The sequence below is a fragment of the Neltuma alba genome, unplaced genomic scaffold (assembly GCF_004799145.2).
Source record: "Neltuma alba isolate B1F8T4 unplaced genomic scaffold, ASM479914v2 tig00011122_pilon, whole genome shotgun sequence".
Lineage (NCBI taxonomy): Eukaryota > Viridiplantae > Streptophyta > Magnoliopsida > Fabales > Fabaceae > Neltuma > Neltuma alba.
The window spans coordinates 134,646-273,176 of record NW_021635859.1 but is presented as its reverse complement, the minus strand read 5'-3'; the positions used below and the strand labels follow the sequence as shown (position 1 = coordinate 273,176).

The 138,531-nt window shown below is 34.9% G+C and overlaps 20 protein-coding genes and 1 long non-coding RNA gene across 25 annotated transcripts; 6 read left to right on the top strand and 15 right to left on the bottom strand.

The window, feature by feature from the left end:
• Positions 1 to 6,203: 6,203 nt before the first annotated feature.
• LOC114761484 (rhodanese-like domain-containing protein 14, chloroplastic) lies at positions 6,204 to 8,261 on the top strand. The gene is made up of 6 exons (XM_028950854.1): positions 6,204 to 6,536; positions 6,643 to 6,689; positions 6,973 to 7,065; positions 7,239 to 7,377; positions 7,470 to 7,572; positions 7,906 to 8,261. Exons 1-6 carry the CDS (start codon positions 6,314 to 6,316, stop codon positions 8,018 to 8,020), a joined length of 720 nt encoding a protein of 239 aa, XP_028806687.1. The 5' UTR covers positions 6,204 to 6,313; the 3' UTR covers positions 8,021 to 8,261.
• Positions 8,262 to 9,306: 1,045 nt separating this feature from the next.
• LOC114761482 (AAA-ATPase At2g46620-like) lies at positions 9,307 to 11,272 on the bottom strand. The gene has a single exon (XM_028950852.1). It carries the CDS (start codon positions 10,966 to 10,968, stop codon positions 9,532 to 9,534), a length of 1,437 nt encoding a protein of 478 aa, XP_028806685.1. The 5' UTR covers positions 10,969 to 11,272; the 3' UTR covers positions 9,307 to 9,531.
• A 2,918-nt stretch (positions 11,273 to 14,190) lies between these two features.
• LOC114761459 (ATPase family AAA domain-containing protein 1-B) lies at positions 14,191 to 23,614 on the bottom strand. The gene is made up of 5 exons (XM_028950826.1): positions 23,477 to 23,614; positions 16,152 to 16,452; positions 15,459 to 15,617; positions 15,001 to 15,296; positions 14,191 to 14,653 (listed from the first exon to the last, which is right to left on the bottom strand). The coding sequence occupies exons 1-5, from the start codon at positions 23,612 to 23,614 to the stop codon at positions 14,432 to 14,434; spliced, it is 1,116 nt and encodes a 371-aa protein (XP_028806659.1). The 3' UTR covers positions 14,191 to 14,431.
• LOC114761481 (metal-nicotianamine transporter YSL3-like) lies at positions 23,399 to 27,170 on the top strand. The gene is given in 10 exon segments (XM_028950850.1): positions 23,399 to 23,668; positions 23,979 to 24,166; positions 24,169 to 24,367; positions 24,445 to 24,617; positions 24,712 to 24,809; positions 24,913 to 25,047; positions 25,151 to 25,342; positions 25,434 to 25,546; positions 26,049 to 26,362; positions 26,364 to 27,170. Coding segments are annotated over 10 exon segments (2,055 nt in total). The 5' UTR covers positions 23,399 to 23,643; the 3' UTR covers positions 26,982 to 27,170.
• Positions 27,171 to 31,682: 4,512 nt separating this feature from the next.
• Positions 31,683 to 34,045, top strand: LOC114761485 (cytochrome b5). 2 transcript variants are annotated; one of them, XM_028950855.1, is made up of 4 exons: positions 31,683 to 31,780; positions 32,020 to 32,120; positions 33,436 to 33,502; positions 33,573 to 34,045. In XM_028950855.1, exons 2-4 carry the CDS (start codon positions 32,034 to 32,036, stop codon positions 33,821 to 33,823), a joined length of 405 nt encoding a protein of 134 aa, XP_028806688.1. In that variant the 5' UTR covers positions 31,683 to 31,780; positions 32,020 to 32,033; the 3' UTR covers positions 33,824 to 34,045. The 2 variants fall into 2 exon arrangements, with proteins under 2 accessions (XP_028806688.1, XP_028806689.1); XM_028950856.1 differs by having other exon boundaries at positions 31,693 to 31,770.
• A 2,444-nt stretch (positions 34,046 to 36,489) lies between these two features.
• Positions 36,490 to 40,298, bottom strand: LOC114761490 (GTPase-activating protein gyp7). Of its 2 annotated transcripts, XM_028950862.1 has the most exons (6): positions 40,113 to 40,298; positions 39,601 to 40,035; positions 38,833 to 38,968; positions 38,686 to 38,735; positions 38,433 to 38,486; positions 36,490 to 38,274 (listed from the first exon to the last, which is right to left on the bottom strand). In XM_028950862.1, the coding sequence occupies exons 2-6, from the start codon at positions 39,759 to 39,761 to the stop codon at positions 37,029 to 37,031; spliced, it is 1,647 nt and encodes a 548-aa protein (XP_028806695.1). In that variant the 5' UTR covers positions 39,762 to 40,035; positions 40,113 to 40,298; the 3' UTR covers positions 36,490 to 37,028. The 2 variants fall into 2 exon arrangements, with proteins under 2 accessions (XP_028806695.1, XP_028806694.1); XM_028950861.1 differs by having other exon boundaries at positions 39,601 to 40,298.
• A 7,367-nt stretch (positions 40,299 to 47,665) lies between these two features.
• On the bottom strand, positions 47,666 to 49,636 carry LOC114761447 (probable 6-phosphogluconolactonase 4, chloroplastic). Its single transcript, XM_028950813.1, has 3 exons — positions 49,446 to 49,636; positions 49,166 to 49,301; positions 47,666 to 48,356 (listed from the first exon to the last, which is right to left on the bottom strand). The coding sequence occupies exons 1-3, from the start codon at positions 49,610 to 49,612 to the stop codon at positions 47,886 to 47,888; spliced, it is 774 nt and encodes a 257-aa protein (XP_028806646.1). The 5' UTR covers positions 49,613 to 49,636; the 3' UTR covers positions 47,666 to 47,885.
• Positions 49,637 to 51,278: 1,642 nt separating this feature from the next.
• On the bottom strand, positions 51,279 to 53,337 carry LOC114761437 (6-phosphogluconolactonase 3, chloroplastic). Its single transcript, XM_028950793.1, has 3 exons — positions 52,829 to 53,337; positions 52,543 to 52,678; positions 51,279 to 51,913 (listed from the first exon to the last, which is right to left on the bottom strand). Exons 1-3 carry the CDS (start codon positions 53,179 to 53,181, stop codon positions 51,449 to 51,451), a joined length of 954 nt encoding a protein of 317 aa, XP_028806626.1. The 5' UTR covers positions 53,182 to 53,337; the 3' UTR covers positions 51,279 to 51,448.
• Positions 53,338 to 54,056: 719 nt separating this feature from the next.
• Positions 54,057 to 55,421, bottom strand: LOC114761458 (probable 6-phosphogluconolactonase 4, chloroplastic). The gene is made up of 3 exons (XM_028950825.1): positions 55,057 to 55,421; positions 54,821 to 54,956; positions 54,057 to 54,684 (listed from the first exon to the last, which is right to left on the bottom strand). The coding sequence occupies exons 1-3, from the start codon at positions 55,419 to 55,421 to the stop codon at positions 54,205 to 54,207; spliced, it is 981 nt and encodes a 326-aa protein (XP_028806658.1). The 3' UTR covers positions 54,057 to 54,204.
• A 2,217-nt stretch (positions 55,422 to 57,638) lies between these two features.
• On the bottom strand, positions 57,639 to 58,863 carry LOC114761457 (probable 6-phosphogluconolactonase 1). The gene is made up of 3 exons (XM_028950824.1): positions 58,508 to 58,863; positions 58,243 to 58,402; positions 57,639 to 58,151 (listed from the first exon to the last, which is right to left on the bottom strand). The coding sequence occupies exons 1-3, from the start codon at positions 58,861 to 58,863 to the stop codon at positions 57,639 to 57,641; spliced, it is 1,029 nt and encodes a 342-aa protein (XP_028806657.1).
• Positions 58,864 to 61,963: 3,100 nt separating this feature from the next.
• On the bottom strand, positions 61,964 to 63,166 carry LOC114761456 (probable 6-phosphogluconolactonase 1). The gene is made up of 3 exons (XM_028950823.1): positions 62,808 to 63,166; positions 62,548 to 62,707; positions 61,964 to 62,476 (listed from the first exon to the last, which is right to left on the bottom strand). The coding sequence occupies exons 1-3, from the start codon at positions 63,164 to 63,166 to the stop codon at positions 61,964 to 61,966; spliced, it is 1,032 nt and encodes a 343-aa protein (XP_028806656.1).
• A 2,779-nt stretch (positions 63,167 to 65,945) lies between these two features.
• LOC114761479 (probable 6-phosphogluconolactonase 1) lies at positions 65,946 to 67,329 on the bottom strand. The gene is made up of 3 exons (XM_028950848.1): positions 67,023 to 67,329; positions 66,755 to 66,914; positions 65,946 to 66,661 (listed from the first exon to the last, which is right to left on the bottom strand). The coding sequence occupies exons 1-3, from the start codon at positions 67,271 to 67,273 to the stop codon at positions 66,149 to 66,151; spliced, it is 924 nt and encodes a 307-aa protein (XP_028806681.1). The 5' UTR covers positions 67,274 to 67,329; the 3' UTR covers positions 65,946 to 66,148.
• Positions 67,330 to 70,532: 3,203 nt separating this feature from the next.
• Positions 70,533 to 72,093, bottom strand: LOC114761477 (probable 6-phosphogluconolactonase 1). The gene is made up of 3 exons (XM_028950847.1): positions 71,713 to 72,093; positions 71,410 to 71,584; positions 70,533 to 71,320 (listed from the first exon to the last, which is right to left on the bottom strand). The coding sequence occupies exons 1-3, from the start codon at positions 72,075 to 72,077 to the stop codon at positions 70,796 to 70,798; spliced, it is 1,065 nt and encodes a 354-aa protein (XP_028806680.1). The 5' UTR covers positions 72,078 to 72,093; the 3' UTR covers positions 70,533 to 70,795.
• Positions 72,094 to 74,113: 2,020 nt separating this feature from the next.
• On the top strand, positions 74,114 to 75,945 carry LOC114761480 (ubiquitin-60S ribosomal protein L40). The gene is made up of 5 exons (XM_028950849.1): positions 74,114 to 74,265; positions 74,353 to 74,439; positions 74,825 to 74,927; positions 75,483 to 75,549; positions 75,664 to 75,945. The coding sequence occupies exons 1-5, from the start codon at positions 74,163 to 74,165 to the stop codon at positions 75,688 to 75,690; spliced, it is 387 nt and encodes a 128-aa protein (XP_028806682.1). The 5' UTR covers positions 74,114 to 74,162; the 3' UTR covers positions 75,691 to 75,945.
• Positions 75,946 to 76,116: 171 nt separating this feature from the next.
• On the bottom strand, positions 76,117 to 80,209 carry LOC114761476 (pyridoxal reductase, chloroplastic). 3 transcript variants are annotated; one of them, XR_003742159.1, is made up of 9 exons: positions 79,918 to 80,209; positions 79,594 to 79,822; positions 78,892 to 78,985; positions 78,602 to 78,725; positions 77,641 to 77,742; positions 77,071 to 77,222; positions 76,756 to 76,961; positions 76,506 to 76,687; positions 76,117 to 76,363 (listed from the first exon to the last, which is right to left on the bottom strand). XR_003742159.1 is itself a non-coding variant. In XM_028950845.1 (9 exons), the coding sequence occupies exons 1-9, from the start codon at positions 80,020 to 80,022 to the stop codon at positions 76,360 to 76,362; spliced, it is 1,086 nt and encodes a 361-aa protein (XP_028806678.1). In that variant the 5' UTR covers positions 80,023 to 80,205; the 3' UTR covers positions 76,117 to 76,359. The 3 variants fall into 3 exon arrangements, 2 of the variants coding, with proteins under 2 accessions (XP_028806678.1, XP_028806679.1); XM_028950845.1 differs by having other exon boundaries at positions 76,868 to 76,961; positions 79,918 to 80,205; XM_028950846.1 differs by lacking the exon at positions 76,117 to 76,363 and having other exon boundaries at positions 76,502 to 76,687; positions 76,868 to 76,961; positions 79,918 to 80,206.
• Positions 80,210 to 82,026: 1,817 nt separating this feature from the next.
• Positions 82,027 to 83,529, bottom strand: LOC114761436 (homeobox-leucine zipper protein ATHB-7). Its single transcript, XM_028950792.1, has 2 exons — positions 82,914 to 83,529; positions 82,027 to 82,815 (listed from the first exon to the last, which is right to left on the bottom strand). The coding sequence occupies exons 1-2, from the start codon at positions 83,277 to 83,279 to the stop codon at positions 82,531 to 82,533; spliced, it is 651 nt and encodes a 216-aa protein (XP_028806625.1). The 5' UTR covers positions 83,280 to 83,529; the 3' UTR covers positions 82,027 to 82,530.
• A 6,543-nt stretch (positions 83,530 to 90,072) lies between these two features.
• Positions 90,073 to 91,357, top strand: LOC114761512 (uncharacterized). The gene is made up of 2 exons (XR_003742161.1): positions 90,073 to 90,457; positions 91,126 to 91,357. It is a non-coding gene; the product is annotated as an uncharacterized LOC114761512 (long non-coding RNA).
• Positions 91,358 to 102,965: 11,608 nt separating this feature from the next.
• LOC114761440 (uncharacterized) lies at positions 102,966 to 103,722 on the bottom strand. The gene has a single exon (XM_028950796.1). The coding sequence runs from the start codon at positions 103,638 to 103,640 to the stop codon at positions 102,990 to 102,992; it is 651 nt and encodes a 216-aa protein (XP_028806629.1). The 5' UTR covers positions 103,641 to 103,722; the 3' UTR covers positions 102,966 to 102,989.
• A 2,196-nt stretch (positions 103,723 to 105,918) lies between these two features.
• On the bottom strand, positions 105,919 to 112,664 carry LOC114761439 (CDPK-related kinase 4). The gene is made up of 11 exons (XM_028950795.1): positions 111,947 to 112,664; positions 110,191 to 110,321; positions 109,901 to 109,942; positions 109,667 to 109,775; positions 109,466 to 109,544; positions 107,828 to 108,124; positions 107,575 to 107,684; positions 107,379 to 107,483; positions 107,153 to 107,215; positions 106,626 to 106,793; positions 105,919 to 106,540 (listed from the first exon to the last, which is right to left on the bottom strand). Exons 1-11 carry the CDS (start codon positions 112,478 to 112,480, stop codon positions 106,394 to 106,396), a joined length of 1,785 nt encoding a protein of 594 aa, XP_028806628.1. The 5' UTR covers positions 112,481 to 112,664; the 3' UTR covers positions 105,919 to 106,393.
• A 5,937-nt stretch (positions 112,665 to 118,601) lies between these two features.
• On the top strand, positions 118,602 to 126,289 carry LOC114761438 (uncharacterized). The gene is made up of 15 exons (XM_028950794.1): positions 118,602 to 118,995; positions 120,078 to 120,128; positions 120,205 to 120,441; positions 120,616 to 120,714; positions 120,791 to 120,846; positions 121,051 to 121,162; positions 121,498 to 121,677; positions 122,633 to 122,902; positions 123,724 to 123,936; positions 124,017 to 124,220; positions 124,323 to 124,439; positions 124,805 to 125,095; positions 125,194 to 125,292; positions 125,383 to 125,906; positions 126,017 to 126,289. Exons 1-15 carry the CDS (start codon positions 118,867 to 118,869, stop codon positions 126,048 to 126,050), a joined length of 2,616 nt encoding a protein of 871 aa, XP_028806627.1. The 5' UTR covers positions 118,602 to 118,866; the 3' UTR covers positions 126,051 to 126,289.
• A 1,242-nt stretch (positions 126,290 to 127,531) lies between these two features.
• On the bottom strand, positions 127,532 to 130,424 carry LOC114761516 (GRF1-interacting factor 2). Its single transcript, XM_028950913.1, has 4 exons — positions 130,235 to 130,424; positions 129,524 to 129,600; positions 128,357 to 128,438; positions 127,532 to 128,099 (listed from the first exon to the last, which is right to left on the bottom strand). The coding sequence occupies exons 1-4, from the start codon at positions 130,295 to 130,297 to the stop codon at positions 127,689 to 127,691; spliced, it is 633 nt and encodes a 210-aa protein (XP_028806746.1). The 5' UTR covers positions 130,298 to 130,424; the 3' UTR covers positions 127,532 to 127,688.
• Between the last annotated feature and the right edge of the window lie 8,107 nt (positions 130,425 to 138,531).

Genomic DNA, 138,531 nt, shown 5'->3' with positions numbered 1-138,531 from the left:
CTTTTGTAATTTATTATTGACCATTGATATGGCTGTTTTCAATCTTTTTTTTTTTTTTATTGAAGTTTTGGACCGAGTATTAATTCTCATAAAATTGAATAGACAGTTGGACAATGAAAAACAGCTCTTAAAAAGAGTGACAAGGTGAAACATGATAGTTCAAGGTAGTGAAAATATAACTTTTTATTTTAAAAATGGTTTTTTAATTTCTAAATTTTGACTCAACATACTTTAATCCATATAGTTCCTTAACTCGAAATAACTACAGTTTCTTAAATCATCATAGCTCAATTCTTCTAATTTTATTAGTTTAATAAACTATAAGAATTAAACTGTTTCAAGTAAAAGTTTACAGATCGAATCAATAGCTGATTAACAAAATATAAGGCTAAAAGTTATATATTTATTTATATTTTAAATAATTATAGCTTTTCTTTTATCAGAACAAGTTTAGATAAGTTAGGTCACAATGTTTATAAGAATCAAGACATAGAATTCAAACTTACGATTTTATAAGTTATGTTCTAACTTCTTACTAATTGAATTAATTCTTGTTAGCAGCTAGTTATAGCTTTTACTATTGTATATATGATCATAAAATGGTTTATATTGCTGGTGAATAATATTTCCAGCAGTGTCAAGAAAATTCTGGAAAGACAAATGTTTATTTTGCCATGACAATGTTCTTGTGTCAAAAGCACATGCAAAAGGCTGGCTTTTCATGAGAAACAGAGATCAACCCTATATATAACCAATCACACACTACCCAGAAATAAACAACAGGGCGTTGGCAAAAAAAAAAAAGGACAACGTGGTTTGCACTCTACGGTTTGACATGGCGACCTGACATTGAGGTCTTTAACTTTAAGGGATGACACGTGGGAGCACGTAATGCGTCAGATAAAATAGTTAAATGCAGAGTTTGAAGCTTCCTTTATATGTCGGCGTATTATTGGCTGTGGCCGGCGTTACCATATCAAGATGGCGCGGCCTCGGATTACGCCCCACCTACACGAGTCCGGCACAGGAAATATTTGGTACTCCCTCCATTCCGATTCCAGAATTTAGATTGGAGGATTGTTGCGTGAATATTAAATATATTTTTATTAATTTTGTTTCTAATTAATTTTTTTTATTTTCTCTCTTCATCTTTTTCTTCTTGATATTTTATTTTTTCATTATTTATTTTATCACGATCATTCTTAAACTACATAATTTAATTAATAAGATCTTATAAAAAGGATATAAAGGAGGATGGAGGAAGAGTTTTAAATTAGAAGGTAAAAAAGAATGCGGAACTAGGAGAGAAAGTAAGGTGAAACTAAAGTTTTAGAACATGTTTGGCATTGACATGTAAATTTTAATTGAAATACTCTATCAAATATGTACTTATGATATGAAAATTATAAAGTGCTCGCAAATTAAAAAAAATTCTGTTCAAAGAATATGCTCAATGGGGTTTTGAATATAATTCTAATAAGATAATATATGCACTTAATACAAAAATATATTTTTAATCTTTTAACTTCTAATATATATAAGGTTTTAATTTTATTTTTTAATTTTATAACTATCATTTCAATTCTCTTACTCCTGCATTGTTACTCTCAAGTGATGATTTTTGTAATAATCATTGTTAGTTTGAAAATTATTGTTAGCATTTATTTTTTTTTAAATGTTTAAAGTGTCAATATCAGTGTTTTTTTTTTAACATCGTTGGTTTAAGGAACTGAAAGAATACCCTGTAGAATTGTAAAATTAGAAAACTAAAGTAACATTTCGTGTAAACTTAAAAGACTGGAAATATATTTTTCTCCCAAAATAAAATTCCGAAAAACAACCACCGCTAGCCAACACAAATCAGAAATTAATCAACAAGAAAAATGAAGAGTAATTTTAAAAGTTTATAGTAGTTTTTTTAAAAAAATTAATTCCTTATGTATGCTCCTATTTAATTGTAATATCTACTTAGTCTTTACAATTTTCAAAACATGTTATAAATCGTAATTGGGAGAGCATAAGATAGCCCTAGTCTTTTTCGTTTTTTAAGTGAGTTAAGAATTGAAGGATTAAAAAATTAATCTTTTCTAAAATGAATTAAGTAATTGTTCATGAAGCTTATTTCGAATTTTGGATCATCTAATCTGAATTTTTTTAAAAATGTAGTGATTTAGAGTGTTTGTATTGAATAGAGATAGGACCATTTCTTTTTTTAGACCTCAAAGAAGGATGGACCATTTTGATTCCTCTTCAGATCTACTAGTACTTGCTTACACTTGCTACTTGCAATAATTACGTTATAGTATATAAATGCACACACATTACTGCAAATAACGTTGAAATTTTAATTTGATGACGACGGCGATGGTGCATTGATGCTCATTAGTTACTCGCAATGGCGACCATTAATTGAATAAAATAATCAACGGCAATACCTCCTTATCTTATTATAGTACTCTTAGTAACTCTCTTCAAAACATTTTGACGATCAAAGTTTAAATGTTCTCTACTGAACTGCCTCGGATTTAATGGGTAATTAAGTCACGTGTTCCGTTAAAGCACCAGGGTTGCCTCATCGTCCCTCCCTGCGCTTTACCATTCATATTCTAAATAGAAGTCACTTGTAAGATGAAATTTTAATTCTAAATATAAGTCACTTATACTATGTTTAATTCATTTTTTTAATTTTAATTTTATTTAATTTAATTTTTATTAGAAAGAGAGAAAGAATGAAAAGATATGTGAATGATTCGTAAATATATAAAGAACATGAAAGTAAAATTGAGAGTGAGAAATTTTATCAATCTAATGGATTTATTAGTATGCGAAGATGCATTACATATGGCTTATATTGACGACAAAAGTAGTATAGTGTTTTAGTTATTCAAAATTGTCAAGACTAACTTTTTTCCACAAACAAAAAAGAGCTATAAACTTTTGAAATTACCCTTCAATTATCACTAAATCCAACTCACCTTTTTAATTTCCACTCATCTATGAAAGGCGCTGCGTGATAAGATTTATTAATACTATATATACTCTTTAATGTAAGAACTAATTGACTAATTTGAGCGGATTAAAAAAATTAGTTAAATTAGTTATTTATAATAAATATGTATTGTCTTTCATAAAATATTCTTGCTAATCAAGTGTATTTACTAAAACTATCATTTGATTAAACTTTTAACATGTGTAACTACTACAAAGACTATTTTATAATAAATATGAAAAAACAAAGTGAATTAAAATCTTATATTTAGGATAAAATTAAAATTTAAACTATTTTTTATATTAAGAATATGAGGTAATATATCATAATAGATATTAGCTCCGGTCCTAATTATAAGACCCAGTTGATTAATTTGGGGAGATTAAGGAACTTAGTTAAATTAGTTATTTGTAATGAAAATATATTGTTTTTCCTAAAATATCATTGTTAATCAAGTTTGTTATCTAAAACTATTATTATTAGAAGGATTATTTTGGAAAAAATATATAAATATGAGAGACAAAGTAGATTTGGACCTTATATTTAGGATCAATATAAAAGTCAAATAAGATCTTATATTAAGGAATGGAGGTAGTATTTTATTAATTATATTATATGCTCTCTCTCCCATGCTAAATATAATGTTGATTTGAATAAAATAAAAATTAATAACTGGAAGTCTGGAATCGTTGCGAAAGGTCGGTAGTGCTCCATTGTGGTTCTCCCTCCGCTGACCACGGGTCCATTGTATTAATTTAAACCGTCAAAACGACAAAAGGAAGTATTTTCTTTAAAGAAGAGTCCAAAAAGTTTTGGCGAGTCAAGTAGGGGATGCATATCAGGCGACTGTGTTATGAGTATATTTAATTATTTATAAATATAGATTATCGACTAATACAATTTTTATATTTTTATATTGGCAATAGGATAAATTTTGTCCATAAAAAAATGAAAGCAAGCGCATAAAATAGGTCTGATAAAATATATTTATGGACAGCAAAAAAAAAAAAATTTATAGAATGCATAACTCTTCCTCTCATGCGCAAAGCCCACGGATGGCTTGTTTGGATTTACTATCAATCAATAATTATGTCTATGTAAGTCGACACAATATTTCTATCACATATTTATATTGTATTTTATAAGTAATACTCCTCCTGTCCTTATTATAAGACCCAATTTAACTTTTTATTTGGTCCTAATTATAAGACCCAATTCATTTTCTCTCTTATATTTATGTATTTTTTTCTAAGATAATCCTTCTAATAATGATAGTTTTAGCCAATATACTTAATTAACAAGGATATTTTAGGAATAACAACACTTATTTATTATAAATAACTAACTTAACTTACTTCCTTAATCTCCTCAAATAAGTCAATTGGGTCTTATAATTAGGACCGGAGGAGTAATTGAAAAGCTAATTATATACCTTTCTGATTCTTAATATAAGATCTATTTAACTAATTGGATTAGATTAGGTAAAGTAGTTAATTATAAGAAATATGATATTTTTTTCTAAAATATCATAATCATCTTTTTTAATATCTCATCTTCCTTTTCTACTTGATTATGGTTGAAGAAGTGTCTATAGGGGTAATTTAGAAAAAATTAATAAATATAAGAAATAGGTCTTATATTTAGAACCAAAACCAACTCAATAATTAGGTTTTATATTAAGGATTGGAAGAGTATTACTTATAAGCTATTTCAAATAAGCCTCAAAGAAATGGGAAAAACTGTACTTTCTTGCTACATCATTAGTGCTTGTGAATTGACTAGTTTTGTGATACTACTTCTACCGGTATTTAATAAAAGAGTTAATTTAATATTTAATTTGATTCTAAATATATGAGCTCAATCAATTTTGTCTCTCATTTTTTTAAGGTATACTTTTTACTAATTGTATATGTTAAAGATTTAAGATAATATACATAATTAATTAGGATATTTTAAGAAAGACAACACATATTTATTACAAATAATTAACTTAATTAATTTTTTAATATATTTAAATTAGTTAATTAACTTTTATATTAAGATCAAAGGTAGTAATCAGATTTGCACGGTGGGTTGATAATTTAGAACATTTAATATTATAAAATTTCAATCGCTTATTTGTTATTGAAAAATTGAAATAAAGACAATCACTTATAGTAAATAGATCGGTGAATGAAAACAAGCGAGGCCACTTTACTTTTTCACTATGGGCCACGGCTTGAAACCTCTTTTTTTTTTTTTTCCATGCTCTTTCTTTTTATTTTTTTTAACTATTAAATTAATATTTTAACGGTTTAGATTTAAATCTTTTTAAAATTGTTATTAAAATATTAAATTATAAAAATAAATAAATAATAAATTACGAACTATATTAAAATTTAACCTTAATAGTTTGCAAATGCACTAAATTTTTTTAATAAATAATTTATAAAAAAATTAAAATATAAAATGTTGAAAAATGTTAATCTAATAGTTAAAAAAATGGTAGAAAAAGAAGAGGGGAGGTCTGACATGTTTATAATTGTTAATAATTTTAATTTTGCACGTACACGCAATCACGCATGTGTAGCGTGGACGTCTCATGCTTTCATAAAAGATTAAAAATACTCCCTCCATTTCTAAACATATAAATTAGTTAAAAGATTTGTTTTAAATTTTAATTTTAAATATAAGATTTTATTCTTCCAAATTTATAATTTTTTAAAAAATTATATTTCTATTTCTTGCATATATTGTAAAAAAAGAAAAATTCTAAGAAAAATGATAGTTGAAAATTTCAAAACCTCAAATGGTAAAATTGTTGTATGACAGGAACATTCCTTGCTATTGTACCGTTAATTATTCTGAATTTGCCTTAATAAATATATACAAAATAATTCCACAGGGATGGTATTTTTTTTTTTTTTTTGGCCAGCGCTATTGAAGTGTTACCATGATTTATGGAAACTTGAGAAAATCATCCAGATTCCCAATTTGGGCTTCCTTCTTTATTGTTTGGATGAGAGGGGGTGATCTTTCAACCACCTCCATGGTTATGTGGCACGCTCTTATTGGATAGAAGAACAAGTGTACCAGCCAAAGCGCCATCCTGCTTGTACAAAAAGACAAAAGGATGACGATGAAGGATATCTAAATTAGAAGACTCTCCGAAAACACGAACCACAAACACAGATTCTGAGACCAAAATATCCGCGACACGCACTGCCACAGATGTTCATTTCCTAGAAACTACCCCAAAAATGGGCGCAACTCAAGCCACTTCCATTAATTCCATTATAGGATCAATCTGAGCAAGTTTGAAGAACCAAATTCGATCTTGAAACGATGGCTGCTTTCGCTTCGGCTGCTCTTCAGTACTCATCCTCGTCGTCTTTACAATCCCAGATGCATTCCTCGCCGTTGGCACCTTCTTTAGAACCCACACATGATCATAACCTGTGGGTGAGAGTGAGATCACAGAAATCCACAAGGCCAATATCTTACCCTCAGAATAATCCGACGGGGTTAAGAATCCGAAGTGCGGCTACGAAACCAGCGAAATCACCAGGTACTTGTTTTAGAGTTTACTGAAACTGAAATGTTATATGGCCTCGAAGACGTCATGGATGAACCTTAATCCGATCATTTTTCCTCAATTTTTTTGGAGGTTTTAGCTGAAGAAGAGTGGAAGAAAAAGCGAGAAGTTCTGCTGCAGAAAAGAGTGAGTCCCCGTTTCTGTCATTCTCAGATTTATACTCCCTAAAGCACAAATACACGAAGTTTCATTCTTTTACAGTGCCCTTCAATGGAAGAATACATACTCATATAAATCGAGAACTAAGATACTTCAAGAGAATGCACATTGTGCGAGACACAACAGTACCTTTTGAGGCAGCCTATGTTTTCCAGTGGCACATAAACCATGTCAAAGAAGATAGACATGCTTTGACAATCTACTATAAACGTCAAAAAGATGAAATATTAAAAGGTGCATGCTATTGCAGGTAAGAAGTGTGGATGCCAAGGAAGCTCTGCGCCTTCAGAAAGAAAATAACTTTGTGATTCTTGACGTTAGACCAGAAGCAGAGTTCAAAGAGGTGAGCAGTTGTTGTCCTTATCGACACTGGCAAGAATAAAGAACTTTAGAAGATAAATAGTGATTTGGTCATACTTGCTGCACTTATAGATTCATTAAATTTGCATCATTTTTCTTTCTCTCTGATTTGCATGAATCACAATATGCACATGATCGGTTTGGTGATTAGCGCAGGCCCATCCCCCTGGAGCTATCAATGTACAAATATACAGACTTATAAAGGAGTGGACGGCCTGGGACATAGCCAGGCGTGCTGCATTTGCATTTTTTGGAATTTTTCAAGGGACTGAAGAGAACCCTGAGTTCCTGCAGAGTACGATACATATTATTCTTCATTAACCCACTTCTAATGCACTGTTTACTGAAATGAGTTGGAAGAAACTGATCTGTGATTGTGCTAACTAGGTGTGGAAGCACAAATAGATAAGAATGCCAAGATTATTGTAGCCTGCTCAACAGGGGGTACCATGAAACCATCCCAAAATCTACCAGAAGGTCAACAATCAAGGTACTCTCTCTGTCCCCGGTCACAAGAGAACGATTAAGATCTTATTTCCCCCCCTAAAATATGAGAGAATTGAAGAAAGTTAGTGGTCTAATTAATGCACATTTCATTAAGTTATCTAATAAGGCGTGACTCCACTTAATGACTTGACTTGGAGTGTTTTTGAAAAGGAAAAAAGGACAAATTGTGACATATTTATAGCATTTAACCAGCAAAACTAAACTTTTCTAGGTTGAAATAGGATACATTAGCTAAATCAGGCCATTTGGCTGCAAGATTGCTCAATCAAAAGCCTTTACATGATCCTCAAATGGCTAAATTTGAAATTTCCTGCAGATCATTGATAGCAGCCTACTTGCTAGTCCTCAATGGTTATACCAATGTCTTCCATCTAGAAGGTGGTCTTTACTCATGGTCGAAAGAGGAACTGCCGCTGGTCTCGGAGGGATGAAACTACTGCCAGGAAAGTGATTGCAGCAAAGCTTTAGTTTTGACCATCATGAGAATTCAGATAAATTTATTGTTGAATATAACCTGGGTGTAATTTGAGTACGCATGAACTGATGACAAGAATGACAATTTACTCTCTACAGAGATGTCATCCCAAGCCCGGTGCTGGGAAGGGGCCACTATTTCTAAATTGCAGAAGCATGCCAGCTTCATTAAAAATAATTAGTTTTTTAAGCATTTCACGTTATGTTGCTGTCAATACCCATCAAGAACTCCAGTATGGAATACAAAAGAAAAGGACCCAAGAAAAAGGGAAATTACTTTCATTCTAATGCCAAGGAAATGAAGTGGTTCTGTAACTCTTCTCACACCTGGCTTTACCTAAGCCTTTAAACCATGATAACTTCTATTTCCTTCAATAAAACCACTGACGTGCGCTACAACCTGGGATTCCCGCAGCATCAGAAAGCTTGTCATTTTCCAAACCTCTCCAAAGATGTGATAAAGGTTTTCTACTATCAAATGGATAAGATGAAACTCAAAACTGCCACTGCCTGCAATCGCCAGTTCTAGGTATGAAACGGGGGGTCCCTTGTTCGAATAATTTGCGCACCAGAAAAGTGTTTGGGGAAGCGAAGCAGGAAGCAGGCAAAAGCTTCCATTGTGCGTGCCCAGTTGGGCCAATTAATTAAGTATTTAATATAAAAGCTCCTTTGATATTTATTTAATTTGTCTGTAAGCAAGAGTAGTTCTAATGTACATGATTAACTGGAGTATTTTAAGGAAGATATCTATTTATTATAAATAACTAATTTAATTAATTTTCTTAACATTTGTAAATTAGCTATCTAGTTCTTATGTTAAATGCTAGTAGTATAACAATATGAATAAAAAATTTCATAGACAATTTTGTTAGAGGTATTGTCAAGTAGACACCTAGCCCTCATTCAGCATGCTGTGAAGAACTAGCACTTCTACCTAATAGTTATATCCTTATTGAAACTGAAATCACTTGAATAAATATAATAGTCACAACACCAGCCTACGGAAGTCGCTTCAGTTCTCGGGCTCCTATTTCTAGTTGGGCCTCTTATGATTATTCAGGCTAATCCATCTTATTTGCAGTTGACCATCCATGTGGGCCAATTTTCTTGCCTTCGCTATAAATTGTCACTCGTCAATCAACGCGGCTATCCCTGATTTCTGAGTTTTGTTTGCTTTGGTAGTATCAAATTTGCAGATAGTTTAGTGATTGAGAAGGAGCTCAATTAATTTGATTGTTGCATTCTGAAATATCTTCTTCATAAAGAAACAATTGAGCATTCTGAACTCGTCAAGCAAGGAAAAAGAATGTTCCATCATTTACCATTTCAAAAAAAAAAAAAAAGAGTCTAAAATATAATTGCTCTTTTCAGCAAACAGTCCTTTCGTAAGATGGGAAAAGAGGGAGGAAAAGAGTACAGTAAATAACTTCTTGATTCGGACATACATTTGATCCGACCCAAACAAGTTTTATGCTTCTGCTTGTGAAGCATCCTTTTCCGTGGGCCCCGAAGGCAGATTCTCCTCTTTCCTCCTGCTGCCGAACCGAAGGAGTCCGTACAACTTGCGAAACTCCCTCACCGTGTGAACACTCTCTCTACAGTAAAGCCCATCGGGTTCGCCCAAATCCACGCTATTCCGACCCGACCCACTTTCACTTAACTTCCGTCCCCTCCTCCCATCGCTTTGCAACGCCGTGATGACAGTTTTCAAAGCCCGGCTTGGCGAACTCCGATTCGATATCATAATCTCGCCGATCTCGGCCGGGCTCAGTCTCGCCCCCGTCTGGAAAACCTCCTCCACCTGCGGGAAAAGCTTGTGCTCCTTCACCCCCAGATAACTGCTCGCTAAAATCTTGAAGGTGGAGAAATCGCATAACGGGAAGTGTATGTGAACATCGATCCTCCCTGGCCTCATCACCGTTGGATCAATCTCGTCCTTCACGTTCATTGTGAAAACCATCACGCGTTCTTCCCCGCAGCACGATACAATCCCGTCCATGAAGCTCAGTACACCTGGCAAGTTCGCGTCCGTTGATTTCCCTGTCAAGAATCGATCGAGATCCTCGATGACGATCACGGACCTACTTGTTGTCTGTAACAAAAGAGTCTTCAAGTCGGAGTCGTTCGAAGCCTTGGAGATATCGATGTCATAGACGTCGTAACAGAGAAATTTGGCCATTGCGGCGATGAAACTGGATTTCCCTGTCCCGGATGCACCGTAGAGGAGATAACTCCGTTTCCAAACACGACCTAATCGATGATAGTACTGCTTCGACTTCATAAACTGTTCGAGATCGGACTTCACCTTGTTCTTTAGCTCGGCGTCCATCGCTATCGAGTCGAAGCTCGCCGGGTGGGTGAATGGAACCGATCGCCACCGCGAGTTAGCATCTCTATCAGAATTCATGTGAAGTTTGACATCTTTTCTTCTTTTCTCAACTTCATCCGCTACCGTGAGAATGTGCTGGAAATAAGGGCGGAAGATTCTGCGTTTGTCTTTCTTTTTAATTCTGAGAACCATTGCTGAATTCGCGTCTCCTTCGGATTTCCTGTTCGTCCAGGAAACTTTCGCGCCGAGGAAGGAATCGTGAACCGTCTGGTTAGCATCGAGGTGAAGGAAAATTTCACTGGGATTGGAACCGGAAAAGAGGTTTGTGTAATCAGAATCTTCTACGGAAGGTAATGAATTAAGGTACGAGAGGATTTGGCGGTAAAGTTGATTTTCCTGGAAATGCTCATTGTACAGTGGGATTTTGAAGGACTGGTACACATGAAGACGGTTTTCGAAGGAAATCCACGATTGCCTAAGAATGTACAGAACCGAAGTTCTGCGGAGAAAACGAGCAACAAGGAGAAAAATAACTAGTGCGAAAAGGATGGAAGAAATGGAGCTAGCCCAAATCATATTTTGATAGAAGCTAAACTACGAGATTCTGTAAGAACTCGAAAAATCGGAATGATTATCCATGTTTGAGGAACTGGGGGATGAGAAGATTACTTAGCTTGATGAGTTTGAAGAAGTCTGGCGGTGCCGGCCAGCGGTAAAATTGATCGGTCAAAGAATAATTCTATTCTTGTGCTCTTGCTTTGAATATATGACCAGAGACGGCTTCTCAAAGCATTGATAGTGGCCTTATATATAAGATTGAATCAGTCTGTATTTAATTTTTCAGGTTTTGACCCTTGGCTCCTATTGGTTCATATATATTCTACGAATAATATATATAAAATATTTTTGGTCTAAAAGAACGTTTTTGATTTCTGTTGAGTGCCCTTTTTTTTCTCCCTATTTATACACATTTATGTTTCAATGAGTAATTTTATTAAGCAATCATGAATGATGCATATGATAAGGTGCTCATGTGAATCGAAAAGTGGAACTTTAGCAAATGACAGACTATTGGTAAGCTGTCTTAATCAACTGTGTATTTGAAATGGCAAAGACAATAACGAAATTCACATCTCAATATGCCCTCCTCATTATGGCTTTGTTTTTGCGTTTTTTTTTTAAAAGTGAAAAAATAATCTTTAAAAAATGAAAAGAATATGTTATATAAAAGTTAGACGAGGGAATGTAAATATGTCATTACCTCCCTGCCTTGACATATTGATGCATTTTATTTAAATAATTTTTTTATTAGTAAACAAAGTAATGGAAGCAACATATTCTCTAAAGGCTAGCCATAAAGAAGACACTTTAATCCAAAAGGGCACGAAGGGGACGTAGGGAAAGATCTGAAAGGATCAGCCCAGATAAAAAAACAAAAAAAAAAACTGAAGAGTATAATATTGCATTTAAGTGCTTTGTTTGTAGTTATAACTAATTTGAACTGGTAAACACGGTTTTAAAGTTGAAGGGAATATTAATGCGGCTGCCAATTACTTGTGCCCCGAAATCGGCGGCCTCCACTGGGACTTTGATATCAATTCAAACAACGCATGCCATCTATTTTATTCCTTTTATTTATAATTTTTATCTGTACACCATAAAATTTATACTACTCTATATAACAAGAACTTCACATATTTCGGATCGGGTTGTTTTTGGTTATTCTGTAGTAACAAGTTTTTAGTAGTCATCGTGCACATATGAACTATGGGGAGCCGGTTATCGCATTTATTGTGATGAGAGTCCTCTTCAGTGTTAATCATAAAAATTAGTTCTAATAAATACCTGAAAAATTTTTATGCAAATTTTCTTTAAAAAATTACTTTGATCTATTATTCATCATCATTACGTAAAAAACGGATGTTATTTTTTTAAAAAAATGTTGCTTTCAGAGAAATAGAGTATTAAACCTAAATGTGAGGCACAGATAGTGAGAAAAATTATCCAATTAATAAGAGTAATTTATGGAAAAAATATTAAATGCAAAAAATAAAAAAAAAAGTTGAAATCCTGTATTTAAAATCAAAGTTTTGCATTAATCAAAGAAAGCATATAAAATAAGAATAATGAGTATGGGTGTGAGTGTGATACATTCAACAATAAGTTACGAGCTATTGTTGGCTCATAAATGATGCATATTGTCGTCATTTTCATATTATACAGAAAACTCCATCAACTGTCGGAAATGCTTCAAGTTGTTTTAGGATTATTGCTCTTTGAATAATCCGACCACGGATACCTTGTGGCCTGTGATGTGGACCATGCTCTGTATCCAAGACTACTATGCGCTTTGCACCCAAAAAAAAAAAAACAAATCATCGTTCTCGAATAACTAAAATTTGTGGAAAAGAATTTGGCCTCAAGAAAATTAGCCGGCATGGATTGTTTGAAAGACCAACTCCGAAGAAATTTTACAAACTGGAACACAAAGTAATCTTCGGTCCAGGGAAGAAATATGTGGGAGCAAGAAAGAACTATAAGTTTGTCCCTCGCCTTATGCTTCTTCTTCATTGTTTACCTAAAGCTTAGTTCAAATCAATATGCTTTTCTCAGATCAAAAAAAAAATCAATATGCTTTCCATGCCAAAAACTCCCGTCAAATCATTATTTACCTCCGGAAAAAAACAAGCTGATTGTATCATGTACCATCTGTGTCCCAATCATTTGCAACCGTCTATGTCTCCAAGATCCCTGGCCAAGGACTTCTCTGGACAAAAATGAGTCACATTATAAATCCGAAATCCTAGATGAGATCGTTTTCACCCAGCCTTTCACTTTTTCTTGTCTTGTTTCACACGGGTCTCTTCCCAATAACAGTGGTCGGTAATGATGGAACCACGATGCAAAAGTATCAACCAAAGCAAGCTAAAGACAGGGCAGGGGGAACTGGGAAAGGCTTGCTCCTCCGCGAGTGGTCCCGCCGGAAAAAGAGTACTTACAATCTGTGGTCCCTTCTCTCACACTCCATGAAAGAATGCGAAGATGATGGGAAAATGCTTGCACCTTTCAAAAGTGAAGTAACGTTAATCATCATGCTGAGTTGGTAGACCCACTAAGCCTGAACGTACAATAATTCAGATCCCCACTTCTTCACTGCAACGCCAGTTATTTCACTGACCTCTCAATCATTGATGGCTGTTGGCAACTTGAAAATTCTGATGTCTTCTATCTTAAAGCCTTTTCTGTTAAAAAAAAAGTTTTTTGTTAGCTCCATGGCCGTTACTCCTCTATCGATCATAGATCCATCTCAAACACAATTCTTGAATGATTAAGGACTGGCTTTATTAAAGAAGTCGGGCCAGAAAAAAGGTTTCAAGTAACTGTGGCATAATGGTATCGGACTCATGTTAATAACGCCCTACGGTAGGTAATAACCAGAACCTGATTCAGACATCAGCTTACTCTTCTACTGTCATCAATTTAGTATAAGAAATAGATTACGTAGCCCCAGCTTAAATCCCTGAACATGGTTTACGAAGTTTGACATTTTACTGTCACTCTCACGATCTTAACCGTTGAACCTCATATTATAGCAAAAACATCAGAACAGAGCGACTGCTTGAATCCCACTCCCACTACCCACAAAACCACTCAACAGCCCAGGCGCGGCTAAACTTTTGTGTTTTGGAGATGAATGATATAAAAGATTAGCAGAGCATGCACAATTTATTTTCTGTCGCACCACTCACTCGTTATCTTTTTTTTTTTTTTGCCCCCGAGAGAACATTAAGGAAATAATTTCGAAGAATATTCTGCATCACTGGTATGGCAATCTGTAGAAGTGTGACGTGATTATCCAATTACACACTACAAAAAGATTGGATCGTAAAAAATTTTACAGTGTGGCGGACGCAAATGATCACAACACATGAATCTTACATGGACGAGCTCATAAATTACTATAAGAGGTCAGAGCTGTTTCACTTTAAGCCATGTTAATTGAAAGTACAATTGTATGCTCTAAATGTGGCCAGGATCATTAAGGATCCTGAGCATCAGATTGGAAGTTAATAATTTGAGAAACCACGAGCTTAGATAATTCACTGATTGCATCTTGAAACTGATAATCACCTGACTCCCTGTGCCCCGTCCATCTTGGCGAATGTAGCGTTAATCCACTGTATTCGCCTGCAGCAACCTTCGTTTTCCTTGAAGTGGCAAGGACCTTCTCCAAATCCGACTGTGACAATGGCCTTGGTGCCTAAAACATTAAAGACAAAGCATCTCAGTAATATTCAATGATCAATAACACAGCACTTCTTATTCTGAGACAGCCGCAATGATGACCATTATTCTCTTCCTATTTCTTGACATCACACACCAAAGAAACACCAAAGGAAACAGGTTGTTGTGAAAAAAAATGCTATATAAAGAATGAAAACCCGGTTGAAATAATATCTAAAGATTTGTTCAAATCCAACAGATTATTTAAAGCTTTGAAAAGTTTATATGAGAAGCAGAAGCATAAACAATTATGACATTCTTTCGCTAAACAGAGATACTCCTCAATCAAGAAGAGAGTCAGAAGAGAGTGATGAGATTACTCACAGGAGACTGTTTCCCTTTTCTCTCTTCATCTAGTAGGTCCCTAACTGGGAAATAAGCAGCTTTCTTGCAGAGTTCAAATAAATCTGAACCTGTATAACCCTCACACAAGCCAGCTATGTGATCAAAGTCAATGCCGTCTTCAATTCTCTCACCCTTCAAGATAACCTTTAATATCTCAACCCTCTCCTTTTGATCCGGAACTCCAATTTCAAAGGCTTGAGGAAGACGCCGAAGTATGGCTTCATCAAGTTCTGAAGGACGATTAGTTGCTGCAAGGACCATCACTCGAGCATTTTCTATTTTAAAAAAAGAATATTAACATTATAAACCCTAATCAAGCATATATAACTTGAGAATAGTAAGTATATCTATGCAACAAGACTGACGTAATATTAGTCATATGTTTTAGATATTTTGTCCCAAAAAAATAATTGAATGAAGATCTTCAAGAGACTCACGGTCTGTGGTGAATCCGTCCCACAAGGACATAAACTCAGTTTTCATGTTTAATAATGCCTCATGATCGGTTGAACGGCGTTGACCAAGAAAACTGTCAACTTCATCAATGAATATAATGGCAGGCTGGAGCTTATAGGCCAGGCTAAACACAGCTGCCACTGCAAAAGAAAATAAAAACATTAACAACAAAACAAACCAAATAACCAAACTTCAAATGAAGATTCAGCACATAAATGCGATGAAGCAAACATTAATGCAAAAGATAGTTATTAATATAATTTAATAAAAAAATCAAAGATAATAGTTCTCCAGTTCGAAGAATACATGCAACAGAAAGAGGATAAGGTTGGAAAAGTGAGCAGCCTATCGAGCATGAAAATGGAGTAGGGGAGAATGTGAGGTGGAGGGACATGTAATGAAGTACAAAAGACTTCTTGAAGTAGTTTTTTATGCCGAAGTTATGTAAGCGGAGGCTAAAAGAGAATAAGGTAAGCAGAACTTTAGTGAGGATTTGGGCAAGTGCCTGGTGCCATCAAAGCTAGGATATTTTCTTTCTCATGCGTCTAATTTTCTCTCTCTTCTTTATTACAGGGCTGCATCTCTGTTTAGATAGAAAGTAGGGGTTCCACAAGTCAAGCTTAGTTATCAATGCAAAATATTCATCAAGGATCAGCCACCCAATGCTCACTTACCAAGTTTTTGAGCATCACCAAACCACTTGCTCATCAGGTTTGATATCCTCACATTAATAAAAACAGCTCCAGACTCTTTTGCTATAGCTTTGGCAAGCATAGTTTTACCAGTTCCAGGGGGACCATACAATAGCACCCCTTTCTGCGGTCCAAGAAGCTTGCCATGAGAAAACAGCTCTGGTCGTTTAAGAGGCAGTATAACAAGCTCAAATAAAGCTTGCTTGATCTTTTCCAACCCTCCAATGGAATCAAACTCCACATCCATGTCATCAGGATTTATCACATCACAAGCAATAACATCCTGTAGACAAAAAAAGGGTACAAAATTAGATAAATTTGACTCTTCACGGAAAATATAGGGAATCCTCTTCCATCAGAAATCAGGCCCTACTATTGTATAAACATGGAATAAGAACTAACAATTACTTATGTTCAAAATTATTTCTACACAATCGTACCCAAATAAAAAAAATAATAATTAAAAAAAAAAAAACTTCTTTTATGATAGAAATTGGTCAATATAGGTAAAAAACTAAGTGCTAGAGAAGAGGGCGGTCTCTCTATAATTTATTGGGGTCTGGAAATGACAAGATAATATCAGTGCCGTCATCAAATATCTGTTCAAAATCAGAGCTAACTACACACAAGCACATTGTTCCACCTACTAATATATCACCCAGATACATTAAGCTGCTATGTGAAGACCGAGGACCAATTCTGTCTATAAGACCACCTTCGAAACACTACAAATACACTATCCACTGCCACTAATAGCGTATTCTTTACTACCAAAGCAACTGGCAGTCGCTCTCAAAGGTGACAAGTGCAGCAAGGGTTTTCATGAAAACATTTCTATGATCAACCATATGAAAGCGAGAGTATGGAATAGGGACCATGAGATGGAAGGGAATAAATATCATATTTTTATCGTTACCATCTAAAGAAATCATAAGGGAAAAAGCATCGCTCAAAGCTGATAGAATACCGATTATTGTAGGATAGCGGGTTTTGGGAGGGTTAGAGAAATATTAGGAATAAATATTCATTTAATTTAAATTATTTTAGATATTTTCTATTTTATTCAGGTTATTTTCTGATTTTTTAAGTAATCCTCAAGTTTAAGAGTAATGGGTTATGATATTTGCAGATTGAGTTAGTAATTTTATTTATTTATCTATTATCTAGGTAGTTATTTCCCATTATCTGAGTTGTGGATTATGATAGTATTTTTAGGAGTCATTAGTTATCTTTCTGTCTATAAATATTAAGTTTCACCTCATGTAAAAATGATCATTGAGAAATAAAATGTTATTTGAATTAATTGGAAATTGTCCATTGATTTGGTTGCTCAGGATGTGTAGAGTGAAATTCTTACTTTATTCATTCTTAATAGAATTTATTCCTAACTTCTGAGGTTTATTGAGTGAGAACCTTGCTTGAGAGATCCAGTAGAGTGTTACTGTTATTATTCCCCCAACAAAAGCCCATAAGAATAAACAAAAAAAAGCAACCTACTCAGACATCATGTATGTTTTACAAATCAAGAGCAAGATCAAAAAGCGGCCTACGAATTAGAATAGAATTCAAGATTAAAAATATCCTCGCTACTTTTACTGCATTAGTATTGCGCTGATAGTTGGTATTGTTGATAGCCTCCTTCAGCATATCACAGGCTATTTCAATCACTGGTGCAGAGACATGGGACATGACAATCACAACATAACAAAGTTTTATAAGCATCCAAATGCAACTGAAAGTATCCACGCGTGTGTCTGTGTATTGTTTATGTCAAGATGGTTTAAATCTTAGACCACTATCGACATCCCACCCTACTTTTACCACCCCAGGTGGCTTGAAAGTATCCACGTACTATGAACAGTCAGATGCAAGTTAGACTCCAGTCCTTTTTACGAGCGTTTGGGTTTCATAGGTATTTTCGCTATTCGTGTTATTAAGATCCAATGTCAAGTCTCTCTAGTGGAAAAGGTACTCATATTTAGTGTTTAACAATGCTTCAAATATTATTTATCGCTAATAGATGATACCCATGTTAGAGTAAAAATTGTCAACTAATACCAGCTTATTTCAAGTTTTTCCACAAAAAAAAAAATGGATTCGTTGTGATTAACAGCTGTCAACAAGGGAATATGCCAAGAAAATGGGTAAACATGCGCAATATACTATCTTGGTTCATAGTCATAAGATCTCGTTTATATTTTCATTCAAAAGTCCATCTTCGCCATTGATGTTCAGAAATTATGTGGCTCAAAAACTGAAAAATATTATGGAAAAAAATAATCAATCAGTCATAGCAGTGACATTTCCTTTGCAGGGTCCAAATTTTTTTCCTTTTTATCTAGAAAGCACAAGGAATATGCACCGAGTAGACAATGACACATTTATTAGGTTAATATAATTTTTAGTTTCTTAAATTTGTTCTCATTTTGATTTAGATTTTTCAAGTTTCAAATCATAGGTTTTAGTCTCTCTACAAACAAAATGGTTCAAATTTTTATTAAATTATAAAAACTAATATTTTAAATAAAAATAACTTGAGGGACCAAAACCAAAATGAGAGCAAATTTAAAGTATCAAAATTTGTATTAACCGTTTGTTTTTTTATATCACTATTTTAAAACAGTAAGTCGCCCTAACTAATCATAAAAGGCAAGCAAAATGCGGTTGTCTTCGGACCATAAAATTGAAGAGCATGCGATTCTCTCAAACGAAAGGGTCATTTCGAGCACTTTCATCTTCTGAGTCGTGACAAGTTGACAACGATTTCTAGAGGTGCAGGGGCACATTCAGTCGTGATTAATTATTTAATCCACTAAGGTTGACAACAAAAAAAATTTCATAAATAACTCTCTTTTCCCCCCCAAATTCATTGATAAGTCGAACATTTTTTTTTTTTTTTTTGGGAGAAATGAGGGGAAAAAAACTCTTTTTTTATAAGGATAGTGCTTGGTGACGTGTCTCTGACTCTTTTTATCCCAACAATCAGAATTTACTTTTGTTGACGATGATATAATTTTTTTTTAATTAAGCAACCCGAATCCTTTTGTTGCTGCCAGAGACCCCCAATAAACATTATTGCTTTTATATTAAAAAAATAAAAATCCTCATCAACCAGACCGGACAGTGAAAATTCGGAGCTGCTAGTTGCTGATTATTATAATAATAAAATATAAAATTATAGTACCACTTGTAATTTATTAAGAGGATTTTACGCAATTTGTGTTTTAAGAATGAGGCTCTGTTCCTCGTTAAAAAAAAAAAAAAAGGTCCTAATTTCATTAAAAAGAAATTATAACAGCACTCTTTCTTCATCTCAAAGTCAGTAATGACTTAAGGTCATCGAAATTAAGATTAAAGTATGTAATATTTCAGTACTGAAACATTTCATAATTTCCTAAGATTAAAGAAATTATGTTTTTTGGCTGATTCCATGTATTATATATTTGATAATTAAATAAAACAGTAAGGTGTTTTATAAGTTATAAATATCACTACTAATTCACCAGCTGTTAGTTTAATTAAGAACAGAGTCATTTCATGTTACAACAAGAAAGTAGCAGTTTGTGAATGAAGAGAGACAAGAAAGTTGGAATAGAGTCCCACCAGCACCAGGCATTGTGCTTTATCTGAAACCAGAATTGTATTCCTCGTTTTGTGGTTCGCTGGAGATTTTAGTGCATGGGTTGATCATTGAGGGCTAACCCTTTCAAAATATTCTTATGATTATTGGGGTGACCCTTGGAGCCATCTTTCACCCTCTATAACTGACGCCAATCCGCCACCACACAAATGACCATCCAACCAAAAAGGAGATACCTGCAAGATCGCAACTAGTAACCGCCCTCCCCCCTCCCCCCCAAAAAAAAAAGGCCTTTATTCTATGTTTTCTATCGATATTATTCCTTCACGTGTTTGCTCTCTAATCTTTCCACCCACCCACTTCCCTCTCTCCAGGCTTTTCATTGATTCCTATGTACTGCTTAAATTATCATTTTGAATCGAGAATTACTGATCAATTAGGAGCCGAAGAAAAAAGGCGACTTGGATCTGAGGTCGATCACAATAGGAGCAAGCATTGCGGTTTAAAACATTACTAATAAAAATAGGATTAACAAAATTTTTGGCACGTGAATTTGGGTCCATTTTGATCTTAGTCGTTTATATTTTTAAATCCGTGCTTTTAATTTTACAAAATTTAATTTAAAATGTTAGTCCTAGAAGTATAACAAAGTTAAAATCTGATAAAGTGTCATAAATGACATTAAAATGGTAGTATGGACTTACCAAATCATACCTAACTGGCGGGTAGTAGGGGGAAAAACAAAAGTCCTCAAAACGCAAAGCAAAGATCAGAAGAGAATGAGTTCTCAAAATGTACTAATGTAGTACAATGAACAACTGTTCAGACAAATAGCTAGAAAAAAAGGTTAAATAGTTATGTTTCGAGGACTTTTTTTTCATTTTTATCCATAAAAATACTTAAAAAGTTATTTCCATTTACGTGTTGCAATATTCTCTTATTTAATTGTATTCAGTTTTCTCAGCTCTCACTCTTCACGTACAAATCAGAACTCCTTTTTTTCTTTTGCCATCATTTAGTTTTTGTTTTTTTTTTTGGGTTATTAATTGTAAACAAAAGGATAAACGCACCTAATACCTAAAACCTAAAACTTACATCAGCAAACATAGATAAAAAACCTATACAGTCTGAAACTAGCAATTTAGTGCCATATAAGTGCCTAAAGAGCCTTGGATAATCTTCTGCAAATTCCAGTCATGAGAGCAGATTAAGAGGCTGAAATTAGAGGCAGCTTGAATCTGTGTTTGATTGATGCTGAATAACAGTACTTGGCAAAGCAGGGAGAAAATGATGAACCAATTTATAGTTCTTTTTTTTTTTTTTTACTTGGACTCGAAAATGCCTGAAAAAATAACCCTCAAAAGACAAAGTAAGTAATAGAAAGTATCTTCTCACCATGAAACCACTTCCTCCTCCAGTCGGATACACTACTACCAAAAAAAAAAATTTAACGGCAGTTAAAATGAGTTTTACGAAGGTTTTGATATCAACGTTTATACCATCAACGTAAATATAGAGGATTTCATATCGGTTTAAAAACCATCATGGTATGTGATTTTTCACAGCGGTTATATAAATAACGGCTGTTGTGAAAAGTTTTTTTGGTCTACGTTTCACCCTATTGATCAGGATGGAACGAAAGAACAAAGTCTCAAAAGAAGAGATCTGAAAATCAATTAACCAATAATCTCTCACCAGTTAAAAGCATTCTGATGGAGCAAACGTAAATTTTTTCTCACAGTAATAGCGCTACTTAGCTTCACCTTCAACCACCAGATCGAAGTCACTAAAATTTAATAAAAATAAAATCAAAGACTCAGATAGGATAAAAATCAGATCTTTTTAAAACCCAGATTAAACATCATATTTTTAGCCAAAGGAAATAATTATATCAAACCTCAAAAACTATGAAATCCACAGAAAGAATGGATGTGAAAAACTCACAAGTAAGAATGAAGAGGATGAGGCAATGGCGACAGTGACAGTGATGGAAGAACGTGGTGGAGATTATGGAAGCAAAGGATAAACGCCGACAAAGCTAGGAGGAGGGAAAAAATCAAGTGAAGACAGTAATAAGGGACTATAAGCTTTGACTCTGAAAGTGAAAAACTATCACGATGAATTTTAAAATCTTGATGGACTTTTTACGATGGTTATTTAAAAAACCGCCTTTAAAAGCATGTTTATAATTACAGAGAATGCCACCGTCATATTTTTACAGTGTTTTTTCTAATAACTGCTGTAAATTAGTGTCGTAAAAACTCTTTTTTGTAGTAGTGATAGAAAGATCGACCAATTTAAAGATGGCATATTCTTTTATTTAGTTAAAATACTTTTTTCCTTCACTTATTTAGTTAAATCAGAATTCTTTTAAAAACATCATTTTTTTTCAAAAAATAAATAGACTGTACTGATCCACCTTAAATTTGTCATCAAACGTGCTAGAATGACTGCTCTAAGGTACTATTGATTATTGATTATATTCCTCTGTGTCATTTGTCAAATACACAAGTACATATGTGCAATGAATCAAATTGTTGGCCAAAAAAGTACGATGAATCAAGTTCAATAAAATAAACTGACCTTCGATGATTAATTTATACCACCTCCCAATTCCTGTATCCCAACACCCCCGTCGGATCGCATTCGATTCATCATCTGTGTCTTATTTGCTTTGTGATTTTCAGTTTTATATTGTTAGATAGTCCGCCTTTCAAGTGTCCCTCCATCATTATTTCTTCCTATAATGCCGTTTATACTCCAAGATTCATTTTTAATACTAAATCTGCTACTTAATACAAGAACCCGTTTGATTTTTATTTTAATTCTAAATATAGATCTCATTTACTTTATCTTTCATATTTATTTATTTTTTTCTAAGACAATCCTTGTAATAATAATAATTTTAGTTAATACACTTTGTTAGCAAGATATTTTAGAAAAGATAAAAATTTGTTATTATAAACAGTAATTTAACTAATTTTCTTAATCTACTCAAATTAATCAACTAGTTCTTATATTAAGAACAAAGATAATATTATGATTGTTGACAAAAATACAACTAGCTCTAATTCTTATTATAAAAGTTAAATGACTAATTTGAATAGATTAAGAAAATTAATTAAGTTAGTTATTTCTAATAAATAGGTGTGATTTTTTTTTTAAATATTTTTACTATTTATGTATATTAGAACTATTATTTGATGAAATTTTTATATGTACAATTATATAAATATATCTTTAAAAATATAGGTAAATATGAGAGATAATATAAAGTAAATATTATATTTAGAATCAAATTGAATATTAAATTAATTTTATATTAAGGGAGTATTGGAGGTTGCACATCGAAGTTGGAATGCTTGGAAGGAAAGAAGTAAGAACAAACGCACTTGCCTTGCAATGTTTTCCAACGACTTTGAAATTTCAACCTCACCCACCTCTCCTTTTCTTTGAGTCAACGCGCTACATTTTAAAATTTTAATCAATAACTCGCAGCCGAACATGTGTTCAAATTATCAAATCCGTGGAGCCCTAGTTGGAAGTGGGTTCAATGCAGTACAAAATCCTAAAATTCGTTATAATTCAGGCTCTGTTTCTGTGTAGTACACCACCATGTTGTCATTTGCAGTACAACGGTCCTCCCTTCCCTTTTGTGAAGTATTTAATGTGCCATTAATGGCGATTGTTTCCACGGTCATCTTGATTCGACGTATGATCCATCGACCCGTTTGTGGGTTTCGTCGAATTCCCTCTCATCTGGTCGGATCGCCAGGCCCAATACCAGTCCGTTCGTTTCGCGCCGTTGCTTCTGGCGTTGCTGCTTCCTTCCATCTTCAAGCCAAACACTGAAGACTGCGTCCATAAAACACTCAGGCCCTTCTCACGAGGAGGATGCAATCTTCTGGATCGAATACTAGTAAGATATTTTAATGGAGGATCTATCTCTTTTTTCGCGTTGGATTATGTAATATCTGAACCTTTCGCCTTTCGGTATCGTCGTAATTACTTTTACTCTGTTTTTAATTTCAATTTATAATACGGCACTGTCGCTGTCTTTTTAGATTTAACTGTTTTATTATACAATTTTTAATCATTTCATCCAATCAAATTACAAATGCCTAGACTTTAAGATGATTAAACAGCTACTGTTGCTATGGAGTTTTACTTGACCCATCAATTTCCCCAGTTAATTTTGTCTGAATAATCTATCAAACCGCTTTGAACAGACCATGTGATGTCTGAAATGGCGACTATTCACAACGAAGGGCCCAGAGAAATTGAGAACTTCGATAAGGAAGAAGAAGCACAAGAGGTTCGAGCTGAGCCAGAGGACTTAACCAGAATAGCTCCATGGAGAAAACAGATTACGGTACGAGGACTTATAGCAAGCTCAGTGGTTGGAATAATTTACAGTGTGTGATAGCGACGAAGCTGAATCTTACAACCGGACTCGTCCCAAACCTCAATGTCTCAGCTGCTCTGTTAGGCTTTGTTTTCATTCGAGGTTGGACCAAGCTTCTCGAGAAGGCCAAGATAGTTTCAACACCTTTCACCAGACAAGAGAACACTATAATTCAGACTTGTGCAGTTGCATGCTACAGCATTGCAGTAGGAGGTAGAGATTTTGACTTCTTAGAATTCTCTGCTTTAACAATATGCACTGTGTCTACATGCTTAATAGTGATATTATAGGTGGTTTTGGGTCGTACCTATTGGGGTTGAATAGGAAGACGTATGAGCAAGTAGGGGTTGATACAGAAGGGAACACTCCTGGGAGCACCAAGGAGCCTGGACTCGGTTGGATGACAGGTTTTCTCTTTGTCACCAGCTTTGTTGGGCTCTTTGCTCTGGTTCCTCTTAGAAAGGTGCTTATGTTTCTGTCTTTTTGAACATGACGTTCAATATGTGGAAAAATAAAGTGTTGGGCGATGCAGATTCTGATATTGTAACTCGTGACAGATCATGATCATAGACTACAAATTAACATACCCAAGTGGAACTGCCACTGCTGTTCTTATCAACAATTTCCATACTCCTAAAGGAGATGGAGAGGCCAAGTATGGTTCTGTACTTTAACTTCTGTCACTTGATTATTCTTTTTCTCCTTCTAATCAGTGTGAATCTGTACTGTTACTAAAAGGGCTTCAAAACTTATGGCAGGAAGCAGGTTCGAGGTTTCATGAAGTTCTTTTCGTTCAGTTTCATCTGGGCTTTCTTTCAGTGGTTTTATACTGGTGGGGATACATGCGGATTCGTGCAGTTTCCTACTTTTGGATTGCAGGCCTGGAAGAACTCGTGTGTGCTTCCATCTTTTCTTCTGCTCTGCTCTAATTTTATAATAAGTGGGTGTTTGGAACGAGTCTGCGTTGTATTGACTAAAGCTTTTCGAATTATGCAGATTTTACTTCGATTTCAGTATGACTTACGTTGGAGCAGGAATGATTTGTTCTCATCTGGTGAACTTATCGTTGCTTCTTGGTGCTGTGCTTTCGTATGGGATTATGTGGCCCTTGATCAAGGGACTCAAAGGGGAATGGTACCCTGCAAGTTTATCAGAGAGCAGCATGAAGAGTCTAAACGGATACAAGGTCTTGAATTATATATAATCAGATATATAATCCATATCAAGTTCATTTAACATCATTCCTCTTTTTTTTTTTTTGTCATTTGCATGCCACAGGTTTTATTTCAATTTCATTGATACTCGGTGATGGTCTTTACAATTTTGCCAAGATTCTCTACTTCAATGCTAAAAATATCTATACCAGAATGAGAAGCAGAAACCTTCAAGTTTGTAAGTAAATCTAATCTTTTCCTAGTTCTACAGCTAACGTGTAATTACTTATCACGTAAAAATTAAAATATACTCTTCGATTTTTAATGTAGGAATTAATTTCAGAGTTAATATTAATCTTATATATATGAACTATTTTTACATGTTTATTAGTTTTTTTTTCCAAATTAACACGGTTGGTATTTCTTAATAATAATCAAATAGGAGATGAAAGAAAAGGGGGAATTAAAGAAGATAACTAAAGTGTTTTTAAAAAATAATATATTAACTAATTTAACTAATATCTTTAATCTACTCAAATTAGTTAATTAATTAATTTTTCATAATTTTTTAATCACATGCGCATAATTTATTCCCCTTTTACATTTGAGGGGCAATCTTTCTTACTGTTTAAGGTTTTTGTAAATATCCTTTTATTGATGATAGTTTATTTTTTTTAAAAAAATTCCTAGTCACTCAAAAAACCCAATTCTGATTTGTAATTTTTTTCTGGTCAAAGCAGGTTCGGACAATCACCGAACACAGCCACGGAATGATCTGAAACGAAACGAAGTGTTCTTGAGAGAAAGCATTCCGATGTGGGTGGCCTGCGCCGGATACCTATTCTTCGCTGTAATCTCCACCATCGCCGTCCCTCTCATGTTCCCTCAGCTGAAGTGGTACTTCGTAATTGTCGCCTATCTCCTCGCCCCTGCTCTCGGCTTCTGTAACGCTTACGGCGCCGGCTTAACCGACATCAACATGGCCTACAACTACGGCAAGGTCGCTCTCTTCATTCTCGCGGCCATGTCCGGCAAAAAACGGACGGCGTCGTCGCGGGCTCATCGGCTGCGGCCTCATCAAATCAATGGTCTCCATATCATCAGATCTAATGCACGACTTCAAAACCGGACACCTTACCTTCACTTCTCCTCGATCAATGCTCCTGACACAAGCCATAGGCACATCCATCGGATGTGTGGTGGCTCCTATGTCTTTCTTCCTGTTTTACAAGGCCTTTGACGTGGGGAATCCGGACGGTGAATACAAAGCACCATATGCTCTTATATACAGAAACATGGCGATTCTTGGAGTTGAGGGCTTCTCTGCGTTGCCACACCATTGCTTGGAGCTGTGTTACGGGTTCTTCGCGTTCGCCGTGGCGGCCAATTTGGTGAGGGATGTTAGCCCTAAGAGGGTGGGGCGATGGGCGCCGCTTCCGATGGCGATGGCAGTGCCGTTTCTGGTGGGGGGTTACTTTGCGATAGACATGTGTGTGGGGAGTGCAGTGGTGTATGCGTGGCACAAGATGAACAGTAAAGAGGCAAGTCTGATGGTACCGGCGGCGGCGTCGGGTTTGATTTGTGGGGATGGGTTGTGGATTTTGCCTTCTTCGATTTTGGCCCTGGCTAAAGTTCGTCCTCCGATATGCATGAGCTTTTCTCGAGGCAGCTAACTAGCGAAGTAATAGTAATTAAATTCCAGTTTCACTGGAAACCTTGTACACGTAGCTGTGGTTTGTACCCTGCATGCTATGCCTATAGCTTAACCCATATCTAAGAGGGATGTGTTTTTGGCCCAAAATAATGCAGATCATAGGTGTTTGTAAAGATTTTTGGTTAGTAACATTTTAGACGAACATCCATGAATCTTCTCAATTTTCATCAAGGAAAAAAAAAGAAGGGACTGGACTGACCAGTTCAACTAGAAAACCGGTGTACTGGTTTGCAGTCCGGTGTGGTTCAGTAAATGGACTAAAGGCTAAGCAAATCGGTAAAAAAACTAGTTGAACCGGTATAATCGGTGTGGAATTGGGCAAATCTGGTTGGCTAGTCCTTTTTTTTTTTTGTCTGGCGCAAAACGCATAGCTTCAAAAATCCAGATCCTCAAATTAGTCCATCACTATTCATTCAACCATTTCCTTCAGCTTCGCCATTTTTGTTCCTCCCCCAGACTAAAAATCCCTAGCCAAAATCAATCCTCACTGTAGCGGTTGTTTTCTTCGCTGTCGGAGGCCGCCGATCTTCGCATGATGTCGTGGTCAAAGCAACAGGTCGTCGTTCTCGATTCTTCGATCAGATTTGCTAGTCACCGGTTGCAGCAGCAGCTCGTCACTCCCCATCACATTTCTTCTTCACGGTGGTAACCATTGTCGCAGCTTGAGATTCTTCCTTCTCTGCTACTTGTTTTCAGCTTCCATGGTCGTGTTGTCCGGTTCATTGGGTTATTTTCTTTCAACTCAATGTGCTCTGTTTTTTTCCTTTCTTCATCTTGCTTCTATTGTTCCAGGCTTTGGGTGTGAGTGATATACTGATATGAAATCTGATTATCTGAATTTGATATTTGAGTGATATACTGATCTTTGTTTGTAGAATCTCTTTATTATTACAGATCATTAAATTTAAAAAAAACAACAGAGAAGTCCTCATTTTGTCAAGTCGAGGGAAGATAGGATGGAGATAAATGCATCTAATGTAATTCTTTTCGTAAGAAAAGCATCCTGCCCACATTTATTTTAAAAAAACATCCTGCGGCAATTTTGGCATAAGTTTTTTTTCCCCTTTTCCAGATAGCGAGATACTAGAGTGTAGATGATATGAGGAGTTTTAAAATTGCAACAGTAGCTCGTCACTCCCCATCGCATTTCTTCTTCACGGTGGTAACCATGTCGCAGCTTGAGATTTCTTCCTTCTCCTCTACTTGTTTTTAGCTTCCATGGTCGTGTTGTCCGGTTCATTGGATTATTTTCTTTTCAACTCGATGTGCTCTGTTTTTTCCTTTCTTGATCTTGCTTTTGTGTTCCAAGCTTCGGGCTGTAAGTGATATATTGATATGAAATCTAATTATCTGAATTTGACATTTGAGTGATATACTAATCTTTGTTTGTAGAATCTCTTTAATTATTACAGATCATTAAATAAAAAAAAACAGAGGAGTCCCATTTTTGTCAAGTTGAGGGAAGATAGGATGGGAGAGAAATGCATCTAATGTAATCCTTTTCATAGGAAAAGCATTCTGCCCACATTTATTTAAAAAAAAAAAAAGCATCCTGCAGCAATTTTGGCATAAGTTCTCCCCCCTTTCCAAATAGCGAGGTACTGGAGTGTAGATGATATGAGGAGTTTTAAATTTTTTCCCCTTGAATCAAAACATTTAAACACTTTTATAACTTCTTATTTTTTTCGACTGATTATATTTATAAATTTTGTTTTATTTAATGTTATGAATTAAATTATATTAGTTTAATATGACTAGTTTGATCCTGATCTGACTTCTGGTCTGACCAGTGACCCTTGACCTACTGTCTTGACTAGTTGAATCCCCGGTCTGGTTTTTTGTTCTTTGAATTTTTCATCGTTCAGATAGTATGATTGGATCATGATTTACATCATTCTTATAGAGAGAGGTGTGCAAATGCAGCAAGGTAATATGAGTGGGGATTGGTGACTTTTTCTTAGTCGAAATAAACTTACCAAAGGTCAGATTGCACAGTTAATGAATAAAGACTTAAAAAAAAAAAGAAAAGGAAGACATAAAAATGCAATAAAAGTTGAGCTTCACTTTGTTTAACAAAACTTGTAGTATGTTTTACGAAAATTTCACATATAAATTAATGTCAATGCCAATCATAATATCAATTTAATATCTCTTTAATTAAATCCAAGGCAGCAAAAAATGTCATAACAACTAGATGTAGAAAGAATGAGTCGCAATTTTTTTAGTGCAGGTGGCTTACGAAGCAGCTCAAAAGACGCTAAAATTCGCAGTAATATTCATAAACAAATATTAGTACTCTATTAATTAATTGAAAGCATAATCAGAATGTTCTAGTATTTCAGATTTTATGCTTGGTGAGCACTGATCACACGCTTCTTCAAGTCTGTTTCTCTATTTGATTATGATTGAGGGAGTATCCATAGGGGTAATTTAGAGAAATTGATAAATATGAGAAATGAGTCTTATATTTAGGACCAAAACTAACTCAACAATTAGGTCATATATTAAGGACCGGAGGAGTAAATCATTTTTTATAACTTGATTTGATTCTAAGTAAAAATTAATTTGATAATATCTAGAGCATCTAATATTTACTTTCTTATGTTATTGGTTAAAGTACACATTTAATTCTTTAAGTTTATAGAGAATTTTATTTTGATCCCATTAGCTTGAAAAAATATACTTTTCGTCATTTAATTCTAAAATTTTTAATAAAAAGTGATGACATTAAGATCTTAAAGTTAATAAAACATTTTCAAATACTAACTTATTAAATTTAATTTTCAAAATAATGATGATTGTTACTAAAAATTATCATTTTAACATAATTTTATGCTTAAAAGACTAAATGTATACTTTTTAAAATCAATCGACTAAAATTGAAGCTCTATACAAAAATTAAAAGACCAAATATATATTTTAATTCATTTAAATTAATCGTGCTATTTTTTTTTTTGCTTCGCACCCACGAGTGATTGCATCAAACTTATAGCATAAATGGAAGAAGTAAGCCATGAACAATCTTATTTTATCGGATGTGCCTGGAGGGAGAGCAAGTCGTGAACAGTCAATTTTATGAGGACATTGTAATTGGTTTTGAATTGTCTATTGGACATGATATAGCGATCCATCATTGTCACTGTAGCTCATGGACCCTTTAAAATCTTTGATGGACTACCATGCTTTCTAATTTTGTATATTATGGACCACAATTCACACTTGGCCCCATGGCTAAATAAGTCCAGCCTAGTGGTACCCCACTAGTCTTCACATCTTAAGTCTGTCTCGTGCTCCATATTTTTAAAATAATTTTTATATATTTAAAAATAAGTTATTATATTTAAATTTTATTAAAAAACATAAATTGCTTTATTCTTGGTTATAACCATAAACAATAGTTAATTAAGTATTTAGATATTTATGATATTTTCATGTATTTTCATGAACATTCCCTAGAAATTATCTGCATTTTTTTTTTGGCAAACTACCTAATCAAAAATAGTTTTTTTCTTTTTAGATTATTTTTACTCCTATATATATTATTTTTCTTTCATTTTCATATGCGCCTCGCGCATTTGGACGGAGCAAGTAGTTTAGGTCGGAGATGAGCCCGCCGGCTCATAAATGCGTGATAAAGTTTCGGGGAACCCACCGTTTTCTGAAAGCCGTGGATCAGTCATTTAGTCCCAAGGCTTTAAGTTTTGTGCTTTTCTGTATTCATGATCTTTAGGCGTTAATAATGGGTAAAACCTGTTCATATCAGGTTATCATCTACAACGATGAGGAAAATCCATCCAGTAAAATTTCTATATTTGGACATTTTAATTGCCAGGAAAGCTTGTTATTGTATTTATAAAATGATATTTATCCAGCGTGCATCATCATCTGTTACAATTTTTTATTTAAATTTTTTGTCAATAAAGTAATCGTTTCCATGAGATGACTAAAGCATTTATCATTAGATTCTGAGTTTATTTTTACTGGGATGATTAAAAAAAATACGTAATTTAATTTTGTAGGCAACAATATCATCGGAAATTCAATTTACTTTTACATGTGGATTGTTTTTGAAGTTGAATTAGAATTTAGAACTCCATAAAATAAATTCCAACCGCCACATTCCCTCCCAAGTCCGAACAAAACTGTGCTATTTGTGCTTTTATAGGTCAAACTAATATTTTTTCACTCGATTTATAATTTCAAGCATAGAAAAGCCTAAGCAAGTATGAGTATTTGTACTAAATTAATTAATTAACTAATTAACTAATGGTGTGTTTTATTTTTTAAGGCAAAAAGGATACACTTGATCAATAGGTTATAATTTAAAAACTTTAATAAGTTATGTAGAACATGGCAGTAAAACAATTGCAGTGTTAAAAATTTTAATTACGATATTAAAGATTTTAAACATAAATATAATCCGATTCCTTTAACTCCACTCACCATGATTCCTCTGTTGTTTCAAACGGCAATAGATTTCCGATCAGTTTCACAGAAGTCTCACCATGAAAAGTGAAACTGACGTGATATTTTGACCATCCTCAGTGGCGAAACTACCCTTAGATTTAATGACCTACCTAGTGGCCACTTCTGTAATTTCAATGAACTGTGAGGCCATTTTATGACTATTCCGGAAGGCCACTTTGTGAATAAAGGCCTCGGTTTAATCGCCACTCTCACCAGTGAGCCTGTCAGTATTTTGACACCCGAAGGACGGAGAGAAAGGGAACGCTATCGAAGGAGAAAAGGTTCTCTCTGGTATATCTCAAGTTAAACAATTTGCCGACCTATTCTTTGTTGTTCTGGCTCATGGATTCTTATGCTTTCATGCATGGAAGAACAAGAAATTGCTGTTCAGCTTTTGAAATCCTCTTTTGGCCTGATGGATAGTTGTTCCATTTCGGCCGATTTTTTAGATCCTCCTTTCCTCCATGTGATTTTTTGTGGTTTTGACTTCGTTTTTTTCTTGATTCTGAGTATATTTTGGTTTGTTGTAGGTGGCTGTTGAAAAATGGCTTCAGATCCAAAAATTCACTCATTCGAAGAAGTGGCGAAGCACAATCAAATCAAAGATTGTTGGCTTGTTATATCTGGAAAGGTCAGAATCCAGTACGATTTTTCTCGTGCATGTTTAATTTTATTGCACTGACTGATGCTGAGAAAAAGGAGGAATCAGTTGGAAAAGAAAAATTCTTCAGCATAATGCGTCTGCATGCTTTTGTTAGTTTTCCAGTTCAAGAATTATGCATATATATATATAATGATTTGGCTGTCTTGCTAAACTCAATATATTTAAATCTCTGATATCCCGTGATATCTGCATATTATGGTGTTCACTTGATTGATTCAAGGAGATACTCATCCTGCATGTGCATTTTTAGTTTTGCACCAGCTCTAATTATGTATGACATTAAAGGAGACGTTTGGTGCTTGACATTTCACATCATTATGTAATATATTTTTGTATATGGGATTGACGTTATCGTCGTCATCTTGGATGCCTGGGAATCCAAGATCTTCACATTTTTTGTTCCCTTTTTGTAATTTGAACGTTTCTAGCATCTTATTCAATGATACTGATATTTGGATATCCCACTTACTGATGAAAATATCAACCGAACCACCCAATGCCTCAAAAACTGTTCGGTGGAATGGAATCAGCAACGATGATAAGTCCTGTAGGGATAGTAGTATGATCTGCATGCATTTTTAAGGGAGCCTCTACATATGCATTAAGGATTTGTATGAACCTAAAAATTCGTCGAATACATGATAACAGCCCATGACATCCTGTTTTGTGGGAGATGTTTATGTTCCAAGCTTAATCAGCAGGGCATTTGGCAAATGTGTTATACAGGGGGATCTTCCTTCTGTATGTTGGCAACGTTGCTAGCCGCTTGTATTGGCACTTGCAGATATTAGAGAACCTCATTGTTCTGTATCTCTGCCTTACACTAACCCATCCAAACATTTCCTAATATGGTGTAAGAACCATATATGAATTCCCTTTTTGGCAAGAAATATGGTACAACGGGTATAGTACTTTGCCAAAGGTCACTTCACTATTGTAAGTTGTTTTTTGTATCCTTTTTTCAACTGATGCAAGTTAAGAAGATAGTTGAACCCAAATTTCTGCATAAGTTATCCTCTGGTGAAATATAATTTCCAAATCGGGGAAAAGAGAGAATCCATACTCATTGGGCCACAGGGCTGGTTGGGAGGGATGGGGAGCATTCAAGTCTCTACAGAGTTTGGGGAGGTGGATTTAAATAATTTATTTGCTAAACTCTGCAGAATGGCAGGCGTACCATCATCCCAGGGATACTAGTTATACTAGTTTGGAACATCAGTTTTATGATGCTATAACATTGACTACTGCCAATTAAATAATTTCAGTGCTTCCGTTAAACCAGGTGTATGATGTGACCCCTTTCATGGAGGACCATCCTGGAGGAGATGAAGTTTTGCTATCCGCTACAGGTATTCTTATTCCATTTCCTGAAGATTATAAACCTAGTTCACCATAATTAACTTTCCATGCACAATACAGGGAAAGATGCAACCAATGATTTTGAAGATGTAGGACATAGTGATTCTGCTAGAGAAATGATGGACAAGTACTGCATTGGTACTATTGATGTATCCACTGTCCCGCAAAGGCGGGTTTATGTTCCGCCTAAGCAAGCTCCTTACAATCCTGACAAGACCCCTGAATTTGTGATCAAGATTTTGCAGTTCCTGGTCCCTCTCCTGATATTGGCTTTGGCCTTCGCTGTCCGACACTACACCAAGAAAGAGTAGTCCTTCATCGCTTCCACTTGTAGGTGTCTCCATTCTCAATAGAGCCATTTTACACGACAGTGTTAATGTTTTTTTCCTAGTGTTCTTATCAGAAACTGGATTAAAGTTCATTAAGCCAATATTTGCGAACTTAATTTTGGCTGCAGTATTAGTGGCAATATGACTGAGGAGTCTGTTCTTGTTTATGATGAGAATATGTTATTTCCATTTTCCTTCGTTTTATTCTTGGCAAATTTAACCTACTAGCGTTTTTTCTATCACATAAACATGATTTAGTATTCGAGCAAAAACGATCACGTGTCAAGATAATGAGTAATATTATCAGTGAAAACCCATTCTATTAGTACTTAGCATACAAACAGAAGTACGCATATACTGTCTTCTAAATTTATTTTTGAAATTAAATTGTTAATTTAAAATCGAGCTATTTAACCTTTAAAATTGTATGAAAAATTGAAAATATTGTAAAAGTGGCAACCATAAGAACGGTAGTACATAGATTTGACGATGAAATTTATAAATTTTGAGTGAACTTAGCTAGGAGTTTAACATTCACTTGGCAGGTAATTGTCCAAATTGTAGGACAGTGGGGCATTAAAATCACGGTAGACGCTGATTCGGCTTAATCAATTTTTATTTTATATTCTAGCTTTATTTCTAACTGTCTGCAACTCCGGCGTGTTTGGAAACACCTATAAGTGTTTTTGAAAAGTATTTTTTTGTAAATCGAAACGAACTTTTTCATATATTTTTTTCGTATACTGTAAAATTACTTTTAAAATTATGATTTGGTTTATACCCGAACACCCCCTTTGTCTTTTTCATTCTTCCTCTTGAATAGGCACACACCCCTAAGTCCCTTATTTCATTTTATTTCTTTTTTGAAAACAGATATTGATATCTAATAGTATATTGAAAATGAGAAAAATGACCCTCCCTAAGTCGAACATTTTTACCTGCAGGATTTGCACTAATTCTGTGGCCACAAAAGAAAACCTCTTTTAAGAGAGAGAGCTTTCCTCTTCTTTGTCCTCGTTGCTCTGGTCAAGTTAAATCTTTAGAACGTCTTTTTTTTTTTTTTTTTTGCTTTTGTGATAAAGTTGCCCGGGTACTGGTTCTCATGTGCCTTTCCTATTAACTTGGATAGCCATGATAGGACTGGTTATTTGATTTGTTTGAGACAAGTTTATCCATAAAATCACTTTGATTCAACAGGCCCAGTGTGTAAGAAATTCTTTTAGGTAAAATTAAAAAAAATGGTTTGTTAACATTTAGCTCAATTTTTAATTTACGCTTCTTTAGTTTCAAAATTTTTTAAAACCCTTGTGACTTCTTTTTCGGATTAAAATATATACAATACTTTAAAATATTTTGTTACATGCATTCAACACTTTAAAATATTTGATGATACATCCAAAATCTTAATTTTACAGTGTTTTTTCTATGTACATCAGCACTTTAAAATATTTTGTGATGTAATTTTATTATTAAAATATTAATTTTTACAAGCCATTGGGCTTTTAAAGAATTATTTTATAAGCAACTTTAACTTTGTAGCTAACTCCTCAAAAAATTCATTAAATGGATGTATATAAAACACTATTAAATGTTTTTTCAATATTTTTTGAAATAATGGATGCATTAAAAAAATATTTTAAAATATTAAATAAGCTACAAAATATTTTAGAATATCAAGTGAAAAAATGTTTCAAGAGTGGGGATCTACCTAACAAAATATTTAATGTGATGCCCCCAAACCTTTCCTCTCGACTAGTTTCATCTGTTACGACGTCGATCCCGGCATTGTTTTTAAGATCAACAAACGTCACGCACGGTTTGACACTGTTTATACGAAAGCCACTACGGATTAACACGTGAATTGCCACATTGATATGCCTCCTATCCAAAGTAAAGGAAGTTCTTTTTCTCAATTTCTTTCTTTTTTTTCTTTTTAAATTTTCTTATTCGATATAAGGTTAATATAATATAATTTTTAGTCTATTAAATTTGTTCTTATTTTGATTTTACTCTCTCAATAGATAAAATAATCCAAATTTTTATTAAATTATAGAGACTAATATTTTAAATTAAAAAAATTGAAAAACTAAAACCTATCATGAAATTTAAAAGACCAAAACTAAAATAAGTGCAAATTTGAAGGATTAAAATTTATTTCTAAGTTTTAAATTTTGAAAAACCCAAATACGAACGTCAAGCCAAACACTAGGCCAATCTCCAGAGAAATCATTAAGTTACAAAGAAATTTGAACATTAATTTCTCTTTTTTTTTTTTTCTTTTTTCAGATTTCATAAGAAAATAGCATATGTTAAGAATACCATATCTAATTTTTAATGTAAAAGATAAGTAACTAATTTACACATATTAAAAAATTAACTAACTATTTATAATAAATAACATTAAAACCACCTTTTAATAATAACTCTCTAACAAGTATAATTATCATAAAAAATAAATTAAAATCTTATATTTAAAATTAAATTAATCTCCAGCTCACTATTATATTAAACACTCTCGTCGTTCTACACTTTCAAAAGTTTTTCCATCCCACCCAACCGAAACCGAAACCGAGACATTTCCCTGCAAGACATAACCGGACCCATTAATTAATTTTAATTTGCTCACCAAATAGCGGGAAACCAAACCCTTAACAAAGCCAACAATCTCAGTCGATTAATTTCGTTGCGTTTGCCATCATCAGGCATCAGTATCCTGAATAACCAACATCTCCCTTGCTACATTAAGTACCTTCTAAGGTATTCAGATAATCTAATCTGCAATCTAGCCAGCAGCTGATGAGCCAGGCTTTGGATTAGGGTCACAACTTAAGCCCCCGCTCATCGCTATTGTGTTCCAGAGAGGCAGAGAATGAGGAGACATGTTTCTGAATAAAAATAAATAGATTTCGTAGAAGCTAATAAGAGGAGGATTCCAAGACGTGACTGAACTTTTCTCTTGGGGAGGGGAGCAAAAAACAAAAAACACAGGCGAGCCAAAGGGGCAAAGAACTTCCATCCCATATGATCACCACCGTCCACCATCACAGAAGCCAAGCCTTGAAAGTAGGAGCGCGTTGATGAAGTCTGCAGCGCATACTCATTGGCGCAGAGGAGACTAATTGGGAGGCCTCCAACAGACGAGATCTTTAGGGGAGAATATATAAACAATTTTACTTATCAGCTACAGTCATCGAAACGATGTCTCTATTTTATCATGCAGGGTGACCACCAAGTTATGTGCATCATCTAGCAGTTTCCAAACATCAAGATGCCCGGCCATGCCATTACATTCCCTAATGATCTCGTCCATGCTGCTATACTTCTCGATGATCAACTTCCTCCTTTGCAATACCGAAGCAGCTATTGCATAGAGCAATAAATCATCTGTTGGTGGAGCACGCTGCCTTATTCTGCTCCATGAAGATTTCCCAATACCTGCCCTGATCGCAGCCTGATCTGCCCACATGACTTCCCAAAGGCAGAGAGTCTGTTCAAATGACAGTTCCCTTCTGAACAATACCACCACCATTCTATAAACAAAAAAGCAATCCTCTGCTTGTAGTTTCTCCAGGTGCCTATATAAGTGAGAGTCCTTAAATTTGATAATTTTTGCAACAATATTCAGCTGCCTCCTAATGCCCACCTCGTCAAGCCTAAAATTCTGCCGTGCCTTCTTCATGAAACCAACAAAACACCAGAAAGCCTCATGATCATCCGGTATGACACTAACAATAGGAGATAGTAGATCACTCATACCCTGGCAGTAGCCAATTTCAGGGTCATATAGTGCATACGCTTCAAGTATAGCAACTAGTCGGGCAGCATGGAAGATTTCACTAGGCTTCAGGTGACCATAATCTTTCAAGCCAACAGCCTCAGCAATACATCGTGCCTGATTTTCTGATACCGCAGCTTGAGAGGGGAAGTATTGAATCCATTCTGTGTTAGCACGTATAGCATCAAGTCGAATAATCCGTTGCCACGTGCAAAAATCCTCATTAGTTACCAGTTTTGATGAGACTTGTGTCTGAAAAGGAGAAGAACCTTCCTTGGTTGCTGTATTGGGATCATTATCTTCTTGATCATCCATAGAGGGGAAAGTTTGAATCTCCTCAGGCTCTTCGGATGAGTCGGAATCCGAGTAATCAGAATCCAGTGCAGAGGCATCAGCATTAATAACATTAGAAACAACATCTCCTTCCAACAATGCACCGGATGGATCATCTGAGTATTCGACCTCTGGGCTCCTTTCCTCACTAGAAAGAGATTCCCTAGCACTGGTTACATCTTCAGAACTAGGAGAACCAGAGCCTTGATTGAGACTCCCACTATCTCTTCCATAGTTGATTCCATTAATTTCATTTAACTTAAAGCGCCCATTGTGGTGCTTTAAGAGCTGCCAGCATCGTCTGCGGAGTTTCTCATATTGCTTTCTGTGTTCAAATATTTGGCATGACATCACCACAATGTTTAACCCAACAGAAGGGGAAATAACAAACAAAATAGAGTTGAGAGGGTAAAGAAAAATCATAGATCAAAGCATGGATGCAATCAACAATCATACGTATAGAGATCAAAATGGTAATCCTACCTATTTTGAGTTCTTATGGCATCTCTTTCTTCTTTGGTGCTGTCCAAGCCATAGCTGTTTTAAAAAAACAAATTACATATTCAGTAAATTAATCGAAGTTTTCCTATAACATACACATGTAGAAAGGTAATATAGTATACGAGGAAGAACCAGATTTAAGTATTTATGTACCAAAAATTGAGGTTCATCCAAAGTATACAGGGAAGTAAAATAGTACTATGCAATAGAAATGAAGTTAAAACAGCATGCTTACACTCCAAGTAGAAATGGCCAAACTTCTGCCCGAATACTAGGATCAACACCCTGAATGATTCATTTATAATGTATTCAATTTCAAATGTAAGAAAAGGACATGAAAAAGACAACATTAAACTCCAGATCAGAACAATGATAAACTCACTCCACTGCGAATTCTTTTCAAGAATTTAATTCCACCATCGCGTAGCCTCCCATCTTGCGTAAACAAGCTTTTCCACTGCTGAGGTGAAAGCACCCGTTTTCTTTTCCTGCGTGACCATGGTGATTTATGCCGGCCCCTGAAAATTCTCCAGAAAAGAATGACTCGTTATTGCCAGTGTGTTAGCTCCAAGTCCTTCACCAACGGAATCTTAGTAGGTGATTCAGACTCTCATTTATTCAGAAAGATAAGTAGAGCCTTTTATTGGTCAAGAAATAGAGCTTAGAACTAACAGATAACTTGAAACAAGAGGAACGGAACTCCTAAAATTAAGAGGCAACCACCGAAGAGGTGGGTTAAAAAAAGGATAAGAAAGATCCGACTCTCTCTCCCTCTCTTTTTTTCATCTTCTAGTTTAAGTCTGGACTCATATAAAAGGACAAAAACACTCATAATCTAAGACGAATGGTTCACTCACCAGAGTAAGGCCATCGAAACACACAGTCAATCAAGCAGTAGAAAGTAAAAGTAAGAGCAAAATGCAGCTGAACAAATAATTAAGACCCGTAAGAGAAAATAAAAAAGGAAGAAGCACAAACCTAATATAAATATACTAGTTGATCAGGCTAAGATGGCACTAATAGTATGATTTAAGGATGCTAATGACTGGAGATCTGACACAAGCAAAATAGAAACAACAGAAATCTGGTTTCAAAAAACTCTTGGAGCTGAAAAACGAAAAAGAAAGATCAAAAGGGCAGAATAACTCACCGATCAGAGGGGGAACAAGAGGAAGCCGGCGAGGAAGAAGTGACAACGAATAGAACCGAACGCAGATGGATCCACGACGAAGACGCCGACGACGAGGAAGAAGAAGGAGAGGAATTCGAAGATGACGCAGATGAATGTTGGCTTCGTCTGAGGGGATTCATCTATATTTACACTTTTTCAGTGGAACAAAATCGGAATCAATAACATTATCATCTACGCCTGACGCAGGTTTGTCGTGGCTCTATTCTCGCTTCTTACAGTTTCATCAGATCCTTTCACCTACCAGCACCGTCGAAAATCACAGCCACCAGAGCCACCGCAGCCAAGGCCGTGAAGACCGCCTTCAAGTTCAACCGCACCGATGCCCCGATCATGAACGAGAATCGACGAGAGCCGCCGACGGAGAAAATAGTACGGTAACTATTGCAGCCGCCGCTGGTAATCAAGTGAGTAGATGTGAACATGGAGGAGGAATAAGGGGGCGGAAAGTAAAATTACGAGAATGCCCTTACCCTCCTCCTCTCCTCTTGCTTTCTTCTGCTCCTTCCTCTTCAACCACGACGAATTCTTCCAGATTTTCCAGAGAACCAACTGCTTCGGTTTCTTTTGCTTTTGCACTTTGATTTTGTCGCGAGAAAGGGCAACTCTTTATCCTTGTCTCTCCCGATGGAGAGAGAGAGAGAGAGCGAAGGGACTTTGAGGCGAATGAAAGACTAGGGAAGAATCTAAAGCATGTGTCCGCTTTCGGCTTTACTTGGAAACAATCCATGGCGGACAAAAACGATGTCGTTGGCATAAAGATATCAACTTATCAACCCAACCTTACTTTTTCAAGTTTTTTTCACCATACGGTTATCATTCAATAGCCTTTCTATCATTTCCTGTCCTGCTAATCCAATCATAGCAAGTAAATTTTGACTCAGAATTTACTATGGTGAACAACTTAAATTTAAGATTTACCCAGTAGGATCTTTCCAGTTTAGCATGACGATTTTCTTTTTGTTTTTTAATCACTCGCGCATATATAGCAACTAAATAAAATCAAATAATAATGCTCTGTACGCGCTTGTAAACATGTGCGAATACACAGAATTATTTTTGTAAATTTTCCTATATAGATAAAATACGAGCTCTCAAACTGATACGATGCAAGTTAAATATCACTGTGTCAATCCAATTATGATTAGTGAAACAAAAATTAACGGTTAAGATTTGTTAAATAAAACGTGATTAAAACATGATTTTTTTTCCTTTCTTTTGGGCAACCATAAAAGATACTCCGTGCACATGGTGACGACAAATATTTGGTAAGCATTAATCCTGCAGTGTCAAAGACGCTTAATTTTCACTAAATGAAAAACACTGAATCGTGAGTCACAAGTTTTTAACAATATAATTCTGCATTGATGGTAAATTGAATGGCTGGCCTGCCCGGTCAATTATGTTTATCCACAGACTGTAATTACTTAGAGAAATGATCATGATTTGATCATACATGTTCTGGCTTCATAATTGGGTGTTGTGGAAGATATTTGGAGCCTGGTTACGCAGCAAACAGAATCTCATAACAAAAATCTAATCAAAGATTAACCGGGTCAATGATCCACATTCTTCGACCCGAAACCCACATGCTCTGGTATTTTAAAGTTGCACCGTTATTGCCTTCTGATAACAGAGAAAGTCAATCCTTAAATGTCGTATAGCAGATTCGTTAAAAAAACCGAAATAGCCATTGGGGTGTTTGGGTTAATTTGTTAAAGTGATTTTTCAAAATAAATATACGAAAAGAGTTTAATCTTCACTTATGGTAAATGTAGTTTTTTTAAGACTCGTAAGCATGCATTGCCAAACCAAAGTGATAAAAAAAATGGTTGACATTTTTAAGGGGACATATAGGAAAACAGTATTACGCGGGAGGTCATATATATAAATATATATGTGCATGTATGTATAAAAGAATCGTTCAAGGCTCTCAATCGTCACTTAGGAACTAAAATATAAAACAAATCCTCCCAATAGCCCATTAATTGCTTCAACGATGGAGTATGTGACTCTTGGAACACCCCACACAAAAATAATTCACGAATTGAAGACTTAAAAAGTACTCTTCTGGTTTTATTTACAGGACAAAGAGAGAAAATATTTTTTAGTCCTATTTATAGGGTATTGAGAGAAATTTTCTATATAGATGTATAATTTTACCTCTCATTTATTATTGTGTTGATTTTATTTATATGAGGTATAATGTATATTAAATAGGGATAAAGTTAGAAATTCATTAAATTTTAAATGAGTTAATGAAGTTTAAAATTTTTTTTTGTCTGTGTAAAATATGCTGGAAGTACCTTATAAATAAGATCAGATAAGTAGCTTGTTTCAGTGGCACCAAGTTGAAGCACAACTTGATGATTAGTTTATTGACTTGTACAAGGGCATGACTAAGGGCTTTAATTTAAAGGGATCGAGCTAATATGCGAAAACTATTACTCCATTCCCCCAGAGTTTGATTAATACATTACTCCTATATTTTTTTTTTAAATGCACCAAAGTGTAAATCAAGGTAAGGGTAGGACATGTTTTATGGCTCAAAAAATATTTAAAAAGTTATTATAAATTGTTTATGAACAAAATTCTCACGTCAGTAACGGGATTTAAACCTATGATTATGTTAAGTTCTTACCAATTGAATTCAACAAACATTCAACGTTAAATACAATCATTATTGACAATATGACTGAAGATATACGTATGCCATATTGATACTCAAAGTATTGAGGTGAAAAGGAGATGACAGTATCAAAAGAATGAAGAGAGAATTACAATCAAATCTCACAAAAGAGAAATAATTACTAAAAAATTTTAATAATAATCTGAGCAGCCTGTAATGATAAGTCTTATAGTAGATAGTAACAACATCTAAGACTTATTTTGTAATTTTTTTAATGGGACTTAATTGTAATTCTCCCAAGAATGAATATCAATCCATCAAATTATGTGATAATTTTTCAAAAAGAAAGTTATAGTATTCACACAGAATAATATACAACTCGTCTATCAAACTGCATTTAATCAACTAATTGTGTAAATGTATGTTTACATGTATAAATGTAGATGGAGTCAAGCATACTTTCTCATATACTGTGGGGACTTATAAAAGAATCACCATAACTATAATAAATTCTGTATAATATATATATATTGTTACTTTAATCAAAGTAAAATTAAAAGTTGGTCCTCAGTAGTAGTGACTATCATCTAAAGTAACCTCGACTTTCGCGTTAAGAAAGAAGATCAAATCCCCAAACACCAGTCAACAGGGATGGGGGCGGGGTATTTCACTTTGGATGTCCAAGGCACCAAGCCAAGTAAAAAAAGGAGACGGGGGAAATAAAAAAGTTAAACAATAAAATGATATATAAAGAGATAAAATTGCATGCTAACGAAGAAAAAGAAATAAGTAAAACCAAGATGATCTAGACACCGGTGCAGATAAACGCTAAAAGATCTTGCTGAGAAAAGTAAAGTCCACTCCTATTATTTTTATGTTTAGAAAAATTTTATTTATAACTGTCCGTTGGATGGGAAAAAAAGAGAGAGAGAGAAATTATATACTGCTCTTGTCTTATTTATAAGATAGAGAGAGAAGATATTTTCTGGTCTTATTTATAAGGTACTGAAAAAAATTTTTGTATAGATATACAGTTTTATCTTTTATTTATTATTATGACGATTTTGTTTACATAAGGTATAATGTATATTAAATAGGGATAATGTTGAAAAATTATTGAATTTTAAATGAAAGTTAATGAAATTTGAGGTTTTTCGTGGTTTGCAAATATTAAAAATGACTTATAAATAAAATTAGAAAAATAAGTTTAATTATTTTGGTTTATACTACTCTTTTTAATGTAGGTACAGTCATATCTCTTTTCATCTAGAATGGGAATAAAAATGGAAGCATGTTTGCCCCCCAAAAAAATGGAAGTAATTTGTTTACCGCATTCATTATTATTTTGATATCACCTCTGTTAGTATTATTTATCGATATTATATATTTGCCCAAATGAGAATTTTTTTTTTTAATACACGAAGAAAATAACTTTAAGGAATCAAGTATAATCTCTAAAGAGAAACACAGTGGGGACCAAAATTCTACAGGCGAGTGAGATGCGATATAGGGTGTCTAAATGTTTTTATTTAATTTATTTGATTATTTTCCATTAAATATGAACAAAGAGGGTGTGAAAGAGAACATTGAAGGCCACATTCGTTGAGCTTGTCGGATGGTCATCCTTAATTGCCGCCTTGAGAAACGACCGTGGGCAATAGAGAACGTTAATTTGTTATTGACATGGACAGGCTTTATAATTTTAATCAAGTCCATGATATTTTAAAATTACATATTTTTTATCAGTAATTAATAATAATAAAAGGGAAATCAGGCCTATATTATTAGGTTGACCTGAATCTTTCCAACTTGTGATGATGAAGGCAGCTTTAGATCCACCATCCCATTGCTTTTTCCATTTGCAAATCTCGGAGTCTTAAATCCCATGTTTACAGAAAGTGGCCTTGCCATTATTAACAGGAGCCTTCCCCAGCCAGGCCACACACTCATCCCACCACCCCAAAAAAAAAAAAAAAAAGAATTTTTAGATCAATTTTACAATATATTATTTTTAGTTTTTAATATAAAAACTAGTTTAACTTTTAATTTAATTTTAAATATAAGATTTCAATCTATTTTGTCTCTTATATTTATTTATTTTTTTAAGATAGTCCTCGTAGTAGTTGCACATATTAAATGTTTCATCAAATGGTAGTTCTAGTTAATATATATAATTAGTAATGATATTTTAGAAAAAATAACACATATTTATTACAAGTAACTAATTTAAACCATAGAAATTTGAAAAAAAAGGTAATAAAATATGCTATTTGAAAATTTTTGTGTATCGATATTTTTTATACGTATAAACATATCGAATTTTTCTTGTCAATAAGATGTGAAAATCTAAACATTTTACCAATTTTTTCTTTAAATTTCAAATGATTTTAAAAATTAAACAAGAAAGAAAGAATCAAAAGGCGCAAGAGTGAGGATGCCGGTTTTGTGCCAAATGGATTATTGGCATGCGGGAGAAGATAATATGTTGTCTTTTAAATTTTAAAATATTTAACGTTATAAATATACGTTTGGTGTTGCTTAGGAATCTGAGAATTGAGATTTGAGACGCTTCATGCATGTGTCCTTCCGTGTCTAGGGCAAGCATGTGGACAGGGTAGCTTAATTAGGGGAGTTAGAAACTTCGAATGGTGCGGAAAATCAATGTCTTAATATTTAATCACGAAGCGGGATTTTCTCACTATTTCTTTTTTACCACTCCTTCCGGCCTTTTTTTCAGCTATTAAATTCGCAAGCTCAGGAAATTAATTAATAAGGTGATCACGAACGCAAGTTTTGCATGCATGGTGAATTAATTTGTTTGGCTTTTTTTGGGGACGCAATATTAATATGAAAATACAATATATAGAGCGTCCTGAAAACGTACGTACTTCAATTATATGTTACGTGAAGCAGCAGTGATACTAGAAGAAAAGTCACAGGGTACCGGTTTGCTTGAGAAAGTAGCCAAATTAATCAGTATGTAGTTGTGTTAAATTAAACGCTCATTAATTAGTAGAATGGGCAAGTTTCTCTTAACGTAACGGATCAAAGTTAAAAATTTTATTAAAAAAATATTCATATTTAATACACAATAATATTTTAAATAGAATTATTTTTAATAAAAAGATACCTATACCTGTTAAAGAAAAATTAAATGCACGTAGCAATTAATATGGGGAAGCTTGGTTGCTTTATGCGTTATGGTGCTCTTCTTTTGATGGAAACCACAATGATAAAAGAGAGATTCCAGAAGATAAAGAGAAGGGGGGGTCTTGTGTTATATGGGACAGTGACAATACCCACCATTTTCAAAAGGGTGTGCTGTAAGTTTTGCCCCTCCACCCTTAACAACTTGCACTCTTAAAGCACGCCCCTTCATAATTCTTTTATAATTATTGTGTCTTGGCCGCTCAATTCTGCTTTTCATTTTCAACTCACTTTCTCCCTCTCTGCCCAGCTTCTTTTCTCCAACTTATTTCTATACTCATTACGATAAGGGATTTGTTTTCTTGATTTCATTTTAATTTACTCATGCTATATTTTGCTTTTTCCCAGGTTGCGCTCTAAAACGTGAGATAATTATGTTATTGAACAGAGCATTGACGTACGTTTATGTCTGAGGAAATGGATGGAGGGTCTACATGACATACCAAGGAATACCTTACGTGGAAAGAACCAAAAGGGTTCAAAAGCCAAAGCCATATTATTAAAACCTCAAAGGGAACACATCAAACGGAGTAGTGTGAGATTAAAGAAGCCAAAATTTCAATGTCCACGTCCATGTGCTCATACTAAGTAATGTCATTAACAAAGACCAAGTTGTAAGTGAATGTTCTTGGAGTGGCTGTTAAGGTCCAAAGGTCCATCTTCCACAACAAACCAAGGTTTCCTCCAAGAACAGATCTGGATGTTTAGGTTTCTATGCCTAATTACGTTTTTTTGGGTGAGAAAATCAAGTTAGATAAGGTGGATTAATTAATTAATTTATGAGTGTAAATGGCTAATATGTCTGCTTCTTGAAGAATTTTCAATGGGATAAGTCCAAGACCTCACGTCACTGGATGCTCATTTATTCATAGGTTAGCCAACTGAATGGGTCATGCGAAAGAGATATGGACGGAGAGTTGACCCATCCGGGTGGTCCGTTTGTTTACGGAAGAAGAAAAGAATTTTCATTTTTTCAAAAACAATGTTCGTCATGTTGTTATTATTTAATTATCATTTTTACTCACTTTCAAGAGTATAGTATAGCACGAGATTTTTTTTATTATATTATATTGTTATATTTTATTTTATTTAAGTTTTGATCAGAGAAGGAAAATCTCAACAAAAAAAAAACTATTGAATTTTAAGATTTCAAACTAGTCTTGTTTACTCCACTTTAATAAAAATTAAATATATTTAAAAGGTAAACAGAAACACATTTTTTTTAAAGAAATTTCTGATTTAAAATTTTGAAATTCAAAAAATATTTTTGTGTGGATTTTCTTATCGTCTCATGCATGAACAATGGCTAAAAATAAAATAGACATTGTGTTCAATCCAAAAATCCACGGTGCGGGCTCTTTTAATATTATAAAATTAATAGATATCTATAGATTGATTCTCATACATGATTTTTATTTCAAAATTAATGTTCATTATATTAATTGATATATGATCTTTGTATTTTAAATTTGTATATATAAATTCTTATACATATTTATTAGTCACAATTATTTTGATAAATAAAGGAGAAATCGTAAGGCGAGACAACTGCACAGAGCCATCCTTAGCAAAAGAAATTAGAAAGAAATGCAATATGATTCCATAATGGGAACATATTAACAAAAAGATCCCAATGTTTTTGTAAATATGTTTCTTACATAAGACCTCATTGCAATTTCCCTAAAATTTTTTTTTTTTTTACTTGATCAAAGTTTCGTTTTTCAATGTTTTAAAGCATAAAAAATTTTCATCTCTTCTAACAAGTATATTTTTTGAGATTTGAATTTGCCTCGCGGGATGCACAAATATTGTCAGCAGGCGAAACAGATCCGGACAAGTGTTCTGGGGTGGGGATTAGAAGAACCCAGCCCATTTTTAAAACCTTAAAAGCAACCCAGCCCATTCAGCAAACGGACAACACACTCAATGGACGGTCTTGATTCACGATCAAAAGGCTACATGGTAAGCTAACGAACTAGCGTGATCATCATCACCGCCACCACTACGGCACAAGCGAACATCAGAATCTTGAAACCCGGACAACCTGGCCTGACCCAGCCCAAGCCGGTCCAGGCGGAAAATTGTCGGAGCAAAGAACTATACCAGCCTGACCGGATCGGTTGATCAAGCTAGACGGGTTGCCCAACTAAGTGATGGGACCACTCATATACAATAAAGTAGTTAAAAAAAAAAAAAAAAAAAAGCAAAAACTGGGGACCGAAGCGTAATGAGGTTTTTTAAACACATAAACTTCATTAAGCACTCAAATTATCTGTCCTCTTATTGCAGCCATAAGGATGATACGATAATCTAAAACTGAGATGTCAATATTCAGCAGTGGCCTTCTTGTTCTCAGATCAGAATGAACATTACAGACCCACAATATAGACTCACTGCCTAGCCGAGGCATCTACAGCTTTGAAGCTGCTTCTTTGTCTAAAAACCATTTTAGCTCAACCTCAGGTGACACCATTTCAACAGGCAGCTTATCAGAATTCTCAGAACCTCCCAGTGCAGCATGAACTGCATTTTCTTCACCAGCACCAGTGGAAGTCACCACCATTGCAATGTAATCAGAAGAATTGATCACCGGGAAGGTGAAGGTTATTCTTTCCGGCGGAGGCTTTGGAGAGTCCTTAATGAAGGTGACCCACCTTTGACTCTCTTTCACAAGAGGATGCCCTGGGAACAGAGAAGCTACATGCCCATCAGGCCCCATGCCCAGCAGCATCAGATCAAATTTTGGAAATCCGGTGGCCGATGATAACCGCAGCACTTTGCTCTCGACCAACCGCCTGAGACATGCCTCATAATCATCAGCCGCTCCCTCCGCCGGCAAGGTATCATTGATGGCATAAACATTGCCCGGAGGAATAGGCACCTTCCAACAGAAACATTAAGAAATTACTAGCAGGTGAGGCTGATCACAGAGTATCCAATCAGGACAGTGGGAAGATGGTAAATTTATATATCTGTCTTCTATGTGCGACATGAAATTTATAGTAGGTCGCACTTTTAACGAGTTCATCTAAAGTTCATGTCCAGTCAATTGTAGCATTCTCCAAACAATAAACTAAATAACTTGAAGAGTTGAGAGTGCCTTCAACTTGCCTGAAATCTTTACCCTCTTACATCATTCAATAAATATGAGAATTTACTCATCAAACTTGCGAACATGACAGCATGCATTCCAACAAGGAAAGCTTTTGATCTTTTAAACAGGATGTACACTTATCATCCATGACCCCAAGTTTAAGGGAGTGTTTGGGTAAGATCAAAACAATAATTTCAAAAATGTTTTTACGGTATACGAAATAAATTTATCTCGATTTGTAGAAAAGTGCTTCTAAAAAGTGATTATTGGGGTATCTAAACACCCTAAGTGTATCTCCCTGATACTTGTATCCTACTCACTTCCTCACTGTATGAATTTTTCCAGGCAAACTTCTAAGAAAAAACTTGTTCCATCTACTTCCTTAACAGAGTTTCTAACATGCTACTTGTTTTTAACCATGCTTTCAACTTGAACTTGGAACTTATCACCACTTACCGCGATGAACGAAACTAAAATTTCTGCGACAACTGCAAATAAACCTCAAAGTCGAATAATATTGTTCTATTTTCAGAAGTTAAATACTGAAATCTCCTACGAGGCCTGATAGATTACTCGTCATCAATAATTAAATATACCTTGGACAGAAATCCATCATAAGCAAGCTTGTAGTTACTATCTTGATGAGTCTTTGGCACCACCCTCTCATCCAACCAAAACACATGCCACTTAGACCAATCAACACCATTAACATGGGGAGGTTCCACCAGTTTCCTGAAATTGCAACATGAAACCACACGATCAACAAACCCCACAAGCTAATACAACGCAATTGCTATGATGCCCATTGAAGGGGATCGGAGCATTATAATATGAGACGAAAAATAAAAAAATTTCAATAAATAATAGAAAAGTCACCGGATATTATCTATCAAGGTGCCACCAGACAGAACGATGGTGAAAGACCCCTTCTCCTTAGTGAACTTATTAGACAAATCGGCGATGTAACTGGCCAGAGACAAGGCCAGATCATCTTTTTCGAAGACTTCCACCTTCTTGTTCTCGGACTTTGCAGTCTCAGCCATTGAAGCTTTCACTCAAGGGAAAACCTATCACGATTAACTATAACAGAGAAACCCCTCTATAGGGAAAAGCTCGAAACAGGAATTACTGTGGAAAGTGGAGCGACAAGAAGGACGAATTGAACTGATGATGTGATGGATTTAGGATTCGCGAAGATTGATCCAAAGAGCAACACTGCATTTCATCCACAAAAAAGGCCAAAAAAAAAAAAAAAAAGGCAACCACGCACAATGGTCCTAGGCAACAATCATCATTAGGCCCTGGACCTGGCAACGCAACAGCATGCGAAACAAAACGCACATTATCATTCTAATCCAAATTCATGGTCCTTCCTGCCCCCGCTGCCGTAATGAGGGGATCATTTTGTGTTAATTTAATTTACTTTTCTTTCCTCTTTTCTTCCTCCACTTCCCCTCTCTTTTCCGTGGAAATTAGACTTGCGGTGGTTTCTCTCTGTCCCCACACCCTCAGCATCTCCTATCAGCAGAATTCCAAGCCCATCCACTACAGTTTGTAATCTAATATCTTAATTATAAGACTTTGTTTACATGACTACAAACAAAATTTTATAATTAGAACCGGATGTAGCATAAAATTTAATCATCATATGAGTTCACCTCCACTAAGTTAATGATTAAAATTCACTCAGTGAATTTATCAGTTTGTCGTCATTGTCGTCAAACTTATTCTGTGATGCAAAATTTGGATGTATGTTCTTGTACTCCCATTCTGAATTATAGCTGATACACTGAATAAACAATACAAGGTCATTAGTGTGGGTGTGGACTGGATAATAAAAAGAGCGAGGTTTCTTCCCAATAACACGTTTGAACTTTGAAGTGGTACCCTCAGTTGCTCTTTTATTGCCACAAGGATAAATCCTTTTCACCGGTTATCTGTCACTGAGACATCAAAATTCAGCAGTATCTCCGTTCTCACATCAATATTGATCCAAAGAGCAACACTGCATTTTATCCACAAAAAAGGCAAAAAAAAAAAAAGAAAAAAGAAAAAGAGGTGACCACGCACAATGAGTCCTAGGCAACAATCATCATTAGGCCCTGGACCGGGCAACGCAACAGCATGTGAAACAAAACGCACTTCTACTCCAAATTCATGCCCCTTCCTGCCCCCGCTGCCGTAACAAGGGGGTCATTTTTTGTTAATTTAATTTAATTTTCTTTCCTCTTTTCTTCCCCCACTTCCCCTCTCTTTTCCGTGGAAATTAGACTTGCGGTGGTTTCTCTCTGTTTCCACACCCTCAGCATCTCCTAACAGCAGAATTCCAAGCCCAGTCCACCACAGGTTGTAATCTAATATATCATTTCCAATCTTAATTATAAGACTTTGTTTATGACTACAAATAAAATCTTATAATTAGAATCAGAACTACAAACAAAATCTTATAATTAAGACTGGATATAACATTAAATTTTATCATCATATGAGTTCACCTCCACTAACTTAATAATTAAAATTCACTCAACGTAAGGTAGGCTTTTTACCAAAATTTATCAGTTTGTCGTCATTGTCGTCAAACTTATTCTGTGATGCAAAATTTGGATGCATTTTTTTTTTTGTATTCCCATTCTGAATTATAGTTGATACACTGAATAAACAATACATGGTCATTAGTGTGGGTGTGAATAATAAAAAGAGCGAGGTTTCTTCCCAATAACACGTTTGGACCTTGAAGTTGTTCTTTTATTGCCACAAGGATAAATCCTTTCCACCGGTTATCTGTCACTGAGACATCAAAATTGTTCTCACATCAAAATTAACAGTACAAACACAAATACACAAGCACAACACGTGGATCCATATCTTAGCTGAGGGATCTACAGCTTTGAAGCTGCTCCTTTATCTAAGAACCATTTTAACTCCTCCTCAGGCGATACCAATGCAACAGGCAGCTTATCAGAATTCTCGGTGGCTCCAAGTGCAGAGTGAACTGCATCTGCTTTACCAGCACCGGTTGATACAATTGCAGTGTAAGCTGAAGAATTAATGACCGGAAAAGTAAAAGTTATTCTCTCCGGGGGTGGTTTTGGCGAGTCTTTGATGAAGGCAACCCATTTGTTACTCTCTTTCATGAGAGGATGCCCAGGGAACAGAGAAGCCACATGCCCATCAGGGCCCATACCAAGCAAGATCAGATCAAATTTTGGAAACCCGCTGACTGATGATACTGCTATCACATTGTTCTTGACCAAGTGTCTAACACATGTTTCATAATCATCAGCTGCTGCCTCAGCTGATAAGGCATCATTGATGGCATATACATTGCCAGGAGGAATTGGAACCTGCCAAGAGAAACATGCAGAAAGCATTAACTGGTAAGTTTGACCATAAAGCATCGGATGCAGAAAGATACTATGTCACAGCCAATTGTAGTGTTTTAAAGCATTATAGATATGAATAGCCTCTGAATGGCGTTCAATCCAAAAAGGAAGGCTTCAGAACTAGTGAGAATTTACATATCAGACTTGTGAACATCGAGAATACTATTCAATCAAACAAGGAAGGCTTCTGAAATTCTAAACAGTGTTTAGTGAGATTATGATGTTCACTTATCACAATTAACCCCATAGTTTAGTAACATCTCTGTGATACTTTATTCTTGGGCTCACTTCTTCACTTAAATATTTTCAAAAGAGGTTTTTGAGGAAAATATATTCTATACGATTCCTCGAAGGCATTACTCACTATATTTTTTAACAACGCCCTCAACTCAAACAGATACGCATTTCAATGGCAGAAGCAGGGCCAGTTAAAAGTCCCACATTTTAAACTTGAAACTAACCCTCCTTTCTTACCACAATGGAATGAAACAAGAATGCTGTTTTATTTGGGAAAAAAAATAACACTAATAAATTCCTTAGCAGTAGAAAACTTAAATCCTCTATGACACAATAATTCGTGATCAATATACCTTGGAGAGAAATCCATCATAAGCAAGCTTGTAGTTACTGTCTTCATGAGTCTTAGGCACTACCCTCTCATCCACCCAAAACACATGCCACCTAGACCATTCAATAGCATCAACATGGGGCGGTTCCACCAGTTTCCTGACATAAAATTTCCCCGTGTGAGAAACTACTATTCATGTTCTAAGATCAACAAACTCCCCAAGCTAATCCATTGCAATTGGTACAAAAACCCATCGGAAAAGAAAATCGGAGCATTCTAAAACGGAGAAGGCACGATAGTAAACTGACCTGAGATGATGAATCAACGACCCACCAGACAAAGCGACCGTAAAAGCTCCTCGCTCTTTAGTGAACTTAGCAGACAGATCGGCGACGTAATCGGCCAAAGACACGGCCAGCTCATCCGTTTCGAAGACTTCCACCTTCTTGCTCACTGACTTTGCAGTCTCCGCCGTCGACATCTTCACTATGGGGCAAAATCTCTTGAGATTCACGCAAAACAGAGAAACCCCTTTATTGGTAAGAGCGGGACTCAGAAATTTATGAGAAAGCTGGGGCGAGAAGAAGGAAGGAGTTGAGGATGATGGTGGATTTAGGATTCGCGCAGACGGGGAAAACAAAGGGGAGGCGCCAGCGGCCATTCAAAAAGCGCTCACCCTCTTTACAGGAGCAGAGTGGTTGCTACGCTTTTATCACTAGTCAATGGAATTGGGAACAAAACCGCACATGAACGAAACCTGCAAGTACCATTCCAATTGTGACGCTTCGCTTGAGAAAAGGGACGCTCTGACCCCTGTGAATGAGATCATACCCTTGGCTTCGTTACAAGCTCCAATTTACGGGTAACATATTGTTCCCATTGATTACTATTTTCTGTTTTGTTTTTTGTAGGAAGCTTAATTTTTTAATGGAAAACTGAAGCATATTATAATACAATTTGACGGTGCCAAGATGAAATATGTTTTTGTATATTATTTTTTAAATTTCCTCCCATCTTTATACAAGAGTTTGATAAGAAAGAAAATCCCTACTATGTATAATAAATAGAGATATTTTGGATGGGAGACAAATTAAATTAATGCTTACATTTAAGATTAAAGTAAAACTTTTTGTATAACTAATATAAATTACTTTAATGACAACACCTAGATAGTTTTAGCAAAATACTCTTTCGGTCTTTAATATAAGACCTAATTATTGAGTTAGTTTTGGTTCTAAATATAAGGTGCATTTTTCATATTTATCAATTTTTTCTAAATTACTCATATATATACTCCCTCAACCATAATCAAATAGAAGAGGGAGAGAGGTATTAAGAAAGATGATTACGGTGTTTTAGGAAAAATATGTCATATTTCTTACAATTAACTAACTTACCTAACTTTCTTAATCTAATCAAATTAGTTAAATGGGTCTTATATTAAAGACTGGAAGAGTACTATAAACCGCGCACTTCATATTTAATTTATAATAAGACCTGTTCTAGTTCATAAAATACTAATAATTGTTTCTAGAGTTTATAGTAAGACTGGTTCGAGTTCATATCTCAAAGAACTAGGCTTTTACATTCCATCTTTCCCTTGTACATTTAACTGAGAGGTGCCAGACAAAGGCACTGCTAATCAGAGCTTCACATAAAAACCAGAGAGACTAATATAGTTGCTCTACACGCGCAGGTTAAATAGCTTAGAAGCGGCACCTTTGTCCAAGTACCACTTCAATTGGCCATCAACAGGGGATACCAATTCAACAGGAAGCTTGTAACCTTTCTGATCATCTTCCAATACAGACTCAACTGTGTTTGCTTTCCCAGCCCCCGAGACCACAATTGCTATGCGGGAAGAAGCATTAATCACAGGCAACGTAAAAGTGATTCTCTCTGCCGGTGGAATTGGTGAGTCCCTTAGGAAGGCAACCCATTTCTGATTTTCCTGCAGAAGAGGATGACCTGAGAACAGAGAAGCCACGTGGCCATCAGGACCCATATCCAGCAGCATCAAGTCAAATTTTGGAAGCCCAGTGGATGATGAAGCTATCACTCTGCTCTCAACCAAGCTTCTCACAGTTTCCGCGTAAGCTTCGGCTGCTTTATCAGCTGGTTGGGTATCATCAACGGCATGTATATTGGAATCAGGAATTCGCACCTCCCCAACAACGTTAAAAACCAAATCAGACTTACAGTAAAATTTGTCGGGCAATAATATAGAACACGGCAATGTGTGCACAGACATGAAGTCATATATAATAGATACACATGAATTTTGTAGGGAACATATATACCCTGGAGAGAAATCTATCGTGAACGAGCTTGTAGTTACTTTCCAGGTGATTCTTTGGTACGGCTCGTTCATCCGCTAAAAAAACATGCCACTTAGACCAATCAACAGAACCAACATATGGATCTTCAGCTAATTTCCTGAGAAGTCATCAAACCCAGAAAAAAAAAAATTATCAAACTTTCTCACCACACGAGGAGTATATAAGTCGAGTGGCTCTCGGTCCAAAAAAGTGTTCACCTGAGGTACTTGACAGAAGATCCACCAGACAAAACAACGGTGAAAGCCCCTCTCTCTTCTGTAAATTTCTTAGAGAGTTCGGAAACATCATGGGCCAAAGTCACAGCAAGATGCTCCTTGGAGAATACTTCCACGTTCTCGAAGCTCTGTTTTGAGGCCTTCACTTTGCCAAAAGACCTCTTGGTGTTAACCTCGATGTGGGAAACCCTTTTGTGCCTCAGGGGCTGGGAGAGCAATTTCCGTCCTGCTTGGGGTAGAGACAGAAACGACGTCGTTGAGCAAAGAGATGGAGAGTTTGCTGAAGACAATAAGCTGCTCTGTGTTTTTGGGGTGCATGAAGGAGAGAAAACTGCAGAGAAAGCCATTTTTAAGGGTATTGAATCGAAATACTGAGTTTCAGTTTCTGATTTCATCACCCTTATACATATATATATATATATATATTTATGTCAATATGGTTTTTATTCTTTCCTAAATATTAGAAGCAAAGCACAAATCTTTATGAAGAAAAAAAAGCTAAGCAAAGGACAAAGAACGGGTATATCCTTTCGCCAGCAATGGAAGAAACATGCGTTGCACATGAATGCTCTAGTTTAGCGAAGAATGACCTGACTATTCTTTAACTGTTGTATCTTACAGGGCGAGATATATCGTTCATGGATTCTGAAGAACATTCAAGAAAGTTATTAACAATGGCCAGGAAATCCAACTGACTCAACGGAGACATAATTAAATAGACGAGAGTTTGGGTCAAATTTAAAATACCGTTCTGCCATTCCAGGCGTTGTGTTTTGCATAAAGCAAAGTCGTAATTTGTTTTTGCTCAGTGCAAGTCCGTTTTGGAATTTGTTCTTATATGCGTCTTGTTTAGTTGGCGAACTATAGATTTGGGATCTATAATATGAAGTTGTAGCAAAAGAATATAATTTCTTGTTGCTTATCTAATTCCCCATCCCTTACATTCACCAAAAAGAATGGGTACATAATTGACAAGGACTTGACGATCGAAAGATTCTGGATACTCAAAATACACGTATTGTACACTAAATCGAAATGAAATGGGCCACATGTTCACAAAGAACTAATAGTATCGAGAAAATGAAACGTACGTGAATAATAATAAACTTTTCATAGTCAAGCTGAGAAGCTGATGAAGCCTTTATCATCACTCTCGAAGAAGATAATCTTGTAGCTCTGATGAGGTCGGAGGAGGAGCTTCTTTGTTGCACAACCACGTCGTTTGGGAGGTAAAGAGTAAAAGAGTGGATTTGGTGAAGACAATAAGCTCTGCGCCTTGTGTTGGATGAGTTAGCAGAGTGTTCGATGGAATACTTGCAAGTCTAAACCTTATTTATGTCAAAATGATTACGTTGTTTACCAAGTGTTAGTCAGATCAAGCAAAATAAACTATGTACGGATCCATTTACTACTACTGGAAGGAAGCGATATGCTGTAAAGTTGGTTCTTTAGATCGATTCCTGAGACATCAAGTAAGACAAAAAGTAATCCATCTACTCCACTATCTTCAGTTCTATTGAGTTGCAACATAAACTAGATCTTATATTTAAAATTAAAGGTAGTAACTACTTAACCTCTTTAAATTCTGAAGAGTGTCTCTTAATTTTATGGATACTCTTGAAAACCTATGAAAGTTTTTGACATATATGTAATTATATCAGTTAGGCATCTGCTTGACGATATCATTTTCATTTGTCCCTGAAGTCTGAGACAAATTATTCTATTCTTTTATACCGTGAGACGAATTGTTCCATTCATAACCTACAATGATAGGAATCTTTAATTATTTACTAAACATAAACAATCGTCCAAAAGCAAACCGAAGGTCCTTTGCGTTACCAACGAGCAAACTCTTTTTGTAATAGTGAAGTGGGATTCCTTGTACTGTCCCAATTTTACAAGATATAGAAATCTGTTGCGAGTTGAAACACGTTGGAAGAGGAAAAATCTATTATAAATAAATTAGAATATAAAAAGTAACATGATTCTTTTACCTTTGTAACTTGTAAGTGTACCCCGGCATATTTATAACTAAACAAAGCAGAAAAGCCAATTCACATGGCATAATAGCTTAATTGTCACGATAGGCTGATAGTTGATTGGATGTGTTTGTCATTTTTTTTTAATTATAAATTTACATCAATTTTAACAATATGTAACTTACAAGTCAAAGGTAAGAATCATAACTTCACTGGGAAAAACCCATTTGTAAAACATCCTTAGAAACATGTTTATCCAACTTGTGAGATATCTCACCAGCTCTTGTAAGTTGCTACTCCAAAACCATGCATAACGGATATCCTGATTGTCGATCACATTATATATATTTAGTACTACAAAAGACTGATTGATACGATAGTCAAAAGCATTTCGTCAAAACAGGAATTAGACGTAATACGGTAATGTTTTATTGAGAACAAAAGCAAAAACACCAAATTCATGACGAAAACAAAAGGCAGAACATTTCATGATCTGCCAGGACAGACGGCGACGATTTATTTCTCAAAAGCCGTCGACAATAATCCGACGATAACCAAGAAGATATATTAATCAAGCAGTGGTGACTAATAAGGGCGTTTTTCGATATGGAGTTCTTCCTTGAAGATCCTGGAAGCAGCATCTTTATCCAGGTACCACACGATGTCTCCTTCTTCAGGCGAGATGAGCTTGGCAGGAAACACGCGTTGAGGAGCTTGTGGATCATATCGATCCATGAGAGCATAATAAACTGCGTTGGCATTAGCAGAACCAGCCACCACCATGGCGATTTTGGAGCTAGAATTGATGACCGGTAGAGTCAAAGTCAATCGGGTCTCATTCCCGTCCTTGACGTGAGTCACCCATCTCTCTTTCTCCCCAAGAACCGGATGATCCGGGATCAGAGAACCCACGCGTCCATCTTCCTCCATGCCCAGCAGCATCAGGTCGAATTTAGGAAGCCCTCTCCTGGATGTTGCTATCTCGTTTCTGTCAACCCATTGCCGGAGGTTCTGCTCATAACGTTCGGCTGCTTCTTGCGTAGCTGTTACGTCGTAGTCGATGGTAACTACGTTTAAAGTCCCAGCCGTTCGTGCTACCTGCAGAATATATATATATATATATATATATATAATGAGTACATTAATTAGTGATAGGTTTGTGGAAAGAATGAAAGTTGATAATACGTACCATGGTAAGAAACTCGTCGTAAACGAGCTTGTGGAGTATCTCGTTGGGCAGAAATCGCCTTTTTAACTGATACCCTGGCACGAACACTTCCTCTTCCACCCAGAAAAACTGCCACTTTGACCAATCTATGATATTGATGTATTCAGGTTTCAACAACCGCCTGAAAATCGAAACCATGTGTATATGTCAAATCTATATTCATCGGAGGTCGTTTTTCATATAGCAATATAATAATAATAATATAAAGCAAAACGCAGGGAAGGACCCGAGGAATTTGACGGAGGAGGTATCGGCGAGAGCAACGGAGAAGGATCCTTTCTCTTGGATGGATTTGTTGGAGAGTTCAACGATGTCATGAGCCAAAGAGTCAAGAAGATGCTCCTGTGAGAATACTTCCACGTTCTTGGTATATCTCTTCTCCTCACTGTCCTGTAAAGCCTTCACTGTGCCACACAATCTCCTTTTGGATTTCAGTGGTTGGTATTGGGATTTCCGGGTTGCTTGGGGTGGCAGAATCAACGACGACGTCGTTTGAGACACTGATGAGTGTGACCTTGGGACACACAAGGGCCTGTTTGGGACGCATAAAGAAGAAGTGAGGGAAACAGTGGACAAGGCCATTTCTCTGAGTGTTGGATAGTAAAATATATTTGTAGCTCTGGGTATTGTTTCTCATCACGATGTTGGCCGTATTTATAGCTCAATGTTATATTCTTTTATAGGTCTTAGAAGCCAAGTAAATCATATTCAAATCTTGGATACTTTGGCGAATATCACAAGCAACTTCATATGTTCAAAAGTTGATGCATGCTTTAGTTCACTTCATGGACATAGACTAAGAGATAAGAACTGAGATCGGTCAACTTTTTTCAAGTTGAAGCTATATATTCAGCCTCTTTAAATTTTGAACACTCTCACTAATTAATTTTATTGATCGTCTTAAAGCACTATGAACTTGAATTTATTTTTTCATGTTAATGTTTTCTGTTATCACTCTTAATTTTTGCAGAGACTTTTATAGTTTCAAGATTAAAATTACATAAAGAGAATATATTTTCAAGATAATACTACCTCCAGTCTTAATCATAAGACCTAGTTTATAGACTATAAATAAAGTCTTATATACAAACGAGGTCTTCTAATTAGAACGTGATGTAGTAATATGAATATTTTACCAAACCATGATGGAAAATAGTCTTGTTGGTCTATAGACTGGACATCTCCTATTTCACAGTTTGAGACATTATATGCCATTCTATTAAACACTGAGACAACTTATTACATCAATAGCTTATGTGATAGGATATAGTTTAATGATAATAAGACCTTGTATAGACGTATGTGTTATTTATTAACATTTGATTATTTACTAACCATGACTTCATAAACAATCCTAAAGGAGTTGGGCTAGCTGGTGATCTAAAAGAGAGCCCAAGCCAAGAATCAAGGGGACAGGTGTGGCTGGAAGCTGAGAGAATTGGATTGTCAAGAGAGTATTATTGGACCGATGACTTTGGACTTAGGGTAGGCAAAAGTGAAGATACATATAGACACAAAGAAAACCAGAAGAAGCGAGGAATGATTTTGGAATCTCTCCTCTCTCTGTGGCTCCCTCCCTTCCTCTGGAATTCTTTTTCTCTTCTTCTGACATTTTCTTTTCTGCGTATTTTTTATTTCTGAGTATGCTTGTTTCCATATTGTGATGAGAACAGTATAACATTTGCTTGATATTTGTTCTGTCATTATGTATACGTATATTTCTGAGTTTTGATTGTTACAAGGTACTGTATGTTACTAATAACTATAGCTCCTTTTGCGATCTATTTTTGGTTTTTAAAACAAAAGCTAGTTAGCTAATTTAGAAAGATTAATAAAATTAGTTAAGTTAGTTATTTGTAATAAATAGTTGTTGTCTTCTCTAAAATACTATTGTTAATCATGTGTATTAGTTAAAACTACCATTTGAAAAAACTTTTAACATGTTTAACTACTATAAGGACTATTTTAAGAGGAAAAAAAAGATAAATATGATAGACAAGACAAAATGAATTAAGATCTTATATTTAACATCAAATTAAATATTAAGGTGGTTCTTATATTAAATACAGCAGTTAGTAGTAGGGAAGTGGGATTCCTTCTACTGTCGCAATTTATAAAATATAAAATTCTGTTGCAAGTTGAAACACGTTGGAAGGGGGAAAATCTATTATAAATAAATCAAAATATAAAAGGAACACGAATCTTTATAAATTTACTTATCATGATGGCTAATTGGTTAGATTGGACTGATTGTCGTGTTTGTAAGACCCTTTTTATATATATATATATAAAAAAAAAACCTTGGTCGTGTCTGTGAGATGAAGCATCAATATCAATGTATGTATAATAGAAGAGTTGTCATGAACAGCTATTTTAATTTGGATCTGTATAAGTCTAAGTCTATAGTTTTTTTTTTCCTGTGAGGATCTAAATTTGATAGAAATGACATTGAAAACTTAAAAAAAAAAAAATCACTTTCTTGGAAGAATTTCGAGTTATTAGGACAGGCGTTTTTGAAAAGTTGATTATTATATCAAAATGTTTTAAAATTATCTCTCATATTTTTCAAGATTATAAACTCATGTCACTTTAACATTTAATCTGCAATTTTAAGTCAAAGGTAAGAATCATAACCTTCCTAGGGAAATTAAACTTATTGTTAATATTTCTAGCAACAGGTTTAATAACCAATACTTGCTCAAACATTTCTCGAGCACTACCTTTAATTCATGTTACCACGCCAAAACCGAATAGGATTTTCTGATTCTCATATTATTGTAAGCATTAGAACAGACTGATTGATAGAATACTTATTCCATTGAAAATGTTAAGCAAAAACGTTTCGACAAAATAGGAATTACACGCAACATGATATAGTGATGATAGCGTGACTGGTTGTATTTTCGTAGATAAGATGAAGGACTAGTTAATTGACTTACGTTTTACCCCAGTTTTATTAGTATCTAATATTGAAAATATTTTCTACGCCACTTAACAACTGATGCAAGTATAGTTAGTTAAATTATTGAATTTAATTATAAATTTATCTCTTTTCATACCCCGTTATAAATTTATATATTAATGTAAAATAGTTATTGTGCGCCAGATCACCAATTCCCAGCTCCCTCTCCCTCTCTTACCTTCGTCTCAGCTTGTTTGAATCAAATCAAAACCATAATTTAAAAGTATTTTTATGGTATACGAAGTAAATATATGAAAGAGTTTATCTTAATTTGTAAAAGAGTGTTTTTAAATGCTATTCAAACACCTCCTCCTCGGTTGTTTTTTGAAGTAATCCACAAATCCCCCAACACATGGTTGTTTTAGTGCGGTTCGTGATTGCTGCCTCTCTCCATTCGGGCGTTGCTCAACCAGGGCTTTTGAGTTGCCCAGAAAATAGGATTTTCATATTAGTTAATACACAACCCAGTAGTGTAGAAAGTGAAGGATTATTTTTTTTCTTCTTAAACTCTTTTAAACCAATTAAATGCAACCAGGGTAGAAAACTTTTTTTCAAGTGCCGTAAATTAAACTTTTTGCAGAGTGTTTACTGAGAAGGAAACGCATGCGCGCCAAGTCACAAACCAAAAGAGCATTTCATGGATCTGCGAGGACAGCTGACGGGCGACGATTTGTTTCCCAAAGGCCGTCGAAAACGAACAAGGTATATGTTAAGTAGTGCTTAATAAATGCGTTTTTCGATGTGGAGTTCTTCCTTGAAGATCCTAGAAGCAGCGGCTTTATCCAGGTACCACACGATGTCTCCTTCTTCAGGTGAGATGAGTTTAGCAGGAAACACGCGTTGAGGAGCTTGTGGATCGTACTCGTCCTTGAGAGAATAATAGACTGCATTAGCTTTAGCAGAGCCAGCCACCACCATGGCGATGTTGGAGCTAGAATTGATGACCGGCAGAGTCAAAGTCAATCGCGTCTCGTTCCCGTCCTTGACGTGAGTCACCCATCTCTCTTTCTCCCCAAGAACCGGATGATCCGGGATCAGAGAACCCACGCGTCCATCTTCCTCCATGCCCAGCAACATCAGGTCGAATTTAGGAAGCCCTCTCCTGGATCTTGCCATCTCGTTTCTGGCAACCCAGTTTTGGAGGTTCTTCTCGTAACGTTCGGCTGCTTCTTGCGTAGCTGTTAGGTCGTAGTCGATCGTAACCACGTTTAAAGTCCCAGCTGTTCTTGCTACCTGGAGAATAATATTGAGTACTTGAACTAACCTTAGGTTCATGGAAAGAATAATGTAATTTTAATGCGTACCATGGAGAGAAACTCATCATAAACGAGCTTGTGGAGTAGCTCATTGGGCAGAAGTCGCCTTTTTAACTGGAACTCTGGCACGACCACTTCCTCTTCCACCCAAAAAAACTGCCACTTTGACCAATCTATCGTATTGATGTATGCAGGTTTCACCAACCTCCTGAGATTCCAAACTAACCATGCGTCAAAACTATATTCATTATTATTGGTCGTTTTTGTTATTAATGCAATATGACATAAAGCAAAACGCGGGGAGGAACCTGAGGAATCTGACGGAAGATGTATCGGCGAGAGCAACGGAGAAGGATCCCTTCTCTTGGATGTGTTTGTGAGAGAGTTGAACGATATCATGAGCCAGAGAGTCAAGAAGATGCTCCTGCGAGAAGACTTCCACGTTCTTCGTATAGCTCTTGTCCTCAGTCTGCAGTAATGCCTTCACTGTGCCGGAAAATCTCCTTTTGGATTTTAGGGTTTGGTGTTGGGATTTCGGTGCTGCTTGGGGTTGCAGCATCAGCGACGACGTGGTTTGGGACACTGAGTGTGACCTTTGGACACAGAAGGGCCTGTTCATTGAGACGCATGAAGAAGAAGAAGCGAGGAGAACAGTGGACAAGGCCATTTCTGTGAGGGTGTTGGATGAGAATAAGTAAGAATTGAGTTATAGCTCTGTGTGGTTTCTCATCACACAATGTGGCCCGTATTTATATGTCAGCATTATATTCTTGAATGTGGGTCTCAGAAGGAAAGGCCGAGAAGCAAATCGCATTCAAATCTTGGATTCTTTTGTCATAATCACAAGCAAACTTGATATGTTGAAACGTTGATGCATGCTTTATTAGTTCAATTCCTTAGACACATAGACTAAGAAAGGACGAGACATGATGACTTTTTTCAAGTTGAAGTTATGTTTAGCCTCCTTAAATTTCGAACACAGTCACTTAGTTTTATTGATATAGTCTCCAAAGACTAGGAATCTTTTCCAAATATAAGTTATGCTACCATATAAAATTAAGCAATAATAAAACGATATAGCGAAGAGTTGAATGAAACACTACATCGCAAGCTCAATTATTGACTACAATCGAATCAAATCAAATCACAGGATTATAAACAATAATTCATATTTTTAATTATTTTTTAAAATAATGTAACGTTGGAAGGGTATACTTATTTTTACTTTTTATCAAAATTATTTTTCGCAAAACCTTTGGAGACGTGAAGTCGTGACAGAGATGAATTCAGTAAAACAGGTTGACTAAGAAAGTTATTGAAAATATTTTTAAAAAATATCGCCCTGAAATTTTGCGAGACGTTATACCTAGGTTTTGAAAATTACGTCATACATAATTTTTCATCAAAATGTTCTCTATCAATCTCTCTTAATTTTTATAGAGACTTTTGTGGTTTTGAAATTAAAATTATACTATAGAAAATAATTTTAAAATTAAATGAATATTTTACTGAAAATTGATTAAAAACATAGGTCTTACTGAGCTGTAGGCCTCCTATTTTTCACAAAATTTGAGTTTAATTAATGTATTCTTTTAATCATTGAGACGAATCATTACATTCATAACTTTTATGATAGCATTGGTTAATAATACCAAGATCTTTAAAAGATTTATATGTTATAAATTAACATTATTGATTATTTAATAAACATAAACAGTCGGACAAAAGTAAACCGAAGGTACAGTGCGCGCCATTAAGGAACGACTCCTTTTGTAATACTCCTCCGGTCCTAATTATAAGACCCAATTGACTTATTTGAAGAGATTAAGGAAGTAAGTTAAGTTAGTTATTTATAATAAATAAGTGTTGTTATTCCTAAAATATCCTTGCTAATTAAGTATATTGGCTAAAACTATCATTATTAGAAGGATTATCTTAGAAAAAAAATGCATAAATATAAGAGAGAAAATGGATTGGGTCTTATAATAAGGACCGGAGGAGTAGTAAAGTTTTTACGCAAAAGAAAAAAAAAGGTAAGGTGGGATTCCTTTGTAATAGTAAAGCTTGAACTTTTCCAGTTTATAAAAATCTGTTGCAAGTTGGAACCCAATTGGAAGGGGAAAGATCTATTATACTCATCCAGTCATAAATATAAAATTTTTATACACACTAATATAAAAGTGTTATATTTAGGATCGGTGGATTAATTAAAATAGAGTATAAAAGTAACATGAATCTTCTTAACTTCATTAGTTTACTCGAGCTTTATATTGAACGAAGCGCAAAATTCAATTCACGTGGTATAATAGTGTAATTGTCCTGATGGCTAGATTGGACTGATTGTCGTGTGTATGTGAGATGATGAATCATCAATATATATATATATATATATATATATATTTATTTAAAAAAAAGAGTTGTAGCGAATGCGAGAAGCTTTTATACATAATAAAAATAAAAATGCTCACTTGTAAGTAGAGAAGAAATTGTCGAATTTCAACTACATTTTTGCCTATTTATAACTTTAGTTTGTGTGTATGTGTGTGTGTGTTTAGTTTAGCAAGAAATCTACTAAAGATCTAAAATTGACAAAAATGATATTAAAACTTAAAAAATTCACTTTCGTGGAAGAATTTCCAGCTAGGGCAGACATTTTTCAAAAGTTAATTACCATATCAAAATGTGTTTTCACATTAACAAACAAGTTTTTCAAAATTATCAATTTATGTACCTATAACAATGTGTAGCTTCCAAGTCAAGTGTAAGAATCATAACTTAACTAAGGGAAAACATTGTTAACATCTTTAGCAACATGTTTAGCCAATACCAAGTAAAATATATTTCTCCGGCTCTTTTATGTTACTGTACTACTCGCACAACTATGGATATAATAGGGCATCCTGCTTCTCATTTGGTAAGCACTACAGCAGAATGATTGATAAGATATATACTTATTCCCTTGAAAATGTTAAGCAAAAACATCTCGACCAATTAGGAATTGCACCTATACAAAAAAAAAAATCATTTTTATAACAGGATTTTGCAGCGGTTGTTGCGAGTTCAGTAAGATGTAAGACCAGCTAAATTTTTACATTGGTTTTATTGGTAGCCACTATGGAAAACAATTTCTATATAACGATTAACCCAGTAATCGGTAAAGATAGTTATTTAAATGATTGGATTTTAATTTAATCATTTTTTTTTTTTGTCTCCCCCAGTCTTTCGAATTTGGTTGGCAGGGTGCCCAAGGGTACTTGGTGCGGTCTGATTGGTCATTTCCACTCTTCGAGTGTCGAAAAAGCACCCCGCTCTATTCAATTTCACGCTTGGACCTGTGCTTTCATTTCCAATTCAATCTCATCTTCACAATTAGATTTGGAAGGCGGAACCTTATTGAACTAAAATGGTAAAGACATTGTTGAGAAAAAGATGGTGTGGGCCGTAAAACAACTTTTTTGCACTTAGTGTTTATTGAGAAGGCAGCATATGCCTGCCAAGTCACAAACCAAACAGCAAATTCATGACGAAAACAAAAGCAGAACATGTCATGGCTCTGCCACGACAGACGGCGACGGTTTATTTCTCAAAAGCCGTACGTCGACAATAATCCGACGAAAATCAAGAAGATATATTAATCAAGCAGTGGTGACTAATAAGGGCGTTTTTCGATACGGAGTTCTTCCTTGAAGATCCTGGAAGCAGCATCTTTATCCAGGTACCACACGATGTCTCCTTCTTCAGGTGCGATGAGTTTAGCAGGAAACACGCGTTGAGGAGCTTGTGGATCATATCGATCCATTAGAGAATGATAAACTGCATTGGCATTAGCAGAACCAGCCACCACCATGGCGATGTTGGAGCTAGAATTGATGACCGGCAGAGTCAAAGTCAATCGCGTCTCGTTCCCGTCCTTGACGTGAGTCACCCATCTCTCTTTCTCCCCAAGAACCGGATGATCCGGGATCAGAGAACCCACGCGTCCATCTTCCTCCATGCCCAGCAACATCAGGTCGAACTTAGGAAGCCCTCTCGAGGATTTTGCTATCTCGTTTCTGGCAACCCAGTACTGGAGGTTCTTCTCATAACGGTCGGCTGCTTCTTGCGTAGCTGTTAGGTCGTAGTCGATGGTAACCACGTTTAAAGCCCCAGCCGTTCGTGCTACCTGCAGAATACACACACACACACACACACATATTTATAGAGTACGCTAAGTAGCGATAGGTTTGTGGAAAGAATGAAAGTTGATAATACGTACCATAGTGAGAAACTCGTCGTAAACGAGCTTGTGGAGTATCTCGTTGGGCAGAAATCGCCTTTTTAACTGATACCCTGGCACGAACACTTCCTCTTCCACCCAAAAAAACTGCCACTTTGACCAGTCTATGGTATTGACGTATGCAGGTTTCAACAACCGCCTGAAAATCCAAACCATATGCATGTCAAACACACACACACATTCATTATTGGAGGTCGTTTAATTTTATTGATTGCAATATAACATAGAGCAAAATGCAGGGAGGGACCTGAGGAATCTGACAGAGGAGGTATCGGCAAGAGCAACGGAGAAAGATCCTTTCTCTCGGATGTAGTTGTTGGAGAGTTCAACGATATCATTAGCCAAAGAGTCAAGAAGATGCTCATGCGACAACACTTCCACGTTCTTCGTATAGTTTTTGTCCTCATTCTGCAGTAATGCCTTCACTGTGCCACACAATCTCCTTTTGGATTTCAGTGGTTGGTGTTGGGATTTCCGACTTCCTTGGGATGGCAGCATCAGCGACGACGTCGTTTGAGACGCTGAGTGTGACCTTTGGATACAGAAGGGCCTGTTAACTGGGACGCATGAAGGGGAAGAAGTGAGGAAAACAGCAGACAAGGCCATTTCTCTGAGAGTGGTGAATGATGCTAAGACTTGCGTTTTAGCTCTGAGTGGTTTCTCATCACGATGTTGGCCGTATTTATATGTCAATATTATGTTCTTTTATGGGTCTCAGAAGCAAAGGCCGTCAAGCAAAGCACATTCAAAGTTCAAATCTCGGATTCTTTTGTCAACATCACAAGCAACTTGATATGTTGATAGATTGATGCATGCTTTATTAGTTCGATACTTTAGACACAGCTAGAGTAGGAGGGGATCTGAGATCAGTCAGACTTTTTTCAAGTTGAAGCTACGTTTAGCCTCCCTCATATTTTGAACGCTCTCGCTTAATTTTATTATTGCCAGACCTAAACTATTGGTACAAAACATTAAAATAAAGGATGGGAACCGTGATGAATGCTATTGAAAAAAATTATTAAAAACATATTTAGTATAAGTAATTGCTCGTTACATGAGATTAGGCGAACCCATAGGGGTGGGACTAAGAAATATCATTTCTTCCCATGATATATATTCCCCAATCTCACATGCATGAGTTTGTTCAATCTTATGTAACAAACAATTTCTTAGGCTAAACACTCTTTGAATAGATTTTTTAAATCACAATCCATATCCCTACCTCTTATTTTCAATGCTTTGTATCAAATAGAACTTGTGAGTCTTTTCAAAATATGATTATATCATTAGTTATGCATGCTCAATTTAATTTTGGATTTTTTTAATTTTTCCTCTATCATTTCATTTAAAGTTATGATAAAATTATGACTACCATAAAATTAAGTAACATGACAAAACGAAATAGTGGAGGGTAATTGAGTGAAATACTCTCTATATATCGTACAAGCTGAGGCCAGTTGCTTCTAGTCAAATTAAATCATAGAATGATAGAAGATAAACAATAATCCAATATTTTTAATTACTTTATTAAAAGAAGTAATCTAACATTAGAAGGGTATATTTATACTTACTTTTAACTTATAAGTATTATGATTTTTTTGTAATGATAATGACATTTCATAAAGTTATCTATTAAATATTGACATAGATAATTTATCTGACAATTTTATGCAAAAGTAAATTTGGGTTTTAAGGTATCTTTGGGTTCAAACTGAAGCGGATTAAGTCGATGGAGACGTCAAAAATATCAAAACTCTTCTATTTCACCCAAATGCAGTATCAGAACTCAAATTTAAAACTTCTGATTAAATTCTCTATTATTAGTTAAACCAAGTTTTTGATAATAATGAATTACCTTTTTTTTTTCAAACAGTAAAGTGAGATTTGTCTGTAGGGTCTCGATTTTTAAAACCTAAAAATATGCGACAACATGTTATTGGAAGGGAACATATCTGCTATATAAAGTAGAAACCTAAAATAGAATATAAAAGTAATGCGAATCTCTTTACTTTATAAACGCAGTTGAGCATTGTATATTTAAGACAGCAGAAAATCCAACTCAGACGGTATAATAATTCAGCTGTCCTTGGAATTACATAGGCTTGTCGCAGAACCCATTTTAGTGCTTATCACAGTGATAAGCATCTATTTAAATTTAATATGAACAGCTGATATGTAATATTTTTGTTTTTTTAAAAATATTTTTCTTCAATAGATACATAATCCAGAATAAATGTAATCTTAATTGTGAGTTTTTTTAAAAAATAATTTTTTATTTAATAATTACTAATTGAAAATTTTAAATCTAAAACATTAAAACCATAGCTCAATGGTTTAGATGTCACCACAATAATGAGTATCATGGTACTCAATTGTGATAAGCACAAAAGCTAGTTCCTTATTATCCGCTATGCTGTGCTGCAGGTGGAGTGTCATGATTGTCGTGTTGTGATATTGAAGCATCAATATCAATAACATAGATTATTACTTAGCTTGGGTTTGGCTTGTGTAACCCCTGCCCTGGCTTGAAACCTATTAAAAAACTTATATTTTTTAAAAATTTTAAACATATATAAATCAATTTAAAATTATAACCACTCAATCCAAATTATTTAAAATGCAAACATAAAATATGAAACCAAATAAATGTTTTAATTGATTTTTCATTCAATTTAGAACGATATTCATCTATCATTCTACCTCTAGCACTGAAAATGGACTCAGATTGCAGTAAATCTGCATATCTCCATGTTTATATATGTGAGGTTCATTTGCAGAAAGGGGGGGAAAAAAAACAGTTATGTGGGCAACGAAATAATGATGTTTTGTAAATAGTTGATGTCATGAATAATCCTACCCCCCTCTTAAATTGAGTCTGGAAGCATATTTAAGCGTATAATACAACTCTAGAGATTTATTCTCCTTGCGTAAGTATTTTAAATGACAGAGACTGAATATCAAACAAAAAGAAACACAATGATTTTCTTCCACAAGTGGAACCTTTTCTTATTGCAATATAATTCTCTAATTCATTAGGCCTTTCAATATCAGCATCCTTCTTGTTAAAATTATTCTTGTCGTTGTTTTCAGTGTTCACCCGCAATAACAAAAACTAAATTTCTTCAAAACATTGAAAGGTCATTTGATGTTGCAACTCCCTTGTTTTAGTTCAATCAAAAACACGGTCAGGAAAGCTAATTTCTGATCCAACAGAATTGATTTAGAGTTTTGTTTTATTATTATTTTTTAAATAGGAGGAAACTTAGATGAATCAAATGGGAACCAAAAATAATAATAATAACAGGCCCAGGCCTTGTGACAGGCTTAATAAACTTATCAGAGAGTCTGCGCCTAACTTGATAAGGGGAACATGCTTTAAAAAAGGCCCGAGCCTGTACTTATTTTAAAATATGTCAGGTTAGGCCACATGTTCCTGACAGATTGTTTGGCCTGCTCCTATTCTTACTCACGACTTTATTTGTTAAGGATGGCATGAGAGGCTCTCCTAATTAACTCATTTAATTCTTTTTGGAAAATCCTCCAAAACAATGTCATAATCTTTTTAATTAATCAGTTTGGCAGCTCCATTCCATTTCATCTCCCTACTCCCAAACGCTACTTAGCACATCCGTGATAGTGCTGTCGTTGTCTGATTTTGTGGACCCACGTATTTCGCCAATATTCTTATATAGTGAGTACTGAGTACTCCATCGGTTTGATTGATGTAATACAGTAATTTTCATTAACATTCAATCATCTCGACATACAAAATACCGATTACAATATAACAGTAATAATGACACAACAAAATAACAAGTTCTTATTATTGGGAAAGCTAGTGTGCGTGCCGCTGCCAAGTGACATGACAGAGGCCAAACACCACATTCACTCCGAATGCAAAAAGCAGAACATGTCGTCCACCACCTGCGATGACAGACGACGTACGATTCTTTAATTTCTCAGAAGCTGCCGACAATATTCCGACCAGAACGCAGCAGATATGCTGATATTAGCTAGTTATTAACTAACTAATTGAGAGCGTTTGTCGATATGGACTTCTTCCTTGAAGAGCTTAGAAGCGGCAGCTTTATCCATGTACCACACCAGTTCACCTTCCTCAGGTGAGATCAGTTTAGCAGGAAGCTTGCGAGAATCTTGTTGATTATCGTGCTTGAAAGCAGAATAAACTGCATCAGAACTAGCAGAGCCAGCCACCACCATTGCTATGTTGGAACTTGAATTTATCACCGGCAGAGTCAGAGTCACTCGGATCGTTTCCTTCTCCCTGTCCTCCACAGAAGCCACCCATTTCTCTGTCTCGTCAAGAACTGGATGATCCGGCATCAGAGAACCCACACGTCCATTTGGTTCCAATCCCAGCAACATCAGATCGAATTTAGGAAGCTGGTTTTTGTTGGATTTTGCTATCTGGTTCTTGGAAACCCAGATTTCGAGTTTCTTCTGGTAACGATCCGCTGCTTCTTCCCGCTCTGATAGGTCGTAGTCAATGGTATTAACATTTAAAGTTCCGGCTGTTCGTGATACCTGAAGAACATTTATCAGTACGTTATATTTCAGGCATTAGAATGAATGAAATTATAAGGTGTAACGAAAGGAAGTTATCATATATTTACCATGGTGAGAAATTCGTCGTAAGCGAGCTTGTGGTTAATCTTTGCGACGACTTGATCGTTGGGCACAAGTCGCTTTTTTAACTGATCTGCTGGCACGAACACTTCTTCTTCCACCCAAAAGAACTGCCACTTCGACCAATCTATTGTATTGACATATGGAGGTTCCGCCAACTTCCTGAAAATCTCCGACCCCATATATACAAAATCACCACCACCACTACCACCACCAAACTATATTCATAATTAACTGGTAATTGATATCGCAACATAATTATAAAAAAAGAAGAAGAAAAGAGCAGTGACCTGAGGAATCTGACAGAAGAGTTATCAGACAGAGCAACTGAGAAGGATCCTTTCTCTTTGATGGATCTTTGGGAGAGTTCAGCGATATCACGAGCCAAAGACTCAAGAAGATGGTCCTCGGAGAAAATTTCCACGTTCTTAAAGCTCTTATCCTCCCTCTTGATTGCCTTCACTACTGTGCCAAACAATCTCCTACCGTTGGATTTCATCAGGGGTTGGTATTGAGATTTCTGTGAAGCTTGGCGTGGCATCATCAATGGCATCGTGGGGGACACTGCTGAAAGTGGCTTTGGGACACTCAAGGGCCTGGTTTGTGTTTGTGGAACGCATGAAGAAGAAGTGAGGAAGACAGTGGACAAAGCCATTCCACAGTGGACAATGAAATTAGCACTTTGCGTTAATTTCAGTTCGAGTGGTTTGTCATCACAACATCACCCGTATTTATATCTCAATTTTTATATTCTTTTCTCAGTCTAAGAAGTAAAGGCAAAGCACATTCAAATTTTGGATTCTTTGACTACCACCACAAGAAACTTGATATCCGCATTGTTTGATATGCTTTGATGAGACAATATCTACGACTTGCCCCACCATAAAGGCTTTTAGACTATGGCCGGTTCAAAATCTAGTTTAGTTTGTTTCGTGCCATTTATAGCGTATCATTGGAATGCTTCTAATTAGTTCGATCTTGAGAAATTGCAGGTGATGGGAGACGACGGAAGGAGAAGAAGAAGGGAAGGCGACGAAAACCATGAATCGGAGCCTTTAGATTGCTGAGCTCCTAGAGATTGAAGATGACTCAGCCTCTGTGATCAATGAATACTTTCTTAGTTAACTTACTTATTTATAATAAATAAATGTTATTTTTTTCAAAATATTCTTATTAATTAAGTGTATTGGTTATAATTACTATCATTACAAGAACTATCTTAGAAAAAAATAAATAAATATGAAAAAAAACAAATTAAATTGGAATCTTATATTAAAAATTAAAATAAAAATCAAATAAGCTCTTATATTAAAACTCATTTGAAATTGAAGACCGAGTTGAATTATCATAATTAATAATTATATGTTATATCAGACCTGGTTATCATGAGCACTATAGCTCATCAAGTTGAATTGAGATGAGCAATTTAAACCGTTCAGATTTAATATTTTTAAATAATTATATTAAAATAGAAAATTATTTTTTGAAAATATGATAGTTAAGAAATCATTTTTTATTTTATACTTATTAAAGTAATTATTTGAAAAAATAAAATAAAATCAAAATTAAATTCAAATCATTTAGATCTAACCTGATCATTTCAAATCTGATGAGTTTGGAATGCTCATCAAGAGTTATGAGCACCCAAACTCATTCCATGTTATATCCCATTTAAAAAAATTAAAAAAATACTTGTGGTGTGTTTTTAATAAAGTATTTCAAACAAAACAAGAATTTTGTATTATATAAGAAAAAATATCAAAAAAATTTTTTTGGAAAAAAACCATATTGGAGGTACCTATATTTTTTTTATCTTAAATTTAGTACCTATGTATTTTTTTCTCTTAATTAAATTATTTAAATTTATTTTTTAAATAACATTAACTCTTATAACTTTGTTCTACTAGTATTTTTAGTCTTTATGATGTTAATAGAACAAAATTAAAATTTTGATTAAAAGAAAAAAAATACATATGCACTAAACCAAAAATTGAAAAAAAAAATATAAGTACTCCAAAATATTTTTTTAAAATTTTTTCGCTTGTACCATATGAGTTGAAATATTTTCAACATAACTAAATTAGACATGAAATCATATAATTCTCATCCAGCCTCATAAAAATGCATTAGAGGCATGATCAAATCACCAAGAAAACCCATTCGTATCAATAAAAGTATTGTCACTATGAATCATATGTGGGCATGTCGCAACTTCATGTGAATGTGGGTTGTAAAGTAATTACATATTTAAAAGTATTTTCTAAAATTGCATTTAAACGATAATACCAAAACAAAAAATAGTTTGCAACAAAACAATTTCACATAAAGCGCAAAAGTAATTTAGTTTTTGTATAAAAAAATTAATTTGGATTATTTTTGAGCTAAAGATGTAAACATGTTAAATGAATTTTATAAAGTAGGTACTAAATAATTTGTGTTCCCAATCCAATCCAAATAGGCAAATAGATACTAAAACTAATTTTATAAAATTAATTCTATCCAATTGAGGGAAAATAATTTTTTTTGGCCATCGACAGTGAAAATAAAGTGAGATTATGGGATAAATGCATAAATAAATAAAATTACTTGTATATTCTGATTTTTTTGCCAACAAATACTTATGTATTCTGAAATTCTCTCGGAAAACCCTAATCAGAAACTACCCCTATATATTAAGAACCATCAGACGCGGAGAAACCTTATCCGCCAGAGGTAGGAGGCGCAAAGGAAATCGGCCGCCATGCAGATCTTCGTGAAAACCCTTACTGGCAAGACCATCACCCTCGAGGTCGAATCCAGTGATACCATTGACAATGTCAAAGCTAAGATTCAGGACAAAGAAGGCACGTTTCTTCGTCCTATGGTTGAATAATATAATCGATAATCAATTTTGCTCCCTATTATTAACCGTGGTTGTTCTTCTCGTCTAGGCATTCCACCGGACCAACAGAGGTTGATATTCGCCGGGAAGCAGCTGGAGGATGGCCGTACTCTTGCCGATTATAACATTCAGAAAGGTTAGTCTTACAGTTCACCTAGCCTTGGCTGTTTAGATGCTTTAAAAGCGGGGAAAAACATGTGGGGAAATTTGTAGTTGAAGCTGTCTGTTATTGTTCATTCAATCCCAACAAGAAAAACGAATAATCGTTTCAGTTGTCTCAAAAGGATTTGGATCATGGGATGTCCTGTTTTATGTCTCCCGCTGGTGTCTTTCTGGGAAAGACATATGAGAAGAGCATTGACAAGTTTGTTATTAGTCAGATTCGATTTAATCTATGGTGAGCCAACTGTGAATGTCGAAATTTTATTTAACTGGATGGTGTATGAAAACTAGATGTCATATACTTCTTTCAGCCCCCACTTGAATTATGAATTTTATCGGATCCTTCACATATTTTGCAGAGTCAACATTGCACCTTGTTTTGAGGCTTAGAGGTGGCATCATTGAGCCGTCATTGATGGCATTGGCCAGGAAATATAATCAGGACAAGATGATCTGCCGCAAGTAAGTTCACGCAGAATTGCTTTATGTTCATGTTAGGAACCCAAATTGTGAGTCGTTGCATGTGATTTGCCAAGAGGTAATCGGTCCCAACCATCAATATGTTGAATTTTAAATCTGTTTAAGCGACCTTATCTACTGAGTTTTGATTATGTTGCTTTTTGCTTCCTGTCTCTCTAGTTTAAGAGCAAGAAATTTTCAATGTCATTTAAAATGAATGTCATCATCAGCAACTTTCAAATTTTAGTGGGACTTCAGATTCTTCCTTTCAGACAATAATTCGAAATCATATGAAGTAGGATGTTCTAGGTGTAGTGGATTATTATATATGTTTCTTATGTTATCAGAATATTGTACTGCTTATGTTCAGTTACTGGATGAAAGACAGCTGGTCTGTTTGGCTTAGGGCTAAGGCCCGGCATAATTGAGTTTCATCATATGTTCATTCCTACGTCTTGGAAGATATTAGTGGCTTAATGCTTAGGTTAGATGAATTGGCTTCATACCTGTCAATAGTGTGATCATTGCTGTACTTTTGTTTCGCACGCTTGCTTGCAGGTGTTATGCTCGTTTACACCCTCGTGCGGTCAACTGCAGGAAAAAGAAGTGTGGACACAGCAACCAAGTATGCATTTTGTTGTTCTGTTTCTGTTAGTTACATTTTTGACCATTTATTATAATGTCGTTTCTTCTTGTAATCGTTATAGTTTAATCAGTGTGTTTATTTCTTAAATTGCAGCTGAGGCCAAAGAAGAAAATCAAGTAGACTGTTTCTTTCGCGAGTTATGCGGTGTTATCATGGATTTCGGCATTGGCCTTGGAGTCCTGATAGCTCTCTGGAGTGTTAGGGTTGTAGGTTCGTAGTTGAGCTACAAATATTTTTGGAATTGCACTGCCATAGTTTCTTATGATTTTGATCTTTTTCTGAGATGCATTCAAACGAATTATGTTTCCGTTTTATGTGATGATACCGTGCTTCTCTTACCATTGAAATTGGCCAGCGTCTTTGTTTTCCTTAGCATGTTTAAATTGTTGCTAGTTACCAGAAGATTGAAATTTTACAAGTCAACCTTCTTCGATTTGTGAACATAATAAAGAGAACCAAATATTTTAAATTATTTACTAGGAAAGATTAAATGGCTCGTTCTAACACTTAGAAGTAAATTGCACTCCTCGCATCTTAGAGGCGATGTGGCGAAAGTATTCTTCACGGCAGCCAGCAAATGATGTTTTTAACGTGCATTTACAATGCAGTGCCCTGACGCTCTAATCAGTTGTGGTGCTTCAGTAAAGTTTAGCAAGGGCGACCAAAATATGGAACACCTAATTTTCCCTGAACATCTGGCTCGTCCGGATAACCATTGAAACGTTCAACCAATGGGAAGTGTTTCGAGGTCTTCATCTTGTATCGAGGCTGCGTTTCACCCTTTAATATTTATCTGTAATAAATGAATGCCGAGCTATCAGTCGATGGTTTCTTTTTTCCTCCCAAATTTCCTTTTGGTGTCAAAGACGCTAGGTATCTTACACAAGTATATGCAGAAAATATAAAATGATGAAGCGGATTGAGAGGAGTTTCACCTGGTTTGGAAAATGTTCTGGATCATGCTGCGAGGAGACTCCTGTGCTGCAAATTCTAACTGAAGCAACTCATCTGAAGAGAGGCGCCACCCAAGAGCACCCAAATTTTCTCGTGCTTGTTTTATTGACTTCACTCCTGGTATTGGTATCGTCCCTTTGCTCACACACCAATTTATCGCTACCTGCCATCATATTACCAAACCGTTAGTCCTTCGTTATCGCTGCCGGCAACATCACCGAACCAAACTACCCTTGTCAGATGTATCACACTTCCAATTTTTTTCCTGGGAGTGATGGTGACACGAAATTGCTTGTGCGTGTGTCGCAGCCAGAAACCAGGCACAAGGGGAAAAGATATTTACTTGCGCCATGCTTTTGCGTCGTTTTTTAGCAATCTCACTCAAGGAACCCAGTAAAGGCTCCAATCCAGGTAGGATTTGTCTGAACAACAAGCCCCTGCGAGGCAAGATTATAACTTAGTTACAATTCAGAAAAGCTAATAATGCACAACTGTCAATTAATGGCATGACATATAATGCGCGCCAAAACTTAAATATCAACACACCGAGGCCCGGTTGGAAGCTTCGATGGTGAATATTTCCCAGTAAGCATACCAAGTCCTAAAGGACTATAAGCGATCAAGCGAATGCCCAGAGAATCACATATATTCTTTATCTCTAACTGATCTCTCCCCATGCTCAGCAGAGAAAACTGCACCTGCAAATTATTGAGATATGAAGAGCAGTAAGAATACAAGCAAAACACCCCAATTCTGGTAGGTGGCTCCAGACAGACATGGATGGTCCAATATCCCAAAATTAAAAAACTCAACAGCTTGAAGTGTCCTGGGTACTCATGTTCATCAAATTGATCTTCTCTTCCAGAAACGCAATAGGAATGTAAATATACAGTTGATGCTGGCTTTCTAGTAACTTGGAAGTATATTTTGCTTGGCATTTTATTTCTTGTTCTTTAAAGCATCTCGAAGACATTTATCGGTTACGACTGGCCTCGGAGTCGGACTATGCTTATTTATCACTATTGAGAGCCTGGAACTACAAATAACTGCCCGTTTTGTCCGGCGAATCCTGCAACTTCAAATTCTACAGCTATGAATAAATATTTATTTATTCACCTGGGCTGAGCATAAGGGGACTCCCCGCGCTTTCAAATAATCATGTATCTTCAATAGTTGCCTCGGTCCGTAATTGCTCACTCCAACAGCTCGAACTAAACCCTGAAGGACAATGTAGTTATGATTATGGCATTTTTTATCAATGAAGAAACTGATATGATTGTACTTTCGTAGCAACTAATGGCATGCATATGTTCAGTTGAATTTGATAAAGAAGAAAGAAAAACGATCCCACTGAAGAAATTATACAGGCACCCTGAATGATGGAATCCACATTAAATACTAATAAGATGCCGTTCGTGTATTCCTCCTACTGCAGCTTATAGTACTCCTCCGGTCCTTAATATAAGACCAGTTTAACTAATTTGATTAGATTAAGAAAGTTAGGTAAGTTAGTTAATTATAAAAAATGTGACACATTTTTCCTAAAATATCATAATCATCTTTCTTAATACCCTTCTTCTACTTGATTATAGTTGAGGGAGTATTCATAGGGATAATTTAGAGAAAATTAATAAATATGAGAAATTGGTCTTATATTTAGAACCAAACCAACTCAACAATTAAGTCCTATATTAAGGACCGAAGAGTATATCTTAACATGTTGCACAGCTAATGTCAGCTATCATCTTAGGATAAACACGTTTAGGACAGTCTTTAAGGTGATGATTGGATGGGGAGGATGGAAAAGGTTTCATTAAAATATCTCCCCCGTGTCAGTTATAATAAGGAGGTCAGGATATCTTCCAATGTAATTTATCCACAATTTTACATTCCCCCTATTTGGGAGATTTGGAGGGAGAAAGTTTCCCGAGTTGGGGTTAGTGGTTCATTCCACTTCTGTTCGTCTTTCCTTCCAGCTCCCTAATACACCCTAAAGATTGTTGACTCAGAAGTCTATTTTATGCACCGAGTAATCCCACCACTGATTACTGAATAAGTGAATATGAGTTATGGTAACCTTCTCATACATTGCCACAAGACCATCCCAGAGAGCTCGCTCCTGCAAAGGAGCATAATTGGCAGTCGACCAATGCAGTTGTCCTATTCCAATTTGCTCAAGCTGCATTCGATCTAGCGATGCCCTGATAATTTATTAGGCTAGAAGTTAATATCATAACAGTAAGACAAAGCAAGCTTAACTTTGTGATGGGAGATTGGAAGCCAGGAAGTATTTGAGAAGAGTGCAACCATTAATCAAGTAATTATTTAGGTGAATCATAACATATGAGGGATAACGTATAAGAATACCTGCAAGCATCCACAAATTGACCCGGTGTAAGGCGCCATGGGTATGCTGCAAACTTCGTGGCAATTACTATCTCACCCTGGCCACCCTTTTGCCCTGAATGCACCATTTTGTGAACAATTGGAAGAATTCATCATGATAAGCTAGCATGTTTTAATGTGATGATGACATAAGAGAGGAACTCCTATAATCTAGTAGTATGGGAGAGGATTTATTTTCTGGGCATTCTAAGTTACAGCAATGCTTATGCTTATATGAAGATTCATTCGGCTACATACATGACATTGATAACGAATATTAATGTCAACCATACAGCCATCACTTATGAAGGCCTAACCACATGCACATCTACATTATACAAATAAACAACTACTTCAACTAGGTTCTAGTATGACCACCGTCTATGCAGTTGAGTGTGAAAATAAAGAACTGTATGACAATATTCACCCAAAAAAAAAAAAAAGAACTGTATGACAAACACTTTCTTACATCCAGTAACGCACTAGTTACCAGACAATCTGATGTTTCCAGTCCTCCAAATAGATCTCATGAACAAGTTTAGGAAACCTATTGTATGATCAAGTTAGTAAGATGCTTTGCACATGGACATAAAAAAAATTGGACCTAGAATTTACTGATAAAATAAACCACATGAAGTCATGTTTTGTCGTTAACTGAAATTCAGAAAGGAATCACAGAATAACCTTGAAATTCTCGGATGAACTTTCCCAGAAGCTTCTCGCTCTGCCCATTTAACCTCCCTGTCCCATAAGAGTCAGCAGTATCAAAGAGATTGACCCCATTCTCCAAAGCCAAATTGAAGACTTGTTGAAGCTCATTGTCCATCGATTCCTGGTACCCCCAAAGAAATTGATTGCCCCATGCCCACGTTCCAAACCCCATTGGAGACACGCTCAGCGGACCCATCTTCACCTGCCGTTGCCGTTGAAGCTTATTATCGAAACACCCAACCTCAAAAGGAAACTGAACAGAAAAGAGAAGAAATTTTAAAGAAGAATCCCACATACTTTTTGTCTTGGCCAGAAGGGTGGGAATCTGAGAGGCTTGAACACGGAAGATGAAGGCAAAGGGTTCAGGTTAGAAGGGCCGAGACAGCAAGCCGAGAGTGCCATTACTAAATATTGATAATACCACTTCTGAACTGAGCCAGCAAATAGCAATCCCCAGAGTCCAAAGAGCTTAGATTACCACGAGGTAGTTTTATTGGTTGTGTGTGGCAGCGAATGAGTCGTCGACCTCATAGCGGATAGTTCTGTACGGTCGAGTGGAAAGAGAGACACAAATGAGTATATTCTTGCATCCTTCCTTTCCCGTGTGCGTTACTAAAAAAAAATTTTGGCAAACAACTATGCCGCCTCCTTCCCCTGTCCTTCATAAATAAGTACCGTTAAATATTTACTTTAGTTTTAAATATAATAATTTAACCCATTTTTTTAAAATATTTATCTATTTTATTCCTAAATAATTACTATGGTGATTACGTGTCAAGTAGTTTTCATCAATGGTCAAATACAATGTATATGATTAACAAGAATATTTAGAAAAAAAACAACATTTATTTAGTACAAATAATTAATTAACTAATTTTTTAATATTTATAAATTAATTATCCAGCTTTTATATTAAAGTCTGAAATAATAAAACATATTATTTAATAAAACTTATGCACTTAGTTTAAAAAATTTTATACTTTTTTATTAAAATAATTTATAAGGGAAATATAAAAACAAGGAAGAATTCTACAAAAAAGAAGTTTGAAATTACTAAATCCTAAATAATGAATTCTTATAAAAATATGTCGTTATTTGCAAATCAAGCGTTGACAAAACTTATTAAAGTGTGAGAACCAAATCTAATTTAGGATTTGGTAATATCAAACTTCTTTTTGAGAATATAACCAATCATAATCATAAATAAAATGTCTCTATATATATATATATATATTATTTTGTGCCCATTACTCATATATTTAAACTGGATCAATGCTATTACTTATTTAGGGTGTGTTTGGATGAAACCAAATCATAGTTTGGAGAATAGCTTCTGGAGAATGGATTTTGGAAAAAATAGATTTTGTGAAGAATAGATTTTGTGAAAAAGTGATTCTGAGAAGTGAGAGTGTTTGAATAGTTATTATCAGAAGCATTTTTTATATGTATAAATTATTAAAAAAAGCATAAGTTAATATGATAATTACATAAAACATAGATTGTATGATATATTTTAATTTGAAGGAATAAAATTGTTAATAATATATTTTTTACCAACATAATTAATAATACATAAGATAATATAATTAATATGTGTATATTTATTTATAAGATATAAGAATAAATATGTTTATAAAAAATTAACTAAGGAGTATTAAAGTCATATTATTGTTGAGATTTACTCTAATAGGTACAATCATACTCTCCAATTTGAACCAGAAGCAGAATAGATTCACTTCTCCCGAAACCATGGTTTTGAGTTCCAAAACCATGGTTTCAGATAATTTGTGCCTGTTTGGGTTGTTTTTTTCCCAAACCATGGTTTGGCATGCTATCCTTATTCTAATATTTGCATTGGATCTAGCGGTTATTCTCATTCCTGGGAAACCGTGTCATTTTATCCCTGCTTTTTGTGCAGAAGGTTGATAATGTCCACTCACGAGTGTGCGCGAAGCTCTCTCTTCTTATCCTTTGATGCCTGAGTAAATCTGCTCCCATCCCCATATATATATATATATATATATATTTATCGTACTGTCTGCACATTAACCAAGGATCCTAAATGGATAACAGGAAGATTCGAACTTGATTTTACATAGGTGATATTTGATTTGTCAACTGTTTCATTTAGCATTGGTGGAGACAAGTTGCCTAAAAGATTGAAGTGTCAGGGATTGCATATATCATAAGGCTTAACGCAAGTTGAGCACTGGATTTAAATATACTCCTTTCAGACAAGTTATCGTCTAAACACAAACACGACGACTAAATTTATAGCAGGTTCTGCATATATTTTCCTTATCTATCCCTGCTTAGTGCTTTAAATTCATAACAACAATGCTCTTTTCTCGTTTATTATCCATGTATTGTAAGATTAAACAAAGTTGATCAAAGTGAAACAAGAGAAAGCAACTAAATTAACTGATACACTGCTCTATTATTAACTCGCTCATCACCAAACATATGCCCCATACTTGAAGTGTACTAGTCATGACCTGAAAGATTAGACACGCCAGTTGCATAGCTCGTATAACAAGACAGGATTGGGGTAAGATTAAAGGTTTCAGGACTGGTCACCTTCTGAATCAGAGGGGCAAAAAGCAAAAAAGGAAAGAAAAAGGACCGCACTGCATGGATTAGAATGGCTTGCAAGCCTGAACAAACACAGACATGGCACATTCTTTTTTTGTTCTTCTAAGTCTCAAATCGTTAGAGTGAAACTATCTTCATTCTGCAATATATCATCGCCAGAACCTGCAAATTCTCGCCTTTGCTCTTCTAGGCCAAGCCTTTTCTACATCCTGCCTGGGCTGGAATGCTTTCTCATGGTGGCCTGAGAGGAGATAAACAGCCCTGTTCCTTCTTGGAGGAAACATGCAAAATGCAGTGCAGTGTGAGTGCACGCACTTTTCAAGTCCAGAAATCCAACCATTGTGAACTACAAGGTTGATCTAAGAGGCCACTTGGATCTCCACTGTACCATTTTTCAAGCTCGTCCATTCTCAGAAGTTGGTATTCTGTATCATCAGAATATCCATTCTTCTTGCTCATTTCACTTTGATCTTGTAAATGCGTGCCTTCTTTGACCTCCAAACCCTCATAAGAGGAACTTGGCTTCACTTCACTCCTCCAATCTGAGCTCTTTTTCTCTTCACCATTGTGAGATGCCTCCATTAGATCATGCAGATTCTGCAACTGTTGAAAACCAGATACCATAGTTATTACAGACTATATAAGGAAACTGAATTAGCTTACACGAAGATTTTAATAAGTAAAGAAACCAGAATATTTACCTCCACTTGCAAGGACTCCTTCTCTTTCTGAAGGGACTCAAACCTGGACACTAAATTGTCATAGTCATCTCTGAGCTTCCTGTACTCTTGCTCTATCCATTTGGATTTCCCTCTCGCTCTTCTGTTCTGGAACCATATGGCAACTTGGCGAGGCTGCAGCCCCAGATCTCTTGCTACCTGGATCTTCTTCCTTGGTTCTAACTTGGACTCTGACTCAAATATGCACTCCAATGATCTGATTTGTTCATCACTAAACCTCCTCTTGTTCACCACTTTGTTTTTCTTCCTTGGATTTTGAGGTGGCTCTGAGCAGCTGATGAAGCTTTCTTCTGATGCTTGAATATACTCCTCATCAACCTCCATCATTGAATTAAATCAGTGAACCTGTGAGAAGAGAAGGATTTCAAAGGCCGTGGGATGGGTGGTCTGTTTATACTTCCTTGGAAAAAAAAAAAAACAAAAAGCTTATGTGCATTCAAAGTCTGATGGAATGGCTAGGGCTGCAGAATATGCTGTTATAGCCGTCAGGAAAGTATGTGAAGGCCATTTCTGTCACGTTATTGGAACTTCAAATGGAAGAATCATTGTGACCTACAACATTAGATACCGTGTGGCTCTTGCTTTCTTTTGCTCTGTAAAGAGTTATCTTTGCCTTTTAAATTGTAGGCTATCTGTAGGTCCAATGGCCAATACTTTTTTCTTTGTTTGAAGAAGAAAATGCCAACTTGTCACCCACACAAGCCCACGTGTCTGTTTCATTTTCATAACGAAGAAAAATCTGCGGTTTATATACTTATCTGTAACAGGGACCTTTTCATGTAACTTCTGGTTTTTTACTACATGCTAAATCTTTAACCTTTGCCACATGTATCATATTGTCTTATATATAAATATCCAAATATATTTGGTAAGAAATGATTGTGACAGGAATCAGATGTTGCATTGAATGTGGGTTTAAGCTAAATTGAGGTAAACTGTTAATGTCAATAATGAACATATTACTGTTTTTGCTTTAATTATACAGACGGTGAACTCTTATCATCTGTCATGGTTCCCAGGTTCCTTGTATGTTTCGTGTTAGTCAAACAAACTTATCATGTTTATAGTTATTATGAAGATGACAACGTTTGTACAAAGCAGCGAAAGAGGCACTATGGACACATCTAAAAGACAAAAGACTTTTTTTGTTAAGCTAATTAAGCTTTGCTCAAAAGGTCTTCTGTATGATACCTTACAAACCAAAAGTAAAAAGACACATAATGCCAGTTAGTTTAGCATACTTAAAAACTAATATGAAAGGAAAAAGTTTTATTTAGTTTTTTGCTGACAGGTGTGGAATTTTAAAAAAGAAATTTTGAGAAGGAACGCAAATCATCAATCATCATGTACCGTAAACCAAATAAAGTTGATGAACCTTTTGTTGCTTTCACACTTAAGAATGATATGGAATTCAGACCGTAATCCCATATGAACCAAAAAAAAATCAACTTTTTTAATTATCACTAAATTTTTTAAACTGTATTAGAGTTAAAAAAATAGAATTTAAAATATCTATAAAGAAACCTACTTTCACTCTAGATTGATGATGCAACTTTCTAATTTGTAAAATCAGTCCCGAAGAAAAAACGATCTTGTTGTGCAGAAGTCGTCACAATGATTCAGAATAAAAGAAACATTTGTTGCCCAGCTAATTGCAACTTGAGGATAGCCGCAGCTAATTTAGCAAGAAAGGACATTTACTTTCACTGCAGTGAGATTCCCCTCTTTTGTTTTTGAGTTAGACAAGAAGATAAGATTTGAGGCATTTAATAATGCAGGAGGATTCCATCAGAAACAAGGGGTCAATTTAAGCGCCTAATACAGACAAAACAAAAAAGTTGTCGGGTTGTGAGGTTAAATCAAAGAAAGCAAGTTCTTATAAATATTCACAATCATACCATGTGGCCATGAACAAACCCACTGAGTTCCTCCCCCTCCTTTTGTTTTTTAGCTAAACTATGGATACGAGTCCTTATCTCTAAGGTTAAACTGTTAAACCTCAACTTGATCTCCGGTTCATGATTTTAATGGTCCTGCTTTTTTGTGGGGCTGGTGAGATGTCTCTCGCAAAACAACGAAAGCTTAGGTCCGTATATAAGCTGAGATTCACTGCACTGAGTAAAAAAAATTTTGCATTGTATTTCTGAATCATGTTGAGAAGGCAATTCCACGTAAGCTTAGGTCGTGGAAATTTGAGGTCTCTTTTGCTCTCTCTGGTTTTTGTCGTCGGGGAATTGGGTTCGGTTTTTCGTTTGTTCACAACCAAACATTTATTGATTTGAGACGCCGACAACGTACATGAAACCCTGTTTCAACTCCACGCTCGCACATGACAATGCCATATATTTTGGCATGAGAAAGAAACTATGCTTCTGGCTGAGTTAGGCGTTCGCTTTCTTTGTGAGGCACAAGAGTGCTGACCAAATGCCGAATTGCGTGGCAAGTTTTGGACTTTGGAAAAGGAAGAAATTATATTAATAACTAAATATATATAAGTCCATAATATCGTCATTAATATTTTTTTTTTGTTACAAAATCATGACATTAGTATTTTGAAGTGTACTGTTAAATAAAGTCTCTGCTGTCTCAGATCTACCTGCACCTATGGGACTTGTTATGCTTAAATTGGGACTGCCTCTTTTATAAAATTAATTAATTAACCAAATGCTCATTATATGGTTATGGATTTTAGCTTTTTTGAAAAAGGACAATGCGAGGGTCGTAGGCTGGTAGCTAGCTAGGTCGCTAAAGAGAGAGTGTCTTTTTTACTGATGTACGAGTGAAAAACTCATTAATCTATTACCTATTAAGAGGGTTTCACATAATACAATGCTCAAGGTTCTCTTCAACCTTAACTTACAAGAGTAACGAGACTCGTTGTCATAGAATTCAACGAAACATAATACTCTGTCCTTAATATGAGACCTATTTAACTAATTTGATTAGATTAAAAAATTAGTGAATTAGTTAATTATAAGAAATGTGACACGTTTTTTTTAAAACATCATAATCATTTTTCTTAAATCCCCTCTCCCTCTTCTATTTGATTATACTTGAGAGAGTATCTATAAGAATAATTTAAAAAAATTGATAAATATGAAACATGAAATTAAAATCAACTCAATAATTAAATTATATTAAAGATAAAAAGAGTATATTGCTCCAAAATTGAGGTTATAGTTATCAGTTTTTATCAAAAGCTAGCAGAAAGAGGGGTCCAGTTTCGTGGTTCATTGCATATATATTATTAAAGTGGGGTTTGGTCATTGGTACGAAATGGGAAAAAAGCACTCTTAATAAGATGTGTCCAGATCCAAGAAATTGATGAGCAGCCATTTATTTCGGCTGGAAGAGAAATGATGAGCCAAGAGAAGCATCGTCCACCGGGGCCTCCCTGTCAATCTCTTTCAAAGTAAACGTGAAAAAGACACCAACGTTTGTCTCAGATGGCCATGATTAACCTTGCTTTTCGTTTTGGGTAAGCACAGATTAGCCCACAAGTAGACATATTGCTGTAAACGTCAAGCTGTGGAAAAAGATGTTTAAAGCATCAGCCAATGGGGTTTCGATAAGTGTCAAAGGGCAAGAATCTACTGTGGTGCCAAATGGGATGACCCACTAATACAATTGACAAGCGAAGTTAGGTAATTGGGGACCTAAAAGTCAAAGTTGAATTGATGGGTCTTTCGTATTCATTATTATTAGGTGTGGGAGTTAGATTGGTATAATCATTGTGAAAAGAATCAGAGCTACTAGAAAACTGTAATATTCACTCTCGTTTAGCGCTTCCCTTTTGTCATCGCCCCGTACGCCACACTCTATCTATGCAAGTTTATTGAAAAAAAAAAATACTCTTAAATACAAATCATTTGTAAAGTAATTCATAATTTTTTTTAAATTTTACTCCTATTAAATATAATAAAAAAATAGGTGAGGTGTATAACATATTTTTTTATAATATCAATCACAAGGGCAAGTATGAAAACTTTACTAGTTAAATGCATTGCTTATGGTATAACAGAGTGATATACTTATAAAAATCTCACATAACCAGATTGATTTGTTAATGTCATCTTTTTTTTTTTTTGAAAAATTACTATATATTTTGAATAATTACTAAAAGCTCTTGTAATAAGCAGATAACAAGTTCCTAAAAACAAATTTTATGTTGCAACGTGCTTGTCATCAAAATTTTTTAGTGATTGTATTCTTTCTTTAAAAGTTTAAAACCTCGTACTAATTTACTCTTGTTCTTTTGGTGACAATGCAATGATTTATTACCATCCCTACTGGATTCGTTGGGTAGCTGGTTAAGGTAGATAATTAAAGACCTTTACAATTTCATTTACACAGCATTTTTATGTGAGAATTTAACTAGACGCGCGTAATTGTTAACATGTATGTATTTTAATTATATAAAGCAAAATAATAAGAAGTTTCAGCGACCAGAGAGCTGTGTTGCACCGATCTATAAAGAGAAATCAATATGTCTACTACAGTTAGCCATCTTCTTGCTTGTTTTTTGTTTTTGTTTTGTGGTTCTTCGGATAGATCTGATTGCAATTTGGAGAAAAAGGGGAGAGATAAGTTTGAGTGTAAGTCAAAAGATAGTTGAGATCCAAGTTGAAAAGGCAGTCTTCAAGAAAAAGAAAGGACCATTTTTTTTCAGGAGATATTGAAACCTCAAAGCAAGTTGGGTTCTGAAATCTTTGTTTCTTTTGGTATCCGTGACTTACATTAAAAAAATGCTATTTTCTTTTGATTTTAAATTCCTTCTTTCATTCCTCATTAATCCCATGACGATGGTATCTCAAACACTGTCATTTTTATCCCAAAAACTCTCAAGTCCTGTGAGTAAAAATGATAGAGTTTACCGTGAGGCCTCATTAGCTAGTTCAAGTATATCTAAGTTCTAAACAATGATATACTTTTTGATCCTATTTATAAGATCTTGTTTGTAGTTCACAAATGATATTTTATAATTAAGACCAAAGATAGCATTTGAGGATATTTATAAATGCCTTAAACAGAGCAGAAATGTTTGGAAAACGAAAGATATGACATGTAATGTCAAAGTGCGCTTGATGCGATGTCCTGTTTTTAAATGTAACCGTTTCATATTCGTCTGTGCTCTAATGAGCTAATATGGATATTAAATTTGGTTACAAATATTATCTCCTATATTTATCGTTTTTTTTTTATAAATTACTTACTTAACCTATAAAGTGATGTATAATTTCATATTAAACCTGAGTATTTAAAAAATAATAATATCAATTTATTATAATTTATTTATTTATTTGACTTTTTTAATTAATCTGTTCAAATTAGTTAAGTAGCTAGAGTCTTTTTTTTTTTTTTTGTGGGCCAGAAGCTAAAGTAAGTATTCAGATATTTCTTTTTCATTTACTAAATTCAAATTCATGATCTTACTTAAAAGGTATCAAGCCACTTATACTCATCTCAGGTACAATTGTCAGTTGGTTTGCATCTTTTTCATCAAATTTTAAATTGTCGATCGTCATTTTTAATCCAATCAAAATTAATAGTATCACTATGGAAATTAAAATAAACTCGCTTATTTTTGCATTTGAATTTTATTCATTTCCCACAGGATGCATTCAAACAGTTATCACGTTTTTCTTACCAGAAGAAAATGACCTTCTTTGCTATGAAATTTCCCTTTTGGTCTTCCACAGGTCCTTTGGGTTGTATTCTGGGCTAAGGGAACCAGGGTAATTAATTAATGCCTTTTTCTTGAGTTTTGGTATAGGAAGATGGGCTCGAGGATTTCTTCTGATTTGGCTAAGATAGAATCCATCGTCTCTGGGCCAAAACACAATGGGTTGAGCCCAATGACAAGAAGTTGGCCCAGCCCAAAGAGATCATGAATGGGATCAATAAAATACCACCCGCATAAAATTAATTTTAACAATTTTTTCATATTGATTTGAAATCCCTCGTACTTATCATTCAAATAAATTATTCAATTATAATAAAAGTGACATACTTTTTAAAAAAAAATCATGTGTAATATTAAGATATATATCAATTTAATGAATAATAAGAATGAACCATGTCATTCAAGCAAGAAAAAAATGCTGCAATTTTAAATGTCTCACTTTATAAGAAATTGAGAATACATTCCATGTATTACAAAGGTGCGGACTTATTTCAAATCATATTAAGACTAGTTTGTAATTAGATCTCTCTTGGGGTGAAAATAAGCCAGCGGCCTGTTAAAGGCTTGTGACCTGACCTGGCCTCTTTCAAAATAGAAAAAGGCTCAGATCTTTTTATGACTTATTTGGCCTAATAGGCTAGGCCTAGGTTTTTTGGAAAGTCTGATAGGCTTGTCAAGTCTGGCCTAACTTGTTTTTTTTATCTTTTTTTTATTTTTTATTTTATTCTTATATCTAGTTTTGTTTTAAATTTTAATATATAATTATAACTTGCTTTCAATAATATTAATTGTAATTAAGATTTAAAATATTACTCATGACATTAAAATTCAAATAAAAATAATAAAAAAATTATTATTATGCAGTATGTATATTTTACATTTTTTTATTAACTTATGTATTTTTTATTATGTATTTTAAAATTTTGAAAATTACAGACTTTTTTAATAGGCTCAGGTCAAGCCAAACCTTTATACAGGCCAAAAAACTGGAGAAAAAGGCCTATTACAGACCACAGGCCAATATGTACTAACAGGCCTAGCCTATTAAAGATAAAGCTTGGCTTGTCCTGGCTTGATCTGTTTTCATCCCTAATCTCTACTGTAAGTCTTTTGCGCAAAATTTTTTTTTCCAAAATAATGATATATATATCCAAAATTCTCTAGGTGATTGTGAAAAAATAACTAACAGAAAACAAATTTAAAAAAGACTGAATTTTTCAAATCTTAATTTGATCACAGTTATAGTTATTTTACATATATTTAATTTCATAATTTCCATATTTAATTAATTTTGAAAGACCATAGTCACAAATTCATAATTTCTCAAGGTAAAAATAATACTAAATAAATACATAATATCTTGTCTGATCCTCACCTACCCTCCATAGCTGGAATCCAGAGCCATGCCCCTTTCTCTCATCTCTCTCTCTCTCACAACACACACACATACTCATTCTCTGCGCATGACTTTCACTTTGCTGGAATAAAAGCCGAAACGCGTAACTTTCTTCATCTCACTCCCATCATAAAATAATACCCAGGTCCTCAATTTCAGATGCCTATGGCTAGCCACCCTTGTTCTGAACAACCTATATATCGGAAGCTTTCATCTTGTGTGGGGATTGCTGTCTGGTCCAAAGAAATATGACACTCACAAACATGCGCTTCAGATACAATCCTGATTTATAGATCCTGATCTCGTAATTACGGATTTGTGTGTTTTTGTTTAGAGTGTCTCTTCGGACCAGGCTTCATTCCCCTCAACTACTGCTTCCATATTTACACAGTGATGATGAACAAACTCATGATGATCGATCTCCTGGTGAGTTTCGAATCTGATGACATGATGAATTAATTCTGTTTCTGTTATCATGTATTGTTTCTTGTTTTGGAGTTTACCTTATATATGGAATCGCTAGCTGGTTGATTAGGTGCAATGATGAAAGTTTTGACGGCAATATATGTGCCGATGTCCTTGACCTTAACATGGTACGGCAGGCAAAAGGCATCTTATGATCATTTCCTTTTTGAATATATCTACTTGATTTCACTTAGGATCATTATGGTTGTTTGATTTTCGGTCAGTAGTCTCTGTCCTATATATCCTTGACCATCATTAATCAGATCAGAAGTTCACTGCAGAATCTGCAACATCTCATTATGTTCTAACTTCCTAGGGTTTAATTTTCATAGCTAGTCACCGACCTAGCCAGACTTTAAGCTATATATATTTATATATATAGCTGATTATTGGCTTAAATTTATTGCCAGCCTGATATATAATGGATCGACCAACCTGACAAAAGGAAATTAACTTTCAGCTTCAACAATCTTATGAATTCATCATTGTATTTTATAGTAGTGGGTGTGACTGGATTTCCAGGCTGCTAATAAACTCTGAATGCCTCTATGTTCTCAGCTTTACCAGTATATGATGTTCTTCCCCATATTATATTAAATTATGAAATTTCATTAAATATCTTCCTTCAGATCAATGGAAGGCATGTGGATGGAGAAGGAAGTGAACTTGAAGCAATATTGTGGCTTTTACACATTATTCTGTCGAATAGATTCTATTTTATTGCCCTCTTTTTCTCTTTTTATAAAGGAGGCATCTTTCTGCTGTCTTTTGAAAAATCGTTCTTTTCCTTTTCTTTTTAAATATATACACATTTTATCTTTCACAAAATACAAATATATATGAAGTCTCTGTCATGTCTTATTGTCGTGTTCTTGCAACTTCTTCAGGATAAAATAAAAATGAGAAATAAACGAGGCAACTTAAATTAGGTTGAGTCATTTCATCCCAAAAACACCCAGCTTTTTCAGTCGTTAAAACCATGATTAAAGTGAGCTTAACAGTAAGAAGACTCATGAACTCGCGCAAATTAATTAAGAAAACCTGAGTGAGTAGTTTTCTTCGTGCAAGTTCTCCCTTCTCGATAACTACAAGTTTGTTCATCTCCTAGAGTATCATTTATATAAGATTAACCTAAACACACACACACATGCACTATATATATATATATATATATATATATGAATAGATATGCATTAGCTATATGTGTATATATCGGATCAGTCCATCAAAATCATATAAATAAAAGTTGATAGCACAAGGGATGATGTGTGTGTGCTGGGGTAGAATGAGCACTGAGAAGTAAAGGAAGTTTAGTAAAGGGACTGATGATAAATGCACATAAAGAACGATGTGTATATAAAAAGAAGCTCAAGAGATGAGGTCTCAGAGCACTTATTTTCTTTTCCTTCTCTCTGGATAAAGAGAGATTCTGATGTCTCGTACATTCCTCAGCACGAACTAAATTAAAGAAACTGATATTGCCAGTACACATGAAGGCTTTCTGCAGAAGTATCTGTTTTTGCCCACTCCATCTTGTTCTTTCAATTTGCTTCCGACGCGCAGCTTCATTATTATGAACTGTGTAAGCCCACAAAAATTGAGATTCTCTGAAAGTATAAGAAAACAACTATTCAATGGTGGGTGGGTTGCAGGTGCGCATCACACGGACAAAAGCAAAAGAATGGTTTCTTTTTTAGTATTAAATGCAGATATATATGCTGATATGGGTGGAACAGAAAGGGATCACTGGAAATGTAGGCTTCATGTGTTGCCAATTGTTTGTTAAGTTGGTGACAAAATCATACGTTTCCTCCTCACTTTCCGACTTTCCTTCCATTACTTGTGCAGGTTTCCTTTAATAATAAACAGTATTAATTATTTAATCAAATATATTTTGTTATAGTGCCGAAGATTTGAGAATCATTACTCATTAGCATAAGGTTGCCGCCATTATGCTTTTCTTTTTATTTAACCAAAAAAAATCTATATATATATGTATATTAAAAAAAACAGAATAGTTGTCTTGTTAGACCAATTTCTATCTTCGGCTTTAATTATAAAATATTATTTATAGTCTATAAATAAATTCTTATAATTAAGACCAGAGGTAATATTATTAATAAGAGGAGATAATTTTCTCAATAAACTTCCATGGAATGAGTTCAAGACTTGCACAGATCCCATGAATAGCCTATAAACATCGTGACTCCTCGCAATCTCTTTACTCCGTGCATGTCAAGTTGTTGCAAATTAAGCCTTTATAATATTTGCAATTTGTACACACCCTTCTATTTTTGAGATATATATATATATATATAGAGAGAGAGAGAGAGAGAGAGAGAGTTATATATATAAGGGAAACAGGTCTCCTTGTTGATGGGTTTTGGACTCAAAAGGCTGCAAAAGTAAACTGGGCTAAGAATGACCGCAATCATCCAATGGGCCAGAACATGGGCCTAAGTGGGCTGGGACGATGACCCGACCAAGTTAAGTTTCTCTCTTTCCCTCACATTTTGGGCCTGGACTTTTTTTCACAGTTTAATTTTGCTGCGTACCAAGAGAGGACCCCAAATTTCCTGCTTATCAAGATCTACCCCTACCGAACATTATCTTGACGGTGAAAAATACAAAGGGATCATCAGGATTATGAGGCAATCTAACTAGTGAATTCGCATGTAAACAAACAATATGAATGGTGATATTTTAATTTGCTCAGACAAGCTCTCTGTTGGATTCGATCTGTTGAACTACAAAACTAATAGAAGTAGTTCAACTACACCTACCCAGATTTTTTAAGACACTTCTTTTAGGGAGAATTATTATAAAGTCCCAAGTAAAAAACACAATTACTAAAAAGTCTCAAAGACAATATAAATAGCCTACGGTAACAAGTTCAAAAGTAGTAAGTAACAACTGTTCCCTTATCATTAGAACCTACTAGTAATTTTTTTTAGGACTTTACTGTAATTCTCCTTTTTTTAACAAGTCGTCCTTCCTCCTTCTTAATGGGTACTTCTTAATCACTTCGTTGGCTTCACATTGACTACAATTTGGTTTTGAGTTTTGACCAGCATTTTAATAAAAACGTTTAATTGGACTATGGCATCAATGTACATTCATATGGAGTAATCCTTTTTTCTCTTTTTTCTTTTTTGTGATTCAGCCAAAAAAAAAAAATTGAAGAGATATATACATCACCAATGGTTGAAGCCGGCCTAAACCTCAATGAATGCGTCTTTAAATGCGAGTGGTTAATTTTTCAACATATAAGATTCATATTAACTTTAATGACAAGTGGTGGAGCCGGATATTAATATAATAGTCTATGCACATAGGGGAGGGAAAGCACATGGGAAAGCGTTCTACCATAGTCCTATTAATAATTTAAACGGTTTATATCATTTTTACAAAAATAAAGTCCATTGTGCATTTAATAGCCATGTGAAAGTCAGAAAAATGTTACTATTAAGAAAAAGATATTTACAAGAAAAGCCACACCTTTCATATTGGTTTTCAGTTTTCACACTGCCATTTGCAGTTGAGCCTAAACTTGGAAGGTAGAGGGCATGGCATGTTGGATGCTTCCTTTGGTGTTGTGAAAGGAAATGAAAGAGGCGTGTACGTACGCAGATGGATAAGCATTTGTGAGGATCCCAGATATTTGGTTACCTTAAGGTGTAAGAAGAGAGGGGGGTATCTTCGGCGACACTTTCACGAACTCATTTGTATCAAACTAATCATCAAAACAGACAAGCTTAACTATGTTTAGTACGTTATGTCCGCAATCAAGATTGCACCCAAAAAAACCCTTGATATATTCAATTATTTGTCCACACTTTTTGGAGGGGCGAGCCAGCCTGCTTCTTCCTTCTTTGTCCAGGCTTCCGTAATGATTCTTTCTTCTTGTTACATTATACTAATACTCCGGTTAGCCAACTAGAGTTGGCTCATAATTTATAAGATCATGAGTTCGAATTTCACTGTTGATATGAGAACTTTGTTGGTAGGCAATCTATAAGTACTTCTATAAGCGTTCTTTGAGTCTGAAAGTATATTCTAGCCTTAATGAGCTCCAAGGATCCAACTCACCTAAACTTTTATATACAAAAAAAAAAATGATTCTTAATATAAAGCCCAACTAACTAATTTTTTGAGATTAAATAAGTCATTACTATCTCCAATTCTTAATATAATAGTTAATTGACTAATTTGAATAGATTAAAAAAAATCAATTAAGTTAGTTATTACAATAAATAGGTGTTGTCTTTCTTAAAGTATCATTAATATAAGAACTACTTAACTAATTTAAATAGATTTAGAAAATTAGTTAAATTAGTTATTTGTAATAAATAGGTGTTGTCTTTCTTAAAGTATTATTATTAATCAAGTGCATTAGCTAGAATTGCTATTATTACAAGGATTATCTTAAAAAAATTGATAAATAGAATAGATAAAATGGATTAGTGTTTTATATTCAAAACTAAAATAAAAATCAAATAAGCTCTTACATTAAGAACCAAAGGTAGTAAATTATTTAATTTTAATATATGCTACATAATCTTTCTAAAGTATTTATGTGTGTCATTAGATTATATGTCAATTTATAAGTTTGGCAAATTAGTTTGACGAAAAATGATAAATATAAATATTTTAAATTTATTTATTAATTTTTTAATCTTTTTAAATTAGTCAACTAGTATAGGAGGTAATATTGTTTTTGTTTTTTTTGGGATTTCCCTTTTTCCTATTTTTCCTTCCTTCCGTTTTCTCTCAGCTTTCCAACTCAATTGTTGGATCAAATTTTGAGTGATTAGAATTTATCACTTTACAAGATTACTATTAAATTGTGAACTTATGAAGAAAAATAAATAAATTTACATTGTGAAAGCTTGATTTAAGCAGTTTAGATGTATAATTGAAAAATGAAGATTATTTTATAAAATGCTAAATTTTAAACGTACGACATTTAATTTAAAAGCTGAGATGAGAAAGATAAAAAGTTGAAGAGAGAAACAAATGGATTGGAAAGGAATCAATTCCCTATTTCTCGTATTCCATCTTTGCCGACCACACCTACGGAAACTCATCCGTCTGTGCTACTTCATTATTTTATGTCCCGAATAATATCACCTGACAAATTCCCACGCGTCATAATTTCTCCTCAGTCATCATCTTAAAATGGGATTGAATTTTTGCGGCTTTGGTAAAACTTGTTTGCGTTTTCATGGTAAGCAATGATTAAGAAGTTAGAAGCACATATAATTAGTGAAAAGGGAGAAAAAAATTTGACGTTATGTTTAAATTAATGGGCATTTAGATTTGGGTCAAATATCCATTATTTAGATACGTGAAAGACACTATAATATTAAATGAGAAGCGGAATATGAAGGTGTGAAGGAAGGAAGGAAGAAGAAGGTGATGAATCAGATTCTAAGATGAACCAAAAAATGTGGAAAAAGATGCGCCAACTGGAAAGTGGGTGAGAGAGAGAGAGAGAGAGAGAGAGAGAAAGCGGTAAAGAAGAAGATATCAAATTACAATTAAAAGATTAAAAAGAAAAAGAGAAAACCAAATCATCATCGATCATTTTGCCTTTTACAAAAGGCAAAGTCAGAATAATTAGCCGTTCGGAGTTGAAAACTTGAAGCTCAAACCCCCATCATCCTCATCCTCACTGGGCCCTCGTTCCATTATCTCTTGTCAAACAAATCAAAGTCCCTCCCACAACTCATTTCTGTGTTCCCTCCATCACCTCATCTCCCTATCCTAATTCTTTCTTCTCATATATATATCTCACAAACCCAGCACTATTGTTCTTTGGGATAGTGAGATAACATGATAAAGAAAAGGAAAGATCACTATAAGATCTACTAAAAACAGGTAATTAGAAAAAGGTCTTAAAAATTATATATATATCATTTTCGATCCTAAATATAAAACCTATTTTATAGTGTAGTTTACATTACAAAATGAGTCTAATATTTAGAGCAAAAAAAGTGTGTGTACGTATATGTAAGACACGTTGTGATTTTTCCTAAAGTAAAGGAGGGAGTAGGGTGGAACCCAGAGGGGCGATGGTGCTGAGGTGATGGGACACACAAATCAGGAAATTATTGAGATAATGTTGGTTGACACTAATCTTGCAACCAAATCTGCCTCCTTTCTCGCTCTTCCTTTGCCCCTCCATACTCAAGGGCATTTTTGTCACTCCATCTCCACTTCTTTTCCTTCCTTCCTTAACGTGCACTTTCCTTCCCAGCCCCACCTTTCTTTCTCGGCTTTTCTTTTTCTTTTTAAAATTATATTTATTTATTTTTTTTCGGGGGAAAAACTGAAAGTCAATCATATTATTTTAGTCAATGTTCTCCCACCCTCTCGCTCCATTCTCAATTTATCTGTGACGTCAGTTTGATGTCAGATTTTTAGAAATTTCACGTTCTCAAACTCGTTCCTCCGGAATTTTCGCTTCAGTCCAAACTCTCAATGTATATACGTTAAAATACTTAGCTTAATTTTCTCATATTAATTATGTCAAAATTTTTAATGACATATGGTTATACACTCATACAGCCATACACATATGTTGATTTTTATATGAGTTTAAAATTAAATAATAATATTTTAAAAATAAAATATATGTGATTGAAAAACTTAACATAATAAATATAAAAAATTTAATGTAAATATTATCATATACATATATATGACCAGACTAGCTCCTGGAAAAAAAATATAGAAACTAGTTCAAAATTTATGAGTTTTATCAGCTGAATTATGTTTCGCAATTAAATTTATCATATTTGATTTTTAAATATCTTAAGATTCATATCAATTGGAAAAAATCTAGAAATATCAGATTATAAAATTTAATTCTCAACAAACCCACTCGGGAATAAAAATTATTTTTCGTGGAATAAGAGGGAGAATGATCTGGGATTGAATCATTAATTTGCTTAATATTGTACTTTTGTTCACACCTCGAACTAAAAAAATGTTTATATATAGAATTAATTAATTATTGACCCAATTAATTAATTAATTAATAGAATATAAGTAATTGATTATTGCCATTTTTCTTGTGCTGTCAACTGCTTCTGTGGGTGATGATGTGTGCGTCCCACCTCCCCGTCGGTCAGATAATATTATCCTCGGTGGACCCCAGCTTTTCTGACGTGTCATCACGTTTGCCCCGTGTTATCTCACGGGTGTCAGCTACTCAGCCTCCGGAAAATTATATTAATACGACTCATAAAAAATGAAAACAAAGAAAATTATGTTAATACGCCCATCAAACACAACGCATCATTCATAAATTATCGAATCTAGCCATGACACTTCAATACTTAAATAACACTGCTCGGAATCAGTTATTTATTTAATGCAGCATTATATTATAATTATAACTAGAATAAACTATTTTTTCTTAATTTTTAATTTTGTATTTCTTCAATTCTAAATATAAGATATATTTTATAATATAATTTACACTATAAAACAAGTCTTATATTTAAAACTACTTAAACAGAATCAAGAATCAAGAATTTTCTTTATGTTGCTGCAAGGACGGATGTGTTTTTTTTTTTTTGCCGGAGAATATGTATTTATTTGTGACGTAGAATTACTTTTTTTATTTGGTTGGTATTACTACTGTGTAGCTGCCAAACTCCCTCGATTGTTTCCTCCTGTCAATTTTCTTTTCAGAAATGCCACGCTATGTGAGAAGCACTAAATACTTCTTCTCTGGTTTTTAATATAGGACTCAATTTTTGAGTTGATTTTGATCCTAAATATAAAGTCTATTTCTCATATTTATTAATTTTCTCTAAATTACTCCTATGGATACTCCCTCAACCATAATCAAGTAGAAGAGAGAGATGGGGTATTAAGAAAGATGATTATGGTGTTTTAGGATAATTAACTAACTTACTTAACTTCTTTAATCTAATCAAATTAGTTAAATGGATCTTATATTAAGGATTAGACGAGTATATTTTTGTGACTCCAAGATGTTCTCATAAAAACGTGACTTGTATATTTTAAATAATTAATCAAATATCATTTGTATTATTATAAATATTTAAAAAGTGTTTCTGAAGATGAATTAATCAGAATTTATTTGCCCAACTGTTTCTAGTACTTTTTTTATTTTATTAATTTTTAAACTAATTAAATAATTTATGCGTTTTTGGAGGGTAATATATTAGGAGTCAATATGAGAGGCCAAGAAATATCCCTTGGCCAGATCTTTCATGATTTTTTTTGGGCCAACGCAGGTCTTTCACGAATTTAATTATGTTTTTTTTTGAGAAAATGACCACCAAATACTTTTTGAATTTCAAAATGACAAAACAGTCATCTAAATAAGCAAAATGACCAAATAGGCATGAGGTATTGATTTGGAATTTGCACTTTTTGTATAAAGACTAAAATATCCTGATTGTCTCTAAACAATGAGCAGTATATTCGTGCGATAGAGAAAGGGAGAAATTGATTTCCTTTGACGAAACTAAATCTAAGTTCCTTTGGTCACCAAAAAAGGTTCTTTGAAATCACATTGCTGCCGTCGCAGGAGTAGATTGCCGTCACTGAATTTGGTTACCATTGTTGAAATATATTGCCCTGTCTGAAATAACTCGTACTCCTTGAGATTGTCGCTGTAGAAGAGGTCGCTAAAATAACGCCAACTGTGATGAACAAGTAGGAAGCTTAAATATTATTCTTCATAGAGCATTTTCGATAGGTCCCCAAAGCTTAAAATGTTATTGTCTAGCATTCCTCTTTCTGGTTCTGTCTCTGTTCTTCACATAAAACTGTTTTCAAGGAATGTGAAGCTGTCTGGTTTTCTAGTATTATTAAACCATTTGTCATGAATTTTACAAAACACATACTGGGATTTACAACTTTCGTAGTGAAAGTGACCACTTTGTTAATAGGTTTTGCAACATGTTTTCAGGAGATAAACAACTTGTTTGTAAAAACTAATAAAATTCTACGCTAAATTTGACAAAACATATGGTGGGATTTACAATTTCCGTAGTGAAAATGACCACTTATTCAATGGGTTTTGCAACCTGTTTTTAGGGGATGGGCGACTTGTTTCTAAAAACTAATAAAATTTCATGCTAAATTTGACAAAACACATAGTGGGATTTACAACTTTTGTAGTGAAAATGATCACTTCTTCAATAGGTTTTGCAACATGTTTTCAAGGGATGAACAACTTGTTTCTAAAAACCAATAAAATTCCATGCTGAATTTTACAAAACATATAGTGGGATTTACAACTTTCGTAGTGAAAATGACCACTTCTTAAATGGGTTTTGCAACCTCTTTTCAGGGGATGGGCAACTTGTTTCTAAAAATCAATAAAATTTCACGCTGAATTTTACAAAACACAGAGTGAGATTTACAACTTTTATAGTGAAAATGACCACTTCTTAAATGGCTTTTGCAACCTGTTTTCAGGGAATGGGCATTGGGCAACTTGTTTTTAAAAACTAATAAAATTTTACGCTGAATTTTACAAAGCATATATTGGGATTTACAACTTTCGTAGTAAAAGTGACCGCTTTGTTAATAGGTTTTGCAACATATTTTTGGGGGATGAGTAACTTGTTTTTTACTACTAATAAAATTTCATGCTGAATTTTACAAAATACATAACGGGATTTACAACTTTTATAGTGAAAGCGACTACTTCTTTAATGGGTTTTGTAAACCTGTTTTCACCGAAAGGGCAACTTGTATGCATAAATAAATCATTTAGTGAACGTGCACCTAAAGTACATCATAATAAACATTGAACTATTAACTTTCATAATTAACTACATGTATAATAAAATCTACCATTCACGTAATGGTATTTACCAAAAACGAGCAGGCCTATGATAGCAGTTACATTACGTAATTGCTTACCACCATTTTCTGATTTTTGCTTCATCATTCACCAAATACTGAATATAAACCCTCAAATGTAATAATTCTGTTTCTATTTTACCATGAAGCAGCCACAAAAATGAATAATCCAAATCCCGCTATCAACTTCTACTCACTCACGTAATCCCACGGGTTCACTCCCTCTCTTACTACAAATCCTCTTTCCCACAACCAAAACCCACCAAATCACAATGTTTACAGAATAGTGATGCGGAAGAGTAAAATAATAACATTTCCAACATTCTTCTTTTCTTCTTCCCGTGTTTCATCAGCGTCTTCCTCTGTTTGCTTTCTTCTCATTTTCAGCTCTTTTTTACCTCACTCATCAAGGCAATTCGGTCATTAGGTCAAAGATCAAAATTCCAGATTGGTACCTGATGCCTTTTTTGTCATTTTGCTTATTTGGATGCCTTTTTTGTCATTGTAAAATTTAGAGGGTATTTTGTGGTCATTTCCCCCTCTCTTTTTTTTCTCGTGATCATTCTACTTATATTCTTTCAATTTCACGGTCAACATTCGAGGTTTTATTCTTTAATCTGCGCCTTATATATTAATCCTTTAATTCTTAATGGAAGGCATAATCAAAGAGTTAATATTGCTCATATATATAAGATTTATTTCATTTATTTATTTATTTATTTTAAATTAACCTATTAATATTTTCTCAACAATAATCAACCAGGAGATGAAGGAAAAAATTAAAAAAAATAGTTATCGTATTTTTTAAAAAAATCTATCATATTTACGAATTGAATTATCATTCTTAATTTACTTAAATTAGTTCATTAGGTCTTACATTAAGAATTAGAAGTATATTTCTGAGTCTAGGGGTTGGCAGTGGGACAGGTTGAGATCCTTGTTACCTACGGGCATATTGCAGGATATTAGTAGAGCTTATCCTACTATTAATAAGAATGAGGAAGACGTACCTGTTTGGCGGTTGCACAGCAGTGGTGAGTTTACTGTCAAGTCAGCTTACTCTTTGGTGTCTGATAGGCACAATAATAGGTACCATGGGGTTTGGCGCAAGGTGTGGAAACTTCAAGTGCCTCAAAGAGTTCGTTTGTTTCTTTGGTTGTGTGTGTGGTGTCGTCTTATGACTAATAACTCGTGAGCCAAGAGGGGAATGCAGACAGACGCATCGTGTGGTCTTTGTGGGCACCATGTGGAAGATATTTTGCATGCCCTCCGTGATTGCTCTGTCGCACGAAAGTGCTGGGAGAGTCTGATGCCATCTCAGTTTTGGGGCAGGTTCTCTACGTTAGGGAATGCAGAGGCATGGGTGTAATGGAACTTGGGTCAAACAGCCATGGTGCATAATGCGAAATGGAACATTTGGTTTGGGGTGTTGTGTAGACAAATTTGGTTGAATAGAAACGCTGGGATTTTTGACGGGAAGGCAGTGGGGTACCAGGAAGTGCTGTGTAGGACCGGTGCGGTGGTGGTGTGGATGAATACGGGAGTGAGTGAGCTGCTCACTAGAGGAAGACAGGATCGTTGGTGGGTGCCACCTTTCGTGGGAGTTATTAAAATTAATGTTGATGGAGCTTATGTACAGGGTACAAGGGTAGCAGCGTGCGGAGGCCTTGCTCGGGATCACGACGGTATGTTTCTTGGTGGGTTCATGTGCAATCTTGGGAGGGGTTCTAGTCTTCATGCAGAACTGTGGGGTATTGCATGGGCTCTGAAGCATGCTTGGGATATGCATTGGCGACGAATAGTGATAGAAACGGATTGCTGGGAGGCGACGAACTTGATAGCTCATGGCTGGACCGAAGATCACCATGAGCAACAGTTACTTTCAGAGATTCAGGAATGGATGACAAGAGATTGGTCTGTTATGTTAGACTGGTGCAGTAGAGAGGTAAATGGAGCTGCTGATGCATTAGCGAAGGAGGCCACTCAGATTGCCGTGGGAGCTGTCTTCTTTAGTACACCGCCTGACTTTCTTTCCACTTTTCTTCTTTATGATGTAGTTGGATAGTTTTGTTTTTGTTTTGTCTCAATCGAAAAAAAGAAGAGTTTATTTTTACAATTCTTTATATTAATTACAATATTGATATTCTCTTATATTCTATCCCACTTAAGATAAGGAAAAAAAAGTTTCCAAAAATCACTAACTCAAAAACAAAAAAATCAAACTGTCTAAATCAAATCTAAACAATATCAAGATAATAATACTATGTTGTGGTGAACATTTTTTTTGAATTTGTATATGTACACTCAAAATTATAATTACAAAAATTATGATCCCAGAATCCAAACAAATATATTATTATTATTTTCCAGCAACGTTGATTGGGACAGAAATGGAGAACACACAGTGAAAAGGGGAAATTAACAATTAACAAATATTCCGTAAGTGTGAAGGACGGCGAGAATAATAACTTCTTTTTGGGGGACTCTAGAAATCACAGTAGGAAACGATTGTGTCCAAACAAAGCCAGAAGCATCGTGACATCATAACCCCCGCACAGTTCTCACCCCCACCAATATATACCTCACCTTCCGCCCCTCCCAAATCCTCCTCCTCCTTCTTCTTCGTCTTCCTCCTTTCTTATGTAGGGTTTTTCTCTCTGCTTCTACTTTTTATCATGAGCAATATCCCCAGATCTCTCACTGACTCTTCCCTGGCCCTCTTCTCTCTCGCCATTTCTGCTTCTGATCCCTGGCCTTTCTCTCTTTTCTTCTTATAGCCCTCGTCTTCAAACCCTTTTTCTTTTCTTTCTTTCTCTCTCCGTCTTTCTTGATCTGCTTCGACCTTTTTCCTGGGATTAAGCTCTTCAACATGGGGTTCGCTGCTGGTGGAGATAGTAACAGTACCGGTAACGGTAACGGTAACATTCAGAATCAGAAACATCATCATCATCCTCTGATTAATTTTCATGTTCATCTTCCTCACATCCACTTTCTGCACCACCACCACCACCACGAGAAGAAGGACGATCTGAAGGATATTCCGAAAGGTTGTCTGGCGATTTTGGTGGGTCAAGGAGAGGAACAGCAGAGGTTCGTGATTCCGGTGATCTACATCAACCACCCTCTCTTCATGCAGCTTCTGAAGCAGGCGGAGGAAGAATATGGCTTTGATCAGAAGGGTCCCATCACTATTCCCTGCCATGTGGAGCAGTTCCGCACCGTCCAAGGCATCATCGACAAGGAAAACCCCCACCACCACCACCACCACCACCACAGCCACCACCACCATCACACTTGGTGCTTCAAAGCTTGATTCATCAGTTACCCTATATATATATATATACACACATGCCAGCAGACAAAGAACTATATGAACATGATTCCTTTTCTTTTTCTTTTTCGGTTTTTTCTTGATTTCTGCAACACCGAGAATGTGGTGTAGAGAGGATAATGACGAAAGAGTTGTGTTAGCATTTGTCTGTGTTCTTGCTATTGTTTATATCAATGACAAAACTAGGATGCTATATATATATATATATATATAGATGTATATATATATTTTTTCTGCGATCTCTCTCTCTCTCTCTCTCGTATGGGCGATCTCATCAGCTGTACTGTGATAATGCGTATGAACGTGAAAGTGCGAACAAGAAGGGTTATAAAGAAGAACATAATTATTAAGGGATGATACAGAAGAAATGTGTTTGGTTGGTTTGTGTGGTGTAAAAAGAGGACAGAGATGGGAATATGGAAGGGACCATAGGGACAAAGTGATGTGTGGTGTTTGTGTCTTGGGCTGCTGTGATGTTGCTTTCTGTGTATTCTAATCAAAGTATGAGTTTGTGGCTTTGCCTTTAATTTGGGATTTCTTATAAGTTTGGTGAATGGTTTTAAGGGCAAACTGTCCCACTTGTCTCTGTCCTTCTTCACATCTCTCTCTCTCTCTCTCTGGTCTCTATGCCCTTCTTGTTTCAGCAACATTCAAACAAAACAACAAGCATGCCAGTATGTCGTTCTTTCACAACTATAAGCAATTTCTGACCAGTCCATAATTTTTTTTGTATTTTTGTTATTATACTATCTTCTATTCTAATTATAAGATCTCGGTCTACAAATGAGGTCTTATAATTAAGATAAGAGATAGTAGATAGATTTTTTTGGGGCCAGATGTTTTATATTTGCTTCTTCTTTTTTAAGGAAAAAAGTATGTTGTACTAGTATAATCTAAACTCGTTTTTTGTTATTTATTTTTTTCATTATATTAGAGACTAGAGATTTTTTCGGTTTTGGCCGTTACTCTTGCCGCCTGAATATTTATTGGTTTAATTTTTAAGTTACTAGAAGGCATTGTAATAAAAAAAGTTCAAGATTAAACTGTTATATATTGTAATATTTATTTTTAAAGGATATGGATAACTTAAAAACAAATGAAAGTGTATAGCTTTTTCATTAAGATTTGGAAACACAGGCACATGCATATATGGAAGTATGTAACTTCCTATATTAATGTCAGAATGAGTAGGTTTGTTTAATCAGATAACTTCAATGAAGTTGAATTTTTTGGCATTCGATGAACATAGAATTTGTTGTTTATTAAGATTAATTCATCAGATATCATTGTAATTTGAAAGTCAAATATAGGGCCTAACTTACCTAGACATTTTGTCGTCTAAAAAACCAAATACGGAAAAATAAAATTGTCGATATTTGTATTAAAAAAAAATCGTCGAAATGAGACTATTTCATAGAATCATTCCTGGTTCAGGTGTTTCCACGAAGAGGGAATTTTGACGGGGGAATCACTCAATCCGTTTGAAATGAAGAATTCTAGGGATTCAGTCAATCGCCGAAATCCAGACGTAATATCATCGTGTTTATTTGCTGTACCAGAGGAAATTTTCTTCCTCCTTATCCTTCTGTTCTAACGGCCAAGCAAAATTATTCAGTGAATTTACATACTAAAAAAAATTTCCAGGGAAGCAAGTGGGATTCCACCATTTATTATTGGCCCTATGTGAGCCGCCTCTGCTCTCGTGAACATCGCTTCAACAGTTGAACCAGTCTCATCAACTTTGCCGGCCAATTCCAATCTGGGTCCGAGCCTTTAATTCTGGTAAGCACTTTTTTTTTTTTTTTCAATTTTTAATGTTCTAAATGTTCATTCAAGCCAGGAACAACTAATCCTCACTTTATGGAGTTGACGTACTCCGGGGACGAGCGCATTTTTTAAATTCTTCAGATAACAATGGACATCTCATCTCTTTTGTTTGGGGAATGAGTTTTATACATGTGAATCTTTATCATCCCAGTTCTTACCTCAGCTTCCTTGTCCCTATCGGTGGTTGTTATGGTTCTGATAAATCAATGAGAAAAAAATTGTAGCACAAGACTTGGACAACGTCATAGGGATTTAAAAAGCTAATCTCAAGATATGTACGACACTGCTGTTCAAGCTTTTACCTGCGGTCGTTCACAAGCTACAGTAGGCCATTTGGCTTGCCATCCTGGGGCACGTCTCTAACTTTGACCAATTTGTTGAGGCACGGACAAACAGAGAGGCATGGGACTAAGAACAAATGTGGCGAATTCTTTATAGCAATCCAATCATTTAAAAAACAATGTTTGACTTACAATTTTCTATAGGTATTCTTGTGTTTCTCTATCTCAATCCTTGTTCTTGAAGGACTATCATCACCGTGACCAGTGGAGCCATGAATTGGTTTTTGACTATAATAGAAACACGTATTTAATCTCCACACGAAATCCCTCAATCCCTCACAAGATGCCATGTGCAATCTGTGCTCACATGTAAAATTGAAGGACAACTTTACTTCGCACGCAAATTACATGCCAAGGAATACAACAATATGTTAGCTCTATATTTTCCCTCAATCCTCCGCCCACCCATAACAAATAAAAAAATATATAGAGTCCTTTTGTACCGTTTCCTTTTAAAATAAAATATTAAAAGGAAAGAAATGGGGAAGAAAGTAGACACAGACTAATTCCAATGATAATAATAAAAGACTATGGTGAGTTTAATCATACTAGCTGTCGTGGTCTGGGATTTGAACTTCGTATTGTGACACCATGCAAGTACTTGGTATATCCATTGAAACTTAGTTTTCCATCAGATTTCCTGATCCAATCACTTAGTACGGTGTAAGCTGAAGGACCCAGATTCATCTCCTGAAACGTATTATTCAAAAAGTCAGTTGGGTTTATGACTTAATGGAATGATCAAGTATAGTTGCTCTTACAGAAGCATGCATACCTGCGCCAACTCCTCAACTGAAATGACTCTGCTTCCTTCCCGTTCGAAATGCTCAAAAGCAGTAGTTGCAATTCTCTCCCAGTTTTCATGAACCTCAAGTTGGTATACACTGAGTGTGGCGGCACAAAACTCTTCAAAATCCAGTTTTTTATAAGCCAGCGGCTCCATCTTAAATAAAGAAATGTGCAGTTCAGCATAAGAGACTTGCACAAGAGAACCATACAGTTTCATAAGGATAGAAATGATAACATTTACAATTATTTATTAATAAATCTAGTTTGGTAGGAAATGACAAATGGTCAAAGTCCGCTTGAATTTGCTTGAATGCTCAAACTAGAACAGTAACTATCTTTGACAAATTATATCATGCGGCTATTTTTCAGGTAATTATATGATTGACAAATCTTGCTAGAAATGCTATAAGCTAGGCTGGGAGAAAAAGATTTTAGCGGTGAAAAGGAGAAGGCAGGATGTATCCTTAATTGAATACATCTATGAAAAACAGAGAAAAATCAAAGATGTCTCACCAAATTTAAAATTTCGGGGACCCTTGATTCCTTCATGGTATCAGTAGCATTTTTCACGAGAGCCTGCATTTTCCTTTGATTTTAGTTGATAGAATGTGGTAACAATAACAGCTAGAATCAACTGTAAAATGCAAACTCCATACGAAACACAGATTACAGTAACCTTGTATGTTACAAACACCCTCTCAATGTCAAAAGAAATAGAATTGTAAAACCAACAACTAACCGCTCTAAAATTCTCAAGGGAAACAAAACCATTGTTTGGCTCTAATAGGCTAAATTGTGCTCTTAGAAAGACGAGTTCATCTTCTGTCAGCGCTTTTGAGAGAGCCTGCATAATTATTGTATAAAAAAGAAAGAAGATAACATTACATTTAAGATATAAGGTATATTTGTTTAACGGCTGTATAACAGGTGACTACCTTCAGTGCTGCGCGTTTGAAAGGTGTGGCTCGCACATATGACTTGACTGACTTGAAGATTGAAATGTCTAATGGAATGGCAAGTTTTTCATTTCTCAACCATGGATGAGCTGCAAATATGCAGGTACGTCTTCATCAATAAAAGTCATAAAGCTAAACCTGGACGTGTGTGTGAGAGAGAGTGCATTTTGATTGCAAAGATTCAATTATCAAGTCAAGCAAGGTCTGAGCAGAACACTCTAACGCAACATACCTAGAGCTTGGGCAGCAGTCATCCTTTTTCTATGGTCCTTGTTCAAAAGCCTCTTTACAAAGTCTTTAGCTTCAGGTGATATTGATGGCCAAGGTGAATCATCGAAGTTAGGGTTAGCTCTCAGCACAGACCGGAAGATGCCTGATTCAGTGCGTGCCCAGAAGGGTCTGCTTCCACATAACAATATGTATGTAATAACTCCGATGCTCCACAAGTCTGCTTCAACACTGTAAGATCTATGGAGCACTTCAGGGGCAACATAGTAGGCACTGCCAACAATATCATTGAGGCGTTGATCTGCATGAATATTAGAAGTAAATTGTCAGAGGTAGTGCAGCAGAAACTATAATAATATGATTAACGATTATAGGGCTCCATAAATAATCTGAAAAAGAAACTGAAAAAGATTTGCCTTTTTTGATATCAGGAGACGATATAAAAACAAAGACAATTTAAGAACTGTGCTTTGAGATGAATCTCTGCCAAAAAAACAGTGAGAAATGCTCCACAGGTAAACCTATAGGACAGGTGGCTGTGTTGGGAAAATGAACAACTAATAATTAAAACAGAAGATTCTGAACCAATTAATGGCCAACGCATGTTAAGTGTAACAAAATATGAAATTGTATACAACTCTCATTTTCATTGCACCATTTCCAACTTCTCATTTTCACTCCCATCAAGCACTCCCCTCCCACCTTCCTTTTTTTAATCTTTCCAAAATGTCTAACCCACCAAACAGTAAGCTTCATGCGATACTAGACAAAGCAGAGCTTTAGCATATTGAACACACCAAATGAAAATAGAAGTAATTAAAATGTTTCTTTTTGGATAAAAATATAAATCTGTACCGGAAAAAAAAAAAAAAAAAGAAGCTATAGGTATCTTTCGGTTCATCCAAAGAAAACGTAACCCAGAGAAATATGTCAACTTATAAAGAATCTATACCAAATACAGTAATAAAACTTGATTCGTATGCTAACTTGACATCCTTTAACGAGCATCAGGAATTCGATTACTCTAAGATGTCCTCAGAAATGACTAACTCAAAAGTCCAGCAATCGTATCATTGAATTCTCTTTCAGGAAGAAAAACTGGACATTGCAAGACAGGTTTCCCCCCAATATATAAGTTTTTGCATCATAAGACTCCATCCAGTTGATCAAAACTTAAATAAGGATTTGAAAGAGTCATCCTGACAATCAAAATAAAAATAATTGGCAAACAGAAAAGGAGAAACGGAGAAGTGGGAACCAGCAGTCATAAAGCTGTATGACGATATTGCAGGATTATTCAACAAGACCAGCAAACTTTGAGGCAATGAAAAGATTGGTAGCCAGTCATCTTAAATATGCACTTTGATTGGCTCCCTTGTAAGGAAAACAGCTTTCCATAGAATGTGATCATGAGTTACTTGGTAGAACTACCACAATGGCATTATCGTATTCTGTTGATAGCTCAAGAAATCAAAAGCCGTTGACCATATTTAATAATTTACAGTGGGATGTATGACTTCTTAGTGATTCTCATTTCTCTAGCAGTTTGAACATTTCAGATAAACCATCCTAGTTATATACCGAAAATGAAACCAAAACGAACTGTAATAATTGATGCTACCATAGATAAATCAATCATTACCAGGCCTAACAAAATCCGATAGACCAAAATCGATAACCTTCATCAGAGAATCATCTTCTTTGGTGACAAAAAGAAAATTCTGCAGAACAGGCAAAATGTACAGGGTGACAAATTATATATTGGAGAGGTAATTATATACATTCACCCGGAAAAAAAATCTAAAGGAATGACTGTTATTCCATTATCTTCACAATTCCATACCTCTGGTTTTAGATCACGGTGAACAACTCCTTGGAGATGACAAAAGGCAACTACATCTAGAATTTGTACAAGAATTGCTTTGGCATCATCCTCTGTGTATCTTCCACCTCTTAAAAAATTATTCATATTACAAGAATCCAGTTAAAATCATGATTGTCAAAACCAAAACATCTCAAAAGTATGGAGAAAACAAGTTAAAGATAGTTGAAATGATGCATAGTATTTCATTTTTACCTCGAAAGAATTCTGTCAAGTAGTTCTCCGCCCTCACACAATCTGAAAGGAAAAGAATACCTTAACGTCAGAAAAAACACAAAACAATTATAGATATTTTATGCATAGACTACTTATCTGTTAAATCTACTCATATTAAACATTCTTGGAAGCATGAACCTATGATTAAAGTCCTTAATTTCAAATAACTTAAACAATAAGCAATGTGCATGAACTGACCACAAAACAACTATATGCATATAATTCTAGCAGGAATGAAAGCAACATTTGGAAATAATTGTTTGACATACTCCATCACTATGTAGACGTTATTAGCATCCTCAAATACATCATGAAATTTCACCAAATTACTATGTCCAGATAAGGCCTTCAACATCTTCACCTCCCTCCTTACATCTTCAATTGCTATTGCGGTTGTCATCTGCCATACATTTACGGTTATCTTTAATAAGCTAATTTAATCAGGTAAAGTAAGCGCAACTTAATGAGAGTTCAATTCATGTTGATGCACCTTATAAAACAAACTTGAAAGTAATTATTGAAGTCACCACCAAAAATAAGTCAATATGATAATCCACTCTATACCAAATAAGAAAAAACACAAATGAAAATAGGAAATGCAGAATCCTAGAGGCGGCTTATGACAAACATCGAGGACATATAAGCCAGTCAAGTAGCCAAAATCGGAGTTCACATTATTTGATGCCCATGGTGGTTAGAGTAAAGAAATGTTTTTGAAAGAATTCATGAACCAGTACAAGAAATCAGATGTCAGTTCCCTTTCTTTGTGAAATTTTTTTCTTCGTCGTTTTTTCTTCCGAAGAAAAGATTTCCATGTGCATGTAAATTTCCTTGCCAGGTCATGAAAGTGACTTCAAAAATAGCATCAAATTAAGATTTGAGATTATGGACCAAGTCACTTCCAGGTTTACAATATATATTATACTTTTAAATCTACAGCAAGGTACTGATATCTTCACCACTACTAAAGTCCAGCAGAGGTAAACAATAATAACTTGAACCAAACAAAAAAAGGAACTCGAGTACTTTATTGGTAACCTCCCGCTTCCTACACTCATGTTTTGGCAACTAGAAGATCTGAGCTTCAGACCAGGAAGGCAGGAGCCTCATCGCCCATTCAGCAGTGGAGGAATAGTGTCCTTCACATAAAACCTTGATCCACACCTAAAAAGTAACTCCCACTGACATGTGCATTTTAAGCCCCCCCCCCCCAAAAAAAAAACCAAAAAAATGCTGACATGATTTCGGCAATGACTAAATTTTCCATGAACTTGTTTTTATCATTAACCGCAACTGTTACAGGTTAACCTCATGGTTCGTTGTATCATGGCCACTTATCTGAAGGAAAGTTTATAGAAGCTCCAATAAAACTAACTAGATGTTAGTATACCCCAAGATGTTTAACTAATACTTTCCCCTTAAATTCCCGTCCAAAACAAGTTTTATCTGAAGTTGTTCACATTGCAATCATTTGTTTAGCTAAGGGCTCATCAAATTCTTCAATACCGAACAGGCATTGGCATCCATTCTCTATTCTCATGCGAGATTGACCAAGAATGATAATAACATGAGTTGGTCGTGCAGTTGAGAACCACATACTGTACACGAGAAAGTGATATTGGATGTCATCAGTAACATCATCCAGAAGCTCTGAAAATATCTGTGACCCTGGTGGCTTCTATACAGCATTTGAGAACTGGAGACGACCCGAAGAGAAAAGTGGCACCTTAAATTTTCCAAGAGGCGATCTTGACTGTAGAATCATCTTTGAATTTCCAAATTCAATAGTTACCTAGTAATTATGTACCACATTTGGCCAACATTGCATGGAATTCCAGTGCCTAAAAAATCATGTTATGCAAGAAATCTGAATGACCAAGACCAGAGTCAACTCATACCAGCTCACCGGGAAAAAAATACTGTCCATTTGATCTCGACAGGCTATATAGATAAGTTATTCATTTTTGGTCCATCGCAGGTGTATATAAAATTAAGAGACGAATACATATACTATGCTTCTCTCACCTTAGCCTTCGATATGATTTTTACAGCTACGGATTGCCCCTTGAGGTCTCCCTTCTTTGCTTTCGCCCAGCAAGTATGACCAAAATGTCCTCGACCTACTTCTTTTCCCAGCTCGTACTTTGCCCCAATATTCTTTGCATATCCGAAGCTCTTATCCAACGGCCTCTCTCCCTCTCCACCTTCGGTTTGCTCCTCGGGTATCGGCCCATCCTTCGGTTTCGACTTCCCTTGCCGTCTCAGTAACGCCGCCATGATCGGCTTCGCCGGCGATGGAGGCGGGAGAGGCCATCTGAATTTCCTACCTGGAGTTCTAGCCGGGGATGGCGCCACCCCAGGCGGTAGAGGGCTCGGGAAGGGACTAGTGGAGAAAGATTGAGCGGGAGTATTCCTGCCAGGGGTTGCATCACCAGCTCCTGACACTGAGTTGCCGGACGGCAGGGGCGATACCGCCGGCTGTGGCGATTTAGGGCGGTGATCGGCAGTAACAGTTTCATTGTTGACGGCAGAAACGTTTTTGCTGCAACAATGCCCCATAGGTGGCTAGAAAGACACAGACGGTGATCGGGAAAAGTCAAAGGATCCAACAAAGTAAGGAAAGCGTCGCCGGCAAAAATTGAGAAGCTACTATAGAGAGAAAGAGAGAGAAGAGAGAGGTGGAAATGTGAACAAGTAAGGAGAGAAGAAGAAGAAGATGAAAAGGGAAGAGTGGACGGAGGAAAAGAAAATGAATTAAATTTGAAAGTCAGAGAAGTATTACGACGGTCCAACCGTATCAATCAATGGCTGAAACTCTCTGCTTTGGAGCTTCCTAATGTATTTACTCCTTCAACTTTGGTTTCTTTTCTTTTTCTGGTTTTTTTTTTTCCCATTTCTTTTCCTGGAAAGTCCTCCTTTGAAGAATCAACAGTGATTTATTCCGGGCTTATTTTCATTACAATTCCAAAAACGCTGCTTAATTATAATAAAATAATATATCCTGACTTGTACGGAAGTGACAGCAATATTAATTTGGTAATTTAACAACAAATAATCATATTCATCGCACAAAATATAATTGTATGAGCAATTATAAATTAAAAAACAATAATAACATAATTATAAATAAATACATTTTTTAATTCTCCCAGATTAAATTTTTTAGCCCTCGGACATATAAAAAATGGGAAGAATAGTTTGTTTGATTTAAAAACTTTTTGCTTCCTGCTATACTATAATATAAATAATTTATTTTATTTCGTAGTTTGTTATATCATTGCAAGCTAAAAATTGGTTCATCAGTACGAATCTTTTTTAGTTTTTTTATCTTTTTTTAATATTGAGGTGTCTTCAAATCGATTGTTGTAATGAGCTATAAAAGTATCTTTTTCAATCTTTAGTGTGGATCCTAATTTAATTAATGCATCCAATAGAATAAATTATGAGACTATTTGGGATAGTGTTTAAAAATACTTATAAAACAAATTTTATGTAAACTAAGATAAAATTCATATCTCACATATTTTACTTCATATTCTGTAAATCAATTAAAAATTTATTTATAAACTATTCTAAATAAGTCTGTGTCGAGGAATTCCAAAATTTAAATTCAACCAAATAAAACCCACACACTCAATCTAATAATCCAACCCATATGATAAATGCTTGCCTGTGAATTTTGGGCTGCTGAATAAAATACGGTACCTTATTTTATGAAATTATGTAGTTTTTCTCTACTAAAGTATGAAATTATGTGTTAATATTGAATAACTGTTTTTTCTCACTAATGAGATTCAAGCATTTGTAATGCTTTTTTAATATAAAAATATACTACCTCTGATTCATAATACAAGAGCTAGTTGACTAATTTGAGTTAATTGAGAAAATTAGTTACGTTAGTTATTTATAATAAATACATATTTTCTTTCTTAAAATATTTCGTTAATCAAGTGTATTAGTTAAAATTATTATTATTACAAGGACTATTTTAAAAAAATAGATAAATACGAGAAACAAGAAGGATTATAGTCTTATATTTAAAATCAGAATAAAAATTCAATGAACTTTTATATTAAACACGGGAGATAGTATTAATTTTTCTTATCACTAAATAGGAAATTTTCAATTAACTGGTTGCCCATGCTAAAATAAATTTTTTTTTTTAAGGATAAATTGTTGTCTTACCCAGTTTTGATTTTTCAATACAGTATCTGCTAACCATAAGCGCATAATGAAAACTTCTCATTATATTAGTGTATATCTAAAATTTGCTGCATTATCCATTAAGTTATGCGAAAAATTGAAAAAATACAAACAGTATTTCTCCCACTATTCATTCTGCAAATGAATACGTTAGCATTTCAAAACCAAATATGATACTCCCATGCCAAAAATTAACTAAAACACGTAGATTAATACACGTAGAGTGAGAAGTTTTTCAATTACTAAAAAAAATATCACTATACGTTGCCAACTAAAACACCTCATTTAATATTTCTGTCAACATATATAATATCTAATTGATTTTTAAGGGATTTAATAAATGTTTGAAGAAGCAGTAATATCCAATTTTCCTTGCTGGTTATCACTAATATTATTAGTTATATTGTAATTCCATCAACACAGAGCACTTTTTTTTAAATGTAACACGAACTCTTTATTCAGGATGCATAGATAGATCTGCTTTCCTCTATTCTGGTAAGCGTACAAGGACGTAGAGGACTGTATAAAAGTAATGTTATTTATATAGCTTCCATCGTAATTGTTAATATAAATTTAAATTCTCTTTGATTTTGTCAAACAAGTTCGATCATATCAATAATTATTTTGTCCATGCGGTTCTGTAAATAATAATTAACAAAATGAAAACAACCGCCAGAAGTGACTGTTCACTATAAAAATAGAAAAATAAAGCTGTGTATATTATTATATCAAATATCACGTGGTCATATCTCATATTTTTTTATACGATTTTATGATTAAAAGCTTATATTTCAAAAATATGACATGATTATAAGTTTTAAATTTGAGGAGGGACGTGATCTATTTTATAAGTTTTAATTTGATAATATCTCAACATTCAAACTTAGTATATGTTTTTTTTAATTTTAATCATAATTATTTATCCTCCTTTTTTTTCAAATTATTTTTTATCATTCTTTTCATTTATTATAAGAACGTATTTAAAAATAAAAAATATATTTAATCTATTTGTTGGTTTTAATTTATTTTAAGTAATTTTTATTATATCTAAATTAATTATTTAAAGTTTATAATAAAATCTGGTCATGCAAAATGGGCACTCATATCAGTGCGAGGTATCAGTCACGCCTTTTTTTGTAATAACGCTGACAAGGGACATAAAGCAAGCTTTTATTAATGATTAATGAGTAGACAAAATCATCATCATCATCTAAAGTTTGACTAACGCTTTCATTCAAAATTACCTGGAGGCTTTAATATGTGGTATTGTTATTTAATCTGCTGACAGTTAATATATAAAACAGACATATAAATCACACGTTTAAGATAATAAAATTGTAAATAAAGCAAACTATCGTCGTGCGCGAACTGTGAAATTTATCTGAGACCAATTATTTTGAAATCCCACGCAGAGAGTTCAATTAAAAAAGTCACATGAATTCTACAAGTAACTCCAATTTCAGGTTATTCTAATATAAATGTATTTTCATATTTAATTATCATAATATCCTTATTTTATTTTCAAAAAGAACAAATCTTAAAGGGTATTTGGATGAAACCAAACCAGAGCTTGAAAAATAGATTTTGTAAAAAATAGATTTTGTCGAAAAGTAATTATGATAAAATGAGAGTGTTTAGATAGTTGTTATCAAAAACCCTTTTTATATATGTAAATTACTAAAAAAGACATAAGTTAATATGGTAATTACATAAAATATAAATTTTATAATATATTTTAATTTGAAGGAATAAAATTGTTAATAATATATTTTTTACCAACATAATTAATAATACATAAGATAATGTAATTAATAAATAATTAATATGTGTATACATATTTATAAGATATAAGATTAAATATGTTTATAAAAAAATAATTGAGGGGTGTTAAAGTCATATTATTATTAAAATTTACTCTAACAGGTACAATCATACTCTCCAATTTGAGCCAAAAGCAGAATGGATTCAGTTCTCCCAAAACCATGGTTTCAGATTATTTCTCCCTGTTTGGCTCACTTTTTTCTCAAACCGGGGTGTTTGGATGAAAACCAAACTATGATTTTAAAAGTGCTTTTATGATATATGAGGTAAATATGTGGAGGAGTTTGTCTCGTTTTGTTGAAAAACATTTTTAAGAAGAACTTTTGGATGCTTCCAAACACCCCCTTAATCTCTTTGCTGTAGACTGCAAGAACACCCGCCAGTGATTGGAATTCTGTGGATCGGTGTTGGTTAATTTTGAGGAAAAAAAAGTTAATTTGTCAATAATATTTTAATTTAAATTCTCATTTTAAATTGACCATTTAAAATACAGATACATTAAAATAAATCATAACGAGATCTTATAATTAAAATTGGAGATAATAATTTGTAGCCTTTTTTCTTGCCAACAACTCGTAGCCCTGTTGTAAGAATGTGATGAAATACGAATTAGCGGGTGAATTATTCTGTGTGATTAGTTTATAAGTATGTTGAAAATTTGAAACTTAATTACGTGGCTAATGAAAAATACAATGAGCATAGATAATATCTGATTTTAATTTTTGAAGCATGACATGGGTTATTTTTTTATTTTCTTTTTATTCTTAAGAAAGAAGAATAGATAAACATAGATACGTAGGTAATAAGTTGCAATTTTTAAGTACTTTTAATTTTGATTATAAAAAAAAGGTACTGAAATATGAAAGAGGGCAGAGTTGTTGGGCATGGAGTTGGAACCCTCGAGCATAACGCAAGGCCTTGTCTACATTAAGGTGATAGATGAGGCCCAGACCCTACGGCCATCTGAGGAAATTACGGTGTGTCCATTCTTTTTTGTCAAGAGGGGGGAAAAAATCAATTTGGCAGGTTCATGAAATATCTGAAAAGGAGTGGTTACTTACAGTATAAAGAAATAAGGTTTGAATTTTTATTAAAAAAAGTATTCATATTTAATACTTTTCCGATCCTAAAATACTTAGGACCGGATGAGTATCTGATAATTATTTTTAAGTATGACTGACTCTAATGAGAACATCTATGTACATAAAAAAGAATCCATCTAAAATACTAAAGACTCCCGTTTGTTATATGAAGCATAAAACAAGGTTTGAATTTTTACTGAAAAATATATTCATATTTAGTACTCTTTCGATCCTAAACATAAAACCCTTGTACACGTGTATAAAGATTTTATATTTAGGACTAGAGGAGTATCTAATTTTTTAAGTATGACTGACTCTAATGAGAAGATCTATGTACATAAAAAAGAATCCATCTAAAATACTAAAGACTCTCGTTTGTTATATGAAGCATAAGAAAATAAGACACATTTGTCATAAAAGAGAAGGAAAGTATGATTTCCGAATGGGATGACTTGTTGTAATTTATGTAGTTTATATTCATCTATACATATAAGACTAATTATTTTTACGTAATAGTAGTTTTTTTTAATCAATTTTTTGTGATTAATTCAATCATTGAAAAATACATGTTTATATCTAAATTTGTCTTCAAAGCCCATTTAATTTTAATCAGTTCACGTTTCATTTTAGAAATGATAAATTTTTCGAACGATTAAAGCGAATACAACTCATACATTTATTATATTCACTGAATATCGGACATACAACTTTATGTTTAAGTAAGATTTAAGATTTTTTTTTTAATGTTAATTGGATCAACGAGCTAAACATATTAAAATGAATAATTGTGAAATGACAGTAGTCTGAGTTTTTTGGCCTGAGATAGTAGTCTGAGTTACAAGTTAAGATAATGCGCATATATCACATCCACATAAAAGTTCTTACTCGTAATAACATGCTTATTATAAAATTTGTTTTGTAATATAAAACCCACGCTTTATAAAATGAGTTTTATATTTATAACTGAAATAATATTACATACGAAAAGTGACATTTGATAAAATAAAAAAAAAGTGACAATTTCGTATTCAGTCATCAAGTTATTGGAGGTGATGGTTGACTGAGGTGCTCGTTTGGATTAATTGTAGAAAAAACATTTTTATTTCATAACTGTGAGAAATCAAACGTAAAAATAATTATTTTGATAGGTCCCAAATATTCTGGAGTGTAGTGGCCAACTGTGTATGCCCTTGCGTGTTTTTTTTTTTCCCCGGGAAGCTCTTATGTGTATTAAATAATTTTTTTTTGCCTTCATGTGTATTACTACGTATTAAACAAATTAGAGATTATTATGATGATGATTTATTGTGCCATTACCAGATCGGGTGATCCTAGTGGCAAGATCATTGGCCGAAAAAAAAAAAAAGTAAAGAAAGAAAGATCGATTATTGGTTTATTGGCTTCCGGATTGTGATTCCAAAAAAAGCAAAAAAAAAAAAAAAAAAAGCAAAAAAGAGAACTTATGATCCATCAACGCGCTGCATAACGCGTGAGCCCATCACATTGATTGTGAAAGAGATCTACAAATGGCGGGAGCAACTTCATTAGCTAAACTTCCCGCACCAATCATCTCTTTGCATCACTCGCCCTCAAACTCAAAGCCGTTAGATAATCACAGTCCAATCCCTCCAAAGACTCCTCCGTACCAAAACCCACTATTAACCTTCCTCCTCCTTCCATTCCTTAAATTTGTTATCCCTTTCTTTCGTCAACACTCATTGTCGTTGCCTAGAAAAAGTTTCAATTTTAGGGTTTTGCGTATGATTCTTATTAGAAACTAGGGATTTTCCCCGGACGCGAAGAGTGTAGACGGGGGACAGAGTTGGTTTTTTCGTTTCAATGGAGGCCACGGCCGGTGCTGCTGCTGCTTCCACCGCTCGCGGGGCTTCTCTGCAGATGCCGGCTTCGTCCCGGAAGGAGTGGCGGGCCACTGGGGACCATCATTTAGCGCGGCACCCGGGAGATGAGGTAGTGATTTGATGGGAAAAATAATATGCATTGTCTTTCCTTTGTGGTTTAGGGAGGGTTAGCCAGACGAAAATGCACATTATTAAATTTTGAGCTTCCTCATCGATGGAGATCGAGAAAACAATAACGTGTCGTTCCTTTTCTTATGCTTGATCTCTGGGCTTTATAAATTTTCTTATTGATCACATTGGCGTTAGGGTTTCACATTTAATTTTTCATGCGTTCCTGTATATCGGTGATTCCTCGTTTCAAGCATAACTCGTTCGCAGTTTTTATTGGGGACGAGCGTGTGAATAGTTGATGTCACGTGACCCATGTCTCGAGTTTAGGTTGGTAATGTGGCCACTTGCTTGATTACACTTAAGGAATTTGCAGGTTTAAGCAAAATATCTTAGTTCAACTGACATTAGTTGTTATCAGGTTCAGTTGTGTGTTCCAAGGAGGCTCAAAAGAGCATTCAATTATCAGTTGTTGTTCTTTTAGTTTTCTTTCTTTTGGAGTGGTCAATTTTTTTTTAATTGTTTTAATGTTCGGTTTTGGGAAATCTTAGTCTGGGTGTCAAGTAGTCTCTGATTTATTGATAATTAGTTCACAACGACAAATGAAAATAGCAAACTTGACAATTAGGTTGTCATTCCCAAATTAGGCAGCATAGCTTCAGAATGTTTCAGTTTATTCTCCTGTCTATCATCTGGATATACCAAGAAAGATCTCCAGTCTAATGAGGCTACTATGAAATAGTTACTCATGGGTGGGGCAAGCTCTTCTATTTTGGTTCATGGTTTCTCATGATAACAAACTGAACCCAGGGTGTGTGAGGAACATTGAATGCTTCCTCATCATCCGAATTTGGTTGGCAAAGTACAAATTTTCAGCGGACCACTTTGCAGATGGAGGGAGCTAACGCTGAAGACTCTGAACTTTGTGTTTTATGTTGTTGGGATTTTAGTTTCAACGGTTTGATTGCTTTCAAATTTTCAGTATTTATGTTTCTATCTGGTTGAGGGGGGAGCTTTATTACTTTTGTTGTTCTGTTATTTGTTTGATTGTGAACTGGAAATCTGCTGGTGCTTGATGTGCAGGAACTAGCGCAAACAAAGATTGGGCAATTAGATGAGAGAACCATATATGAGGTAAGGATGACGTTGCTCAAAGCTTCCTTTTAGTATTGGGGATCTAGGAATGTGAAGATGATTTCCTTTTTTCAAGGTGCAGCAAGGGAGAGAGCCTGTTGATGTTGATTTTTGTTCAATAACAGTGGATGGAGCACTAGACAGTGATATCATGCAGCAACGGATTCACAATGTTGCTAGGCAAAGAGAGGAGCTAGGGCGTGTGGAGATTGAGTTACGAGCTCAAACAATTGCAAAATCTGGGATAATGGAAATGCAAAACAGCTTTGATGCTCAACTCAAGGAGCATGCTAACACTACCAGCAAGCTTCAGGTATATATTTTAATATTTATTTGTACTCTAAGGTTTGAATTGCTCTGTCAATAAAATGATTTTTAAAACTTAGAAAGAAGAACATGCTTGGATTGAGTTACATGTTAGAATTTTATGCTTGTGGCCAGTTGTTCATAGTGAGTCTGTTCTAAATTTATTGACTTGGTTTTGCAGGAGCAACTCCTTGATAGAGAGCACAGGATACATGAGCTGGAAGGGAAAATGGAAGTGAAAGACAGAGAGCTTCACGCCATTAAATTAGAAAATGAAGCGGTTTGTCAAACTCCTTTCTTTGTCATTGAGTTATTGATATATTATATGCTAATGTTTTTTTTTTCTATCTTGTCAGGCTTGGGCTAAACAAGATCTCCTTCGTGAACAAAACAAAGAGCTTGCAACTTTCAGGTTATTATTTATTTACGGACAGTACATGAGAGTGTATTCTCATATGGACATGCATTTTATTAGTGCTTTCATTTAGTTTGAGAAAAAGCAGTTTTCGTGTATTACTCTTGCTCAAATCCCCTAGCAGATTTTGTAACATGGTATGTTTGTTAGGCTTTGCATCCAAACTTATGAACATGTCTAAGCAAGTAAAGTTTTTTGCAGAAGGGAGCACGATCATACTGAAGCTGAAAGAGCTCAGCATGTTAAACAAATACATGATCTTCAAGAACATATTCAAGAAAAAGAGAGGCAGCTTATTGAGTTGCAGGAACAAGTATGCTTAGTTGACTCTGTTTTTTTCCTCCAATGGAAATGGTTGCTTTAATTTTTGTATTTTACCTTTTCCAGTGCCCATTTAAATATATATACTTGCATTCTGCTCATTAAAAATATCCAATACATCAACTATTCTCTTTGGAGGCTGACTTGATTCAGACAGACACGCACAGAAAATAATATTGTCATTTTGATTATTACAAGTCTTTGAACTGTGCCATTTTTTCATTAGTTGTCATTTTTAAAAGTTCTAGCTGATCTTTTTTTTATATTTGAAGTTTATAAGTTATACAGCTTCTAGGAGTTACATGGGCTGATGATTCTGTCTTTCAGCATAGGGTTGCTCAGGAGACCATTATGTATAAAGATGAACAGTTGAGAGAGGCCCAGGCTTGGATTGCAAGCGTTCGTGAGGTGGATGTTTTCCAGTCAACTACAAACCAGACATTACAAGCAGAACTGCGAGAACGTACGGAGCAATATAACCAACTCTGGATGGCTTTCCAAAGACAGGTTGACTCGCTATTCCCCCATTTCTCTAGCGGCTCTCTCTCTCTCTCTCTGTGTTAAGCTGAGTTTTTTTGTTGATTTTTTCCTTTTATCTCAGTTGCTAGCTGGTATTGTGTGAGGATTTACTTAGTATATGGTTTAGGTTTGATGATATACTGTGTGTATTTAAGCAACATATAACTCATTATGATGTTAGTCTTATGAGCTGTTGTATTGACAGTAAAATACATTTTCTTTTCTTCATCAGCTATATGAGCCCCTATCTTTTGATCCATTATTAGTATTGCATTTATTTATTTCAGTGTTGTCAATGACAACTTCCATGGCATAATGGCGTGGCAGCCTAGAGCCCATCTGCCTTCCATAAGACTTCCAAGGAGGGGCGGACTCTGGCAGTGCAATGATGCTTGTCATGTGATAACACTTTCTCTCATCAATCCCCATTTTTCTCAACTTCAGTCTAATGGCTTGTAATCATTGTAGGTAAATTTGTCTCTTGGTGCCCTATGCCAAAAGTAATTAGTGAATTAAATGGAAATAACATGCACTTAATGTTTAAGGCACGGCACTTGAGCTCCTGCTCTTTGAAACCATCTTAGAACCTCTTCAAATTTTCATTTTTTTCCTCTATTTTCTTTCAGTTTGTTTTATTTGTCTTGCAGACCCCTGTTCTTTCCTCCTCCCTCTTTACCAAAGTCTTCTGCCTTTTAGTGTCTGCCAAAGTTATATAATGTATACAGTTTGTTGTGCTTGGCTGCTTGCCCTTTGTATGTGTTTAGTTAACTTTCCTCTCTCTTTTCAAATGCCCATGTTATCCTCAACATGGAAGGGGGCTTACAGCTATTGGCTGCTATATACCTTTGACTACCCTTTTTTATTTATTAATTTTTTGTTATAATATGAGACTGTAGCTAGTGGTTGTTCACCCATGTTTACCTTTTTTCGCAATTGATGCTAGTTTGCAGAAATGGAGAGAGTTCATTTGCATGCTATACATCAGCTTCAGCTTGAGCTGGCTGATGCAAGAGAGAGGAGTGGAGCTTACAATGATGACTCAAGAATGTCCCAGACGAGTTCGAAACAGAGTGCATCTCAGTTTGTGCAGGATAACGGGAACCAATTTGATGTAAATGGAAGCAGCAGTTCAGGGGGAAATAACGGTCTCCTTCCAACCGAGAATTCAGAAAATGGTCTACCTTTAGCATCTACTGGAAATGCACCAGTCCAGGTAGGGTGCTTTAATTATTTATTTATTAGATTTTAGGTGAACGCTAAATTACATAATTTGCGGAATGCCCTTTTTTCCCAATTTTCAGAATGTCAAAGCATCACAGTCTATACTTCTAGACTTTTATGAGGGGGATGTGCCTTGAGCTCTTGAATATTGATAGCTTTTTGAGTGACTGTTATACAGAATGTCACTTGTGGATCTCCTCAGCTGTTGATTATGTTTCTGTGTGTTGGTTAAATGCTTAAATCGGCTACTCTTTACTGGGACATGTGATATGTTTATGCACGTTGATACATGTTTTTGATAGAGTCTGCTGTGTTTTAGTTTTCTTTCTTCTTTTTTGGTTACATGAGGGGCGGGATCGAACCCGCATATTTCCAACACACACACACTAGGTGCCACTCCGCCCAGAGGCGGTTGGCTGCTGTGTTTTAGTTTTCAGATGCTGTAATGGTTACACACCACGTGGCTTAGTTTTATACTCCACTTTTCAAATATTCTGTGGTTTTGCATGTAGATTAAGAAAGTTCATAAATAGCTCTATAACTTTAACAAAATGCAATTTTTTTGACTAAAATACCCTTATTTTGTTTAAGTAATGTCTCTCTTTCTTAATTAAATTGAAGGGTAAAATGGTCAAGACATAATTAATAATGTTTTGATTCTAAAGTGACCATCGTTTGGAAACAAAACCAAAGCCCCAACCGACATTTGTTTGAAAAGTAGGGAATACCTTTTGGTTTATTATATTAATGTGATATCCAAATTATTTTCACCCTGGGAGTTTAAAATATTTTGACTTCGTTTTGCTGTTCTAGACCGAACGTGTTCCTGGTGTTCATATTGCTCCATCATCTATGCTGGGGATGCCTCCATACATCCCACCTGGTCAAGTCACTGCAATGCATCCAGTTTTTATGCATCAACAAGCTGTCCCCCATTCAGTTGCATCACATGTACCTCAATCACAGGTTGGGCATTTTCACTCAGTACCTGCAATGTTACCTCTGCAACAGTGGCAGAACCAACAGGTATTGAAATTTGAAAGAAATGATCAATCTTTAATTTTCTTATTAATGCATGTTTTTAGAAGTTTACTTGCTTTCTTCAGGCCATCTCAGAGAGTTCACAGTTGTCCGAGAAAGATGATCATTCGTCATCCCACGATGATCAGAATTTAATGAGATCAGATGCTAAGTTTAATTATGAAATGTCTGTTAATGGACAAGCTCTTAATAGGGACTACTTGGATGTTCATATCCGTCAAGGGGAGGAGTCTCAAAATCTTATTTCATCATCTAATGTGCAAACACAGGTGGTAGTTTGGATTTTGTCGCTCATGGGGATCAAGTTACCCCCTTTATTTTGCATGTGAATAGTAATGTTGCTTAGCCTCAATTTATTTATGGTTTTTCAGTCTGTTGATGAACGACACCCAGAAGCTTCCCGACCAGATCAAAGCCTACAACAAGTTTCATCCCAGTTTCATGATGTCTTAAGATTGAATTCTTTTGATCTGAATAGTGAAACGAAGGTTTGTTGCTACCTTTGGCTTATATGAGCCCTTTTTAATATTATTATTATTATTATTAAACAAAGATTGGGTGGTCCTCTAATGCTGAACAGTCTAAGTTTGTTTTACTTCTTTCATAGAAGCTACAGACGGAAGTTACCACAAGTAAATGTTTGCAATGGTTTCCATTATCTGGTAGAAATGTTTAGACTGTTTGATGTCTGAGCCCAAAATTCTTCAACTCAGCCTTTGCGGAATATGTAGTCATTTTTCTTAAAGTACACTACATATTGTCGACTAGAAGTGACTGACAAATGGATTGCCATATTAACTTTAGTCTGACTTCTGTTACTGCTTAGACAATGAAGCTAGTGTTTGTTGAACAGGATGAGAATGTCACAGCTTCGGCAAATCATGGGGGAGGGGACCAAGTTTTGGTCCCAGAACAATCAAGCTCTGCTGCAAATGGATCATCTTACCGATTCCATTCAGTTAACCATAGTGAGATGACAAGAAGTTCTACTGCTACCATCTTGTCTGAAGCGTATGCCTCCACTAGGCATATGAATTCAACGATTGCTAGTTCTTTAGAGGCTGCTCCTCTTGACGAAAGGGGATTATTAGCGTGCATTGTTCGGACTATTCCGGCTGGTGGCAGAATTCGAATTAGTTCAACGGTCAGCATGTCTTAACTTTGAACTCTTGGATTCTATGTGAAATGTGACTTTTGCGTCCAATCTGATTCAGTTGATTTGCAATGGTGTTTCAAAAACAGCTTCCCAATAGACTTGGCAAGATGCTCGCGCCTTTACACTGGCATGATTATGAGAAAAAGTATGGAAGACTTGATGATTTTGTGGCCAACCATCCTCAAGTGAGTTTTACCCTTAAAGTTAGAAGTTTGGATGTATAAGCATCTGTAATTTATTTACTCTACAACCTCAGTGCTGTTCTTTTATTTCAGTTGTTTATGATTGAGGGTGATTACATTCAACTTCGTGAAGGAGCACAAAAAAAGGTAGCAGCCACTGCAGCTGTTGCCAAAGTTGCTGCAGCAGCTGCGGCTTCACCTCCTCATTCTTCGTATTTGCCTACTGTGGCTGTTACACCAATGGCTCAATCTCATCGCCTAAAGAAGGTCCCTTCAACTGATTCCAAAAATGTTAAAACTGACAGTACAGTTAAGGAATATGTAGTCATCTCTCAAACTACAACTGATGATTCCCTGAAGATTCCTGTAGTGCAGCATCAGCAGTCTAGTGGCATGAGCTTTAGTGTTGCTGGGGGCCTCTCAAATGTCAAAATTTTGAGTAAATCTAAGGATTCCCACAAAATGGATGGCTGTGAAAATAGGCCTTTGCAGTCGTCTGTACATTTAACTGTTGGCAATGGGGTTAGCCCAGACAGATCAAGTATGGGTAGTACCCAAAATACAGGATCAGCTAATGGAAGGCTAGCTTCAAGCTTTTCTGGGAAACAACAAACCAGGTATCCTTCTTTACTGGCTACTGTGTGGTGGTATCTGTCTTGTGCTATCCAGGTTTCTTTCCATGAAAATAAATACTAGAGTTGAATATTGTGCTGTTTGTTTTTGTCAGGGCAACTGCGGCTGCATTCCCTTCTCGAAGATAGTGATTCTTCTATTTCGATCTTTTGAAACATCTGGTTTGTTTTTTTTTCCTTGTTGGATCTTTTCAAACATGGTTTGTTTTTTATGATATCATGACTAAGCCCCTCTTTTAAGCGCATCAAGAAAACATTTGTCAGTGATTATTTCTAGAACATGTGGTGCTTGTGAGCAGTGTCTTGTAAATCCCGCACTCGCAATTATATCAGATTATTAATTTTGATATATCGACAGTTTGCATGCATGGATTTTAGAGCAACATAAACAAATATATGATTTTCAAGCTTTAAAATGTAATATTTGGCCCAAAAAAAGGCTTTAAAATGTAATAAAAAGAAAGAAAGAGGGTGCAGAGATGTTAAGAAATGTATACGTGTAAATGTGATCATATGGTATTCCCGACTCTATTTTGCCGCACCTTTCTGTCCTCTGAAACTGCACTGATATTGAATTGCTTTCACAACATCTGGGCTTCTTTTTGACAGGAAACGTGGAGATTCGGATCTTGGACTCTCGCTGAGCCCCCCTTCTGGTTTAAATTATTTTTCTGTTTATTTTAGTGTGCTTTCATCATTACCAAGGCTTCAGTGCCCGATCACCTGCAGCGTGCTCACAAAGCTAATAGCTGTTCGGCTTGTGAATGCTTTTAAAAAAACCAATCAATATAGTCAACGTTTTCGTTTGGGACGCATCCGCTGGCTTCCCCTTTTTGACGGGGCTAATCTTGAGTTTCGTAGATTCATTAAGATACTAATTCAACAGAATTATTTTTAGTGTACGAATGAGAATCGTAGCATCCATGAATAAACGAAAGGCTTATCAAGTTTAGTGTTGCACCTTATTTCGTTTTGACTGATTTTTTGCCTCGACAAATTGACTTGAAAATTGTAACATTTGTTTCTTAAACTACATTCTTTTCAGCATAAATGTTTATAGTTATAATAGGAGAAATTGAACTCCAGTCTTCATCTCTCTGATCATATTTCGCCCTTCTGTTGTCATCGAGTACTGACATAAATAAGTATTGTTTCAACTTGATTTTATATTCTCTTGTTTTTAGTTTGGCCTCTCAATTTTTAGGGTCATTTTTATCTTTTTCCATACAGTCCCTTGAAGATTATTTATGCTAATAAAAACAATCGAGGAATTATATAAATTCAAAAATAAAGTGCAGGATTAAAAAATTTAAACGTCAAATAAATAAATATCTGTTTGATGAAATTGGGATTGTACTAAATTAACTGAACAAGCGGTCCTTAATTGCCCAGCGAATGCAATCCAAACATTCGTTCTCCACAAAAGGTTTCAGTTGGGGTCCAAAGTCCAAAACCCAGAACATCAATGCGTATTAATTCCCATATCACTGAAACAGTAGTTGGTCGAGCCCATGTTCTCATCACCACTGGCCCATTAATAACTTGTGTTTTCACTAATAAATAGCCTTAAACCTCTGAGTTAAGGTAAAATCGAAAATTAAAATCGTGTATTTAAAAATCCCTTTGTAATCGTTGAGGGTGCGTTTTGCAATTCCGTGGCCAAGGAATACAGGAGCAAGGACTTTTGTCGGTATAAGCTACAAAAAAATATGAAGTGCTGATCACTTTTAAGTGGGCTTAGCAATCATATTAACAAAAAGTTCATGGTCAAGTATTTCCACTGTTACGACCAAGCGGTGACTTCCCGAGAGACCCACTGGAACTTGCATCTAAGCCAATATGGTTGATGTCTTGCTTCCCTGACAGATTGATACCAAGTCTAGGTTGGGGGCTCTGATTACTGCCACTGTTGGTGCCAGGAAACCTATTTACTTGCCCTTGGATGAGCTGCTGTTGCTGGAAGAAGGCTTGCTGTTTAAGTTGCTGCTGCTGATCATTCAATTGAAAAGGCAATTTTGAAGTTGAAAGGTCTGGTTGTTGCAGAGACATTGCTAGATGATGTTGCTGCTGATCTTTCATATCGAAAGGCAACATAGGAACATCTGGTTGTTGCTGAGACATTGCCATGTGAGGTTGCTGGCTGCTGCCCTGTCCTTGTTGCATAACAACCTGGGATGACTGCGGCACAGTTATTTTGGGAGTGAGCATAAGTTGCAATTTGAAACGGACTAGAATTGGGCAAAGTTTTGCCATGAAGTCATCCCATAAAAATATGAGATATGAATAAAAGTACGAGGCCTAATTATACTGATAAGTCAAGAAACATCTAGTTATCATGTTTTTGTTTGAACAACTGACAACCTAAAAGCTGCATCAAAGTTTTCTGCATTTAAACCAGGTTTGGCTAGAGCATGCACTGAGTGAGCTCAGATTACCTGAGAGGGTACGGGTGCTTGAGATTGAGTATCAGCGAGTTTGGCGAGAAAAGTCAAGTTCTGCTGAAGCTTGGCTTGATATCTGTATTAGGTAAAACGTTAAGAATCAGTAGAATGTGCTTATAAGGACATAACTGTAGTCTGCATAATAAGACAGCGTTAAGCCGTTTGAGAAATCATACTAAAAAGTAGTTTCTTTAGCGAAAATACTAAAACAAGAAGAAATGATGATCCCATAAAGAATTATATAATGCCTCTGATTGAATTGACCTTCATCAAACACGAAGAGATCATTCGAAACGAGAGGCACATGAACCCCCTCTTTATGCTAGAACTTCAAACAAATATATAGTGAATATATGAGAATTTTGATAACCGATTATTGCAGCCCCCAGAATTAGACATTAGAATACAAGGACGAAATAATACAAATTTGAAATTTCGGGAGTCAGATTCAGTGCAATGGTGCTAAAAATGAGTTTACTGATGAGGAGAGGAGAGAGAAAAGAGAGGGGCAGTCCCTGTTGATACAGTGGTCTAAACTATTCACTTCATTATTTACAATTGTATCTGATAAACAGATATATCTTTTCTTTAAACCAGGTTTTCTGAGCTTTCACTTCTCAGTGCACCTATTATCCCAGTCAAAAAGATCTAAAATGCTATACAAGGCAGGCGGTTAAGAACGGTGATAAACAAAAAGGGTACAGAAGATCTACAGTTGTATTTCATGGGCATTTTTCTTCTCGTATTCATGATTCAATAACAAGAGGTTATACCCTACCCAGCTATAATTCAAAGTTGGCTACATATCAAAGTTCTCCCTAAACGTTTTTTGCTGTCTAGATCCCAGTTGTGCCTTATTTGACTTGAACTTGTTATACAAAAGAAGTGCTTGATTGCCCTGTTTTTAAAAGGCAATCATACATATTAATTTATAAGCTGACACTCGACTTCAGATTTTATGTGCCAATGAACTCTAAACTGTTCATTGACACCATAAGATATGATATCTTGTGGATAAAAGCAATAGGGCCAATGTCGAGGGCTTCAAAGCAGATGGCCAAAGACTACGGAATGTTTTGCAAGAGAGTGCAGCAGAAATGCAAAGTTTCTCTCTACAAATATAAGCAACATCTAAAGTGATTATTGACTATAGCCACTTACTGGGCAACCTCAATGGACTTTCCCATGTTCTGACCCTCCATTATAGTTAGAATCAGCTGCTTATTTTCCTCCAGATACTGCACCAAGGAGAAAGAATCACGGAAGCAAGGATAAACAAGAGCCCACAGAGTCAAATTTTAAACTGAACCACATTCAGCGCTCATTCGCTCAATGGTTCTGTCAGAAGTTCACAATTTAAAAATCATTCCTCAGATATGCGAATACAAAATTTCTTTAGACGCACATTCCATTAACAACGTAGGTCCCTCTTGTGTTATCAAGAAAACACACATATCGGTAGGATCATTATTTGCCGGTAAGAAAACAGTCCAAGATTCCCATTGGGTGGCCAACTTGAAAAATGAGTTGTCATAACACTTCGAAATCAATCAATGACTTGAGCCTTTAAAAGGACTGTCGCAAAGAGTGTCGTCATTAAATCGCACAAACTTTAAATATCAAACGTGCTTCTCGCATTCATCTCAATGAAGACAGCAAATTTAGCAGAGGTGAAAAATAAAAACTGATGACTTACGAGACAAGGAAAGAGAATAAGTAATGTGAACGGCTTTCTCATTTCTAAACAGGTAAAGACACAAGTCACATCTCCAACAACGCCATCAGGACCATTGAACCAGTAAATAAATTGACTAAGAAACAATGAGATATGAATAATGAAACAGAACAATGATTCATGCTAATCGTTTGTACCTTTTGAATTTGCTCGGTGGTGAGGTAAGTGACAGAAGCCAAAGAAGGATCACCGTTGAGCATTTTCGAGTGCTCCTCCACACCCCAAAATCTGGAACCCTAACCCTAGTTCTTCGAGGGAATGAGCGTCAGTGTGCTCCTTTCTTAGACCCTCTATAGTCTCTGGCTCTCTCTGTGGTTGGTAAATTTTTGGGTATATATACTGGGGCTGGAGTCGACAAGAATGGCAAGTCCTCAACTACGGAGTTTTGTATATTGGTTTTTGGCCGCCAAAAACACGCTGTGGCATTGGACGCGTATCTAAATATTAATTCTTGCTTCTCTTATCCTGTAGAGAGAGAAAAAGGTTTTTTTTAATCCTATTTATAGATTAATGAAAATTTTTTTTTATAAATGTTTAATTTTATATTTTATTTATTTTTGTATTAACTTTGTTTACATATAAAGTATGATGTACATTAAATAGAGATAAAATTAAAAAATTGTTGAATTTTAAACAAAAGTTAATAAAATTTAAAAAAATTTTGTCTATGTAAAATATGTTAGAAATAACTTATAAATAGGACATGAGGAGTAATTCACAAAAAAAAATTTATATCCCATCATTTTTTTAAAAGAATGACATAAAAAATTTAAAAATTTATAAATACTAAATAAAGAATGTCAACAAAAATTTATTATCATTTGTAAATTCAGTGTTATCAACACCAAATAAAATCTTGTTACTAAACCTGATTTGAAATTTAGTAATTTTTCAGGTTTTTTTTTGTTATTCTCCCTTAAAAAATTAAAATATTTTATTCAGGTGTGTGTAATGCGGGTTCGATCCCGCCCTCCTGTAACTCAAAAAAAAAATTAAAATATTTTAATAAAAGTACTGCTTACAGAAGAAAAAACCGAGAATCAGCAGTTAATATGATTGTCAGAGTTGACCTAATGTATTTGGCTCTTGCCAGTTACAAGTGCAGATTTATTTTTCTCCAAAGTGGGAAACAACTTTAAGATTCAATTTTGTTTTAATTTCAAAGATTAAGTGTTAATGTTCATGATTTTTAAATAACAATTTTTTGTGAGTTTTAAATTTTTTATGCTATAAAAAATAATTTAAAAACAAGATTTAGGTTCCCTTTGATAGGCACTAATTAAAAGGAATCCTTTGCCATTGTCGAAGTTTGATAAGAGTAATATTTATCACGCACATGTTCATTGTGCTTTGTGCAGTACTCTTTTATTTCTTAATATCATTTTGCCTTGTTATTTTAAAAAAAAACACACACACACACACACAACCAAATCAACCGTACACATGCCATTTGAAAACATTAGTACCCTTTCGATCCTTAATATAAAACCCATTTAACTAATTTGATTAGATTAAGAAAGTTAGGTAAGTTAGTTAATTATAAGAAATATAACGTGTTTTTCTTAAAATACTATAATCATCTTTCTTAATACCCCATCTTCCTCTTCTACTTGATTATGGTTGAGGAAGTATCTATAGGGATAATTTAGAGAAAAATGATAAGTATGATAAATGGGTCTTATATTTAGGACCAAAACTAACTCAACAATTCGGTCTTATATTAAGGACCAGAGGAGTATTATTTTCTGTCTTTAATATAATAGTTAGTTAACTAATTTGATTATTTAAGTAGATTAAAAAATTTTGTTAAGTTATTTATAATAAATATATGCTCTTTTAACTAAAATACCTTTGTTAATCATATATATTAGCTAAAACTACAATTTGATGAAATTTTTTACATATGCAACTAATACAAGGACAACTTTGAAAAAAAATAAATATAAGAGATAAAGTAGATTAACGTTTTATATTTATAACTAAATTAAAAATCAAACTATTTTTATATTAAGAATATGAAGTAATATTTTGCTTGGTTTTGTTTTTCATTTCATTCCATTGCACCTGTCAAACTAACATTGCAGCTCAGTTTCTTTGTCCGGCAGTGTTTCTTTCCCCAAATAAAGTTGTTTTCCATTTTGCATGGATGTATCAAGTTTGATACTATTAGGTATTTACATATTACTTATTAATAAAGTCTTTATATTAACAACACAGTTTGAATTTATGACTCTGTGAGTTATAAATTAACTTCTTACTAACTAGATGAACTCCTGTCTTTATTTGGCTTTCTATGGGAGTGGAAGTTGTCAAGACTCAAGCCCAACCCTCGAGGCCCAATAATTTCCATGAGAAAGAGAGAAAAGACCTGGTGCGACATCGTTTTACAATAACAATGCCCGCGCGAGTTCCCCCTTGTTTTCGTATGGGAACAACGTAGCATCAGACTCAGGACAGCGTCAATGGCCTACTCACCGTACTCCCTCCTCCTCAAAATATATAGGTTAGCCTTTTATAAGAATTCTCTCCTTCATCAATTTTACTCCTGCAATTAATATGGGTAAAGTTGATTTTGTTTTTGTTTTTTTAAAAAATTAAAAAAGATTTAAGAAGTTGATCGCTCAAATGACTTGTATTTTGAATTGAAAAGAGCACGTTGGGAAGTACCAGATTCCGGTCTTCTACGGATCATTTAAGTCTTTTGTACATGTTTCATAGGGATCACGATACTGGGCAGGAATTGTTTAGTGTTTACCCAAGGGCAGGTAGCTATGTAATATATAGACTATTCCCTACTTCTAATTCACAAGTAGGGGCTGCTGACATTTGGTTTCCATTAATACAAATCACAAATGTTCAATTGCTGTCAAATGCCGTTTGTCTGAGATATGGTGCAATTTTGCAGAACATTTGTGCGTTAGATTGGTCCCTATGTTTTCGCTCTATCTATCTCCTCTGCCTCACCTGAAAGACCCAACTCTGGCAGCATCAATAACCTTTTTTTTTTAATATATATATATATTAACCAAAGAAACAAACACTAATAACAAGAAATTACAAGTGGGATAGAACTCGTGATCTCTTACTTACAAGAAAGCGTGGATACCTGCAAGGTTTTTGGCCAGCATCAATAACATTGATTCATGATATCTGCATTTTGTTTGCGGCTTTAGATTTTGTGTTCCTTCACTTGCAACTCCATCCTTTTTAGAGAAACCTTGCTGAATTGAAGCCTGATTTATTAAATGTGATTGATTTCTGATGTTACACGTTCATACACCAATAAATGCTTTGCTTAATTAGCCCCGCAATTAACAAATAATCGTGGGTACGTACGAGGAGGGTGTACCTAGTTATGTACAAGGGGGGACTAATCTGTGATTGATGTAATATGATGAATATGACATGCCTCGTTATGCTTGGAACAATTAATCTGTATATTTAAGGAATAATTAGTCTTCAGCAAATGTATGAATAAAGCAAGCTGATATGAATTCTTAGACGGGGATACATGATGATGACGATGATGAATTCTCAGTTGTACTTGGAACGCAGCGTTTATGGATTCAGAATGTTCCATGTGCTGGGAAGCGGCATTGGTAATGTGATGAGGAGGATGGCAAACTTGGAGTATGCATGTACAATTGAATAAAACAGGTGAGCAGTGATGATTGCCATGGGTGGGGGTGATGAGGGGTCAATTTGTGGGGCCCTGTGAGTTAGCAAGGGGGATGGAGATAACTGATAAGGGAGACGCGGTGGGGCCCAGCCCAACTGGTGAAAATGGTCCAAAAGCAGGCAGTAAATACAAGGGCGCGCTCATAATACCAGGTCCGAGACAGCTGGCCCTGGCCCTCATTTTCAGTTGTACTTTTTTGGTCTGACGTATCCTTTTATTAATCTAAAAACTAAATAACTAATATATAAGCTAGTTGTTTACATCAAATATGTATTAATTAGTTCTTTATATCTGGTCAAAAATATAATAAATATGTATTGGTTTTTCTGCAATACGATGTTTAACATGTGTGTTGAAACCATGGTTTAATTGAAAGCTCTTTTAATATGTGTAATCAATAAGATATTTATTATTAAAAGGTTAGAGTTTAGTAGAACGTATTAGTTTCTTACAATGTAACAAACCAAGATTTATATCTTTATTAGAAAATGTGTTCATATTTAATACTTGACAGTATCTAAAATATGATTATTTTTAATAGGAAAATATATGTGCATAGGAAAAAAACAAACAGAGATTTCTTGGGTTAAAAGATATAAATTTATGAAACAAAGTAAATTGAAATATATGATAGCAGATTTTTTGGGTTAAAAAAAATATAAATCTACAAAACAAAATAAATTGAAATCTTAAAAAATTGTGTAGCTCCTGTATTTGTGACAGGAGGTAGCAGCTTTTTGATTGTGTCGGATTTAAATATTTTTGGGCTCATTTATAGGTAACTCTGCTGAAAAAGTATTTTCACATTCATAGATTATTACAAATAAGGATATATGTGTGTGTATATATATATTTTTAAAAAAAGGAGAATATAACCTCAAAGGCTCAAATAAGAGGAGGGATCCGATATAGGACATTTAACTGGCGTCATCAATTTTTCATGACACCTTCAATGGAAGAATGATGATGGAGCAGAAATATGAAAAAATAATTAATAAATAAAAAGGGAGGAAAGGGAGGTTGCTTGGAGGGGAGATAAAAGTGGTCCCGGAGGGAAGAAGGGATAGTATTGAGGGGATAATGGTAATGAATAAGGGAAGGGAGAAGGAGATGTTTCCTGGGCGGTGGTAGGCTTGGGAATCAACCGACACATGATTTTGTGAGAGACAGTGAGACCCATCCCTCCCCTCCGCGGAGTATTTGAGAAGCCCCTCTCTCTCTCTCTGTTTTGTTTTAGCAAACAAAAGTATAAATAAGTTGGATACCGAAAACTCATCAGAGTACTTTCGGGTTCAAAAAAAACACTTGCATAAGTATTTACAATCATTTACTAATAAAATTCTCACATTAGTAGTGGGATTTAAACTCATAATTTTATAAGTTATGAGCTGATAAGATTTATAAGTTATGAGCTGATTTCTTATCAGTTGAGCCAACTTTTGTTAGTTTGTCTCTCCTTTTCTGATTTCTCCCCAACACCCGGCAGCCAGCCCGCTTGGATTCCTCTCCTTTCCCTTTCCTCCCCCAATTTTAATCATCATTAAGCATCCTCTAATCTCTGATTAATAGCTAAACCCTTCACACCCTCCTTTTTTGTGCTCCTTCAGCCAATGCTATCATATTTCCGTGAAACTTATTTTGATAAATAAAATGATTGAATCGTCCGAATCATTCGCTGAGGCTTGTCGGCATGATGGTGAACGGTCTCAACCACATCTGAATCATTTAGATCGGCTCTACGCCTTTTTTTTTCCATAAAAATTTTTTCTTTTTTTTGGGGGGTGGGTGGCAGAGGTGGGGGCGGGTTTGCAAGTACTGACGCAGACACTACAGTCTACAGCTGTCTTCACTCCCCTCCCCCATCCACACACGTTTCTGATTTCCCTTTCATTACTCCCTCCCTTTCCTTTCCCGCCTGTGTGCGTCCCCCCCTTTTAACATACCCTCCACTAGTCGCGTAAGATAGAATAAGAAAAATTTTCTGATTCCTATATATACATGTATATAAAATTTTTAGTATAAATATTATATTTTAAGATAAGTTAATATAATTTAACATTTTTCTTGTTTTGAGTGAAATATGCTGAGAATTTTTTTAAAAACAAGACTAAGTTTATACATATTGACCCGACCGCAAGAATATGAAAATAAAATAAAAATGATACTTTTTATTTATTTTAGTTTTGAATGTAAAATTTTTACCTTTTTTTATTTATAAATATTTATCAAATTATTCCTATGAATTACCTGTTTCTATCGGTAAGATGATAATTAAAGAGGTGTGTAATAGAAATCAATACATGTTTATTGAAGATAACTAATTTAATTAATTTTTTTAAAATATGTGAATTAATTATTTGACTTACATATATATGATACTACCTCCTGTCCTAATTATAAGAGTTAGCTGACTAATTTAAAAAGATTAAAAAAAAAGTTAAGTTAGTTATTTGCAATAAATATAAGTTTTTTTTTAAAAATATCTTTGCTAATCAAATGTATTGATTATAACTACCGTTATTAGAATGACTATATTAAAAAAAATATAAATATGAGAAACAAAATAAATTAAAATCTTATATTTAAAAGGATATTTCATGCGTGTCAAACTTAATTAGTAATTAATCTCTACTGATGGGTACCAGAACGGAAGGGCGTGGGTGTCTAAACTCGAAAGTAGCTCACCGTATCCAAGTAACAACTGAGGTAACTGTGAATTTCTCTTAATTTCATCTCGTCTTTGGCTCCAAAAAACAAAAAGAAAAAGAAAAAGTGAGGTCACTCTTAATTAATTTGATATTATGTGTTAATGATGTTTTAAACAAAGGGCAATTTTTTCCTTTTTGGATAGCCAGCGTGACGCTATGTAAAGGTGAAAAATATGAAAGGACAAAAGATAAATTGTTCACATTATATGATATTTTATTTTATAACTTAAAGCATTTTTAAGTTACTTTAGACTTGAGATAAATTTGTTGGGAGCATTAAGATTAAAATTCTCTTGAGATTTGAATATATGTTCTTCTCTTTGTAGGAGTAACACCGCTTAATATTTCAACCAATAATTTTTTAGTTCTTCACATTATATAATATTAAATACAATATAGTATCATTTGAATTTTTGAGGATTACAATTTGCTATAATTTTCATCCTTGATTTTTCTGTCGGCGAGCACTAGCTAGGGCGTTTCAAGTTGAGCGACGAAAGAGTGGGCCTATCACCTAAAATATAAATGTACCCCCATGAATATTTGAATTTTTTTCCCCAAATTTTAATATTACTTTCAATTATTAATATAAGATATTATTTGATTTTTATTTTGGACCTAAACGCAAGATCTTAATCTATTTTGTTTTTGATATTTATATATATATTTTTAAGATAATCATTTTAATAATAATCCTAATTAACACATTTAATTAGTAAGTATATTTTAAAAAAATAATACTTAATTATTATAAATAACTAACTAATTAGTTTTTATAATTAGAATTGGATGTGAGGTGGTATTTTATTGGCCCGTCCCACTCGGATCTCAACTGGTTGTTTGCAATAGTACAATCTCGAAGGACTCACGCGCCTGGCCATCCTGGGCACTCCGCGAGTTAGTTAGCGCGTGTACATCCTCGTGGCATCCACTCTCCTCACGGGCTTTTCTCAATTTTAGTTTGCTGCCTTCCTCTCATTCTTTTTCAACATCACTCCCTCCCTCAATCCTCATTCTTCCTTTTTTTTTTGGGGGACAAGAATGGAGAATATTTAAAAATTTTAAATTTAAATACTAATCTAATCAAAGTATGATTCATTAATAATAACGATGCGTTTGGCCCAAAAAAAAAAGCTAACTCCACACTAAAATGAGGCTGTTTTGGGTCCCCCCATTTTCCCCTCTCATCTTTGGTTAGTTGGGACAAAGCTGGGGAGAGAAATAGAAGGCCGATATGAAAGGCAATAGCATAAAATGGCATTCACTACTATTTAATACTATAATCATGCTATGCAATTTATAAGCCATGACCTTTTTTTGGCCAACTATTTATAATCATAGCCTACTGGCTACTACCAAGTTCAAATGAATTTTTAAGGAAACGGTGCCCCATAAAACGGGATGGAGATAAAAATCTCGATAGGGGTCAAAGTTATTATTTTCGTTTTGATCATTCCAGGAAAGTTCAGGACAGAGGTTAGTGTTTGGAATGAACTCAGCAACAACAATATAACTTCTCCAATATAAGCTTCAAATAATGTATTGCAGAAAAAGGCCAGTTCGAGCCGACGAATTAATATATCTGATTTGAGAAATGAAAAGCTGAGGGATACAACTCTGCCCTACTTTTGCACTCACGAATATTCCACAAATTGCTGTCGCCTGGTACATCCCCAATCAATCTCTGCATAACCCATTGTGTATTTTCATATTGTCCAATAGTTATTATACAAAGTATAGAGAGAGTAATGGTACTTGCTTTTGTAGCGACTGAAAAACAAGGGAAATCCGTGAAAGGCATTGAAGTCGAAGCGATATCGATATGGAAGGAATTTAGCAGTTGAAAACTTGAAACGAAAGCGTTCTCTTCAAGGTACCACAGAGTGCTCAAAATAAAAACCCCGTCCTTCTTCTCGTTTTCCCAGTAGGAGTGGTGGTATCTTGTAAATCCTGAGGCGGGTTTGGAAGAAAATGATAGATACCACAATAATGAAGAGAGAGAGGGAAAAAGATGGGGTCGCTTTCACTCATTTGTCTGCTAGTGTGT

Bases quoted from the DNA above. Each gene is read 5' to 3' on its own strand.
- LOC114761484 (XM_028950854.1), top strand. From the start codon at position 6,314: ATGGCTGCTTTCGCTTCGGCTGCTCTTCAGTACTCATCCTCGTCGTCT. The intron at 6,537-6,642 runs GTACTTGTTTTA...TGGAGGTTTTAG, and splicing joins GAAACCAGCGAAATCACCAG to CTGAAGAAGAGTGGAAGAAA. The intron at 7,066-7,238 runs GTGAGCAGTTGT...TGATTAGCGCAG, and splicing joins CAGAAGCAGAGTTCAAAGAG to GCCCATCCCCCTGGAGCTAT.
- LOC114761482 (XM_028950852.1), bottom strand. From the start codon at position 10,968: ATGATTTGGGCTAGCTCCATTTCTTCCATCCTTTTCGCACTAGTTATT.
- LOC114761459 (XM_028950826.1), bottom strand. From the start codon at position 23,614: ATGGACGCAGTCTTCAGTGTTTGGCTTGAAGATGGAAGGAAGCAGCAA. The intron at 16,453-23,476 runs GTCGATGGATCA...TTTTGTCTACAG, and splicing joins TCGACGAAACCCACAAACGG to GATGTTATTGCTTGTGATGT. The intron at 14,654-15,000 runs GTGAGTAATCTC...TTAATGTTTTAG, and splicing joins GAAAAGGGAAACAGTCTCCT to GCACCAAGGCCATTGTCACA.
- LOC114761485 (XM_028950855.1), top strand. From the start codon at position 32,034: ATGGCTTCAGATCCAAAAATTCACTCATTCGAAGAAGTGGCGAAGCAC. The intron at 32,121-33,435 runs GTCAGAATCCAG...CCGTTAAACCAG, and splicing joins GGCTTGTTATATCTGGAAAG to GTGTATGATGTGACCCCTTT. The intron at 33,503-33,572 runs GTATTCTTATTC...TGCACAATACAG, and splicing joins AGTTTTGCTATCCGCTACAG to GGAAAGATGCAACCAATGAT.
- LOC114761490 (XM_028950861.1), bottom strand. From the start codon at position 39,761: ATGAATCCCCTCAGACGAAGCCAACATTCATCTGCGTCATCTTCGAAT. The intron at 38,736-38,832 runs GTGAGTTTATCA...TGAATCATTCAG, and splicing joins TGAAAAGAATTCGCAGTGGA to GGTGTTGATCCTAGTATTCG. The intron at 38,275-38,432 runs GTAGGATTACCA...ATTTGAACACAG, and splicing joins GCCATAAGAACTCAAAATAG to AAAGCAATATGAGAAACTCC.
- LOC114761447 (XM_028950813.1), bottom strand. From the start codon at position 49,612: ATGGCTGAGACTGCAAAGTCCGAGAACAAGAAGGTGGAAGTCTTCGAA. The intron at 49,302-49,445 runs GTGACTTTTCTA...TTGCAATTTCAG, and splicing joins ACCTTGATAGATAATATCCG to GAAACTGGTGGAACCTCCCC. The intron at 48,357-49,165 runs GTATATTTAATT...TTCTGTTGGAAG, and splicing joins ATGATGGATTTCTGTCCAAG to GTGCCTATTCCTCCGGGCAA.
- LOC114761437 (XM_028950793.1), bottom strand. From the start codon at position 53,181: ATGGCCGCTGGCGCCTCCCCTTTGTTTTCCCCGTCTGCGCGAATCCTA. The intron at 52,679-52,828 runs GTCAGTTTACTA...ATTTTATGTCAG, and splicing joins TCGTTGATTCATCATCTCAG to GAAACTGGTGGAACCGCCCC. The intron at 51,914-52,542 runs GTATATTGATCA...TTCTCTTGGCAG, and splicing joins ATGATGGATTTCTCTCCAAG to GTTCCAATTCCTCCTGGCAA.
- LOC114761458 (XM_028950825.1), bottom strand. From the start codon at position 55,421: ATGGCTTTCTCTGCAGTTTTCTCTCCTTCATGCACCCCAAAAACACAG. The intron at 54,957-55,056 runs GTGAACACTTTT...ATGACTTCTCAG, and splicing joins TCTTCTGTCAAGTACCTCAG to GAAATTAGCTGAAGATCCAT. The intron at 54,685-54,820 runs GTATATATGTTC...GTTGTTGGGGAG, and splicing joins ACGATAGATTTCTCTCCAGG to GTGCGAATTCCTGATTCCAA.
- LOC114761457 (XM_028950824.1), bottom strand. From the start codon at position 58,863: ATGGCCTTGTCCACTGTTTCCCTCACTTCTTCTTTATGCGTCCCAAAC. The intron at 58,403-58,507 runs GTCCTTCCCTGC...TTCGATTTTCAG, and splicing joins TCCTCCGTCAAATTCCTCGG to GCGGTTGTTGAAACCTGAAT. The intron at 58,152-58,242 runs GTACGTATTATC...TATATTCTGCAG, and splicing joins ACGACGAGTTTCTTACCATG to GTAGCACGAACGGCTGGGAC.
- LOC114761456 (XM_028950823.1), bottom strand. From the start codon at position 63,166: ATGGCCTTGTCCACTGTTCTCCTCGCTTCTTCTTCTTCATGCGTCTCA. The intron at 62,708-62,807 runs GTTCCTCCCCGC...TTGGAATCTCAG, and splicing joins TCTTCCGTCAGATTCCTCAG to GAGGTTGGTGAAACCTGCAT. The intron at 62,477-62,547 runs GTACGCATTAAA...ATTATTCTCCAG, and splicing joins ATGATGAGTTTCTCTCCATG to GTAGCAAGAACAGCTGGGAC.
- LOC114761479 (XM_028950848.1), bottom strand. From the start codon at position 67,273: ATGCTGCCATCCCAAGGAAGTCGGAAATCCCAACACCAACCACTGAAA. The intron at 66,915-67,022 runs GTCCCTCCCTGC...TTGGATTTTCAG, and splicing joins TCCTCTGTCAGATTCCTCAG to GCGGTTGTTGAAACCTGCAT. The intron at 66,662-66,754 runs GTACGTATTATC...TGTATTCTGCAG, and splicing joins ACGACGAGTTTCTCACTATG to GTAGCACGAACGGCTGGGGC.
- LOC114761477 (XM_028950847.1), bottom strand. From the start codon at position 72,077: ATGGCTTTGTCCACTGTCTTCCTCACTTCTTCTTCATGCGTTCCACAA. The intron at 71,585-71,712 runs GTCACTGCTCTT...GGAGATTTTCAG, and splicing joins TCTTCTGTCAGATTCCTCAG to GAAGTTGGCGGAACCTCCAT. The intron at 71,321-71,409 runs GTAAATATATGA...AATGTTCTTCAG, and splicing joins ACGACGAATTTCTCACCATG to GTATCACGAACAGCCGGAAC.
- LOC114761480 (XM_028950849.1), top strand. From the start codon at position 74,163: ATGCAGATCTTCGTGAAAACCCTTACTGGCAAGACCATCACCCTCGAG. The intron at 74,266-74,352 runs GCACGTTTCTTC...CTTCTCGTCTAG, and splicing joins TAAGATTCAGGACAAAGAAG to GCATTCCACCGGACCAACAG. The intron at 74,440-74,824 runs GTTAGTCTTACA...CATATTTTGCAG, and splicing joins CGATTATAACATTCAGAAAG to AGTCAACATTGCACCTTGTT.
- LOC114761476 (XM_028950846.1), bottom strand. From the start codon at position 80,022: ATGGCACTCTCGGCTTGCTGTCTCGGCCCTTCTAACCTGAACCCTTTG. The intron at 77,223-77,640 runs GTGAATAAATAA...AATAATTTGCAG, and splicing joins TCCCCTTATGCTCAGCCCAG to GTGCAGTTTTCTCTGCTGAG. The intron at 76,688-76,867 runs GTAAATATCTTT...ATATGATGGCAG, and splicing joins GACGCAAAAGCATGGCGCAA to GTAGCGATAAATTGGTGTGT.
- LOC114761436 (XM_028950792.1), bottom strand. From the start codon at position 83,279: ATGATGGAGGTTGATGAGGAGTATATTCAAGCATCAGAAGAAAGCTTC. The intron at 82,816-82,913 runs GTAAATATTCTG...GGTTTTCAACAG, and splicing joins AGGAGTCCTTGCAAGTGGAG to TTGCAGAATCTGCATGATCT.
- LOC114761440 (XM_028950796.1), bottom strand. From the start codon at position 103,640: ATGGTGGTGGTGGCTGTGGTGGTGGTGGTGGTGGTGGTGGGGGTTTTC.
- LOC114761439 (XM_028950795.1), bottom strand. From the start codon at position 112,480: ATGGGGCATTGTTGCAGCAAAAACGTTTCTGCCGTCAACAATGAAACT. The intron at 109,545-109,666 runs GTATGGAATTGT...CCTGTTCTGCAG, and splicing joins ACCGTGATCTAAAACCAGAG to AATTTTCTTTTTGTCACCAA. The intron at 106,794-107,152 runs GTGAGACATCTT...TCTTTATTTAAG, and splicing joins TCCCCGAAATTTTAAATTTG to ATGGAGCCGCTGGCTTATAA.
- LOC114761438 (XM_028950794.1), top strand. From the start codon at position 118,867: ATGGAGGCCACGGCCGGTGCTGCTGCTGCTTCCACCGCTCGCGGGGCT. The intron at 120,129-120,204 runs GTAAGGATGACG...CCTTTTTTCAAG, and splicing joins ATGAGAGAACCATATATGAG to GTGCAGCAAGGGAGAGAGCC. The intron at 125,293-125,382 runs GTGAGTTTTACC...CTTTTATTTCAG, and splicing joins TTGTGGCCAACCATCCTCAA to TTGTTTATGATTGAGGGTGA.
- LOC114761516 (XM_028950913.1), bottom strand. From the start codon at position 130,297: ATGCTCAACGGTGATCCTTCTTTGGCTTCTGTCACTTACCTCACCACC. The intron at 128,439-129,523 runs GTAAGTGGCTAT...TACCTAATACAG, and splicing joins AAGTCCATTGAGGTTGCCCA to ATATCAAGCCAAGCTTCAGC. The intron at 128,100-128,356 runs GTAATCTGAGCT...ACTGTGCCGCAG, and splicing joins AAGCACCCGTACCCTCTCAG to TCATCCCAGGTTGTTATGCA.